Below are 144179 nucleotides of genomic sequence, written 5' to 3' on the forward strand. Positions count from 1 at the left end.
AACATTACAGTAAGAAAGAAACACAATCAAAATTCATGCCCATATGGATCTGACTTAAGTATCCTCCATTTAAAAAAAATTTACCCCCTGATGCTGCCTGAACTGGTGGATTGAAATGTGAAGTGTAGCAAATTATTGAACGAGCCCTAAGAACTGCTCCAGTAAACTGGGTGGCAACATAGAAAAAGCCAAGACTGTGCAGTGCAGAAGATATAGATAGAAGATATATACAATGGAATATTACTCAGCTATTAGAAATGACAAATACCCACCATTTGCTTCAACGTGGATGGAACTGGAGGGTATTATGCTGAGTGAAGTAAGTCAGTCGGAGAAGGACAAACATTATATGTTCTCATTCATTTGGGGAATATAAATAATAGTGAAAGGGAAAATAAGGGAAGGGAGAAGAAATGTGTGGGAAATATCAGAAAGGGAGACAGAACGTAAAGACTCCTAACTCTGGGAAACGAACTAGGGGTGGTGGAAGGGGAGGAGGGCAGGGGTGGGAGTGAATGGGTGACGGGCACTGGGGGTTATTCTGTATGTTAGTAAATTGAACACCAATAAAAAAAAAGAAGATATATAGAAGATATAGTAGAATAAAAGTGTGATGACCATTGAGAATCAAATTGTTTACTAATGACCATTTTAAAAATGTAGAAAAGAGATAATGCATTCTGAGTGGAATCCTGTAAATTAAAGTATAGCTTTACAAAGGTATGAAAATGTTTTTGTTGATTATTTTCCCACTGTCCACCGAGACCACACTCTGTCTTTTAGATAATGCACACTATGTAAGAATCAAGGCAGTCAGGCTTCCAAAAGCAAGCTGATAGGAAAAGTCACCTCTTCATCTGTGAGCAAATATCAAATACAGAGAAGCATGCTGTGTAGGGCAAAGGTTAGAAAAGGACATTTTTCCCTTACATGGATCTAGAGAACTAAAACAGGAAATAAAAATAATAGCACATCAAAACATCATACACAACAGCATTGTAAAAATACGACATAAGAGCTTGCCTCTTATGTACTGGGTGATTTTTTTCTGATAATTTCACTCATATTCAAACAAATTTCACCCAGGCAGGAGACATGTATAACTTCCAATGTTGCAGCTATGAATAAGTTTCCAAAACAGTAATGGAAATGCTTCTAAACTTTAAATAATAACTAAGATCTAAGATCTTATTTTCTATGACCCAAATAAGTGTTAATATTTAGCTCTGTTTCTAATAGCAAAATTAAGGCTTTTTTCACATGGTTAGTAAATGGTTACAATTTGAGAGCTTATGATTCTCACCAATTCACTTCATATTACATATTTATTCAGCTTTTTAATTAATACCTATCTTTCTTTCCAAGGATTCAAGAATCTGCTCAGGCACTTGAAATGTTATTGTGGATATTGTAAAAGATCTTAGAGAGAGGAAAACATAATGCAAATGGTTGCATTTACTCCCCTCAGTTTTCAACCCCATCTAGGAAAAACAGCTGATTCCGCGCAATCTGTTTATTCAATTGCTCTAATTAGTTGTTGATGGACTAAAGGGATTTAACTTAATTAAGGCAATTTATTGCTGTAGAAATACACAAAGCCAACACTGACATAAATCTTGAATCATGCACATAAGCCATTCAAAATAAAGCAATTGTTAATATTGCCATGCAGTGCCTCAAACTGGCAGGGTCACTAGTTGCATGATGGGAAGCAGGAGAGAATCGGACTTGGAATTGGACACATTGGCTACTTCCTTTATGGCCTGACCCACTTAACTGTAGGTCAGGAGCACAAAATAATGTTGGGGAACTTAGACCCCACAGTTCTATCATGCTGCAACCTCCGAGTGCTGAGATTTTGAATGCTTGCACAAGGCTAATGAAATGGCTGATGTCATTACTTTTTTTTGTGATTTCCTCAGTATGAAATTTTTAGTTTTGTAGTTTAGGAAACATTAGAAGTACCATAGGATTTAGGATATGAGTTAGCATCTATGCCTCACTGAAGAGAGCGTCAAAACAGGCTGAACTGTGATCCATGCACCCATACATTTACAGGAATCTCTATCATCTCTTACAAAGTACATGTCCTGTCATCCCTTTACATCATACGTTGGTGTTCCATCATATACATATATCAAAATTTATTCACCAGGTGATGAATAGTTGTTTGGGTTTTGACCATAATGACTAAAACTCTTTTAAACACAAAAACAAGTATTTATGAAGATATACATTTTCATATTTTTTTGGAAATGGAATTTCTGGGTCATATAATAGGTTCTGTTTAACTTTATAAGAGATGGATAAACTGTACTAATGATTAACATTGCTAAATTTTTGTTCATGTGCTTATTGACCAATCATGTATTTTCTTCAGTGAAGTAGCTGCTTGAATATTCCACCCATTTTTTTCCTTGTATATTTTGCTTCTTGTTACAGAATTATAGAAGTCCTTTTTGTACTCTGGACTCAAGTTTATTATTACATATATACTTCTCAGATATGTTCTCTCAGTCTGTGGTTTGTCTTTTTATTCTCTATATCATGCCTTTCAAGAAGTAAAGGGTTTGAACTTTGATGAAGTCCAATGTATCTTTTTTCTTATTTTTACTTTTTAGTTATTTATTTTTTTAAAGATTTTATTTATTTATGTGACAGAGAGAGTGAGTACACAAGCAGGGGGAGCTGCAGGCAGAGGCAGAGAGAGAAGCAGGGAGCCTGACATGGAGCTCAATCCCAGGACCCTGGGATCATGACCTGGGTAAAAGGCAGATGCTTAACCGACTGAGCCACCCAGGTGCCCCACCCCCTGCTTTTTTAAATGTCTGGCACCTTTTTTCTGTCCCAAGTCTCATCTAAGAAATCTTTACCTAAAAAAAGTTGACACAAAATTTTTTTCTTGTGTTTTCTTCTAAAAGTTTTAAAGCTTTAGGTTTTTGCATTTAGATGTGAATTACAAAGAAGAGATGAAAAAATGAAGTGCCTTAGACTAAGGAAAAAAAATCCCACCTCCCACCTCCAAATGAGAAAATACACCCAAGAGGTGAACATTCTGTACATGAGTCATAGTGGATCATAGAATTTACTAAAATGAAGAGACTTAATAAAATGTGTACACTGCTCATTGGGAGGGTATGGAAAAGAGAGAAGCTCTACAGAGACAAGGGAACAAAGTGAAACAGAAAAGAGAAAATTTGTAAATAGATTCTAACTTTCCTTCTAACTAGTTGTTTTTTGTGCAAAATATAACAATTTTTACTTCCTAATTTGCTAAACTGTCACCTTTCTGAATATCTATTATAATGGCTTGATTATCTTAAATCATCCAAGTCATTTGAAATAGTGATCATTTAAGTCCTTTCCAATTTTTTACCTTTTAAATTTTATTTTCTTGCCTAATTGAGATAGATAGTATCTATCTAAAACAATGAAATATAGTAAAGGTGATAATGGATATCCATAATTTCTATATAATTTTAAAAGAGATTAGCATGAGGCAAAATTTTATATGGCAAATATTTATCCATATAGATATCCTTCTATTTTTTAACCCTTTATTTTTTAATTTTTTTAATAATAAATGTATTTTTATTGGTTTCAATTTACCAACATACAGAATAACACCCAGTGCTCATCCCGTCAAGTGCCCCCCTCAGTGCCCGTCACCCATTCACCCCCACCCCCGGCCCTCCTCCCCTTCCATCACCCCTAGTTAGTTTCCCAGAGTTAGGAGTCTTTATGTTCTGTCTCCCTTTCTGATATTTCCCACACATTTCTTCTCCCTTCCCTTATATTCCCTTTCACTATTATTTATATTCCCCAAATGAATGAGAACATATAATGTTTGTCCTTCTCTGACTGACTTATTTCACTCAGCATAAAACCCTCCAGTTCCATCCACGTTGAAGCAAATGGTGGGTATTTGTCATTTCTAATGGCTGAGTAATATTCCATTGTATACATAAACCTTCTATTACTCTATTATTACTCTATTAATAGAGCATTATTACTCTATTACTCTATTATTCTATTACTATCACATAAGGATTATTTAAATTTAAAAATTGAATATTAATTTTATCTCTTTAAGATATTTAGAAATAAACATATGATTTTTCTCATTATTGCTAACAAAAATGTTGAATGATCCTTTCATTCCTGACATAAACACTTCTTAGTCATGAGGAATTTTTAAATGCTGGTATAATCCAAGTATTATAGAAATCATAAGTATCGATGGGAATGACCTAAAAAGACAGCATATTACAGTCAGTAGCCTACTTAACATTGAGATTATTAGAGTGGAATTTTTGTTTGTAAGAAAGTCCAAGACATGATAATAAGGGCAAATAGTTTATGCAGAATGGAGGGCAAGATCATTAGGGGAAGCACAAGTCAAGTAAGTCCATGTTGCTGGTTGTGTTACCTACATAGATTCTGAAATCCCCAATAGTAATATTGAAGTATTGACAATGAGCTGAAAGGTGAAATTTTTGAAGCATGAGAGCCAGTGACTCAGGGGTCAACAGTTGACTACAAAATGGAAGGGTAATTGGTGATACAGTCTGTTACTATGATTCAGGAAGCCAGAAGGAGACAGAACTGTCTGGCAGCAGCAGCAATAATCAAGGAAGACATTTAGCACATGTTCAGCTACTATGGTATGACGAATGTGGGAAGAATAGAGGAAGCATGGTCCTAAGTACTGCATCTCAGATGGAAGTTAATGCAAGATAAAAGCTTCTGGATGCTGCTCATGATGATCCATGAGTTCCAGAAAACAGAGTGGAAAAAGATAATAGAAATTGGGAAGAGACTGGGGAAAGGACAGAATCAGAGACAAGGAATGTCTCACAGAAATTAAGGTGTGGAATGAGGGCAATTGGAAGTGATGGCCAATGTAGAGAGGGGTAAAGAGCAATTAAAATAGCCAGTCCTGGCAACTTCGGATCCAAGAAACCACATGGTAAGGTAGGAACACCTATAATTATTTACCTTATTTTACGGCATAAAAAACAAAGTAGGTAGCTTTAATAATGTATATTGTGTCATAACTTTTGTCCATGTTTAAATGAATCTTACAATTCCAAATTAAGACTATGTCCCCACCTAGTTATTAACATAGATTATTTTTATTGATCGGCAGGTGGTTTGAAAAAGGTAAAAGAATGAGGCATAGAGATGCAAAAAAAAAAGAAAGAAAGAAAAGAAAAAAGAAAAGAAAGAAAAGAAAAGAAAAGAAAAGAAAAGAAAAGAAAAGAAAGAAAAGAAAAGAAAGAAAAGAAAAAAAGAAAAGAAAAGAAAAGAAAGAAAAGAAAAGAAAAGAAAGAAAAGAAAAGAAAAGAAAGAAAAGAAAAGAAAGAAAAGAAAAGAAAAGAAAAGAAAAGAAAAGAAAAGAAAAGAAAAGAAAAGAAAGAAAAAAGTCCTCTCCAACTGAGTATACAAATGACCCTATGATGCTCCACTGGAAATCATAGGTATGATTGATTTGTATACATATCTCGTGTAATATATGACCCTAAACATTTCTGTTTTTCCACTTTACTTAAACCATTTGAATTTGTGGCTTGCCAATTGCCTATCCACTTCTCACTTATGGTTTTACTTGAAAGAATACTAATTTTGTTCAGGAGGATGTGCCCAGGTTAAAAAAATGATTCCTCAAGCAACCCTGACAGTGTCTACAAGAAATGTAGTTCTATAAAATGAGACATAAAATGAGAAATATATTGGCCAGGCTTCCAGGACTACTCTGTTATTTTTCTTGATAGAAACAGAAATGAAAGTTTGTGGTTCTCCCATCCCAAGACCAAAACCTCTTTCTGCCTGATAATAGTTGAGCAGAAAAGTAAAGACTTGATTTCTGGTGGCTTCGAGAAACCACCATATTACTCCTAGGCTGAATTCTTCAATGCTTCCACAAGATCATCAAGATTGATAATTACAGTCACTACAATTTATTCTTCATGGTCTAGAGTGTAGACTAAATGTTTGTGTCCTTCTAAATTTCATAGTTGAACAGAAAGGTGTAGGGTATAGACAATGTTTGTGTTCTCCTAAGTTTCTTTTATTTATTTATTTTTATTTGTTTTTATTATCCTCCTAAGTTTCATAGTTGGTCATAGTATATACTATAGTTCATGGTCTAGGGTATAGACTAAATGTTTGTATCCTCCTAAATCTCTTACATTAAAGCCTACGCTCCCATGTGATGGTATGAAGTGGTGCCTCTGAGAGATAATTAGGAATAGGTGAACTCATAAGGAGTTAGTGCTTTTATATGAATCATGAGAAAGCTTGCTTCTCCTCTCTGCTTTCTGCCAAGTGAGGATACAGTGAGAAGCTAACATCTGCAATCCAGAAGACTCACACCAAAACCTGACCATGCTGACAACCATGCTGAGCCTCCAGAATATTAGGAGCACATTTCTATTGTTTATAAGCCATCCATTCTATGGTATTATGTTATAGCGATCCACACTAAGACAGCTCAAGAACACAACTTAATTTCAGGTTGCCTTCTACTATGCCCACATGGACATAAGAACTTTTAGAAATTCAAATTTTTGCCCACATGGACATAAGAACTTTTAGAAATTCAAATTTTTCTATTTGGTTTTATTATTTCTCCCATATTTCAAGCTTCGTTCACCACTACTACATTGTGGAGCTATTGTCTCCTACCTCAGTGTCCCTAATTTTTATAAGTATGGAGCTGCTTTTCCCCAAAGTGCCTAAAAGATCATTGGCATTAAATTTGGTAACTAGCACAGGAAAAGCTTGTATTAAGAAATGATTTTTGTAGTGATAGACAAATGGCATCATATTGAGGCAAATGCTTTGAAAGACAATTGGCACATAATTCATATTAATGCCTACAAAACAGCATTGCAAGCCTCTAAATCCATGCTGGGTGAAGCTCTGGCATTTCACGAGCTAAATGTGTTTAAAACTTTCTTCTCAATAGTAATACTGTAGGCAATTTAAAAACCAGGGCTGTGAATTACAGCTATAAGAAATGAATAAACAGAAGCAGAAAAAAATATACAGGAAAGTAGATAGTTTCTAAAGTACAGAAGTGAGTAAACAGCATTTGGGACAAGAAATAAAGAATCCTCTGATTTAAAAAACTAAACCACATGATGGCTATGAAGACTTAGAAAGGTCACAGATGATAAACATCAACCCAAACATAACCCTTTGATTCTCACTAGTTTGTTTCCTATTTGAAGTTTACATACTTTTATGAACCCCTTCCTCAGATTTTTACTATAGATTTTCACTTAGCCAGTTCATATACTGATTTTCTAGTCTATCTGCAATTTTAAATCCAGAAAAGGAAAATGCTCCATGGAATCCATCCTCAATATGGTTATGGGTCACCTGAACCCCGGCATTCTGAAGTCGGGTGACATACATAATTCCATCATCTCTTAAGACATCATATTGACAGGTGATGACATAGGTCAAGGGTAAACTTCGCAGTTTGTTGTCATCAGCCAACAAGGGGGCTGCTCTCACATCTAGAAACCCCGGATATTTTTTAGCCAGCTCAGAACTACCATAAGTTGGACTTTTATAAAAGTATCCTTTCTTAAACTTCTCAGGGAGCAAGGAACTCCAATTAATAAATTTGTACAGATGGCTTGATTCCACTGGTACATGTTGATTGGAGAACATAGCTTTTACAAGAGATTTGTCCACGGTAAAGTATTCACTCCAGAACCTGACCATCAATGATTTGGGCAGAATTGGAAAATGTGAATTTTCCCGATATGATGGTAAATCCATATCAAGAGTCTGAAGGGCAGGATAAATTAAACACTGGGTCTTGAGGTTGATCTCCACATCTGGGTCGTCTATGAGCTGAAAATAATTTAAATTAGTTGCTCAAATAGTAGTTTTCATTGAAAAAATATTTTTATTTAAAAACAATAGATTGATATAAATCCAAAATCTCAAAAAGATAATCAGAAACAACAAAAATATATCTCAAAGAACTTTCTAATTTTCAGTATTATATTGAATATTAGATATATGTCTATACTTAAATCCTATGAATATAAACAAACTGATTTGTACGATTTTCCCCATAGATGGAGAAAGAGACCATCTAATGTGTGATTAAAATGCAAAATATTTACTCTGACAACTAGGAATGGCAATCAGAGGAAACATTTTTTGTAAGTAAAAAAAAAAAATGTACATATATTATTATATCAACAGGCATTAACACTTAAAGGAAAAATCACATAATTAGGAACTCCAATTTGGCTCTGATACTAAACAGATAAATCCTGGGCAAAAGTCTAATTCATTTTAATATTTATGTTTTTAAATATTCAAACTACATTAGTGAATTAACATATTTATCTATAAAATGCATATATTTGGGGTATACTAGAAGTTTTTTATTAATAGGATACATGACCAAAAATATCTGGAGACCAATAATCTTGAGGATTACAGTCTAGCAGATGTTTTTATGTACATTATTTGGTCTTACAACATTGGAATGGCCCATTGTGTCTCATACATTAATTAATTCCTCAAGTGTGGCCCCTGGACCACTAGCATCTGCATCACCTGAGGATTTATTAGAAATTCAAATTCTTGGGTCCTCAACCAGATTTACTAAGTCAGATAGGGAGGAACCAGCAATTTGTGTTTTAATAAGTCTTTCATGTTATTCTCATGCATGCAAAAACTTGAGATCTGCTAGCATAGGTCACAAATAGTAATTATCAAAGCTGTAGGTACTCTGATGCTTCTCAGAGTAAAGTATAATGTCTAAATTGAAGTCTATTTCTAAAAACTTAATGTAGAGTTAAAGAGGGAGAGCATTGTGACATTTTTTCCTTTGGTATACATTGTACACACATACACACACACATACACACACACTAGCAAAAGCAAATGGCAGCTCTGCTTATTTATTACATTGCATTTTAAGCACAGCTAGTAATTAGATCTAGTTACTAAAATAAAATATGTATAAATCCATTACCAGATTGTTTTATGTAAAAATAACCATTTTATGTTGAAGAAAAAGTAATGAATTTAAATAATCATTTCAGTGTTTTGTCTCCTGTAAGATTACCACATTCCATTTAGCTCAATACCTAGTATGAAGAACACTGTTTACATTAGTAGAAGTGTGGTAATAAATAAGGGGGGCTGATTTTAGATTGAGTTAAGAAGAAATACAAAAATATTTTATATTTGACCAATAAATTCAACTCAACAGGTAGCTAAAATCTTTGAACATATAGATTTTAAAAAACTATCTTTATAGCTAATACACATAAAATCAAGTAAAGAACTTCATAATAAATATAAATGTAACTATGTTTAAGGCTCAAGATTTTCCCATACACCCTGAACTGACCACTCATCCTTCTTCTTCCCCATCCTTCATTCTGTGGAATTCAATATTGTATACTTCTTTAAAATTATATCATTTAATCAAAGCAGTTTACCTGATTGAGGACATTCCATCGATTCTTAGTGAACCAATAATTATTATTGTGAATTTTACTAAATCTTTTTCTGCAAGATGATCTATGATTCTGCTTCCTTTATCTATTAATGTGATAAAATTCACTTATTATTGTGTCTGCTTGCAAGTTATATTTTTATAACTTGTTACATTTTTCTCAGAATTTTTCCATTGAATTTAAATATTATTAGATATTTTTTAACTTCAAGAAGTTTTTCAAAATGTCTTTCAAAGACTACAATGTTCACTCATCAAAGACAAATTCTTTTTCATATTGAAGGCTCTGTGGTATTGTCCCTTTATCAATCCTGATGTTCATTACTTATGCCTGATTTTGCTTTTCCTTTTTTTGTCTTTCCAGAGACTTAAAAATTTTATTAGTCCTTTTAAAGAATTAACTTTTTGCTTTTTGTTCATATTTCTTATAAGCCTTGGTTTTGAATATCATAATTTCTGTTCTTGCCATTACTATTATCTTCCTTCAATTTTTTTTTTGAGTCAGATGCTTATTCTAGCCTTCCTTTCCAATATATGCTTTTGAGGAAATACAATTTCCTAAGAGTATTGTTCTAAATGTGGGGAGCATATACAAGATATATATTCTATTAAATAGTGACCCATAAGTACTTAATGTATTTTTTAAATTTCCATACAAAGAAGGATATTTTCTTATTTGCCCTTTCTTGTTGATTTCCCAATCATTGCATTGTGGTTAAGAGTCCAAATGTGTGATTTAAATTCTGTGATATTTTTTGAGACTTGCTTTATGGACCAGTATTTGGCCAATTTTTTAATATAATCACATGTACTTGCTTGTTTCCCTATTTTTTATAGACCCATCGAATTAAATGTACTGATCGAGTCCTGTATACCCTTATTATTATTTTTGCCTGCTGTCTTAATTACTGAAAGAGGTAATTTAAAATCTCTCATTGTGATTTTGAACATTTGTGTTTTTCCCTGTAGCTCTAGTATTTTCTTCATACATTTAAGGCCATATTATTAAATCCATACAGATCTAGAGTTGTCATACTTTCTTGGTGGTTTAACCTTTTTCTTTAATGATATGATCTTCTTAATATAGTAGTAATTCTTTTATTTTTTTTTATTTATGATAGTCAGAGAGAGAGAGAGAGAGAGAGAGAGAGGCAAAGACATAGGCAGAGGGAGAAGCAGGCTCCATGCACCGGGAGCCTGATGTGGGATTCGATCCTGGGTCTCCAGGATCACGCCCTGGGCCAAAGTCAGGCGCCAAACCGCTGCACCACCCAGGGATCCCAGTAGTAATTCTTTTAGATATTACTTTAGGTAACATCCATATATCTTCCATACATTTACTTTCAAATTTTCTGCTTACTCATATTTCTAATCTGACAAACTTGATCTTACAACCAGGTTATTTAGACTACTAATATTTACTCTAATTACTAAAACAGTTGATTTTGATCTACCTTATTTTGTGAATTTTCCTTCTTTTCTCTTTTCTCTAGTTTTGACTTAGATGAGTTGACATTTATTCTATTTTTTCCTTTTATAGTTTATAAGTTTTACCGTATTTCTATTCTTTAAATGATTACCCTAAGAATTATAATGTGTATTTGTAACCTCTCAAAAACAAATGAAATTATTAAAGGCCAATCTAAATCTTCACTTCTTCTTAGATAATAAAAAGAGCCGGTAAGACTTAAAATCTGCCCTCCCCTCCACTCTTGAACTGATTATTTGTCTTTCTTATATCTTATTATTTTAAACTCTCCAGGTTTAAGATTTATCCACATTGTAACCACATTCTTGCTCTTTGCTCCTTCCTCTATTGTTAACTTTTATCTGCATTTTCATTTTGTCTGAAATTATTTAAACCACCTTTTAGTGTGTTCCATTTATAGCAGTTCTCTTAGTTTTGGTGTACCTGAATATGCCATTTCTCTTTATTTGTATGTAATATTTTTGTGCATCAAAGGATTTGGTTGCCAGTAATTTTTGTGCTGTTCTTTGGTAACATTCCACTGACTTAAAAATTACATTCTCACTACTGAGAAGTAAGCTGTCAGTATGACTTGCACTTCTGTGAAGGTACTCTTTCTTCTCTAAGATTTTCTCTATTTCATTTTTTTCCCAGATTTAAAACAATTTTTAAAGTAATCTCTACACCCAACATACAACACCAAGATCAAGAGTTGCATGCCTTACCAACTGAGCCAGTCAGGCACCCCTCTATTTCTTTTTGTTTGATTTTGTATTGGTGGTTATCTAAACTTTTACTTTGCAGTGTCTATATATAGATTTCTCTCTAGCTACTTATTTATTTTTAATCTTTTAAAAAATATGTCTAGGGTTCATGAGCTTCTTTTATCTGTATCTTGATATCTTTCATCAGCTCTGCAAAATGTCCTATTATATTTTCAAATATTCCTTTCTCCCATTCTTTCCCCTCTCTTCTAGCATAATATATAAAAGTCTATTGGATTTTCATACTGTGTCTGCTATATTTCTTCTCTTCTCTTCTGTATTGTCTATCTTTTGGGGGTTTCCATGCTTCATTTTGCATAATCACCTATGAGTCATATGACCCATCTTTCAGCTCATAAATGATTTCTTCAGCTATGTAAAATCACTTAAGCAATTCATAAAGTTTTTATTTTGATAATTTTATTTTTTAGTTTTGGCATTTTTATTTGTTTTTCAAAACTGCTTTTCTGCTGAAATTTGCAATTATGGTTGTGAATTAATTGAAGAAACTAGGATAATTATTTATATTCTGTGGCTGATAACTGCAGTATCTGAATTTTCTAAAATGTCTATCTGTTGTCTGTTAATTCTGCATGCTTTCCTTCATGGTTTCTTGTTTACTTGTTTTCCTCGATATGTTTTATTCTGTGCGGGATACTGAATTCCAAAAATATTTGCAGGAATAATTTGAAGTCCATAACAATACCATATTTCTCCAGTGATAAGTTTTATACATTTCTATCAAGTATACTTGAATATTAACTGTTCATACCAACTTAATTTAAGTTCAAGGATCGAGATTTCTCCAAACCATCCAGGTGATGTGAAGCAAGGCTTCAAATGAGTATGGGTCTTGTTTTACAACACATTCACCCCAACAGTGAGACTGTATCTCTTCAGGGCCTCACTTAAAGTCAGGAGTACTTCATAATTGTCCCCATTTTTTGGAGGCCCAGGAACTTGACTTCAATCTCTATCTAATCTTAGTCAAACAGTTTTTGTTTTTCTGATAGATATATCCCATTAGAGCAGAGAGGACATCAAGTAATAGAGTTATCTTTGTGTGTGTGTTTTGTTTGTGTGTGTGTCTTTAAAAAACTTTTTGGCCTAGAAGCTTCTCCTACCTTATTAGCAGTTTAATGCTTCTCAGATTAGCACAAGATATTTTAACTAGATTTTTCATAATTATGGGTCAGAATTCATTGGTTCACCACTATAGAAGCCTGAACTCCACAAGAGGAAGGGATTACTATGCAACGCAATAAAAAGGAACTGATGCTTGAAAAGATTAGGTAGCTTGTCCAAGGTCACAGAGCTAGACATTTCTTTAGCTCCAAAACTACATGTCTCCTGGTGTTTCCCTTGTACTGCATCAAGATGCCTCTCAGGGTGACAATCGTAGGCAATATAGAGGTAGCAGATATCTGTTCTGTAGTATATTTATAACAAAACACAAAATTTATATCTTTTCTTTGGCTATAAATCATGAGAAGGTATTTCTAAAGGTATCAATAGCCAAAATTTATATACTTTAAAATACGTGTACAAAAATGAATAATACAATCAACAAAATAAACAGCAAGGTTTGATTGCAAAATAAATTAATATGCAATATTTATGATTAGAGTTAGTTATTAAATTGCAGACATTCATTTATAAATCAACAAGGAATTCTTTTTTCAGAGAGGAACATTGCTTCTAAGCCATCAGAGCCTGGTTTATTTCTTAGGTCAGATAACCAGCATCAAAAACACTCTCACTCATTACTAAACTAATCATGATCATATATCACTTTAAATTGATAGCTAATTCTCCAGTTTTAGCTAAATGTCTTAATAATAGTGTAATGGTTGATATCTGAAAGTTATAATTCCTTCTGCAAGGAAAGTATCTATAAACCTGCTATCATTTTTTGCTTATAGGCAAATTGAGTATTCTGATAATAATAGTTTTCATGTAAATTTTAGTATATTCCATGAAAGATACTGGAATAATCTGATTCTGTAGCTATGGTGACTGGTATCATTGATTTCAGAAATACCAGCCCTAATAAAACTAAATAGTGTAGCACTTAGCTGACCATATTAATTATGTTTAAACCAATGATCTAGGAAGAGTACTTTATCATTTTATTTTTAAAAATCTGGCAGAAGGTATGGGCACCTGGGTGGCACTGTCATTTAAGCATCCAACTCTTGGTTTGGGCTCAGATTGTGATCTCAGGGTCGGAATCCTTGGGTCATGAGATTGAGTGCCACATCAGGCCCTGCACTCAGTGCAGAGTCAGCTTAACACTCTCTCTCCCTCAAGACGCCTTGGTGGCTCAGTGGTTGAGCATCTGCCATAGGCTCAGGTCCTGATCATAGGGCCCTGGCTGGGGTCGAGTCTCCCATTGGGCTCCCTGCATGGAGCCTGCTTCTCCCTCTGCCTGTGTCTCTGCCTCTCTCTCTGTGTGTCTCTCATGAATAAATAAATAAAATCTAAAAAAAAAAAACAAAGACTCTGTCTCCCTCTCCCTCTGTTCCTACTTCACACACACCCCCAACAAATGCCCTCTCTCAAGTAAATCAATCTTAAAAAAGAAATCTGCAGAAAGTAGAAATAGAAGCACTAAGGATATAAATGTTCTTTAATACTTATCTTTATGTATCTCTGATTTCTAACATATGAACGTAACATAAGTGCTTTGATATTTTAATGTTTGAAATAAATATTTAAGTGTAAAATGTTTTTTAAAAGGAGCAAATCTAAGCAACATACCTGTTGAGCCACTGCTGCCGCCAAATTCCCTCCAGCACTGTCTCCAGAAATACCAATTCTTTCAGGATCCACACCATATTTATCAAGAACATCTTGGCGCATGAACCCCTTTAATGCATTATATACATCTTCAAACTGATTTGGAAAGTGATATTTAGGTGCTAGTCTGTAGCTGTAAGCAGAATAACAATATTCTTTAGCGATATTCTTTAAGTCAATTATTTTTCATTGAAAAATGTGCATCTGTGTGTAGGAGAGGGCATACTCTAACCGTAAAACCGAAAGTAAAAAATTTTCTTTAGCAAACCTGATATTTACGGTCATTTTGAATCCAAACTTCATTTTTATGATAATGTTGATATGAAAGCTTTTACAAATTTTTACATTTTGATACAAGTAACGGCTTGAATGTAAAACTTGGATTAGATTTAAGAAAAAAAAAAGTGATCACTTCTCTTAAGCTTTTACCAAAATGTGATTTTCTTTGTAATCATTATGCTTTATTACTAACCAATAAGTAGCAAACAAAGCTTAGGAATTATTCTATTTCAACTTAATCTAATAATCAAGTTGACATGCAGTCACTTTTATGGGATTTTTTTCATAGTTTCTTCATTTTTCTATTTATTCCATTGGGTTTGTTTTCTATTATTAATTATTGATCTAAAATGTTTCTTGAGGGCAGCCTGGGTGCTCAGCAGTTTAGCAGCACCTTCAGCCCAGGGCCTGATCCTGGAGTCCTGGGATCGAGTCCCACATTGGGCTCCTTGCATGCAGCCTGCCTGTATCTCTGCCTCTCTCTCTCTCTCTTTCTCTCTCTGTGTCTCTCATGAATAAATAAATAATTTTTTAAATAATAATAATAATAAATAAAATGTTTCTTGAGAATAATTTGCTTGTATTCCTGTATGTTATTTGCTGACTAACTTCATTTAATGAAGGATTATATCATGAAATACACTATGTTAATTGTTTTAAATGCATTTTATCACCTAATTTTTAAAATAACTCTGTGATATAGAAAATATTATATGACTCCCAGTTTACATCTGAGAAAACTGAGCTAAAATGATATTCAGTGGCCACAGTCATCCAATTAATTCTAGAACCAGGCTTTGAACCTGATTCTCTGACTCCAAAGCTCCTATCTTACTCACTTTGCTAGTTAAGAGTAGGCTAGGGGTGCCTGGCTGGCTCTGTCAGTGAAGCCTCTGACTCTTGATCTCAGGGTTGTGAGTTCAAGCCCCATGTGGAGCCTCTCAAAAAAAAAAAAAAAGGAGTAGGCTAGAAGTCCAACAGAGGTCATTTGTCCCTTAGATGCAGTAGTTTAATTTTATTGTAACAATTTTTTGACTTCCTGTTTTTGAGCCCCGTTTGACCAAACTGTATAACTCTTTTCTCTCTTACTCGTTTCTGGTCATGTCAAGATCACTTTAGCCTCATCTTCTTAATTTCTTTGTAACACTCCCAGCATAACCAAAGAACAACCAAGACAGCTGAGAGCATCTCACTATATAAGGTATCTGGCTCAAACTCAAACAAATCAACAGTGCTCCTTACTTGGTTGAAATGACAACAGCATCAAGTCTATCAGCTGTCCGTCTTGACAGAGAGTCATAACCAAGAAAAGCTGAAATAAAAGAGAATAAAATCAAAATATGACAAATGAATTGGTGAGTTTTTCTATCAACAGAAAGCTTATCACTATACCTTATTCCTCACTGAAATGTTCTGGGAAAATTTTTTTAAGATTTCATCATAGCTATAGAATATGAATTCTTCTGCTCAGGGATCCTTTTACTATGTCGTCAGCTTTCTTGTCCTTCCCTATACATTAGGTGTTGAAAGAATAAACACATGCATATTAAATCCCTGACTTCCAGTAAGTCACAATCTACTAGGGACAGGGGTAGGGAGGGGCAAGCATATAAACAAAAAGCAACCATGCAAAATTTTAGTGGTTTTTTTTTTTTAATTCGATTTGCCAACATATTGGCAGTGCTCATCCCATCAATTTTAATGGAGAGGTACACAAAGGGTTGTGTGGAAATAGCACTAGACTTTATTAAAACTGCTCCCGAGAGGGGCGCCTGGGTGGCTCAGTCAGTTAACTCCCTGTCTTCAGCTAAGGTCATGATCCCCACCCTGCATCAGGCTCCCTGCTGAGCCTGCTTCCTCTGCTCCCCCTGCTTGTGCTCTCTGGCTCTCTTTTTTTCTCTGTCAAATAAATAAATAAAATATTTTTAAAAAATTAAGAAACTGCCAGAGAAAGATAAAGAAAAGATGAAGTAGGGAAAGCTAAAACCTGATTTATATATTCATATGTTCTAGGCAGACAAGAAGAAAAATGTGTTTTCTGGGGGTTTTTTTGGCCATGTGTATAGAGTCGGGATGAGTCACACATGTTTGCTATTGGGCTTGGGCAAGTGCTCCCTTTCGCAGATAAGAAAATTGTAAGATAAAATGGAATTTGCCAGTAATGACAGGAGGGCCAAATCGTAAAGTGTTATGGGGAAAATCTCAGAATATATAGTTGTCACAAGCATTAAATCATGTGGACCATGAAGAGTAGATACTATCTTGAAATGATTTCTGAAGTAAGGTGCTGAATATTCCTAAAATATCACATACATACTAAGTTGTAAGCTTTTATTTAACATTTGCTGTAAAAAGTCATTCTTATATTTGGGATTAGAATATACATTTTCATGTCTTTTTAATAAAAATACAAAAATCAGGAAAATACCATTTTGTTTCAGAGCTCATTCTTATTTAGTTCCTTTATCCTGATAAGCTTATTCCCATTCTTCAGTAATACTTTGATGAGATTTTAAGGAAGTGCTTTGGGCAGCAGGGACTCATGGAAACCAACTGAGGCATAGCATAGTCAAATTTTGCCTTAGAAACCTCACTTCATTGCCAGCTAATGACTTCACTGCCTGTATTTATAGAAAGTGACAGACAGGATCACACCCCTTACTACTCTGATTTACATTTCCGGTCTACATCAATACCATCGACATCTCTTTTCCTCCTGTCACAGAGAAAGTGTTCCTCCTTCTATGTTTTGTTAGTACTTCTCCTCCAAACTAAGTCCAGTTTCTTCTCATATCCCCAAGATCATGCAAACCTCATTCCGTCCCCCAGCTAACCCCCATTCTTCCAACATACTTCTATTAACTGCCATCTTTACCTTCAGCTTATAGCCTCAGTGTCCATTGAAAGATGAATGGATAAAGAAGCTGTGGTTTATGTATACAATGGAATATTCCTCAGCCATTAGAAACGACAAATACCCACCCTGTGCTTCAATGTGGATGGAACTGGAGGGTATTATGCTGAGTGAAATGAGTCAATCGGAGGAGGACAAACATTATATGTTCTCATTCATTTGGGGAATATAAATAATAGTGAAAGGGAATATAAGGGAAGGGAGAAGAAATGTGTGGGAAATATCAGAAAGGGAGACAGAACATAAAGACTGCTAACTCTGGGAAACGAACTAGGGGTGGTGGAAGGGGAGGAGGGTGGGGGGTGGGGGTGACTGGGTGACGGGCACTGAGGGGGACACTTGACAGGATGAGCACTGGGTGTTATTCTGTATGTTGGTAAATTGAAACCAATAAAAAATAAATTTATTATAAAAAATGTAAAATAAAATATCTGCTCATAGATCTTTCTTATGTAAATATAAAATACGTATAATATAAAAATGTACTTACACATAAAATAAGGTATAAACTTTTATATAAAGGAACATTATATACAATAAAATATATATTTCATGGATTTATGTAAATATTAAAATGCATAAAATAAACTAAAATAACTATTTCTTTATATCAAATAAAGATAAAATACCCTTACTCAACTTTGGCTGCTTTTCCATCTAGCACCTTTTTCATTTCTTTATTGTCTAAGCTGAATGAAAGACTAGAGTCATCATCTCCATTTCCTCATTTCATATCCACTAATCCATGTACTTCATTTTGGTTTTCATCATAACATTCCATTATTTCTGCAATTAACAAGTTAAATAATAAATGCTTATGAGACACTTTTCCTTCTGGCCCGAGATTTGCTATAGCAAATCATTATTCTCTTTCAGAAAGAGATCTGAAATAATTCCTTTAAACTAACATAGATCCAAAGAAAGGGATTTCAGACAGCCTAAGTGTTATATTATCTAGGATGTTTAACAAATATATCTTCCTGATATGCTGAAGTCAACATCTTAATAAAATATATGCTATATGGGGATCCCTGGGTGGCTCAGCAGTTGAGTCCCTGCTTTTGGCCCAGGGCATGATCCTGGAGTCCCAGGATCAAGTCCCACATCGGGCTCCCTGCATGGAGCCTGCTTCTCCCTCTGCCTGTTTCTCTGCTTCTCTCTCTAGATCTCTCATGAATAAATAAACAAAATCTTTAAATACACACACACACACACACACACACACACACACTATACAATAAACTAAGATTTTCAACAAAGGGCACATACCAGCACTCCCCAGACACCAACCACCACCATGAATATAAAATAAACCCCTTCTTAGTCTCTCTGGCTTTCGTTTTGGTACGTATACACGGACAGGAACATTGTTGAAAGTTGTCTCCATCACAGTGACATTTTCATCAGATGTGGGTGGAACTTCTTGAAGGTTCATAAAGAACATAAAAATGTTCATGAAATGGTTGACTCCCAGTAGTTCAGCAAACAGACTCTAAAGAGGTGGGGGGGAGTACACCAGGTTATAAACATCAAAGGTCAATGTTGTTTACAGACATAGAAGTATGTTGCATGCTCCCAATGGTCCTGTGTCAGATTGTCACAGGTGAATCTGCATGACACAATTAGAAATACTGGAGATTCAGACTTTTTACCACAATAGTTGCCTCAGATTAAAAAAAAAGTAAAGAATTATTGAGGTATTACAACTTGGAAGGTTCTATGCTTCCTACTTTGAGTACAAAGACAAACAGGGTATGTTCCCTACTCTAAATAAGCTCAGCCAAGTGGGAGAAATGATATATAAGCAGTCATGAAGTAACATAACTGCATGTATCATAAACATGTACAATGAACTTTGGCAAAGGTCAATAGGAAGATAAACTCTAATTGCCTGGACATGAGACCTGGGGAGAAGTTTTCAAATAGTAGGTGAACTCTGTTATGCAAGAGTTTGGCCAAATAAAGGAGGAAATCTCACTTTGGGCCAAATTTAAAGATTCCTACTGCAATTGGAGAAATGCAGGTAGCTTAGTAAAGCTATTAAATCAGGTCCACCCAAGGATGCATAAAAGACAAGGGACCCCAAGAGGTGAGTGTGAGCCAAACCATGAAGAATCTATCATGTTGGAATTCCAAGAATCAAAAGATTTGTTTTCCAATCCTAAAGTGGAAACATGTGGACTATGGTCCTAGGAGATCGATTAAAGAGTTGGGTCAACCCCTTTCCCATCATATGAAGATAAAATAGGTACAAAAGGAATAAGCAAAATTATCTGTTTTCAACACTGAATCATCTCCACCTTGTCTGTAAAAGGCATGTCAGGGAAATACATTTCCCAGACCTCCATGTCAGGTGAAATTATGCCACAAAGAGGCACTCCTACAAGACTGTGAGAGCAGAAATAAAGAAAAAGCCATTATTTTCTCTGAGCCCCTGTCGGTATTTATATGCATACTGACAAATACGTGGCTTTCCATGCCTCTGGTTGTTCTGAAAATTACCAGTTCGGTGCTGCAAGGTTGTATATCTCACATTCCATAATCTCAATGTATTCCTACTGATTATATATATATATATATATATATATATATATATATATTCTAACACAATGATAATTGGTAGAGAATATAGTCTAGAAGGAGAGTTCTCAGAAAGGAGAACATTTAAGACATGTGTTGTAATTAGATAACGACCTGGTTAGCTTTAAAGATACTAAATGGGGACTCCTGGGTGGCTCAGTGGCTGAGCTTCTGCCTTCGGCTCAGGTTGTGATCCTGGGGTCCCAGATCCAGTTCTGCATCAGGCTCCCTCCAAGACCCTGCTTCTCCCTATGTATCTGCCTCTTTCTCTCTGGATCTCTCATGAATAAGTAAACAAATAAAATCTTTTAAAGATACTAAATGGTCTCATTGCCAATGTAAAATAGAACCAGTTAATGAACAAAATGTAGTAGCAAAATAGTTATTAAATGAATACCTGTAACAGTTCCTATTAAAGGAGAGTTTTGAGAGACCAAGTAGCTGCTGCAATAAAATGTTGTGAAGAAAATAATAAGTCAATCAGAGGACAAACATTATATGGTCTCATTCATTTGGAGAATATAAAAAATAGTGAAAGGGAATAAAGGGGAAAGGAGAGAAAATGAGTGGGAAATATCAGAAAGGGAGACAGAACATGAGAGACTCCTAACTCTGGGAAACGAACTAGGGGTGGTGGAAGGGGAGGTGGGTGGGGGTGGGGGTGACTGGGTTACGGGCACTGAGGAGAGCACTTGATGGGATGAGCACTGGGTGTTATTCTATATGTTGGCAAATTGAGCACCAATAAAAAATAAATTTATAAATAAAAAAAATGAGTTCAAGCACTGACTGAACTTAAAAGGTTACTGAAAGAAGAAATACATTCTCAAGGCTTTAGTTGATCAAATCAGTCAGTAAAGCGGATACTCTGTAAACTTTCCCTAAAAGAAATCTCATCTCTTACCTCTCTGTCGGAAAATAGAACCAAAGTTTGAACTTGCAAAGTATAGAATTGCAATGCAAGGTGAAGTCACTGTCTTGCCAGCTATTTTAGTTGGAAGTTAAAGCTTGGTCTGGCTTTCATTTGTAAATGATATTCTGAGTACTAGACTGGAAACATCTACAGGAGTACTGAACACCCTAAACTCCCAAATCCTATCAGGCCTCCCCTAGCCGAAGCAACAGAAACCAAGCCCATCAGTAGAAGCATTTGAGGAAAATGAGATGCCGAATTTCCCAGGTATTGTAAGGGAGGAAAGCCAAAGGCTTAGGGAAATAGTAATCTTGGATGTAATTTATTATTGCAGCCTACAACCCACCCCCATATTGTGTATTTCAGCCAAGTCCAGAAAATAATCTCTATACTAAGACACTGAGAAATGTATTGGTGAATGGAACTCTAGAATCTCAGTAAAAATACTTGCAATGATTGTCATCTATCGCCCAGAAATGACAGTGGAAGATTGTGATATTGATATGGATCTTCTGATTTCAATAGAAAGGATGAAATCCCAAAGTTATCACCCAAATAGCAGTGATAAACTATCAAATACAAGGCCTATGTAGTTACTGGAATGAGCAGCAGTGATGAAGTGAAACATAATTTCGGAGATCACTGCAGCAATAAAATGATCTTGATGTCTGAAAACAATGGCAGGGCAATCGACTGAAGTCTGACTTACTCTGCATTATTATGGTTTCTTACCCAATTTCCAGAGGTGAGACATTTAAGGACTCAGACTCGTTGAATGGAGGAAAGGCAGGGTCTCCTCAGGAGAGACTCACGCAAAACTATTACAAATGTACTATACATCTTCCTCCTAGCATTCCCCAGGAGAACCAAGACCTTTGGTTTGGATGAGTTAATATTGAGGGAAAGGGGAATGCCCAGACTTTGGAAAGAGAATACTAGGCACTCATTCAGAAGTGCTATTAATTCCTGGGGACTCCAAAGCCACCATGGCCTACAAGCAGAGTGGAAGCTTAAGGATATCAAGTATGAAATAGTGTTCTAGATTGATTCCAAATTGAAATGGGTCCACTAGGTGTATATATCCATGGCGGTGTTTATTTCCCCAGTTTCTCTCAATGGATAGTTGAAATAGACATACTTGGCAACTGGCAGTGTCCTTACTTTGGCTCCTTATTCCACTAATCAAGATTAATCAAGAGGGGATCCCTGGGTGGCGCAGTGGTTTAGCGCCTGCCTTTGGCCCAGGGCGCGATCCTGGAGACTCGGGATCGAATCCCACATCGGGCTCCCGGTGCATGGAGCCTGTTTCTCCCTCTGCCTGTGTCTCTGCCTCTCTCTCTCTCTCTCTCTCTCTCTGTGACTATCATAAATAATAAATTTAAAAAATTAAAAAAAAAAAAAGATTACTCAAGAGGCCCTCCATGGAAGTGAGGGCCAGGTAGAGACACCTTGAACTGCTCCTCCCTACTGAAATAGTAAAACAAAAGCAGTTATACGTCCCAGGGAATCACAAAGATTACTGCCACAATTAAGAGATCTGAAAAATTTAGAAGTCATCATTTCGGTTGCAAGTCTTAAAATGACAAAGATTCTCTCTCCCTAAGTACTAGCCTGACTCTTCTGAGCCCCCTTCTCAACTGGGCCTCAATGTTGTCCTATGAAAACTAGGATTTCATCCACTAAGGACTAAGGACTTCATCCACCCTCTTTCTTCTCATATTAACAAACCTAAAACATTAACTAGGTCAAGCTCAAGGTCCATCCCTAGGATAACTCTAGATTTCCTTAAAGGGCCTGCCTGAGAAAGCTCAACGCTATTGCAAAAATGTACTGCTGTTCTTAGCCAACACCCTAGAGACAAGCCCCTGATCATCCTTTCTGAGAGTATTTACTAAATGGGTTTACAATGGTGAATCCTTTCTCTGCCTCTTTGAAATGTATCTCCTACAATTTAGGAGTGTCTTTCTCAAGGACCTAAAAGCCATTCCTGTGGGATGTAATCAGTAGTAAGAACTGAAGGATAGAATTCTAACTTCCATAATTGCCAGTGCCCGGAAATGCATGTATAATAAGCAACCTCTTGTCACTTCTCATTTCCTGATCCCTGAGCCCTCCCTTGCTCCCTTCACTACTCCCATTCTCCCTTTAAAATACCCAAATCACCTCTGTGCAAACTGAAGTTGAAATTCAAAGCATGCTGACTCACTATCCTGTTCTAATAATATATTACTGATTAAAATCTGACCTTACCCCTTTTAACTGGTGCCTGGTTTTATTTTGTCAAAGAGTGTATCAACTATATGATATATACAGAGGACAGGCGACTATTTGAGAAAGACATAATTATCTTAATCAGGTAGTAAATCCAATTGTAGCTGCTACTCCAGATAGGATCTCTTTAACGGAACAAATCCACAGAGCCCCTGGCTTCTAGGACACAGCTATTCATTTGAGTCTGTCTCTTTCTCTACCAGTTAGCAAGGAAGACAGTGCACCCTCACTGTCTTGTTTCAAGTCTCTAGGAACTCTCCTGCTCCCTGCATTATCTGGTCTACAAGGATTTGACTGTTTCCATATATTCCAGGACATCATACTGGTCCACAACACTGTGTCATCAAGCTGATACATCTGGTGATTGGGAAACAGCAAATACTATGCATGCCTTGGTAAGTCATATATGTGGCAAAGGACATGTAGTAAACTTCATGGAAATTTAGGGACTTGCTACTTTGGTTTCTTTTTTTTTGTTTTTTTTAATTTTTTTTTTTTTTTTTTTTTTTTTATGATAGTCACAGAGAGAGAGAGAGAGAGGCAGAGACACAGGCAGAGGGAGAAGCAGGCTCCATGCACCGGGAGCCTGACGTGGGATTCGATCCCGGGTCTCCAGGATCGCGCCCTGGGCCAAAGGCAGGCGCTAAACCACTGCGCCACCCAGGGATCCCTGGTTTCTAGGTGTTCAGTAGTCTGGGACTTCTTGAGATAGTATCTCCGAAGTGAGGAAAAAGTTGCTATATTTGTATCCTCACCACTAAAAAAGGGGCAAAATGCTCCATGACTCACTTCAGATTAAGGGAGCAAAATACTCTCAATTACTTATCAAGTAAGGCTGATAACTCAGCCCATTGGATTTTAGTGGGAACAAAAGATAAGGAAAGCTCTGCACCAGGTCCAGGCTCTGCTGCAAACTGCTCTGTCCCAGAGCAGATCCAGTGGTGATCAAAAGGTCTGGGGCAACTAGGGGTGTGGTAGGGAGGTGGTGGCAAGTTTTGTTAGGAATTCAGGAACTTCTGATTTTGAGCAAATATATTCCTATTCCCCTTCTACAAGTAACTATACACTCTCTGCGATAATGATCCTGACTTGCTTTTTTTTTTAGGCAATGGCAACACTTTGTACAAATTCCCAATGAGAATGCCTTACTCCTTCGCTAGTCATCTGCACCACTTTTGTCCTATAAACTTCTCATGTTTGCCTCTGCTTAATAAACATGTATTAATGAAATAGAAATATATTTGTATTTAATCATATATGTATATATGGTGTGTGTTTATACATGAGCATATATATATGACTGTGTATATGAGTAAAAATATACGTGTGAGTATGAGTATATATACATCACACACATACACACAAACACATATTTAAGTATATCATACTTTGGTGTACTTTGTCTGCTTCTCCCTCTGCTTCTGCCCCTCACCCTGCTCAGGCTCTCTCTCTCTCTCTCAAATAAATAAAATCTTTTTTTAAAAGTTCCAGGAGCAACAATCCCCCCTGGGGTCCCTTAGAGAAGAAAGCATAAAGGAGTCAGGATGCCAATGAAGTCTGTGCAGGGACCCAGGCCCACATCAGGGGAGTCCCTGGAGTGCAAGTTTCTTCAGTGCAAGTGAACGTGATGTAATTTCACAAAATATCCTGCATTGGTTCAGTGTGTGCAAAGTACAGTGCTAGAAAATGTATTGATGCAAGATGCCTGTGATAGAATTTTCACCTTCATGGACATTGGAAAAAATGGACATTCACATAAAGAACCTATTATAGAAGACAGAGTAAAGAAAGACTTTGAGTAGGGTGGTCAGGTAGGAAGAGGAGGGGGATCAATATGGAGACAGTATCTGATGGGTGCTTTTAATCTGTTAAATCTGTACATTATGAGTGTTTAAAAATTTTAGGTTTAGTAAGAGAGTCAAGACAATTTGATCAAAAGCCTGAAATAAATGAATGACAGAGTATTTACAAAAACCTAGAAGTTATCTCGAAGCTAACTAACCTTCTTAAGCTTTACGGTTGAATTATACTGAGTTATACTGGGAATCTCTATTGAGGCTGCATTGTGGGGAGCTGTTTTCAGAACATGGTCTCCTTTCTTTATAAGAGTTTTAACAAGCAGCTTAATGTGTTCTAACTAGCTAACAACAAAATAAATGGTTTATATCATATATCATTAAATATAATGACCAAAGAAATTATTAAAATTAAAAAATTTTTAAATTGTAGGCATTGTGAAATAGCTGTGAATTGCACTGATAATAATCCATTTCTAATTTTCTAATTCACGTATTGAAGGTCATTTCCAGTAATTATCCTGTTTTATTTAGTCTAATGTTGCAGTAGAATTTGATCCAAAATCAATGTTATGATATTGTGGAATTATTAGATTTTCCTGAAGTTAAAAAGTTAGTTTTAAAAAAGTCAGTTATAATCAAAAGAAAGGATAAAAGACACCATGCAATCAACTAACAGATTGATGATAGATTGATAAATACTAACAGCTTCATAATACATATATTCACATGTATATAATGTATTATATGTATTTATATAGATCTTATTAATATCTATGTCTAATCCAAGTCCAAATCTGTATTCATATGCATATCCCTAGCTCTGTCTGTATCTATCTCTATAAAATTTACAGGTATTTTTACAGAAATTTGACTTGAACATGATTCACCATATTTATTTTATTCAGTATTGCCAACGTTCAGCTGGAAACTTTTTTCATGCAATTGTATCCAGCTGTAAAATCGCAAACATCCAGTGATACCAAAGGCAGTTGAATGGAGATAGATATAAATAACACTATACTTGTTGTTTTTTAATTTTTGCCAGATTTGTGCTTGTACCCATTCGATTCTTAGTAAGACCTGGTATGTAGTACTATATCCCCAGATATTCAGTTGAGTACACTGAGGTAGGGGAGGTTAAAAGATCTGTTCACGTCCACCCAGGCAATAAGTGCTGGATATGGGACTCAAGCCCAAGTCTGACTCTGGAGTCGAGTGTCACTCATGATTAGCTAATATTCTGTCCCTTAGTGAGCATCATTGCAAAAGGCCCATTGAAGACAGAGGGTGACAGCAGATGTAGCCCTCCAAGATCCCTCAGTATTCATGGAACTTTTCATGGTATAAGAAATTGGGCAGAAACTTAACTCTCTGGTCACGTTGGGTCTGGCCCATCACAAAACATATACACTTCCAACAAATGACTGCCCTCATGTTACAATTGCAGCCAGGAGGGCAGTATTTCATGCAGAGTGAACTGCAAATGCCTAGTCCATGCTTATTTTTTTAAATATTTTATTTATTTATTCATGAGAGACACACACACACACACACACAGAGAGAGAGAGAGAGGCAGAGACACAGGGAGAGGAAGAAACAGGGTCCATTCAAGGAGCTCGATGTGGAATCCGGGATCACACCCTGAGCCAGAGGCAGGTGCTCAACTGCTGAGCCACCCGGGCGTCCCACCTAGTCCATGTTTAAAAGGCTATGGGAGACCAATCATTCTTGCTACAAGTATGCTCAAGCCTTGTCCATATTCTGCATATACTTCCCACACAGACAGTGTCACATATGCTGACCATGCGCCCCAACACTTTGCTGTCTCTTACCTGCTCCTCCCTACAACTATGCAAGGGATGGAGACTCCTGCCTCCAGTGTACCATCTTCTGTCTTCTTTATTTCTACATTATTTATACAGAGCATTGAATAATATCCTCCATGTTTCTGCTGGGTATGATTTTTGTACAGCATTCCAACCAATTAACAAAAATGTTTGAAGGAATCCCATAAACATCAGGGCTGCTGACTTTAAATGTCAACATAGAAAAGTAATAGATTATAAGCATATATTTATTTAATTTTTACAAATTAGAACTTAAAACTTTGTACAACCTATGACACAAAGTAGTTGTCACAAAAGTAAATGATGCTAATTTAGTTGGCCCTCTGGCTTTAAATCAAAGTCAAATAGAGAAAATATAAGTCCCTCTTTTAAAACATAAATCACCAGACCCAAGTATTTTATCTGCTAAGAATGAGACTGGTTAGTTCAAATAAATATTTTTAAAATGATAGAAAATTATCTATGTTATACAAGATGAGAATTGTTAAAAAAAAATAGTAATTATACCATGCTGTGTAAGACAGTACTAAGTATAAAATTTTGTAAGATGAGACTTTATAATCTTACAAGCTTTTGGATCCGACTAGGAAGTGTAATAAATATATACAAAAAACTATGGGGCCCCTGGGGGGCTCAGTGATTGAGCATTGGCCTTCAGCTCAGGTCGTGATCCCAGGGTCTTGGGATCGAGTCCCACATCGGGTTCCCCACAGGGAGCCTGCTTCTCCCTCTGCCTGTGTCTCTGCCTCTCTCTATCTCTCATGAATAAATAAATAAAATATTTTTTTAAAAAATGAAAAGGACTAAGAAGTTACCAATGTGTTAAAAATATTGTACAGTGTCCTTGGAGTCTGAGTTGAATCACAAAGGTTTTATGGTTTCTTTAATTGTCTTTCCTTTAGTGAACTGTGATGAATGAGAGCAGTAGCTTAACAGACATATCTTCTCAGATCACTTACTCTCTTTGTATAACTCTATACCCTTAAAAGGAATTTTTTATGTAAATTTGAAATATCAGATAACAAAGAAGGAAAATTCTGACCAACTCTAGAATTTATATCCTTCAATTTATGGACAAAATTATTTCTTGTATCTTAATCTGTCATACAGAGATAGATCTAGCTCCTGAAGGAAAAATAATAAAATTGAATTTCTGATCATTCAAAGTTAAGAAACAGTACCTATGTCATTGGCTGCACCCAAGTTAGGGTTTTGCATAGGAAGGATACGCATTTGGCAACTTGGAAACTGAAATGACCATTGGTCCTCACCCCCTAAAGGCCAACTAGGGTTATCTTTGAGGCCACTGTAGCAAAAAGAAGTCAGCAGGGCTAGAGGAATCAATGCCAAATATAGACAAAGAACAGAGATGATAAACCTGGTATTTTTAAAAATGGCCTCAAACCTAGGAAGCTTCCAGTTGTCTCAGTGCAGCTAAGGAAAACCTTACATTCTGGTATAATGGTGGAAAACACTTTTCACAAATGCTTGTAATCCCTCACCCCGGTGGGTCTGACAGTATTATGTTATTTGACAATAATGTTATTTATTACCAAGACTCAATGCAATCTCCTAGTCCTTTCAAGGTAATGCTGAGAAATCTATTAGAGTTGGCATATTAGTTAACTATATTTGATATTTCTATTCCAGGACATAATGCTGCACCACAAACAAGTTGACAGTTGATTGTATTCAATGGCTTCCATTTATCTTCATCTCCGAATTATCAAAAGTTTGAATTACTACTCTTTATCTGAAGTTCAAATTGATTGGCGAAGCACAAAATATGACCCGATGGCATTAAATTCAACTGAGAAACTGTTGGTTTTTTTTCTTTTTGGTGGAGGAAAAGAGGATTGGCAAAAAACTGGCTACTTCATCAATGTGTGATGGACTTCACAGAGGTTTGGAAAGATGTCACATTCTATGGTAATCTGATGTATTTAATAAATAAACTCATTTTTTTCTTTAAAAAAAAGGAGTGAAGGCTTTAAGGTAAATCTACATTTTTCTTCTGTAGAAAACCACATAGAACAAGAGAGAAAACAACAAATCAATAATGACAAAGATACCGGTTACCTCTAAACCTTCCTGGGTAATTTCTGACTTTCTTTACTTCTCCCACTGTCAAGCCTTATAATGTTTTAATCCTGCTAGTGGGAATCTCTGATTTGGTGAGACTCTTTCATTCTTAAGAGAATAAATATATATGTATAAACTTAGCAATTTTGTGTCATAGCACAAAAACTGAAAGAAAAAAAATATATTGACCCTACCTCTGTTCTCCAGGACATTCCTGTAATAGTTTGTCCAATAAAAGCCATCTCAGTCAAATAGAAATAATACAAAAGTTGTATATATATGATATTCATGAAAGGTACTAGGTACTATAAGAAAAATAACAGTTTCCAACACATGAAGAAAACAAATTAGAAACAAGTTGCTTCAAAGTGGATGAAATACATTACACAATATTGCAGAATGGATTTTTTAAATTATGTAAGAAGAAATATCACAAAGGAGAAAATACACATATTCATGGAAGATATAGAAAGATATTTGGAGGTGATCACTTGTCAAAAGGAAGGGTGACTAAAATCTGGTACTGGTAGAAATTAGAAAAGGAATATAAGAAAGATAAAATAATTTCAGAAGTAAACATCAAATTAAAAGAAGCCCAAGGTATTATATATGATAGAAATGAGAAAAACAAAAAGAGGGGAAAATGTAGAAAAAGATGAAAAAGTACTAGGAGAAAAAAATGACATCGTTTTAGAAATATACAAAGACGACCGTATATGTATTTGTATGTGTAAGTATATATGTACATATAATTAATCTAAATAATAAAAGAAAACAAAACTATGAATGAAAATATTCTATTTTTTGAAATTCTTTTCCAAAATAAATATTTTAAATATAATTCAAGAATAACTTAGAAAAAATAAGACTTGAAACTCTATTCCAGTGAAACTGACCCAAATCTAACAACATATGTGCTAGCAAAATTATTACAAGTGATCAAATCACTAAAAAGAAAATGAAAGTAAGACATGCCTTGCACTTATTCAGAGCTACACTCAATTCCAGAAGAGAGCTTAAAAAAACAAAAACAAAAACAAAAACAACTTAAAAAAAATATGCAAGGAAAGAAATAATGAGCCAGAGGTTGAATACCCAGGCTAACTGTCCTTGACTTACTTTTATTTCATTTTATGTTTTATTTTGTTTTGCTTTTTGCCACAGAAAGCAATTTACTACAGAGATGTCTACAGGAGAGTTTAAAGAATGGTTTCAATTTCACAGAATGAGCCTTATTAGAAAAGAACCACAGATCTTCGAGAGGCAGCTTGGACACCATGGGCAGTCAGCCAACCAGCTACCCTGTTACCTTAGTAGCTCACACTTTTACAACTGGAAATTGTGTGCATCCAGTTTCCCTTGGCTTTTTGCCAGCTGACTTGTTTACAAATATTTCAATACAAATGCATTTTCATGTCAGAATACAAGATTATCGCATAGAATTCTGTAGCTAATCACAACACTGTTCAATCTTTTTATTTCTGAAGTTCATATTTTAAAAAAAAGCACTGCATTGTGGCTCAGAATAAGATTTTTTTGTCTTCCTGTCTTTTAATATTTAAATGATTATGTCTTTTAAAATTTTAAATGAAAGCTACTTGACTACTTCCTCTACTCATTCTGTTAGGGATCTGCATTAAATAGTTAAAATTAAAAAAAAAAAAAAAGGTGTTAGCATCAGCAAGCAAGCAATAAGAACAAAATTTCCAAAACAGTAGAAATTTTTATAAAAACAATAATGCAAATAATTATTTTCTCCTGATTAAAATGTTAAATATTCAGAGCCAATAAAACTCTATACTTACCAAATCTGTTAGAATTTTCCAATACGTGGTCATGCACAGTAGTTTCCATGACTCTTCAATATTATCTGGGAGAGGAATATATATATAATATGCCCAGAAGACCCCCATGATCAGAAGCAAAATAGTCTTTCTTCCCATGATGGTTCCCTTCTGCTCTCTTGACTTGGCAACACACTAGATATACTTGAAATATTCAGCTCCTGAAATTTACACCCACGTTTGGCACCATCGTAAGGTGTTATCTAACTTCCCAAACACATATTTTACTGCTCAGGCTATCACTTCATTGGCTGGCCAGATACGATTATACTTAGTAAAAGTACAAAGAACTGTATTGTCTGCAAATTTTGTCATATCCAACAGCCTTCTTATGCTGCCAGGCAGTCAGTGAACAGACACTTTTTGCACAGTTACTAGGTGAAGAATACTTTAACTATTAAAGAAAAGGCCATAATAAATTACAAGAATTTCAGGATATGCTTCAAATAACAAATCTCAGAGTGGAGGAGAATCAACAAATATTTTGAAGGTACTGAGAGCTTTTACAAAGTAAGATAGATATGGTCATGTGTATTTTATATTGCTTTTATTATCTTGCTACAATTGAACTTATCCATGAATAATGCCAATTATGTTAAAATTATACAATAATCACGGAGAGAGCTAATAGTTTTTGAGCACTTACTCTGATCGAAGCAAGTGGACTAAAAAAAAAAAAAATTAAATCTTATTTAATTCCAAAGTATTATTGTCACACGAGAGAGAAAAACTGAGGCAGAGGAAAGTTCAGAAACTTGTACAAGTTCATTCAATAGGATGGAGTGAAGCCAGTAGTCCTCCTCCATAAGTACATGTTAAATACTCACTTATCCCTGTCTTCAGGTTACAGGTAAATAATTAGGATTAAAAAGATTAAGTAACTTGCTACGGTCATACAAAATCAAAAAGCAGTGTCAAGAGACATTCACTGTTCACTAGGCATGTGCGCTTGCAATTTTTAGATCCCTTCTCTTGAGGTTAAGCGAGGTTATGGACCTAGTGCTGGCAAAAGGACGCTGATAGAAAGTCATGTGTTAGTACCACACAGAAGTAGTTAAGATCCACGAGACCTGGAAACTATCTTTTAAAATGAGAGTATCAGGGATCCCTGGGTGGCGCAGCGGTTTGGCGCCTGCCTTTGGCCCAGGGCACGATCCTGGAGACCCAGGATCGAATCCCACATCGGGCTCCCGGTGCATGGAGCCTGCTTCTCCCTCTGCCTGTGTCTCTGCCTCTCTCTCTCTCTGTGACTATCATGAATAAATAAATAAAATCTTTAAAAAAATAAAAAATAAATAAAAAAATAAAAAATAAAATAAAATGAGAGTATCATAAAATGTGAGTTGTTTGGATTGCTAAGGGACCCAAGGTTTTAATTGGTCAAAGGCCATAAGAGTCTACTTCTGGAGCAAGAAAATTTCATGCTGAATTTAAAATGTGTGACTTCATCATCATATCACTTTAAATACATTGCCTCACTTGGTTCTCATACTGACACTAGAACATAGGAACTAATATTATGAAAGGTTTCTTTCTTTCCCAAGGTCACACGGTTATATATTTCCAAAGCTATCATTTTAGCCTTGATTCTCTGGCTCTGAGGTATATATATATATAAATTTATTTTTTATTGGTGTTCAATTTGCCAACATACAGAATAACACCCAGTGCTCATCCTTCCCGTCAAGTGCCCACCTCAGTGCCCATCACCCAGTCACCCCCACGCCCCGCCCACCTCCCCTTTCACCACCCCTAGTTCATTTTCCAGAGTTAGGAGTCTTTCATGTTCTGTCTCCCTTTCTGATATTTCCCACTCATTTTTTCTCCTTTCCCCTTTAAAGGGGAATGGCTCTGAGGTCATTATTCTTAAGTCGGCAAATCAATGAGAAGTAGGAATCCATAGGAGCTGGTTACATCCATAGAGTGTCACCATTTATTTTATTCAAAAAAATCTCTTGAACTTCCAGGACTTGCATCTCTTTTTACCCACCTGTATCTGTCCTTTTCTAACTATTCTCAGGGAACGTACTGACATCAGCTTGTCTTTCCATACTTAGTTCCATCTGGGACACAGATTTACTTTGGGCATAATAAATCATTCAAGAAAGCTGAGAGGACTTTGATAAATAGTGCATTTGGGTTAAAGTATAATCAACACTTCAATTACTTGATAGCGCATCAAGTCTGTCTATTGTCCATCTCGACAGGAAATCATATCTAAAGAGTTAAAAGAAAAACCACGACAAAATCAAAATATTAATCAGAATTAACAAATCGTGTGATTTTTTTCTTCATGAAATCCCCCCATGATAATTTTATTTTTCTATAATTTACATAGAATTCCCAGGGAGAAAATAAGAGTGGCCTCAAACTTCCACTAATACTGTTCAGTAACTTGCTCCCGATTAACTTTCCTTTCCATTTCCACATTGGTTATTCCAAACAAGTTGCATTCTCTCAAGACCCAACCAAATCCTCTACCAGCATTCAACATCAGGGTAGCTACTTCATTCAATGTGAATGACATGGTGTTAGGTGCTGGGAATGCAAAGATTAAAATGTTTTCTGATTTCAAAGAGCTCATCTCTGTGGGGGCCATATGTTCAAGTCAACACTCCCCATTGAGGAGGGGAGGAGACTAAAGGAATTCTGTAAGTTTTGAAATATTTATGAAGGAAGATAAATATAAGAGTTACATAATATGCAAATCATAAAGGCTTGTGGCAAAGATTACACTGAGTCACTTGTTTGGGAAAGAGTGATGTGTTGGTGTGTCAGAGAAAGTAACACTTTCCAGCCCAAATTCTTTTCAAATAAGGAGCCCTGAAGAAGAGTCAGTAAATACACTTTTAGAGAAATTTCTGTTTAATATGTAACTATTCTTTCATACAGGTTTTGTCTTAGTTAATATACAACTTTAGCTAATGGAATTTTGTCCTATTTGTTGATGATTAATTAAACTGATTCAGAGCCGATGGACTTTGGGTGTTTGTGTTGGATAAGCACGTCCTTCTGCATTACTGAGGGGATTCCTGCATAGATAGAGGGGGAATGTAAAATGAACACTTTGGATTTATAATATCACTAGTATTGCTTGCTGAACGTTGTACTTCACATCAACTGTTCTAACACTAATGCTCTGAAAGAACCATGATCTTAGTAATTGTGCTAAGTCAGATAGTTACTGAATGTAAGTGAAGATTTTTTTTTCTAGGCCAAAGAACAATGAGACTTGTTTAACCAATCATGTACAGACCTATAGATTCATTTGCCCTACACTTTGAGCTCATTTTCAGTCATTATCTAATCATCAGTTGCTATTACCTCCATGAACAATTCTCCTCTTCCTTTCTAGCTCTTAAAATTTTTGACTTTGACTTTTTCCCCTCAGGAAACTACTCAGTGCAAATCTTTTCTAGCATGTGTAATGTTGCGTGGCAATAAAGTGATCTTTTGAAAAATTTTCTGTTTATGTGTGTTCACTTGGGAAGACGAGTCGACAGGATGAAGTGACTATTTGAGACCCAGCTCAAACAGAAGTCATGTTGAGTGCCTATCCATGCTGGCAAATTGAACTCAAAAAAAAAAAAAAAAAAAAAAGAGTGCCTATCCATGCTCTTCCAGGTTCTGAGCTAGGAGTTTCTAAAGACTGTTTTCATTCAGTTTTTACAACTATTTTATGAGCTGTGTACTAGTTTACCAATTCTTACTAATGGGGAAACTGAAGATCAGGGAAGAATAAGGACTTTGTCCATCATCACATAGTGAGAAGTCTGTTAAACAAACATGATGCTTCCTAGGTCTTGACTTTCCTACCAAGAGAGAGCTGAGGTCTAAAATTAGATATGTTTGACTAGAAGACTTCTGCTCTTTCTTTTACTTTGGTGATTTCCTACTCTCTTCCAGCCTCAACAGAGTTAAGGAACATATTCCTTAACTAACTTCATTAGTAATGATGACTCACAGTGGGAGTTATATTCATCTGAGATGTTCAAGTGCCCCTTGAGCAAAGCATCAAATCCTTAAGAGGGCTGGCAGTGTATGTGGGGAGGGGAGGTATGTGGTATAAGGGGTACTATGAAGATTAAAAAAAAAAAAACTCTTAAATTATTCTGACATGGTCTTCCTTAGTATTAAGAATCCATGAAATATTATATTGTCCTGCTGCTATGAAAATGTTTAAAGTAACATATATGTTAATAGGAGGATGATGATGAAATACTCCAGTTGATAAAAGTGATAATCTAGATAAGTGATTGGGAAATAGGAGGTTGTATTTATGTTTACATCTGAGTCATATGTTTATATGGGTCAAATGTTTTTAAATGAGAATATATTATTTCAGACAAAAAAAAAAAAAAAGCTTTAAAAGTCTTCCTTAAACTTGCCAAAGGAGTTTGAACACCAAGAAAATAGAAGCTCCCAAGCTTGGACAGTGGCTTGGACAATCTCTTGTTTCCTAATCACCTAAAGTACCATGAATATATCTTATTTTGTTTCTAGGTGTTTCTACAAATGAAAAAAAAATGTAGGATACAGTTTTGGAAGAAACGAAATAAATATTAAAAATGTGAAAAAAATGTAGGATACAGTTTTGGAAGAAACAATAAATATTACTCATATATAAAAAACATAAAAGTAGAATACAATGCAAACCACCTTTTCTTTTCTATCCTCTTTATGACTGATTTTAAGTATATTGTAAACAAAATTCAAAAGAAACCAAAATAAAATATCCATAATATACTATAATTACCAAACATCCCTTGTTAGCTATGAGTTTAATTCTATCAAGAATACCCTGTTTAGTGAAAATGTATACGTGAAAATTTAGTCCTTCATCTTTAAGGTCTATTTTTTTGTTTGTTTTTGCTACAGCATTACTAACTTAGAAACATAAGGAGAAGAAGGTTTTTCACCCAAATCTGTGAAGATAAATTCAGAAGCAATATGAAGAAAGAACTCTAAGATCAGCAACCTCCTACAGAGCAGCTCCAGAAAGCAAGCTCATCATAAATATCACGTTGTGGCCAGGCCAATGCAAAGTAGCAGTTGAATTATGTTAGAAAGCAGGGATCTTGAGTTTTATCTAAGGAAAACCAAAACTCAAAGAACCAAATAAAACTTCCGTTCTATCTCATTCTGTGTAATACATGTGCTTGGCATTCTAATCCAAAACTCCACAATAGGATACCTACTGTCATATTATGTTGAGCATTTTATGGATGAGGTAACGGACACTTACATAATTGCTACCTATGTGATATAATGAAGATTCCTGATGCAAGACTCTATTCATCTAGAATACAGGCATGCTAATACTTAACCTTCACTGGCTAGGTTCAAATTAGGTAATGAAGTTGGGGAACTTAGCATAGGTTTTGACACACAGTCAACAATAAATGGTAACACCACAGTTAACCGTTATTACTGTTGTTCATTTAATGACTATTATTGTTATTGTTATTACAGTGAGAAAAGGACACAGTCAAGATTCAAGCCCAGATGCGTCTGCATCCGTACCATGTATTTCCTTCCCCCGTGCTGCTGCCCAGACTCAAGGACTGGAGTAAATGGAAATTCAGCATTTTAACATAAGTCATTTATGGATCTCTCAGGGCTCAGAAGTCATTATAAGAAGAGGAAAAGCCATGTCTGCACAGCAAAGAAAGAGAGGAGGGATAGAGGTATATTGACTAAAAGGTGTCAAAACCTTATTTTCTTTGTTTCTTATGAAGCAATCTTTTTTTTTTCAATAATTTTTGCCAATGGATAAAAGAGACCATGCACAAATTAGTTCTTCTAAGCAGAATTTTAAGATTTAAAGAAGTGCAGCTTGCATATAAACATGGAGAATTGTGTGGCTAAGCTTTCCCAGCATCCATCAGGGTCATATTCTTCCTTCTAGAAAACAGACGATATAAAAGACAAAGTAAGCCAGGCCTCCCAAAGGTGCTGAAGGGAAGTACCTTCTTACTCTCTGATGGGAAATACTGAGTAGAGATGGCACAGTGGGGAATGCAAGTACCTGAGGGAAAGAACGGTGCATTCCATGGCAAAGTAGCACACGTCTTTTCTAGGGGTCGGTTTCATGCTTTGTGTCTGTTTGCAAGATGACCCCATCCCCATTCCCCCCACCTTCCTGGAGGTACCTGTCCAGGAGTCTAAGACATCCTTTCCCAGAGTTCCAGAATGGAGACGGAAGGGTACTTAGAGAGACACAAAGAAATAAAGAAGTCCAGAATGATAAAATAGGGTCACCTTCAAATGAGATGAAGGCTGAGGACCTAGAAGTTGTCCTAATATCAGCTTCCCAGGTCCAGGCCCCATGAGAGCCTGCCGGTTTCCACCAGAGAGCCTCGATGAAGACTCTGTACTCCTCACCATAGGGTCGGTCACAAATTGTGCAAGGGGAAGCAGGGAAATTTGCAGACTAGGAGGGAGACAATTTGCCTGCTGGTTTCATGGACTATCCCCTAGATGTGAGCATTGAATAGACTAGAATCTGGCCTATGTATCCAACACGGACAGATAGATTTCTATCAAAGCTATCAAAACACGCATGATGTTTCATCATAATTATTCCTCTGTCTCCACATGTTTATGTCTCTGTGTCTAAACTGTCTCAGATTTAACACTAAAAGTCTTGCATCCCGAGGAACTCCTCAGCCTTCAGAAAACCAGGATGGTTGGCACCCTAATAATGACTTTTCACAAGAGCCTCTTTCATCGTTATTTGCCTAATCCCTAACCTAGACATTTGGTACTTGTTTTCTGAATAAATTTGTATTTAAGGGTGAGAACATTTTGATGCCCTTTTCATTGAGAAAGATTTTAATTCTCTTTGTCTGTGTTACTGCGTGGTTACTTTCTAGCAGCCCTTTCAAAAAGCTTTAACTGAATAGAAGAGATTTCTAATTATGCAAGATAATATTTTAAACATATTCTCCAAAGGCCTCTCCCTTGCCAGGGGTAAATAATTTGCTAGAAATCCCCCATGTACCTGACAACAAAATATATATTCATTATTTATAACCAGTTGAATAATTAAAATAGGCTTAAAGAAACTTTCTAATGAATTACAATAAATAAAAGTTAAGAGACATCTAGTTCATTTTCTAAGGCCACCTCTATCAAAAATTTTCATCTAAAATTTGCTTCAATGTTTGATAAAATGCTATTTTTAAAAAGATTAAGTTAATGAAAGTATGTTGCCAAATAGGGCCTGCAAGATATTGACAAAATCTGGAAATTAAATGGTCTAGTGACTTTATTTCCATATGATCATTATCATAAAGGATATTATTTCAATTAAGAATAAATGCTTTGGGTCTTCAATTAGATAAAGTCTGATTAAGTGGTTAAAATAGTCTATTATTTTGATTGTTGGGACCTGCAAACCCAAAGCATTAAATGAGTTTGGTGCTTAGGGTTTTGCACCAGTCTAACACTTTGCTTCCCTTTGTTCATGTCTCCTCCAAGGTGGTGCATCCTCACTTTCTTTTGCCCTTCCCAATTCCCCCTCTTGTAAATCAGTTGAATTGAGGTAAATTTTATGTAAGATAAAATTCACATATTTTAAGCGTATAGTCTGAGGAGTTTGGCCAAACATATACAGCCTTGTTACCAACACCATGGTTGCTATCATCTCCCCTTTGCTCGAGGTATCAGTAGGCACCGAAATGCTTTTTGTCACTATAGTGTTACCTTTCCAAGAATTTTACATCAGTGAAAATCTACAACTGGTATGTATTCTTTTGCGTCTGGCTTCTTTCATTTAGTAAAATGTTTTTGAGTTTCATCCATGATATTTCATGTATCAGCATTTTGAGTTTTTTATTGTTGAATATTGTTTTACTATATAAATATACACAATTTGCTTATCCATCCTTCAGATGATGGGCATTTGGGTTTTCTCTAGTTTGTAACTTTTATGAATAAGACTTATGTGAACATCTGTCTACAAAGTTGTTTTTGTTTTCAGAGAGAGGATGCAATCTGGCAGCAGAAGGAGGTGTTGTAGAAAGAGGAGGAGAGAGAGAGAGAGAATCTTAAGCAGGCTTCACACTCAGCATGAGCTCAATGCAGGGCTCAATCTCACAACCCTGAAATCATGACCTGAACCAAAATCACGAGTCAGATCCTTGACTGAATAACCCACCCAGGTGCCCATGTCTACAAAGTAGTTTTGAGGACATACTTTCTCATTTCTCTTGAGTAATTTCTAGGATGCCACTCCTGGGCCATACGTTAAACTTTATAAGAAATCTCTAAAGTGTTTCCCAATATGACTGTACTTTTTTCCAAAAAGTTTTAACTGCATAGAAGAGATTTCTAATCATGCAAGATAATATTTTAAACATATTCTCCAAATGTACAATTTGCATTCCCAGTAACAACATATGAGAGTTTGAGTTGCTTGCTCCACTATCCTTTTTGACACTTGATATTGTCAGTATTCTTTTAATTTTAGCCAATCTAATGCACATGTAGATAGACCTCATTGTGGTTTGAGCATGCGTTTCCTTAATGACAAATGACAATAATTTTCCTGTATTGTTTTGTCATTCGTATGTTTATTTAGTGAACAGTCTCTTCAAAAATTTTGCTCATTACTTTATCTTTTACTGAGTTGAAGAATTTTTCACATGGTCTAATTACAGCTCTTTCTCAAATATGTGCTTATCAAGTATTTTTTCTCTGTAGCTTACCTATTTTTTAACACTGGCTCTTGAAGATAAAAATTTTAATATTTTTTCTTCTTTAGTTCATGCTTTTGTGTCCTAGTTAAGAAGTTTTGTCAGGAAAAAAAAAAAAAAAAGTTTTATCGGGAAGCCTGGTGGCTCAGTGCTTGAGCATCTGCCTTCGGCTCAGGTAATGATCCCCGGGTCCTGGGATCAAGTCCCACATCAGGCTCCCTGAAGGGAGCCTGCTTCTCCCTCTGCCCATGTCTCTGCCTCTGTCTCTCATGAATAAATAAAAATTTTTAAAACCTTTGTCAGAAATCAATTGGCCATATATGTGTGGCATCTATTTCTGGACTCCCTTTTTAGTTTTATTAATGTGGCAAAACTAGCATTTTGTCCTGAAACTTCTAGCTGTTTTGTTCTCGGTTTCTCATATCAGGAAGATGATTAGCATCCACCTGGGTTTCCCTTCCTTATACCAAAGCTGTGTAGCCCTCACAAGGGAATAAGAACACATACAGGGTTCACCTCCTTTGTTTATGGCCACTCAGAGATCACCGTCCTTCATTTTCTGACCTCCAGTTTCTTGAAAACCATGGTTTCATATGTTGGGTCAAGTTGTTGTTTAAGCTATTTCAGGCACTGGTATGAATCCAGTCTCTGTTACTGCCATCTCAATAATCTACACAACTTATTTTATAGCTAAAACATGGTCTACAATGGCAAATTACCAACACATACTTGAAAGGAATGAGTATTCTGGTAATATCAGCTGGAGTCTTTCCTAAATGTAGTTAAGTCAAAATGGTTGACAATATTCAAATCTTCTATATTATTATTTTCTGTTTAATTTTCCAGCCAATTACTTTTTTAAAAGTGTTGAAATTTCCAACTATAATTATTTTTTGAACTATAAATGACAAATAGCATTTAGCTTCAGGTATACAAAATAATGATTCAATATTTGTATTATTCTTAAATGTCTTGTTAACATCGTCACCATATATAACTATACATGTTTTTAAAAAAGTAAGTTCCACACCTATCATGAGCCCAATGTGGGCCTCAAACCCACAACCCTGAGATCAAGACCTGAGCTGAGATCAAAACTCAGATGCGTAACCAACTGAGCCACCCAGGCACCCCACAAATTTTTTTTATCTCATGATAAGAACTTTCAAGATTTATTCTCTTAGCAATTTTCAAATATGTGATACAGTATTGTTAACTATAATTCAACTATAATTTTGGATTTGTCTGTTTCAGTGTTTAGGGTTTTTTTTAATAATAAATTTATTTTTTATTGGTGTTCAATTTGCCAACATACAGAATAACACCCAGTGCTCATCCCGTCAAGTGCCCCCCTCAGTGCCTGTCACCCATTCACCCCCAGCCCCCGCCCTCCTCCCCTTCCACCACCCCTAGTTCGTTTCCCAGTTAGGAGTCTTCATGTTCTGTCTCCCTTTCTGATATTTCCTAGTTGTATTATTTTTCCTTTCTTCCATTTGGAAGCTCTCTTAAGTGAAAAAAATATTTATGATTGTCATGCCCTCTTAAAGGATTAATCCTTTTAGCATCATAAAATGTCTTTCTGTATTTGTGGTAATTTTTTAAATGTGAAATCAACATTGTCTGATACTAATAAAACCAATCTAGTGTTTTAAATTTATGCTTCATTAGGGTTCCCACTAGTTACTGATGTGATTGAGTTCAAATCTGTCATCTTGCTAAATATTTCCATTTGTCATCTCTCTCAGATTACAGAAGTTTTTTTTCAATGACTCCATTTTTACCTCCATTAATAGCTATATCTCTGTTTTATATTTTACTGTATGCTGTAGGCATACTCACCTTTCAAACAATATTACACCACCTCAGAAGCTGTGTAAGAACAACACAATAACCTGCTTCCATTATTCCCCATCATACACTGTGCCAAACTTGCCATATATCTTACTTCTAAATATGTTTTAAATCCAATTTGCTTTTATAGTCAATTGCCTTTTCGTTGGATTATAAATAGGAAGAAATATTTTTAATTTATACACATATTTCCCATTTCCAGGAGTCTTCGGTCCTTCATGTAGATCCTAATTTCCATTTGCTAGGACATTTCTTCTATCTGAAGAACTGCCTTTAACAATTTTTATAGTGCAGATTTGTTGGCTATAAATTCTCTCTCATTTTATTTGGAAAATATCTTTACTTTGATATTTTGTCTTAATTTTAAAATAATTGTTTTCCTCCGTGACGAAGTCTACATCGACAGTTTTTGTTCCCATTCAGTTTTTTAGTAATGCCATTACATCATCTTTTCCTTTCATATTTTCAGATGACCAGTCTGCATTCACTCTTATCTTTGTATCTCCCTCATGAGCCCTTTTCTCTGTGTTTTAAAGATTTACTCTGTTCCGCTGATTTCCTGGAAGTGATCTTGATATAGCTTGCTGCAATGTTCTTTACATTCAAATTTGAGTCTGTGAGCTTTTTGGATCTGTGAAGTCTTATTTTTCACATTTGAGAAGATTTTCAACATTTTTTCTCTAAATATTTTCTTCTGATCCCTCTTTCCACTTCCACTTTTGGGAATTCAATTACATTTACATAAACAGTTTGATATTACTCCTGAAGTCACTAACTCTTTCTTCATTTTTCCTATTAATTTTGTCTGTTTCATTTTGGGTATTTATGTTTCCATATTTTCAAGGTTATGGATCTTCTCTTAATCTGCTGTTAATCTTATCTATATATTTTAAATTATAGATGCTATAATTTTCAACCTGAGACCTTCCACTTGAGTTTTTAAATATGTTTTTGTATGCTTTTTCCACCTCTTTTTTCATCATGCTCGTATTTTTCTCTAACTTCTTGAACATATGGGACATATTTATGATAGCTGTTTTAAAGTCCTTGTCTATTAGTTATACCATCTGTCATGATATCCAATAGGTCAATTATATAATTTTTCTTCTGATTTGAGTCATATTTTTCTGCTTTAAATACCTTCTCATTTTTTATTAAATGACAGGCATTATAAATTTTATACTGTTAGTTGTAAAATATAGTTTATGCCTTAAATAGTGTGGGGATTTTTGACATGTAGTTAAATTAGATTGCCTTCTTATACTCAGCATAATCCCTCTGAGATTTTTATAAGTGTCGTCTGTATCTAACAGGCTTTTTTAGATAACAAAATATCTAAAAAACAAAGTTTTTATTGTGTTTCATCAGTGTGACAACTTCCTCAGAGTAGAATGAAAGGACTGTTTTTACAACAAATACTATATAAAAATAGTTGAACAGTAAAGGTATAGGAGAATGCTTATTTCTTCAGCAACTTCTAGCAAACATGTTGTTTTTACTTTAAATAAAATTGGTTACTAGTATGAACACCATATAGTATTCGTATCTGCAAAATATAATACCAAGAATTTCTTTGTCAAATTTCCATTTAATAAACAGTTTTCACTGCTTTGTCTCATTTGAATTATTGTCCAAGCTTGTGTCAAAGCCATTGCCATTATTCATACATCATGTATTTTTCCCTAACTAAAGACTGATGATCTATCTTCCTAATGAAGGTCAGTAGTATTGTTACCTTACATTGTGCTACAATTATTTTTTGTACAGGAAACTGAAAGATGTTAACATTATACTCTTGTAATTATTAAATCACTTCTATATTCATCATGAGATCTATAAATCACTTGGCAAAGAAACAAAATCTATTATCATGAAAGAATTCCTCATTAATCCACATTGCTGTCAAACTTTAAAAAGTTGAAAAGTTGTTTAGTTGATTCTGCACATCTAAATGTATGATATATGTTTAAAGTGTTCCTTTGGTAGTATCGCTCAAGATGAAAATCAATGATCCAATCACCCACTGCAAGAAATTATAAACAGTAAATAAAACTTAAAGTGTGCAGAGAAAATTATTAATAAAGAGCATTAATTAATAAAAATAAATATGAAATAAAGATCAACAAAAAGTCCTAACATCTTTGCAAATGGCATAAAGTGGTAAATCCTTCAATGGCCCATCAAGAAAACATAACAGAAATAAGAAAGAAGGCATCACTACAAAATCTACTGGCATTTGAAAAGATAAAATATTATAAACAACATTATGTCAATAAATTTAAAATCTCGGATGATATGGATAAATTCTTTGAAAAAAGTTAAGAAAGTCATCCAAGAATAAATTCAAATCTGGATGTCAATAGAACTATAAAAGAAATTTAAGCTCTATTAAAAAAAAAAAAAAACTACCAACAATGAAAACCATAGGCAAGATAGGTTCACTGTTGAAGTCTTCAAAACATTCTAAGAAGAAAGAATATCAGTCTTACACAAACTTTCCAGAGAAGAGAAAAAAATATAGAGTGCATCACAAATCTTTTTTAAAAAATATTTTTATTTATTTATTTGAGAGAGAAAGCATACATATCAGCAGTGGTGAGGCGGGCAGAGGGAGAAAGAGAAGCAGACTTCTCACTGAGTAGGGAGCCAGATGCAGGGCTCAATCCCAGGCCCCTGGGACCATGAATTGAGCTGAAGGCAGATGCTTAACTGATTGATCCACAAAACATTTTTATGAAGCCAGGTAAATTGGCCTCAATGCCAGGTGCAGGTGAAAAAAAAAAAAAAAAAGAAAGAAAGAAAGAAAGAAAAGGGAAGTAAAAGAAAAGAGGAAAAAAAGAAGAGAAAGGAAGTGAAGAAGGAAGGAAGAAATTAACAGATGAAAATTTCTCATGAGTGAATACTGCAATTCCAAACACAAGGTTAGCAAATAGGACAAAAAATAGGACAAACTACTATGTGTATGTGTGTGTGTGTGTGTGTGTGTGTGAGAGAGAGAGAGAGAGAGAGAGATCACAAATGGGATTCATTTTGGTTATACATGTCGGCTTAGCATTTGAAAACCATACTAATGGAGGAAAATATAATAATAATAAATTACAGAAAAAGCAGTTGAAATAATTCAACATGCAGTAATAATGATAATCATAGTAATAATAATGAATCTCACCAAACAAGCAATAGAAAAGAACTTCCTCAAGGGTATCTCTGAAAGGCACTTGGATGGCTCAGTCAGTTAAGCATCTGCCTTCAGGTCAGGTCATGATCTCGGGGTCCTAGGATCAAGCATCCACATTGGGCTCCCTGCTCAGTGGGAAGCCCGCCTCTCTCTCAGCAGCTCACCCTGCTTGTGCTCTCTCAAATAAATACTTTTTAAAAAAATGTCTTTTTAAAGAAGAGTATCTATGCAAAACTCAGACATAATATATTCTCATATTTAATAGTGAAATACGAAATACTTTATTCCTAAAATCAGGGGGAAAAATTAAGATATTCACTCTCACCACCTTAACATTGGAGGTCTTAGCCAAAGCAGTAAGGCAGGAGAAAAATCAAAATCATACATATTGAAAATGAAGGAATAAACTGCCTCTCTTGGAAGATGACATGACCATGTGAGAAGAAATTGCTAAGGAATTTACAAAGTCACAGTTTAATAAGTAAATTTAATGAAGTCTTAATATACGGATATTAAAATATCAAACATCGTCCCGTACACTATGACAAAAATGGGAAATAAAAACATCAAGACCATTCATAATAGCAATGTAAAACATCAAAACCATAATTAAATTAACCAAAGATTTGTAAGATTACAACACTGAAAACATTGTCAAGACAAATTAGAAAAGACTTAAAATCAGTTGAGAGATATACTACATGCATGGATTGAGAAATGTACTAATTTTAATTTACCAGTTCTTCCAAAATTGATCTACAGATTCAACAAAATCTGACTTAAGATCTCAAATTTTTTTGGAGGAAAACTTGACAGGCTTATTATAAAATTTGTAAAACTAGATCAACATCTTTCTGAAGAAAAATTACACTATAATCCTATTCAAAGCGAAACTATTCTCTTAAATTCAAGCAAAAGAAAAATGTATTCAAGAAATAAAAACTGAGAGAAATCATTGCAAGCAAACATGCACTACAGAAAATAATAAAAAACAGGTCTCCAGAAAGAGAAAAGTAAGATAATTTTGACCTATATGAAAGAATGAAGAGTTACAGAAAGATAATCATTTGGGTCAATATAGATGTTTTTTCTCATCTTCAAAATGCTTGAAAAGATAATCAACAATTAAAAATGATTACTATAGTGTTGCATTCATGACATATAGCATTGAAATATATGGTAACAATAACCAAAAAAGATAGGAGAGGAGATGGCGGCATACAGTTGGAAAGTTCTTCCTACGTACATGAAGTAGTACATTATTTGAAGTTAGATGTGATAACAAAGATGCATATTGTAAATTCTAAAGCAACTACTAACAATAAAACCCAGAGGTATATCTCATAACCCAATAGTAAAGAAAACAATTAAATTTAAAAAACCTGAAATAATTTTTAAAAAAAGAAGGCAAAGGGTGGGGAAAAAATCAAATGTAACAAACAGGAAACAACTAGCAAGATGATTTCATCCCATCCCTCTATGTCTCCAGATATTGTCCTATATATGTAATTTCCATGTTATCAAAAAGGATGTCTCTCTGACACCTCACATTATATAAAAGGTGTCTCAGCTCTTAAGATTAGCTACTGGACTTCTGTAACAGAAGATGTTTGCATCGGGGCCCAATAATAGACTAGCAATTGTTCACAGAAGTAATACTTTGCTACCGCATCACGTAGATTTTGAACCCAGAATCCCAAAAGACACCACTTGGTGGCAGTGCTTGACTTTATCTGCAAGTGTTAGGGACTATCTCCAAAGTCCGATATATCATTGGGGCAGGAGAAGAGAGGATAAATTACTTGAATGTAAGAGTCACATTTTTTTTTCCAAATTTAAAGAGAACTGTGAACTCAATAATCAAAGAAACTCAATAAATTCCAAGAGAATAAAAATATAGATGACAGCATCACATTTTAATCAAAATGCTAAAAAGGTTTTTTAAAAGAAAGTCCTCAAAAAAAAAAAAAAGTCCTCAAACTATCCAGAGATAAAAAGAAATATTGACTACAAAAGGACATAAATAAGAATGACCACGTGTCATGTCTGCAGGCTAGTTTTTGTTCTAGACTCTGGCCAAATTTATTAATTTAATGTACAGGAATTAGCAGGGTGCCTATGTTGGTATATACATCTAGCCATATCCAAACAGTCTGCAGGGACTGTGTTTATTTCCTAGTGTTCATCCAGCAGAGACTATTCTGTGCCATGTATCTCGAGATTCTGCATCAAGTTATTCTTAGAAAATTTACTGATTAGGTAAGTTCCTGTATTTTATCTATTTTTAATAACCGTCTTCAGCTAATCATGAGCATCAGTAGAGTCTTTGGCTTTCTCCCCAGTGAGAAATGATCCTGATACACTACTATAATGAAATACCTTTCTTTTAATATTCACTAGGCTAAAATTGCCCCTAACATAGTAGTGACAGTATTTGAGAGAGGTCAGACCTCCGTGAGGGGAGATGATAAACATATAGTGGAGTCCCATCCAAGCGAAGGTAAATTGTGTCTGTATTTCTTCTCCAGTTGGTATACACAAGTACTAGGCCTTCCGCCTGGATGAACCACAGCTACTCCAGACACCACCTGAGCAAAGGTACCTCTTACCTTATCAAAAAAATTCAGAATTTGGGCAGGCCAGGTGGCCCAGCAGTTTAGCGCCGCCTTCAGCCCAGGGCGTGATCCTGGGGACCCGGAATCGAGTCCCATGTCAGGCCCCCTGCATGGAGCCTGCTTCTCCCTCTGCCTGTGTCTCTGCTCCCCCCCTCTCTGTGTCTCTCATGAATAAATAAAATCTTTTTTAAAAGATTCAGAATTCTATATATGCATATGCCTCTGTATAAAGATATATGTGCATTGCACAATTAGAAAAAAATAAGCAATGAAAAAACAAGGAAAACACTTGAATACATACCTCATGAAAGAAAACACTTCAGACCATTAAAGCACAGAAAGATAACCAAACTCATTAGTATTTAGAGAAATGCATTTAAAACCACAAAAAAATACTATGTTACACAAATTTAATTGGCAAAAATGAAGAAGCTTAAATTACTAGAAAAGATGCAAATCAATGGGAATAGTCATACTCTGCTTTTGAGAATGTAAACTGGTACTGCTATTTTGAAAATAATACAGCACTAAATTTTCCATGAGTCAGCAATTCTGTGTGTGTGTGTGTGTGTGTGTGTGTGTGTGTGTGTGTGTGTATCTGAGAAAAACTTATATATGTGCACCTGGAGGCCTAGAAAAGCATATTTATAACAGCGTATTTTGTAATAGCAAAATAACATCCCCAAAAAATCCTCCCAAAACCTGGGGAAAAAAACTAAATACTCCAAAACAAGATAATGCTTAAATAAACTGTGGCATATTATCATTATAGAATATTTTATACATTGGTGAAAATGAATAAGCTTACATTTCATGCAATATCTATGGCTACTATACATACAACTGAGGGAAAATCATGTCTTGAAAGACTACATAATTCCATATTCTGCCCCTATAACAAGCAAATCCAAACATATTGTTTAGGACTGCTTATACACATCTTTAAAATATTTCTAATTTAAAAAAAAAGAGAGAGAATTTCACACCCCCAAATCAGAATTTTACTTGTATTTTAAGAGAAACAGAGACTGGATAGGAGAAACCTACAGGTAGATAAAACACATTGGTAATATTCAGTTGAAGTGAACATAATAGTGACTTCATGGTGTTTTATTATTAAGAGTTTCAAAAGAGAGAAGATAAAGTTAATTCACTCTTGAAGGGCCTGGGTAACCTCTAATACATGTAAGCCAGATAGAGAGTCCATTTAAGGCCGTCCACACTTTCATAGGCTCTACCCCACCCCAAACCCCTGTGCTGCTCAGCAGATGATTGCCCTAGCTCCTCAGGAAAAAGAAAAAGGAATTTTTTTAAATATAACTTCTTAAATGAGATTCATGTTCTCTACACAAACAATCAAAGTGTTACAGTTACCGATAAAAGTCTACAAAGCAAAAATGGAGGCTGGACACAAGTAGTGGCCAGGATGGTCTTCTAAGGAGAGGGGTATATATGAGCACAAGTCCACAGGTGTGATAGCCTGACGTGATCATAGGGTTGTAAGGTATTTTGATGATTAGACTGTGAAAGGCAGAAGGGACTCTGTGAAATACAAGCTGAAGGCTTCATCAGATTGATCATTTAGCTAATTGATAATTGACTTTGCTTTTCTAATGTATGCGCTAGAAATTGTGTGTTATTAATTCCCTTCTGAGACCAGCTTTACCTGCATCCCACAAGCCAGGATATGTATGTGTTTTCATTATCTTTCAGTGCAAAATACGTTCTAATTTCTATGAGTTTTTAACTCTAAGTTATTTAGCAATACATTTATTACTTTCAAACTGATGGGGATTTTCAAATTATCATGTTGTTATTAACTTTTTGCCCAATTCCAGGACACCTGGGTGGCTCAGCGGTTGAGTGTCTGCCTTTGGCTCAGGGCATGATTCTGGGGGCCTGGGATGGAGTCCCTCATTGGCCTCCTTGTAGGGAGCCTGCTTCTCCTTCTACCTGTGTCTCTGCCTCTTGCTCTGTCTCTCATGAATAAATAAATTTTTAAAAAATCTTTAAAAAAATCCTAGCCCAGTTCCATTATAGTCAGAGAATATGCTGTACATGGTTTCCATCATTTTAAATTTGGCAATTGCTTAATGGCTAAGATTTTTTAATGTTCATTGTGTACTGGAATGTGTATTATGACATTATTTCCTACTCAGTTCCATATGTGTAAATTATAAATCATTTTTATTAATTATGTTGTTGAAATCTTGTCTACTTCATAATTTTATGAAGGTAGTGGGGGTTTTTTTATATCATTTATTGAAAAAGGACGAGTTCAAGTCTTCCACTATAGGTCCTTAATTTTTGAAAATCTCCAAATCTCCCTTATGAGACCAAGTCTTATATATATATGATTTTTTAACCCAGTCAAAATTAATTTCAAATACAAAGACTGAATCTTACCTCCCAGAAAAAATATGTTGGGGTCCCAAACCCCACTGCCTGAGATTCTGACGTTTTTTGGAGATAGGGTCTTTATAGAGGCAGTCAAGTTAAAACAAGGTCATTAGGGTGGGTCCTCATCCAATAGGATTGGTGTTCTTATAAAAAGGAGAAAATTCAAAAAAAAATTGAAGAGAGAAACACACATAGAAGGCCATGTGATGACAGGAGTTGTGCTGCCACAAGCCAGGGAATTCTCAGAGGCTAGGAGAGAGGGCTGGAACACATTCTTCCCTAGCAGCTTCAGAGGGAACATGAGCCTTTGGTCACATGATTTCAGAGCTCTGGGTTCCAGAACTGTGAGACAACCCATTCTTGTTGTTTAAACCACTTTGTTAAGTAATCCTAACATAAAACAATGCTGGAATGGGTATTTGAGAACACCTCAAAATTTGTTTACTTGCTTACATGTTGGTTATGTGCTTTGGAAGTCTATGCCTTATATGTTTCCAGGAGCACCGGACAGATTACCAATAAAAGTAACAGAAGACTCACAGAGCTTAGAGATGAAATCAATAATTTCTTTTATATAATTTCCCCAGGTACTACAAAAATAGATTACAGAGATATATCCACAAAACTTGGTCTAAGACACAAACTACAATGTGAACCTTTCTCTCGGTATGTAGAGAATATTTACCCTGATTATCATGTTCCAGATCACTATTTCTCTTTGGGACAAACTGTGGAAATTAATCAATGTCTGGATAACTTAGCTAGAAAGGAGAACAAAAAGCTTGGAGATTTTAGGAGACATGGTATGGGATATGATCAGATCTCCCCTTATATTAACCAATATAGAAATTAGAGTACACGACTTTTGCTTGGATGTTTCCAATCTTCTTTTAAAGATTTGAGAGAAGGAGAGAGCTCATGAGTGAAAACGAGGAGAGGGGCAGAGGAAGAGAATCTTCAAGTGGACTCCTCACTGAGCATGGAGCCTGACTGAGGAGGGCTCGACCCCAGGGCCTGTAAGATCATGACCTGAGCCAAAACCAAGAGTTGGATGGTTCAACCACTGAGCCATCCAGGTACCCCGATGTTTCCAATCTTGATGGTTTTGTCACAGTACTCAAATACCACCACATAAAAGGCAACCAATTTTGGGAATATGGCCCAACTAACCTTGTAGCGTGTCAACAGTCATCAATGCTGGATAAAGGCACTGAGTAGCCAAGAGCCCAGTGTCAGAGATTACAAAGGAAGCCTGTCTAGCAGTGGCTTTTACAAAATGTCTGTCTTTTGGAAATGTTCTGAGGCCAAATCTACAAAATAAATAAATGAGGATTGACTGGGCTGCCTTAGCATACATTTCTGCCACATTCATAAGTATCCAAAAAAATAACAATAAAAATTAGAATTAAAACCATAAAGGAAAAGTGCTTTCCTACTCTGCAGAATGTAAGGCTTTTCTGGAATTAAACTCCTTGAACTTTTCTCAAGCTGTGAGCTAGCCTTCCTGTGCAAGGATATGAAATTGCATGCTAGTGAGACTACACACTCATGCTCACAAAAGCTTAAAAGAGGCTTTCGGCTAGAATCACTATGAAGAATATTCAGACAGTGGACAATCAACAAAATGAGCTTTCTGGAGAGCTGCACCTTCTGTGGTTTGCTTGCATATCAGTTCTTTTGGTTGAATGTGCTGTGACAGTAAAGAGGTTTCCAAGAGGTTCCCCCCCCCCTCATTAGAACTGGTGGCCAGTATAGTAAATGGTGAAAAAGAATTGGAATCAGATTCACTGTTATAAATTTTTTTACAATAACTTAAAAAAATATTTTAAAAGAATTGAAAGGAAATTAAATCAGAACTATGACAATATAATTTGTCATAGGATCAGCTTTCCATATAGATTTTATAAACCTCAAAGAAGAAATATAATGGACTCCAATGAAATTCACTTTGTTCTCATTTTTGATAGCCATAGAAGTTTTTCTATCCTTTGGGTGCTGAAAGTAAACTGAAGACAAACTGCTCTTTGCACATACTTAATTTCTTTCTACATTAAAAAAAAGTATGAAAAATATGTATGAGTTTATGGACTGCTGAAATTGTCATTGTTAATTGCCTGCTGAAAAAAAAAATGTAGGTTTGACATAATGCCTGGTCTCGATTGAATAAGTCAGATATCTCTGTTGCTCTTGGGTCAACTGGCTGGGAAATTTGCACCATACACACAGACATACACACAAATTTCCTTCTATATTTTTAACTTATTTTTTTCATATATATTTTTATTGGAGTTCGATTTGCCAACATATAGTATAACACCCAGTACTCATCCCATCAAGAGTGCTCATCACTCAATCGCCCCAACCCCCCGCGCACCTCCCCTTCTACTACTCCTTGTTCATTTCCCAGAGTTAGGAGTCTCTCTCCTCACTGATATTTCCCACTCATTTTCTCTCCTTTCACTATTTTTTATATTCCCTGACTGAATGAAACCATATAATGTTTGTCTTTCTCCAACTGACTTACTTCACTCAGCATAATACCCCCCAGTTCCATCCACATAAAGCAAATGGTGGGTATTCATTGTTTCTGATGGCTGAGTAATATTCCATTGTATATAGAGATCACATCTTCCTTATCCAGTCACCTGTCAATGGGCACTGAGGCTCCTTCCACAGTTTGGCTATTGTGGACATTGCTGCTAGAAACATCGGGGTGCAGGTGTCCTGCCGTTTCACTGCATCTGTATCTTTGGGGTAAATCCCCAGCAGTGCTATGTCTATGTTTTCCTCTGTGAAATGTCTGTTCATGTCTTTTGCCCATTTCATGATTGGATTGTTTGTTTCTTTGCTGTTGAGTTTAATACGTTCTTTATAGATCTTGGATGCTAGCCCTTTATCTGATATGTCAATTGCAAATATCTTCTCCCATTCTGTAAGTTTTCTTTTAGTTTTGTTGACTGTTTCTTTTGCTGTGCAGAAGCTTTTTATCTTAATGAAGTCCCAATAATTCATTTTTGGTTTTGTTTCCCTTGCCTTCATAGATGTATCTTGCAAGAAGTTGCTGGGGCCAAGTTCAACGAGGGTGTTGCCTGAGTTCTCCTCTAGGATTTTGATAGATTCTTGTCTCACATTTAGATCTTTCATCCATTTTGAGTTTATCTTTGTGTCTGGTGTAAGAGAATGGTCTAGTTTCATTCTTCTGCATGTGGCTGTCCAATTTTCCCAGCACCATTTATTGAAGAGACTGTCCCTTTTCCAGTGGATAGTCTTTCCTGCTTTGTTGATGATTAGTTGACCATAGAGTTGAGGGCCCCTTTCTGGGTTCTCTATTCTGCTCCATTGATCTATGTGTCTGGTTTTGTGCCAATACCACACTGTCTTGATGACCACAGCTTTGTAGTACAATTTGAAATCTGGCATTGTGATGCCCCCAGATCTGGTTCTCTTTTTCAACTTTCCCCTGGCTATTTGGGGTCTTTTCTGATTCCACACAAATCTTAAGATGATTTGTTCCAACTCTCTGAAGAAAGTCCATGGTATTTTACTAGGGATTGCATTGAATGTGTAAGTTGCCCTGGGGAGCACTGACATTTTCACAATATTAATTCTTCCAATCCATGAGCATGGAACCTTTTTCCATCTCTTTGTATCTTCCTCAATTTCTTTCAGAAGTGTTCTGTAGTTTTTAGTGTATAGATCCTTTACCTCTTTGGTTAGCTGTATTCCTAGGTATCTTATGCTTTGGGGGTAATTGTAAATGGGATTTACTCCTTAATTTCTCTTTCTTCAGTCTCATTGTTAGTGTATAGAAATGCCACTGATTTACGGGCATTGATTTTGTATCCTGTCACACTGCCAAATTGCTGTATGAGTTCTAGCAATCTTGGGGTGGAGTCTTTGGGTTTTCTATGTATAGTATCATGTCATCTGCAAAGAGGGAGAATTTGAACTAGTCTTTGCCATTTTGAATGCCTTTTCTTTCTTTTTGTGTCTGATTGCTGAGGCTAGGACTTCTAGCACTATGTTGAATAGCAGTGGTGAGGGTGGACATCCCTGTCATGTTCCTGATCTTAGGGGAAAGGCTCTCAGTGTTTCCTGATTGAGAATGATATTTGATGTTGGCTTTTAGTAGATGGCTTTTAAGATGCTGAGGAATGTTCCCTCTATCCCTACACTCTGAAGAGTTTTGATCAGGAATGGATGCTGTATTTTGTCAAATGCTTTCTCTGCATCTCTTGAGAGGATCATATGGTTCTTGTTTTTTCTCTTGTTGATATGATCTACCACATTGATTGTTTTACAAGTGTTGAACCAGCCTTGCATCCTGGGAATAAATCCCACTTGGTCATGGTGAATAATCTTCTTAGTGTACTGTTGGATCCTATTGGCTAGTACCTTATTGAGAATTTTTGCATCTGTATTCATCTGGGATATTAGTCTATAAGTCTCCTTTTTGGTGGGGTCTTCATCTGGTTTTAGAATTAAGGTAATGCTGGCCTCATAAAACGAGTTTGGAAGTATTCCGTCCCTTTCTATCTTCCGTAGAACAGCTTTAGTAGGATAGGTATTGTTTCTTCTTTAAACGTTTGATAGAATTCCCCTGGGAAGCCATCTGGCCCTGGACTTTTGTGTCTTGGGTGGTTTTGATGGCTGCTTCAATTTCTTCCCTGGTTATTGGCCTGCTCAGGTTTTCTATTTCTTCCTTTTCCAGTTTTGGTAGTTTGTGATTTTCTAGAAATGCGTCCATTTCTTCTAGGTTGCCTAATCTATTGGCATATAGCTGCCATGATATGTTTTTAAACCATTTGTGTTTCTTTGGTATTGGTTATAATCTCTCCTCTTTCATTTGTGATTTTATTGAGTCTTTTCTCTTTTGTTTTTAATAAGGCTGGCTAATGGTTTATCTATCTTATTAATTCTTTCAAAGAACCAACTCCTGGTTGATCTGTTCTACAGTTCTTCGGGTCTCTATTTCATTGAATTCTGCTCAAATCTTTAGTAACTCTCTTCTTCTGCTTGATACAGGTTTTTGCTGCTCTTTCTCCAGTTCCTTTAGGTGCAATGTTAGCTTGTGTATTTGAGCTTTTTCCAATTTTTTGAGGGATGTTTGTATTACAATGTATTTCCCTCTTAGGACTGCTTTTTCTGTATCCCAAAGTCTTTGAACTTTGTATCTTCATTTTCATTAGTTTCCATGAATGTTTTTAATTCTTCTCTAATTTCCTGGTTGATCCTCTCATCTTTTAGCAGGATGCTCTTTAACCTCCATGTGTTTGGGTTTCTTCCAAATTTCTTCTTGTGACTGAGTTCAAGTTTCAAAGCATTATGGTCTGAAATTATGCAGAGGACAATACCAATCTTTTGGTATCAGTTGAGACCTGATTTGTGACCCAGTATGTGGTCTATTCTGGAGAAAGTTCCATACGCACTTGAGAAGAATGTGTATTCAGTTGTGTTTGGATGTAAAGTTCTGTAAGTATCTGTGAAATCCATCTGGTCCAGTGTATCATTTAAAGCTCTTGTTTCTTTGGAGACGTTGTGCTTAGAATATCTGTCATTTGCAGAAAGTGCCATGTTGAAGTCTTCCAGTATAAGTGTATTATTATCTAAGTATGTCTTAACTTTGGTTATTAAGTGATTGATATACTTGGCAGCTCCTACATTAGTGGAATAAATATTCATTATTGTTAGTTCTTCTTGTTGGATAGACCCTTTAAGTATGATATAGTGTCCCTTTTCATCTCTTACTACAGTCTTTGGGTAAACTTTAATTTATCTGATATGAGGATTGCTACTCTTGCCTTCTTTTGAGGACCATTTGAATGATAAACAGTTCTCCAACCTTTCATTTTCAGGCTGTAGGTGTCCTTAGGTCTAAAATGAGTCTCTTATAGACAGCAAATTGATGGGTCTTGCTTTTGGGGGGATCATTAAGCCCATTTACATTTGGAGTTACTATTGAAAGATATGAATTTAGTGTCATCGTAATACCTATTCAGTCCCTGTTTTTGTGGATTATTTCTTGGGGCATCCTCTTTCTTTTACAGGGTCCTCCTTAATATTTCTTGCAGAGCTGGTTCGGTGGTCACATGTTATTTCAGTTTCTGCCTATCTTGGAAGCTCTTTATCTCTCCTTCTATTCTGAATGACAGCCTTGCTAGATAAAGTATTCTTGGCTGCAGGTTCTTCTCATTTAGGACCCTGAATATATCCTGCCAGCCCTTTCTGGCCTGCCAGGTCTCTGTGGAGAGGTCTGCTGTTAATCTAATAGTTCTCCCCATATAGTTTAGGGATCTCTTGTCTCTTGCTGCTTTAAGGATTTTCTCTTTATCTTTGGAACTTGCAAGTTTCACGATTAAATGTCAAGCTGTTGAATGGTTTTTATTGATTTGGGGGGGGGGGGAACCTCTCTATCTCCTGGATCTGAATGCCTGTTTCCCTCCCCAAATTAGGGAAGTTTAATTCTGTGGCACAGAGTACTGTTTCTGATTCTTTATTTTGTGGTGAGTTCTTCTTTCTAGTCATTTTTCTCAGTGCAGAGTGGCTGTATGAACAGGCTATATCAGGAATATCAACCATGACCTAGGTAAATTTCACCCTACATGATTCTGCTGAGGTCAGAAACCAGAAATTGAAAACAAAGATCAGAATGCAATAAAACAAAAGGACAACTAAAATGAAAAACAAATTTTAAAACAAAGTAGTAAAAAATAAAAAGCCAGGAATCCTAAAGAAGAGAGAAAAAAAAAAGAAGAAAAAAATTGGGGGTACTGGGAGATGGTGGTGGTGATGAAGTTGTAGTGGAGGGAGAATGTAGTCTACCTGAGGGGTCCTAAAGGGTTATCCTCTTGTTTCTGAGTATATTAAGTTCTGTATGTTAAAAGATGCTCAGTCCCAAATTTACATAAACCAGTACTTGTAGAAGGCCCCAACATTGACCACCAAAACATAAATGAGATAAATGAGGGGGGGCAGAATGGGAATGGGGAATCTCACAGAATGAACCAGCATGGTATACTACTTGGTTATGGGTGCATGCTGGTCATGTTTTAACTTCTGCCATTGTAGAACAAAATGAGGCAGAGAAAACAAAACACACACACACACACACACACACACACACACAAACATATCTTGTATAACTCCCAAAATTAAGTTGAGTATGTTGAAGGGAATCTAGAAGTGGAAAATAAATCTAGGACCTGTAATTGTAGAAATAGGAAAGTCAAAAAGGAAGCATCTTAAAAATGAAGAGATGGTAAAATATTGTAGTGAAGGTGGGAAAAGAGAAAAAAATAGAAATTTACAGTCTGATATCAAAATGAGTTGTACTGGAAAAAGGAAGAGAAAAAAAAGGAGGGGTACCCTCTGGTTCCATATACTGTAAATTCCTTGACTTCCCCTGGAGCTTTCCAGTGCTGCTCAGTCCAGAACTTGCTCTTCCCCCGTCCTTCCAGCTGGTCTTCTGGGGGAGGGGTTGCTGGGCTCTCCCCAGGGTGCCCCTCCTCTCCTAGTGACCCTGGGGGACTGGAGGCCCCACTGCCCCTCCTGGGATCCTGCCCAAGTTCCCTGATGAGTTCCTTTCCCTCTGGGAAGAATCCGGGGCGGGTTTTTTAAAGTTCCTGTTTCTCCAGGGCTGGGCTCTCCTGTCAGGGGCTCCTCATGCCTCCCCCCACTGGATTATTATTTTTTTCCGCCTTCCTACCTTGTTAGAAGTGAGAACTCTTCTCCCTGTAGGGTTCCTGCTGTTCTCTCTTTAAATCTCAGGTTGAATTCATAGGTTTTCAGGAAGGTTTGAAAGTCATCCAGGTAAGTTGGTGGGGCCAGGTGACTTGGGGACCCTACTTCTTCGCCCTCTTCTCCAACACCTATTTTTAACTTCTTAACCTGATTCAATTGGTTATATTTAATATCCAAGATTCATACTACTGTACTACAGATTGTTTTCACAGCAATGAATCTTTAGTTTTAATTTATGGTTTCACTCAACAAATGGCTTGTAGAAGTGATTTCTTATTTTGGTATTTTGAAATGACATATTTGACAGTTTAAAAAAAAACTGTTCACTCTATACTGAGCTGGGCTACACTGTTGAGTACATATTTAGATTAGAATGAATTATAATGTTGATCTGTTGCCTTTTTAAAATGTAACATTTGACAGAAAATGTGAAAAAAAAGGTCTTCCAAAATATATCTTTTTTTTTTTTTTTATTGGTGTTCAATTTACTAACATACAGAATACCCAGTGCCCGTCACCCATTCACTTCCACCCCCCGCCCTCCTCCCCTTCTACCACCCCTAGTTCGTTTCCCAGAGTTAGCAGTCTTTACGTTCTGTCTCCCTTTCTGATATTTCCCACACATTTCTTCTCCCTTCCCTTATTTTCCCTTTCACTATTATTTATATTCCCCAAATGAATGAGAACATATAATGTAAATTCTAGTTCCTATAAATGTTACTTTACATGGGGAAAAAGACAGGTATTTGCAAATGTAATTAAATAAGGATATTGAGATGGGGATGTTACGTTGGATTACTTTGGTGGACCCTAAATGCAAACACATGTATCTTTCTAAAAGGGAGGCAGAGGAGGCCACGTAAAGATGGAGCAGAGAAAGATTTGAAGATGCTAACTTTCAAGATAAAATAATCTGGCTACACCAAGGAATACTGGCAGATGAAAGAGGCAAACAGCCTCATCTAAAGTCTCCAGAGGGAGTGTGGCTCTTGGTGGCAGCTTGATTTTGTGACAACCCCCCCGCCCCCCCACCCCAGGACACTTAAGAGAAAATACTTCTGTTGTGTTAAGCCATTAGATTTGTAGTAATATGTTACAACACAGAAAAGTAATCAAATTACCTCATACTTTTTTTTTTAATTTTTCCTCTTCCCACTCACTATTGTATTTTCTGCGTCTGCCTGGAAACAATCTTGTCTAACTTGCCAGTAACCATTCTTATTTCTCAACTTTAATAGGTGCCGGTCCCTACTGGGATCAACATAATCAATTATAAATGAAGGGATTAAATGCATTTTACACATGCAGATTCTGTGAATCTGAAAAATCAACCAGTTCAAGGACATACAGTAACTTATAACTAACTTAAATATAGATTCAGATAACACAAATTACATTATTCTTGACACTACAACTACAAAAAAATCACAAATTACAATCTGTTACCTGATGGCCAAGTATATAAATATTTATAAATATGTATATGTCATGCATATTTATAAATTCTTATCTAGCCAACTAATATACATATCTCTTATCCTGAGACCTACATGTAAATACAGTGGTGGTGTCATAAATGATAAAGCTGCATGGATTCCATTCTCAATATGGTCATGAGTAACTTGAACTCCAACATTTTGAAGTCTTGAAACATACATAAGTCCATCATCCCTCACAATATCATATTGACAGGTAAGAATATAGGTTGGTGGTAAATTCTGTAACAGGGAATCATTGGCTAGTAAGGGTGATATTCTAATATCCATAAGTCCTGGAAATGAAAAATTATGTTTTCCAAGAATTGGTTCAGTATAAACATAACCCTTCCTATACTTCTCGGGTAAAAGAGTGCTCCAATTAACAAACTGAAACAGATGTCTTGATTCCTGAGGCATATGTTCATTTCTTCTCATCGCCTCGACAAATGTTTCATCCTTGGTGAGATATAAACTCACAAGTTTTATGGCCAAGTCCCTTGGTAGAATTATACCATGCTCATTTTCTTGGTGAGATGGCAGATAAGAATCAATTATCTGTAAGGAAGGGTAAAGTAAAGCTTGTATCTTGATTTTATGTTTAAATCCAGTGTCTGTCTGGACCTGAAAAAACATAATGATGTCCTATAAGCAAAGACCTCTGAAACACCACGAGGAAGGAATTTAATAATTTAAGCAATCTCGTGATAAATCTATACAAATTGATGTGATATTATAGCTATTTTCACAATATTTATAATGTCTTTCAGTGGTATGGAAAAATGTCAAACTCATTTCAACAGTAAAGTCTTAAAAATGTTGGTTACGTGTGCGAGAAAGGGAGAAGATACAAACTCTCAGTTACAAAATGAGTAAGTCCTGGGGATGTAATGTATAACATGGTTGACTAGTCAATTATCCAAAGTTTGTATATTTGAATGCTGTGAAGATAGTAAACCTTAAAAGTTCTTATCACAAGAAATACAATTTGTAGTCATACATGATAATAGATGTTAACTAGATTTACTGTGCTGCCAGTTTGCAATATGTACAAATATCTAATTATCATGCTGTACATCTGAAACTAATATGTTATATATAAATTATATATCTACAAATTTTTTTAAAAAAATAGACATATGGGCTGTACCCAAGAGCAATTTGAGAGACTGGGAACAATGGACATAGTGAGCTCCTCAATCTGAGGTAGTGACAGAGGTAGTAGTTGTGACAGTAGTGGCTTCATAACCACTAACAGCATAAACCCTCCTAGATTTGCTTTAGCAAATTGATGATTTATTGTCAATTGGGTTGGTACATAAAAGGGGTTCAGTACAGTGAGCAAAGGAGAATAAAATAGAGGGATGGGGGAGAGGGAAATATATACATATAATGTTGTTTTTGTCAAAAATCACCAATGCAAATAACCCAAGTAGTGTCTTCCTGGGGAAATTGACAGTATATAGAAGTTTGTGAAAATTCCTGACTCAAAAAAACCACAGTGAATAGAAGAAATAGATGTAATTACTAAATAATATTTTATCTTTATCTTAAAGTTTAAAAATTAAAATTAAAAATTAATATTACAATGAAAATATTTTAAAACTTTTTAAAGTTTAAAATAATATTATTTGGCTATTAAGTATGTTCCCAACTGTACATTTTAAGAAATATATTTAAGTGCAAAAGTACACAGACAAAAAGAAAAAGAAAAAAAAAAGCCAGTTAATAGGTAACTTACCTTCTGAAAAAATGGTAATACTTGGAAAACAAAGGGATAAAATTGATTTTTTTTTAAAAAACTTGTTGATATTTACAGTTTGACATGCAAGGAGAAAATGTGTAATATTTGACAAGGAGCCCTTTTTTCTTTTTCTTTCTTCCTAAGATTTTATTTACTCATGAGAGACACAGAGAGAGGCAGAGACATAGGCAGAGGGAGAAGCAGGCTCCCTGTGCGGAGCCTGATGCAGGACTTCACATTCTGGGACCCTGGGATCACAACCTAAGCTGAAGGTAGATTCTCAATCACTGAGCCACCCAGGTGTCCCAGGAGCCTTTTCTAGAGGTGAAGGGTGTCCTGAGGTTCACCTATGACCCTGTGGACCATAGGCAAAACTTTGAAATAACCTCCAGGGAGCAAGTGTCTCAGCTAGAGCATGGCATCTGAGACAATGGCATCTGGACAAATGAAAAAACCTGCTGCTGCCCTAAGTGCAACACACCTCAGGATCCAGTCCTATGTACCTACAAGTCAATCTTTCACCACAGCAGCCAGCTAAACCCAAAAGAGTGAAAAAACTGAACTGCGAGAGGTACCTCAGAAAGGGGCATTGTATCCTATCACCTCCAGGATGCTTTTCCAAAGTGCTAGAGGTTTCACAAGTTTAGAATGAAAATGAGCCAAAACAGTGTTTTCTGAATGAAACTTCTAAGTCTCTCCCAAGTGCCCTCAGGTCGATGATTTACTGAGCAAAAGTCCACCATTAACATCCCACTGCCAAAATCCCAAACCTAGACAAAGAAACAAACAGCACCACATACACAGGGAGAGGGCAAAAAGGAACCTACCAACACCCTTATCTGGCTCTCACCGCCCTCTCTGGAATGTTAGATGAAATAAGTTTTCCCACAAAAGTGACACCACTTACCACCTCTATGTCCCCATTACATCATTTGTTGCTTGGCCATTCACTGCCGCTTCCCATCCCCTGTCATCCTTTGAAGCTCATTTCAAAGTTAACCCCCTTCATTATATTGAAAGAGCACCTGCTGGTCTGATTCTCCAACTTTGGCAATTTTTCCCTGTTATCAGTCTGGTATGAATCTTCTCAGATGTTTTCTACACGTTTTATGTACATTAATAGTCACATATGTATGATTATGCCTGTGAGTACCTGACCAAAGTTCACTTCTCTTTCTCTAAACTCCTCTCAACTTCCAAAAAGCTCTCTACCTCTTTAAGGTCAATGATCATTTTCCCCTTATATTACAAAAATATACATAATGGATCTTTCTGCTGGATTTTGAGTTCCACAAGTGCTGATAATATCTAACTTATCATTGTATCTCTTACTGAGTCTAAAATACTGAAATGTTCAATATAGTATAGAAAAGGCAGAGAAATGAATAAATCAATATCGCTGCTCAGTTTATAATGCTCTGAAGAGGACACTATCCTTAGAATCAGAAATCAGAGGCTGTAAGAAGCAGTAAGAGACATATAACAAATAGGTCCCAACAATAACACTGAATTATTGAATTATCTATAGCTCTGTTCTTTCCTTCTTAGACCCATATGGACTCAAAGACAACTAGCTGATCAGAGTGCAAAAGTGCAAATGAGCATTGATACTGATCCATAAACATTACTACCAAAAGCCCTGAGTGGACCGTCCTTTAACAGAAAAGTGATTCTTACATGAATGGATATGAATTTCTCATTTCATATGGACCTAACTGCAACTCATATGTACCTGAATGCAGAAAATGTATAAGACATTTATCTCAGGACACTATTATTATTTTGAAAAGAACAAGAATGAAAATACAAAGTCAAAAAAAAATTGAGAGAACATGTCTTGCTTGTTGCAGTATCCTTTGAGGTTTAAACACTGGTAATGTTTCTTGAATTGTCCGTTTAAATTTTTATTTTTCAGTATAAGAAAGACCTTTGGTAACTCAGTAAAAGGCTATGGAATGTGCTCAACAAAGCCCATCCTTATTCTTAATCCTTTTCAATAATTAACAGTATTTCAAGGAGAACACAATGGATAGGATGCATTTGAACTTCCCTTTTATACTTAAGTACCATTAATCCTAAATTCATGAAAACTACAATAGAATTCTCCCACATATAAACTATTCCCTCTGCCCTTCTTTTACTAAACCATGCAATTTGAGTCTCTAACTGGTTTTTCAAGTTACAGTTCATGCCACTGATAGGACTATCATGAGAGTAGTTTATTACCACCATGGTAAAGACTGATCTCCTAAGTCTGCATATTTGGGAACAAAATTTGGAACCAGTTCATAAAAGACTTCTCATCATGCTAAAAAGCTTGGAGTGACATGTGGGTCAGAGCTATTTTCACTCCTACATGAAACCTACTTGTTATATGTCTCTTACTGCTTCTTACATCCTGTGATTTCTGGTTCTAAGGATAGTGTCCTCTTAAGAGCATTATTGATTTATTCATTTCTCTGCTTTTTTAATACTACACGTTGAACATTTCACTACAACCAACCCCTATGAGTTGGGACCGGTGGCTGAGTGGTAGCCGATAGCAAAGTCAGAGAAAAGATGCTTCATGACTTTATGCCCTGTGCACAGAGGCCAATATCAGTCTACGGACTCAATGGCTTTGAAGCCCATTCAGAGCAGTTGTCTGTCAGATACTTATATCTGACATAAGGCCTGCTCCAGATAGTGTGAAGCATTACTGAATTCTCTCCCTTTCCCCAGATGCCCAAAGACCATCTATTAAGGCATGGCGCTTTCCTAGAAAATAGTAGGTTCTTCCTGCCAAGGGCACATACAAGAGTTCCTGACTGAGTCCCTCATTATCCACTATCCTTTTCAAACCAGTCACTGGTTTTGCAAGGGTCCTTACTATCTCCTCCCTGGTCTGGATGTGTGTTATTCAAAGTCCTGCATGTTCACAGCAACTTATCCATTGCCTGTCATCCACAGAAGGAGAGATGTGTGCAAAATATTAACTTATACATAGAATTCCTACACCGCTAGTACTAAGTCTTATTCACCAAACTTAGCAGATCTACTATTTTCAACCAGGTAAACCCAGTTCCACAGCAACTATGATGTTCCTCCCACTAATTTTCCTTTTCATTGACCACCCCCCACCCTACCTCACACTCAATTTCACCAATACACAGACAGCCAGTGAGTATTTGTGGGAACAATGAACCATTATGAAGGAATTCTGATATGAGAGGCCTTTTGGTCTCATTCTAGGGCGCATGTTCCAACGATACTGGGAGCTGGAGAACTCCCACGTGGAGCCTGCTATAGTCTGAATGTTTATGTTCCTCTAAGTTCATATTTTGAAAAATCTAATGACCAAGGTGATGGTATTAGTCAGTGGGGTGTCTGGAAGGTATTTAGGTCACTGGAGTGTAACTTTCCTGAATGGGATGAACATACTTACAAAAGAAGGCTCAGAGAGTTAGCTTGCCCTTTCCACCACATGAGGATATAATGAGAAGCTTGCAACCTGGAAGAGGGCCCTCATCAGACCATCCTGGTGCCCTGATATCAGACTTCTAGCCTCCAGAACTGTGAGAGATAAATTTCTATGGTTTATAAGTAACGCAGTATCTGCTATTATTTTTGAGCAGCCCAAATGGATTAATACAGAATCCTTCAAAAAGCCCAAAATAATCAACTTGCTTTCCTCCTTAAGGATTTATCCATATTATTATCTCAAATTAAGAAGATGTTTATGACTCGAATAAATAAAAATAAGGCATAAGTTACTTTAAAATTAAGTTGGATGAGATGGTGATGAAATTGCATTTAAATGCTATGATTAAAATTTTAATATTTGTTCCTTTAAATTAAAAATTAAGGGACTATGTCCAGAAAAGTTTCCTTGATTGTAGTGATTATTCAGATCCTTGTGACTGGCCACCAACTTTAGTGATTTTAGGACACATTATGTGATATTGCCAGAAAGTCTTCAGGAGAAATGTCTTCATTTCCTTTTCAATAATTAAAACATAATTGAAAAATAGACAAAGTCCACAAAACAAAATTATAGAAGAATCTATTTGACTTCTTAATCCATGAGACCAGCTTTTTATATTGTGAATTCTATATGTTTTTTTTTTCTTTTTTGGTATACATACTGGAAAAACAAGTTGAATATATCCTCTTGAAGTCTTCTCAGAGTACAGAACAATATTGATCTCTCAGTGATAGATTCTTATTGAAACTGAGTTTTTCAGGCCATCAATCTTTAACATATTATTAAGCACAAGGTCATGAGACTTTGGGGGGAAAAAGGTTTATAATATTTACAAAGTAAAAGTTGATTTTGATGACCCAGATAAAGAACCAATCTAGTATGGGGAATAAAACTTTTGGATTAAAATATAACTCACATAGGAAGTTTAGCAGACTGTGAATAAGTAGCTTAAAGTATGATCATAAAAATAAACAAGAAAGCGTAAAGGAAGTCACCTTTTTTATGTAATTTAAGCTTATTGAGTTCTGACACAGCATTTCCAGTTGTAATAATCTCTTTGATCAGATATATCAGCAAGTTAAACAGATACTATATTCTTGTATAATTATCTAATTCAAAGAAAGGAAAATGTCAAATTTTAATTCACTGTAAGACAACTTGTACTGTCCACAAATTTTACTGAGAATTGCATCTGGTTTTGGTGGCTATGTTAATATTTAGGATTGCCCTGCTGGAAAGCAATGAGAGGTCTTCACATCTTGATGAATCTCTAGGACTATACCTGTCTTCATTTCAAAAGCTTCCCTCATTTACTAAGCCTGGGAAATATTACAATATGTAAACAGAAATTAGAGGTGTAGCAAGGTGCTTCTTGATTTGGTAATTACTGGATAGTTTTCAGAATTTCAAAGTCCATAAAACCAGTTTTAGGTGAAATTCAAGATTAGATTGCTAGGGGCACCTGGGGAGCTCAGCTGGTTAAGCACCTACCTTCAGCTCAGGCCATGATCCCAGAGTCCTAGGATCGAGCCCTGCATCGGGCTCCCTGTTCAGCAAGAAACCTGCTTCTCCCTCTGCCTGATGCTCCCCTGCTTGTGCTCTCTCTCTCTCTGTCAAATAAATAAATAAAATCTTAAAAAAAGATTAAATTTCTATATGATGTGTCATAGCAATTAATAATGTAAAAAAGGGGATAGTCTGCAATTTTCATTCCCCACCACACGTCCCACCCTATCCCAGCAAGATCTTTCAAATAAGTGATATATTATTTCAAATACACAGAAAATTAGTTCAGGTCAGAAGAGGCCTCAGGAATCAACAAGTCTAATGGTATGCAACTTTTCTTTTTGGTAATGAAATTCTCTTTTATTTTTTTTCCCCTAAGAAAATGTATATAGAACTCTAAACATGAAGGGGATTAAAGTGAAACATCTTGGGCTGAAGGGAAGCCCAGGGTGCAGATTAAAGGTGAAGCCTTGCTAACAATTGCCATTCTGGCTCTACAGTAGGGCTTTGTAAATGTATGTGGTAATACAGAGAAATATATATGCATAGGTATATGTACATGCTCATACGTATATACATATATATTTGTATATGTGTATATATAAAATATTAATATGTGTGTGAATATAATTTTCCTGTAAGTAGTCTAACTTGATTATTTTATTTTCATTCTTAAAAGGAAATAATTTTTTTTTAAAAGAGGGATATTGCAGGTTTCATGGAAATTTGGGAAGATAATCTATTCCCTGCTTGTGTTAAATCTAACTTTTATCAACCTACCTAGAGTAACTAAAGTGCTCACAGGAGATCAGTCACCAGATAGTGAGTATCCAATCAGAGAAATAATTAGGCAGTTCATCATTCAGGAGAGCTGACTTTGGCTGTTGCCCTAGCCAATATTAACCTTACAAACTCAAATCACTGAAGCTAGCTAAAGATGCTGATCCTCAAGGTCTGAGAACCCCTGGAATCATCACCAAACTAGACCTTACAGATGAAGAAAGAGATGCCAGGGGTGTCCTAGAAAATAAGATACTGCCTCTTCACAGGGGTTACGTGAGAGGGTAAACAGAAGCTAAAAGAACATCATATGGTTTCACTCATACAGGGAATATAAGAAATAGTGAGAGGCAAAGGAGGGGAACTGAAGGGGAAAAATTAGAGAAGGTGACAGATCATGAGAGACTCCTAACTCTGGGAAACAAAGGGTTGCGGAAGGGAATGTGAGTGGGGGAGATGGGGTGACTGGGTGACGGGCACTGAGGGGGGCACCTGGTGGGATGAGCACTGGGTGTTATACTACTGTATGCTGGCAAATCAAATTTCAATAAAAAAAAAAGAACACAGGTAGAAAGAAGGACATAAAGGCTGCCATATTGATAGACAAGAATCTGCTTCTCTCACACCCACCTCACAAACATATTGCTGATCAGATGGAGACCCCATACCTGCAGAAGCCCCTTAATCAGCAAAATACCAACCACATTTGAGATACTCTGCCAAACTTCAGAAAGAAATGATAAGGGCAGTTGCTTTCCACACAACACAAAGTAGAAACCTAAAAAAAACCTTCGAGCCAGAAAATCCTATCAGGAAGACCAAAGCATTGCTACAGATAGATCAACATTTTGCTGCAGACTCTGAGAAGAGAATCAAAGGGTTAGGGGATCAAGTAGATACTCTGGAACTCTCAAGAAGTGCTAAAATAAATTGTATTTTTATGAAGGCTTTTCTTCAAAGATTGTAAAGATGGAGTTCAATGAGAAAGAATTGTGAAGAGGAATATCCTATGCAATCAAAAACATACACTGTATCAGGACAGGGTTGTTTTCTACAGACATGGCAGTCCAAGAAATAGTCAAAAGACGAATTGCAAAGCTGAGAGGGCCTTCCTTGAAGAGTGTAGATCTGGTAACACAAAAATTAATCAACACTGTCAAGATACCCCTCAAAATGGCAAACTTTCCCAGACCCTGAGAGGAAATGGAAAGGCTTGTTGCTAACCACATTTGACAGCAAGAAGTCAAAACAAAGCATTAGGTACTACTATTGATTGACACCCAAGTCTCCTACATCAACGCCAAACAGGAAGAGATTTCATTAACTTTGCAAATGCTCAGCAGAGGAGCAGTCAAGTTAGCAAGAAAAATACAAATGGAAATTAGGGTAATTTGCAGGGAGTAGCTAGCCACCAGCATCACTGGCATCATACAGGGAGGCTCTAAAGGATATTGGTTTGTCCTTACCACTGAGTTTTTCCTCATACAAAGATGACAAGGAAAAAGAAAAGAAGTATACACTTCCCCTGGCAAACCTGGAAGTTTGGGATGTGGACTTTTTGTCTAGCAAATACATGTTTCAATTCTTTAATAAAGAACAAAAGAATGTATACAAAGATTGTTGCTCTCTTGAGCTGGCCTGTGATTCACTGGAGGATGTAGGCAGCTGGAAGACCTCCCTACTAAGAACTGAAGTTTGTGCTTATGAATCTTTAACTGCAAATAATGAGGCTAGCCAAGCAGAAATCTTTTCCATGGATGCACAAGTGGAGAGACAAGTGAGGACCTTTCATAACCTAGTAGACTTCTACATATCTGCCATCCCAACATGTGATGACATCAAATTCCAAAAGTGAAAATATACCTTATAGTCAATAGTGTTAAAGCATTTATAACTTCAGAGCTCTTAGCGCAGTTATATTCTTCCGAGGACCAAAATACTCTGATGGAGGAACCTGCTGAGCATGCTCAGCACTGAGATGAGATGTTTCAAATGCACCAAACCCTTAAAGAAGCCTTTGTGAGCATTGATGACATCAACATAGCACTCCCTTCCCCCCAACTCTGCTTCCTGTGGATGACTTCTGGAAACAGCAGTCCTGCAGTTCACCACCTCCAAGCCTCACAGCCCAAAGGAGGCAGACATCAAGTGCTCCCCTCACGTGGCCTACATGGCCCAACCCAACCAAAGGTCTGCTCCTGTCATTCTGTTCCTAGACCCTGGTCCCACTGGGGAGCTCTCCCAGTTCCATTCCAGTGGGCCCCTCACCTCTTTTTCCCAATAGCAGCAACTCATTGGAACATCTCTGCAAATTCCCTCTCAGCTCACAGGGGCCCCTCCCAGTGTCCTGAATTAGTCCCCCAAATTTTGAGTGAGGACAAACCCACACACAATTCTTATGAGTGTCTCTTTGTGTACCTAACATCAAGCTTTCGTGTCATGAATGAAGAAGCTGCCAATCCTTGGAGACTTGGGCTCAAGAAACATAGATGATAATTGACTTGTGCAACTAGCCTGTGTCTGAATTCTCTACAATCACATCCTGGAAATGACCTAACTTATTCCCTCCTTCAGAGCCCTCTAAAAGTTTGACTTTAACCAACTGTCATTTGAACAAATGATGAATTTATGTTGTGATTTCTGACTTCAGCTGTGAGCTTTCTGCTTTCCTCACCATTCTTCTCCATTAAAGAACAAATAAATTTATGATTAGGTATTCTGAAAAAAAAAAACAGAGAAGTTGGAATGCTTCCCAAATGATTGAATGAGGCTGTGACAAGAACTTTTTTAAAAAAATAGGTATCAATCCCTCAAATCTTTAATTTTAGCAAATGGAAACCAGTAATATATAAAAATTTGTCATCATGACCAAGTGAGGCTCATGTCTGGAATGTAAGCATAATTTTACATCTGAAAATCAATTCACATAATTTACCATGTTAAAAGAATAAGGGAAAGAAATAACAAGTCATGTGTGTTTCACAGTCATGCATCAATAGATGCATTAAAAACATTTAGGAAATTGGGGGTACCTGGGTGGCTTAGTTAGTTAAGCATCCAACTCCTGGTTTCAGCTCAGGTCCTGAACTCAGGGTGCTTAATGCTCAGCATGGAGTCTGCTTGTCCTGTCCCTTTCCCTCCCATTCTGCTCCTCCCTAGCCTGTTTACTCACTGGAGATCTCTCTCTCTCTCTCTCTCTCTCTCTCTCTCTCTCAAATAAATAAATAAATAGATAGATAGATAGATAGATAGATAGATAAATATCTTTAAAAAATTAGCAAATTTAATACCTATTTGTGCAAACACCATCTGCAAACTAGGAATAGAAAGGACTTCTTCAATCAACAAAAGCCAATTATGAAAAGCCTTCAGTTAACATCATATTTATTAGTGAAATATTGAACGATTTCCTCTTCAGATTTCCTCCTAAGCTATCAGAGCAAGACAACTGTATTCAATATCATCCTGAAAGCCCTAGGCAGTGCACCAATTAAGAAAAGTATAAAGGGTGGAAAGAAGGAATTAAAACTATTTCTAGTAGTGGAAGATAAGATTATGTAGAAAATTCTGGAAAATGTTTTTTAAAATATTGTAATTTATAAGTGGAACTTATAAAGATATGACTGTAAAAGGCCAATGTAAAAATCAAATTTCTATATACTGTCAAAGAAATGTTTGAAAAATACTATTTTACGTGAAAAATTTCCAAATAACTCAGGAATAAATTGAAAAAAGATTTGTAAGATATCTACACTGAAAAAGTAAAATAGTATTGAGGAAATTGAAGAGAATCTAAATAAAATATGAGCTATACCATGTGCTTTAATTGGAAGTATTAATATTATATTATTATTATATCAGTATCAATATTATCCTCAAATCTATAGATTCAATGCGTTACCAATCAAAATACAATCAGCCTTTCTATTTTAGAAATTGACAAGATATCCCAACATTTTGGTGGAAAAGATTTAGAGTAGTCGAAATAATTTTGAAGAAAGAACAAAGCTGAAGTCAAAGTAATACCAATGGAACAGAAGAGAGGGTTCAGAAATAGTCATATTATGGTAAATTGATTTTAGACTCAAGCATCACTGTAATCCAATGAGAAAGGATGGTCTTTTCAACAAATGTTGCTGGAAGAACTGGTTATCTGTATAAGAAAAAAAAAATGCGTTTTAAACTTAACCTCTCAGAATAAAGACAAATAAAACATACCTGTTGAGTCACTCCTGCTGCCAAACCGGCCCCAGAACTGTCTCCTGAAATACAGATTCGTGTAGGATCTACTCCGTATTTTGCAAGAATTTCATCTTGGAGAAAAAACTTGACTGCAGCGAGGCAATCTTCAAACTGAACTGGAAAGTGGTGTTGAGGAGCTAATCTATAACTTAAAAAAAAATTCATTTTAAAGGTACCATTTATGGTTAGATCTTTCCAAGTAGCTTTTAAATACCAAATAAATGCAATTTAACACCAGTCTCTGTTGTTTAATCTTCCAAATATCAAACCTGAATTTTTCCACTGGCTCCTTATTCTTTGAAAAAAAATGAGACTTGGTATAAAGGTTTTCAACCTTGTGTCTAAGTTCCCTGGATAGCATTGTATGTGAGGAGTAGGGGATATTATGAACTCTCTAAACTGTAAGCATAATTTTTAGTCCGAGCACATTTTGGATCAGAGATACTCTACAACTTATATCATCTTCTCAATGTAACTGATGATCCAAACATTAAAAAAGCACCATGGACTTTTGAAGGCAGCAGATCTAAGAGAATATTCTAGGCAAAATGTTATATTTTTTCAAGGTCACTTAGGTAAAAATTCTACATGCTTACAATGTACAGACCTCACTATGGATAATGCCCAGGGTTGATTTTAGATGAAAATTTTGAAGTATAAATAATATTTTAAATATGCCAGGGAGGTTGCTTGTTTCTGATAAATACATTCACAAAGCAAACTACCACACCATTCTTTTGATGGATATAAGTGGCTTTTTCCCCCTCTATATGTGGAGCAGTAAAAATAGAATAATTCTATTAGCTATTATCTATCAGGACTTTTTCTTTTTGCTCTTCAGAATAAAAAATTTGTATTTAATATTAAATGTTGATGAGATAATACTTAAAATTTTATGATAAATATATTTAGAAAGTCCTAAACAAAGTATAGGTTAAACACATCCCAAAGATGTTGGTATCTATTACTTTCAATGCAGTAGGTTTAGACTTCTTTAGGGCAAAGAACAACACAAATTATAAGGATTTAATAGGATATATATGTCAGACACAAACATATCACTATATTAAAATAGATTTAAAGTGAGAAGGTTTAGATTACTTCAAAAGCTATGAAGGTAAGGGGTGTCTGGGTGGCTCAGTTGGTTAAGAGTCTGGCCTTGGATCAGGTCATGATCTCAGGGTTCCAGAATCAAGCCCCATATCAGGCTCCCTGTTCAGTGCAGAGTCTGTCTCTGCCTCCCCCACCCAGCTCATTCTCCCTCTCTAATAAATAAAATCTTAAAAAAAAAAAAAAAAAGAGCTATAGAGGTAAAAAAAGAAAAAAAAATGTAATGTCCTCGTATTATAAATTAGAAGTACCCTTGAAAATAGGAAGTGTAGGAATGCCTGGGTGGCTCAGCGGTTGAGTGTTTGCCTTTGGCCGAGGGCCTGATCCTAGAGACCCAGGAATGAGTCCTATATCAGGCTCCCTGCATGGAGCCTGCTTCTCCCTCTGCCTGTGTCTGCCTCTCTCTTTCTCTCTCATGAATGAATAAATAAATAAAATCTTAAAAAAAAAAAAGAAAAGAAAAGAAAATAGGAACTGTAGGTACTGAAAGTGGCCAAAATGACAACATTGATGATCACTCTTTTGGTGATCAAATTGTCACTTTAGTTGTTTTTCTGAACATTCATAGCTTCCTAGCTACAAAAACAAAACAAAGCAAAAAACCTGTCACTATAGCCTTTAAGAACTATTAGATTGGAATTCTCTAAGTATGTTTTTGTTACTATGGACTAGGGGAGAGGGGTAAGAAAAAAATTACTCTTGGAGATGTCAGCTTCAGAAATTTATACTGTACCATTCTAAGAAAGTAATGAACTGTCCTGAGACATTCTGATATTTTCTAGCAAAATCCAGAACGTAAGATCATTTTTCCTGAGAGTGGCTCAAGATTCTTAGCTGATCCCAATCTTTATCCCCCACATTACTCCAAATAAGAATTATAACAAAATAATTTTTGTTTGCCAACCCAAACACAACCTACCATCCCAAATGTGTAAAAATTCATTTATTTCTATCTGTTACCGGAGATACAAATTGGGACTTGAATTCTACACATCTAAAGCAACAGTGTTTCCACAAATGCTCACTCAAGAATATCACTCAGAGATTCACATAATCCAAGAAGAATATGAGATACTGGATTCTTTTGGGTCCAAAAATAGGGGTAATTTAAGTTAAGCTTAAATTAACTTAAATAAATTTAAGTTAATAATTTCATGGTCTATGTTGCAATGGTGACAAATAAAATAGATTAATTTTTTAAAAGTTATATCTGAGTATAGTTGACTTGATTTGGAAATCAAACCTCTACTTGATAAAGGCAAAAAAATCATAGTAACCAAAGAAAATCAATCTCTTACTCCACTCCTACAACAACAGAATCGAGTTTGTTTGCAGTCCATCTGTTCAAGGAGTCAAAACCCGCATTTTCTGAAATGAAAAAATAAATGTCAAAGTACTCTCTGTAATTAAACAGCAACAGAAATGCTTATAGCTGTGAACTTGGAAAGAAATGCGATTTGGGTGTGTTATATAGGAACTTATATTTCCCACCCCATTTCTATGCAGAGGGACCAGAATCAGCATGAAACACTCTGCAGGAGTTTCTTCTCAGGCACTGTCTCCAGAGATGGAAGGATGTCTAGGCAGAGTGGTGGTTTTGAGGAAGAGAAACTAGGCTAAGCCCATTCTAATTTTTCTCTTTTCATCTGCTACCTATACACAAGGAGCCTGACCCCTGAGAACCTTCTGTGGCTTGTTGCATTTTATTCTGCTTGTTCCTTCAGGCAGCAAGTTTCATAAGGAGGAGGTGCGTGATTGATCAACAGGGCCAGCCACTATAGATGAGTTAATCTAACTCAAGAGTGTCATAATACCTAAATACACATTCTCCAAAACCTTCTTTGGAAATAATGGTTATGCTTTGACTGTCACTCACTCGAATCTTGTGTATGATCTTCAAGCTCAGAATTCAGGGGAGAAATAATAGATGTACTGATTCTCTAAAACCACAGCACTCAGTAATATGGTTCTTTGAATCTCCAAATTCTTTTAGTATGCCACATTATAAAATGTTGCAATAACCTTAGTATCTGAGACAGAGTCTTAAGGAAAAACAACTAAATTTTGGGAGAGCCTCTGGCAAGTCAGTATGTGGACTTAAATGTACATATCCATTTTGGCACACATGGCACACAAACCATAATTCATCTCCCGAGTACACACGCATATCTCATCCCAGGTACTTCCAAATCCAATTTCCCAATGCCCTGGCCACAAAACATTGTCAACTCTATGACATCTGCTACATCTGCTATTACTTTAGTTACTACAAGACCCTAGAAATTCAGAAAATTCTAGAGCTGTGATCAAATTCCAGACTTTTCCAAGATGCTTCCTGCACATTAACAAAACTTCAAATTAAAAACTAATTAAATACTGGGAGTGAATACCATGAAAACAGAAAAGTAAGTCAGCGAGTCTTGTAGGTAGAAAAATAATGTTTTCATTAAAGATTTAGTTGATGATTTGCAAGACGAAGCCATGGGTAGATGAACACCAAAATGTACAAGAACCCTCTGAAAGTCCCTCAATGATTTATTTCAAACCTGTCTTTATTTTTTATTTCCCAATACTTTCCACTTATCTTGCAACAAAGTCAGTTTAAGTGTTTTGTTTCCCATTCTTTATCTCCAGCTGTCTTAACTCACTATATTTCCTGATAAAATTTGTTGGTTCATGTTTTTCTTTCTTCTATGTCCAATTATTGAATTTATATCACTTGAAGAACCCAGGTAGAAACAAAAAGATATTAGGATAGATGTCAAAAACAACAACCACAGTTCTATGTAAAAAAAAAAAAATCTACTAAAGAAATATCTTCTTATACTTCTTAGCTTTCAGCAAGTCTAATGGAGAAAAAAAAATAGGAAGCTTGGGAAACAAAGAAAGGAAACTGAAATTTATAAATATCAGACAATAGTTAAAATGTCTAGTCCTGACCTGTCACAAAATAGAAAGTTTCTCAATCTACAAACAAATAATGTGCAAATATAAAGCCAAGACCAGAAAAAATACACAACTGAAATTCAGCTGAGCAAGAAATTGGAATGTGTGTCCTAAATAATAATTCACATATTTTTAGGAATTGCAGATCACAATCATTGCATATGTCAATGAAGGGGTAATCAATCTGATATTCAGAAGCACTTCTAAGTATGTTTCCAACAAAGTATTTTTCCCATCTGTGAGCATTTCTCTTGTGCTCATTGAAGTTCCAGGTAAAATATATATATATATGGATACTTGGATATTTCATAGACTTTATAAAAGCTCTAATGGCACTAATACGTCTCTTTAGAGAAAAATGAGGTCAAATTGATATTTAATTTATCTTCTTATATATCTTATAATATCTTATAATGTATTTTATAAAGGAAGCAAAGTATTCCAACCACCCTAATGTCTGATATAAATTAAATTACAAGTGAAATCTAATTTGTTGAAAAGATTAAGGAGGTGAAAACGATATAAAAGGACTGGGAAAACATTTTGACTAATAATCCCTCTAGTGAACAACCACAGAATTTCCTTTTAGTAATCTAGTATATTTTTTTTTCTCAAGACATTTATTTTTTGAACATTCATTGTATGGAAAATGCTTTGGTAGATGCAAAGAGGTGATTCTACTTCCTGGAGAGATGCTAACTGAGCACGCAACACAATTATAAAACAAAACAAAACAAAAAAATGATTGTTGCCATCAGGTAAACACATGATGCAATGGGCCCCATAGCAACATTACTAAAACCTTTTAAAGCCAGGGAAGATTAGGGGCACCTGGATGACTCAGTCAGTTTAGCATCAGCCATGGGCTCGGGTCATGATCTCAGGGTCCGTGATCAAAGCCCTGTCAGGCTCCATGCTCAGCGGGAAGTCTGCTGCTTCTCCTGCTCCTTCGCCTACTCGTACTCTCTCTCTCTCAAGTAAATAGATAAAATCCTTAATGAAAAACAAAAAAAAACCAGAGAGACTACATACACACATACACACACCCTTACCTACAAAATGATACTTTATCTGAACATAAAAGGGTAAGCAGAAGTTTTATTAAAATAAGCTAGAAAAGCATACCAGAGATCAAAATAAGAATTCACAGAGAGTTTGGGAACTAAATATAGCTTAGTATGGTTGAAACAAAATTATGAAGGGTAGCGTTAGTAAGAAAAGTTAAAAATGTAAGAACCTGGAAACCTGAACAATATGCTAATGGTCTAGATATATGATGAAAGTCACTGAAGAGTTTAGTCAAATAAATCATATAACCATATTTGCACGTTAGAAAGATCCAGCACGCTAAGTGTAGAAAATGAACTAAGATTGAGCAGGAAAGAGACAGAGACATCAAAAGGAATGTATGTAAAAGATCATGAGGTACTAAGTTGTGTTAAGGAAGTCAAAATGGAAGTTCAGAAGTGGAATAAATAGGATATGGTAATTTGATGTGAGTATCAAAGAACTGTAAATAATTAACCATAACTGCTATTTACTGAGAGCTTTCAGGTATTGGTTTAGATGGATGGTGTTTTTTTTTTTTTTTTCTGAAGCCATTTGGACATAAGACAATAAATTGTGTATGGTCCTATTGAACTGAAATGTCTGTGATTTGTCCAGTATGTAAATGTCTAAGTGATATTTGTATATATGGGTCCAGGACTCAGGAATACTATCAGACAAGCATATTCAGGACTGGATGTCAGCAGAAGAAGAGAAGGGATTAGAAAAGAGGGTGTGTAGAATCGAAACCCAAAGGTAGGGAGAGAATTCTGGGAGACAAGAATATTTATGAAGAGTAAATATGGAAAATCTCTTATTTTCTTTGGTTTGTTTTTAAAGATTGTATGTATGCATGTATTTGTGAGAGAGAGAGAAAAAGCATAAGCAGGGGGAGGAAGAGGGACAAGCACACTCCAAGATGAGCACAGAGCCCAAAGTGGGTCTTGATCTCATGACTCTGAGATCATGACCTGAGCTGAAACCAAGAGTTGGAAGCCTAACCAACTGAGCCACCTGGGCACCCCTGCCTTGTTTTGAGATGAGAGACGAGAGAGAAAGATGAGAAAACAAGGAATGGCAGAGGAAATCGAGGAGATACTTTGTCAGAGAAAAAGGGAGGACCACTGCATGTCAAAGAGAAAAGACTAGTCTTCAGCCAATGTAGTGGATTGTAGAGATCAAAAAATTAATTAAAGGTGGGAAAATAAGAGGATAGGGAAGGGCTCTAGTCCTAGAGCCTATAGGGCATAGAAATGGGAAGTGAAAATGAGACTGATTAATTACACTGAAGAGCATGTTCTGGGGCATCTGGGTTGTTAAGCGCCTGCCTTCGGCTCAGGTCATGATCCTGGGGTCCTGGGATCAAGCCCCTTGTCGGGCTCCCTGCTCAGAGGAGAGTCTGCTTCTCCCTCTCTCTCTGCCTCTGCCCCTGCTCATGTACCCATACTCTCTCTCTCTCTCTCTCTCTCATCTCTGCCTCAAATGAATAAATAAAATATTTAAAAAAAGAGAACCAAATGAGGCTTAGAGAAAGGCAAAAGATTAAAAAAATTATTTATTACCTGTTTATCTTTTCTTCAATTCTATTCAGTTTTTAATTAAATAGAATAGTGACTCCTTATGTATGAGCACCATTGTATCACAGAGTTTTCCAAAGTTCCATAAAAGAAAATACATTTCTGTTTTCTGTTTTGGACCTGCTATATATGCCTCTTAGAATGATCACCAAAGGTAAATAGGGAAACTAGACTTCATCAGGAGAATTTATACCATAGGTCTATTTTGTGTTTTCCTTTAAGAATCAAGACTAGCTACCATTCTAAGTTTCATCACTGTTGGCATTACTGTTATCAGCAACTGCAAATTCGACCTTGTAGCAACCAACAATGTATGACTCTGATTTATCATTTAAAACATCTGCATCCTTTCAATGCTTCTGCTCCCAAATATATTCTTATCCCAAAGAAAACAAGTTGTATTAGTTGACTCATTCATATCCTACTTTCATCTGATATGAGCTATGCAATATAAAAGCTGATAAGAAAATGCTTAGCAAAACCAAACCAAACCAAAACTGAAATAACCATCTCCATGTCTTTTTTTTTTTTTTTTTTTTTTTTTTTTTGCCAAACATATGTCTGTGTCTATCTCTCTACGGGATATCATACTTACAGCTACACTTATAACTATTGTATATAAGTATTCATATATGAAACAGTTCTTATATCAAAAATACACAGCCAGTTGTAGTTTTTCCTCATATGATTAACTTACTGAAGCTTCCAAAACAAAATGCACCACCGTGAATATAGATTACAGCTCGTCTTGGGGCGTCTGACTTTCTCTTTGGCAAGTACACACGCACTGGAACGCCAGAAAATTCTGTATCCATCACTGTGACATTTTCATCTGAAACTGGTTGGGTTTCATCCAGTCTGAATAACATGGAAACAAGCTCTTCATATTTTATAATACCCATCCGTTCAATACACATACCCTGTAAAGCAAAACAACATTGAACATTTTCATCCTTAAGTAACATCAAAAGCACCTGAAGAGAAAAGAAAAAAGAAACAAACAAAATAAGCAAATAGAATGTTTGTAACATTTCCAAATAATACTGCATGGATCTTATTCCATAATCCTGTCGAAAATCCCACATATTCTATATTTTAGATTAGTAACTGGTCATTCAAAAGCTTTCAGTTTACTGGCATTTTTTTTAATGCCAGTTGTAATGATATCCTAATTGTAAAAATTCTTGTCTGAAAAATGTCCAGGTCTTGTACCACCTTTTCTTTTTTTTTTTTGTTTTTTGTTTTGTAGGCATGTTGCATTTTTCTTCTTTATGGTTCACTTTATTTAATCTGAAATTTTAAAGGTTGTCTTATGACCGCACTACTAATTATTTAAATGCCCTGGTTTTCAACTCCAGATAGATTTGTGTCCTTTACCCCCACTCCCTGTCCCTCAAATCTCATATTTGAGATCACTGAAGAAAGCTCTTCCGGTATTTCTGACAACTTTTCTAGGATCTTTGTGATGTGTCAATGGACAGTTTATTCAAAAGAAGAACCTTAACAATTATATGGTCAATAAATAGTACATTAAAGAGCCTTTATTCCTACAATTATTTCCCAGAGTTTAAGGTATGACAGGGTCTCAGAGAACGCCTAATGCCTATACTTTGGTGATAAGAAAGTATACAGAAGCTCTTAAATTGCAGCCAAGAAATGTCAAAACCAAATCTGCACCCATTTTTCTAGACCAGCCTCTTAGACTATCACTTACTGACTATACAACGGGGAGCAAATTGCTCTCTACTTCAATTTTTCTAATGTCTACAATAATAAAAATAACAACAACAAATTCCTCAGTGGGTTGTAGGATTTAAGTGAATTAATGTACACAGAGGAGGGCCTAGCACATGCGTGCATTCAATAAGTGTGTCTTACTTAAGTATTCTTCACTAATAAAAATTCTTTTTTTTAAAGATTTTATTTATTTATTCATGAAAGACACAGAGAGGCAGAGACACAGGCAGAGGGAGAAGCAGGCTCCATGCAGGGAGCCCGATGTGGGACTCGATCCCGGGTCTCCAGGATCACACCCCAGGCTGCAGGCAGCGCCAAACTCCTCGCCACCAGGGTTGCCCAGTATCCCCATTTTATATGTGTATTTAAAAAAGGAAGTTAAAAAAATAAAAATAAAAAATAATAAAAAAGGAAGTTTTTCAAGGTTGGACATGCTTTCTTCAACCAAACTCAGCCTTCCAATTTAGCATATGAGAGACATAGCAATGCATTTTATTTATCAAGGTTACTTTCTCAAAAACTTTAATTTTCACTTCCCTTTTACACATTAAAGAATTCATTTTTCTTCCTGGTATCCCAACTTTGATTTATGAAATTCGATACTGAGAAGAACAGAACTCTTTTCTCTAGAACAGCCAATGACTGTTAATTTTACTAGAATGGTCTTTAAATACACAGATGATTTTCTTGTTATCTTTTGAAAAAATAAAGAACCACCCATATACAATATAAAATCTTTAAAGTGTTTAATTTTATTGTAGATGGGAAATGGTGAGAATAATCTGTAGCTGAAAAAGGAAAAGCCTTCATGGAGCTGTTACTTGCTTATCCACACCTACTTTCATGTTACATTAAGTCCAGGGGGAAGAGCATTGGAGGAAGAGACGGTTATGGCAAAGTTCTGTGCTGCTACAAGTGATCAGAGAGGTACATATCAGGGCTTAGCAGACACAGGCAGGAGTTGGCCATGATTTCATAGAACTGCTGTCTGCTATAGGAAGTACCAGGGGATGGCTTCTCCCTCTGTTATCATCGATGGCTCTCTCTTCTCTAATCATTCACTGCTGCTAGGTTCTCCTTTCAGCTTCTTATTGTTTCTGTCATCAAAGAACCTTTTTGGGAGCCTTTTCGTTCTGCAGAAAGAGTATGAGCTTTGAAATGAGGCTTTTGTGGGTTCAAATTCTGAATGTGTCCCTTTCTAGCTGCAGGAGCTCCTCTGAACTTTTTCTTCCTCTGTGAATGGGTATAAATAATCAGAAGATGGGATGGGGGATGCACAGAGGTATATATTATAGAAACCCTATATATTCCAAAAGCTCAAAAATGCTAGCTTCTAACTATATCTCGCCTTTACCAAGGAGCTATTTTAGCTCAAATTCATAATCAACCTCCTATATTTCAAGTCAGACAATCTCTGAAACCTAGCAATTTAGAATTAAAAATAGCCAATGGAAACATTGAAATAGAGCCCTAAATTAACATCAAGTAGCTACAAACACCTATACTATTTATCTGTATAATATATCTAAGTAAAACAACCAGAATCTCAAATGTATCAAATATAACTCAAACACAAGTTATCAAGTAAACTTCAAAGCTTTTCCCTTTAACAATACTACTTACGCGTAACACAATATACACAATCTTTACAGTTAGATATAAACTCCTCAGAAGCAAGAATTCTGTCTCTGTTTGCTCAGATGTAGATGCAGCAAGTCTTATTTAGTTAAATTTGTGTAATTGATGTCTTCTAACAAAGAAGCGATGGTTATTTATAAAACAGCAATTACTAAAAAGTTCACAAGCACAGATTTTTAGTCAACAAGGCATTACAATATCCAGAAAGAAAAAAAAATGTTAATCTTACCATAAATGTGAAGGTTTTAGCAATTGTAGCTAAGGCCACTACTTTCCAGTACTCTTCAATGTCATCTGGTAGGGAGATATACAAATGAGAGGCGAAGAGAGCACAAAACAGCCCCAAACAGAGAGCTTTGAATCCCATGCTAGTCCTTTCTCCAACCTCCTGACAATGCTGAGGTTAAAGTACTTCCATTAAATACTAATAAGTAGCAGAACAACTATAGATTGGAAACCCCTTTGGGTATATGTGATCACCTTAACAGCGTGTATTTTTAACTCAAAAGTTATTGCATCAGTGGTGACTTGTTTTTGAAATAAACAGATTCTGAGACAGATTTTGTAATATCGTAGTCGGTGCTTATTTTGTAACAATTAACAACTTTTTGTAACAATTTTACAACTTTGTAAAAATTTGTAAAATTTTAACAGTTTTTGTAACAATTAACAACTCCCACAGTGTTTCTTCATCCTGCCATAATGTCATCATTATCAAGTAACTTAGTTGTGAAATCAGAGCCTATATGAGAGCTCTTAATACACCATAAAGTGAAATTTTGTGAATGGTTGTTTGCATCATTTTGTAGGAAGAGGCTTTAAAAAAAAATTAGTGGACACTTAGTCAAAGTCCAGGTTTGTTCAACTAGCATGGATTACCACATTAATAGACCCTGTGTGCTATGGTAGATCAAACTTTGAGCCGAAAGATAAGGCATGTGAAGGCATGTCCATATGCCATTGTTCATCAGGTTGGAACTGTATAGTCTTAGGTAACACAAGGCTCAGTATAAACATCTAGGAAACACTTCTTTTTTTTTTTTTTTTTTTTTTAATGATTGTTCAGTGACTTTGTTCTTATGGTGGTAAATTTTTAAAATCAATCTAGACCAAGTAGCCTAGTGTAGCAGGCAATATTGAGTGCAGATATTGGACTTCTGCTTGCTGCAACCAGAGAGAGACCCTATCCACAAAGCTGATCACTTTGACATTCTTTAGAGATGCAAGTAATTGGATATTTTTTGTCCGTTATGTCAGGACTTAGGAAATAAAAGAATAGTCACAAATCGATAAACCTGCAATTCTCAAACTCATTACCAAAGATTGGTACTTAAAGAAAGTGATTTTTAGTAGAAGAATAATCAGGGGCCTAATATTAGTATATATTGGGCCTCTTGAAAGCATTAACTCCAAAGTCTATCCTAAATTTCTCTATTAAAATTTTTATTTAAAAAAAAATAAAAAAATAAATTTTTCATTTTTATTCACTTACATTGAAGTCTTCCCTGAATCCCTTGGGCATAGCTTAGTAATATTATTTACTATTCAATCTGCAACACTATTACAAGTGAAAGAGAAACTATTAATAACATACCTAAACTCAAACTGTCCTGGATAAACTAATATTAATAGATTTACCCTAATTATATAACTCTTGTATCAAGTTGAATTTAATTTGTGTGCCTGCATTTCCGAGTAGACTGTAAGACATCATACTTTTTTTTTTTTTGTCTTTGCAACCTGTAAGTGCTCAGTGCTTTGCAGGTAGAGGTGCTAAATACATATTTTGATTAAATTAATGGATAACCAAGTTGATTGATTAATTAATGCCTAAGGATATTAGGAAGGGGGAAATCTCAAATCCACCAGCAACAATGAAGTTTGAATACTAAAATCTAGAGTGGTCATTGATGACAAAGACTGAGAGAAAAATAGAGTTAAGGTTAACAAAGTTTCTGCCCTCACACTACACCTCTCCCTCTCTCTCTCTTTCTCTCTCTCTCTCTCACACACACACACACACACACACACACACACACACACAGAAAGGGGAAAGGGATGGGGAAGAAAGAGAAATAACGTTATCAGGCTGCAGCTGTGTAAAGATGAAGGCCCTAATCAGAAGTTTTTAGGAGAAATAGTCAAGGTAACATATACCAAGAAGCTTAGAAAAGGTATCTGGAATCTTTCAAAAGCCAGATACCATGTGTCTGACATGGGTTTTTTGTTTTTTTTTTCATATTTGGAAAGATAAGCAGAAGTATCTGATATAATGACTGAATTTCTTTAATCAGATCATAGCAATTTGCCTAACACGTGGTAAGCAAACATGGAACATTCCCTGTTGCAGTTGTCATTCTTAGTATTATTGTCAACATTATTGCTGGGATCAAAGAAAAGAGGCAACTTTAGAGTATGGAATATTTCAAAAAAGATCCAGGTCTATGTAGTGAGGCTACAGGGGGACTTTAGATCTCTGACTGGAGTCAAAGGTTAAAACATCTGAAGAGCTAGAGAGAGAGAAAATATCCTCAAAATTTGTCCCATGTTGTATTTCTAGAGGTACGGGCCTTGGTTTCTGAAGATCTCCAACTTTCACAATTTTCCATGTCCCTTGGGTCATCATTGTTAAGCATGGAAGGAAAACAGATCAGATGCATAAAACTGGTAGGAAGAAGGATAAAACTGGTAGCATCTTCTCCCAGACTCAATGGCTGTGGGTCTTTTCCTACTTTATAGAGCTGTCAACAGCACCGCTTTATGTCTGTCTTTAACCTTTATCTTGTTTGACTCACTACATGAAAGAAAGGTAAGACTTTTATTCACGTCATAGTTTGGTTTGGCAGTTTTGGGCCTTTGGCTTGTGAAGTTAGAAAACACCATGCAGGGATGCCTGGATGGTTCACTGGTTGAGCATCTGCCTTTGGCTCAGGTCGTGATCCCTGGGATAGAGTTTCACATCAGGCTCCTGCACTGGGAGAAGGAGGAGCCTCTGCCTATGTCTCTGCCTCTTTTTGTGTGTCTCAAGAATAAATTAATAAAATCTTTAAAAAAAAAATAAGGAAAGAAAGAAAAAAAAACACTGTGCACTCAGTTCAGAACAAAATGCACTCAGTTTCCCCGTAAGTTTCCATCACATGATACCATTTTCAGTCAACTGATACCTGTGGAGCCTTGGATGCCCTTCCCATGCCTCAGTTCTGTCCAAATCAGACCATCTCAAGCATCTTTATTTTTTTCCCATTCCCTCCAAGATAAAATTCACATTTCTCAGTAGTGTATTGTATGTTTCTAGTCATCTTCACAGAGTCTCTCCTTTGACCTTACAATCCAGGCCAGCTTCAATGGCTGGAAGTTATCCTATAGCAAAAAGCCATATAAGCCCTCTAGAGCTTTCATCATATTTCTTTTCCTAGAATGAGCTCCTCAAGTTCTCTGATCCTACCTGCTTATCAAATACTTTTCCTGCTTTTAATTTCTAGCTCAGTCACTTCCAGGTTGTTTGTTGTGATCTCTCACAAATAAGTTGATCAATTTCCCTTTCTTTACACCCTCCTAAAAAGAAGTATAGACTTGGGGATCCCTGGGTGGCTCAGCAGTTTAGCACCACCTTCAGCTCAGGGTGTGATCCTGGAGACTCAGGATCGAGTCCCACATCAGGCTCCCTGCATGAAGCCTGCTTCTCTCTCTGCCTGTGTCTCTGCCTGCCTCTCTCTCTCTCTCTCTCTCTCTCTCTGTGTGTGTGTGTGTGTGTGTGTGTCTCATGAATAAATAAATAAAATCTTTTAAAAAAAGTATAGACTTATTCCATACTCCTAGAAACACCAGACTGAATTTACATAGTGGGCATGAATCTCGATCTTTTTTTTTTTTTAAGATTTTTTATTTATTCATGAGAGACACACAGAGAGAGGCAGAGACACAGGCAGAGGGAGAAGCAGGCTCCATGCAGGGAGACCGATGTGGGACTTCATCCCGGGACTCCAGGATCAGGCCCTGGGCCAAAGGCAGACACTCAACTGCTGAGCCATCCAGGCATCCCTGAATCTCGATCTCTTAATGGTATGTGCACACAAATATTTCTTTAAATCCTATTATGGACTGAATGTTTGTGTTCCCCCAAAATGCAGATGTTGAAAACTTAATGATCAAGTGTGTTGTGAAGTGTGTTAGGAAGTGGCTGTGTTAGAAAGTGAGCTCTGGGAAGTTGATCGGGTCATGAGAATGAAGCCCTCTCATGAGTGGGATGGTGCCCTTGTAAACAAGACCTCAAACAGTTCCTTTGCCCCTACTGCCATGTGAGGACACAGTAAGGAGATGGCTCTCTATGAGCCAGGAAGCAGGCCCTTGCCAAACAGCAAATCTCCTGAACCATGATCTTGGATTTTCTTGACTCCAAAACTATGAGAAATATGCTTGTTGCTTCAGCTATTCAGTCTATCATTTGTTTTTGTTTTTGTTTTTTAACAGCAGACTAAGACACACCACAAACAATATTAGCATTAATGCATTATACCAGTGAGGTGTTGCAAATAAAACATAAATAAATCAGGGACAAGACAAAGATCCTACTTTTAATGCTAGTGGGTTAACATTGTACTGGAAGTTCTAGATAGAGCTACCAGATAAGAAAAGAAACTAAAAGTCATCCAAATTGGAAAGGAAGAGGCAAAACTATACTGATTTGCAAATGACATGATCTGATTTATAGAAAACTCAATAAACCTACAAGAAAGATACCAGAACTAGTAAAATAATTCAGCAAAGTTGCAGAGTAAAAGATCAACAAATAAAATAAGCTGTTCACTACCAGTTACAATCTGAAAACCAAGAAAGTAATTCTATTTACAATAGCAACTAAAAGACTTAGATACTTAGAAATACATCTAACCAAGGAAGTTGAAAGGCTTGCATGCTGAAAACTACAAAAAAACTCCAGAAATAAACTAAAGAAGACATTAAAAAATAGAAAGACATCACCTGCTCATGGATAGGAAGACTTAATGTTATCAAGATGTCAATACTACTCAAAGTAATCTATAGATTGAATGCAATTCCTATCAAAATTCCAACAGTCTTTTACACAAAAATTGAAAAGCCAATCTTTCAACTTATATGGAATTGCAAGGGGCTCCAAATAGCCAAAACAATCTTGAAAAATAATAAAGTAGCTCCAAATTCCCTATTTGGGGCCAGTGGAAGTTACTACCCAATCAGAAAATATGTGAAAACAAGCCATTCTATTTTTCAACACTTTATAAAAACTAAAGAAGGAACCCTGTGATATTAGAAGCAAATATCTGAACTGTCTCTACAAGTTAAAAAAAAAACAAAAAAATGGTAAAGAAAGGTATCAAGGTCCCAAGCCTATACAAAATAACTATACAACGTAGACAAGGAAACTAAATAGAAGAAACAAACAAAAGCCATTTATATGAAAAAATGCAATGTGGAAATAAAAAAGGAATAAAAATTTAAATATCAAAAAGAAATAAATAGTATTCAAAAGAATATGACAAATATTAAAGATAGGCAAAGAAAAGACAAATGTGGACAATAAGCAGTCATTTAAGAAAATTAAAACAAGGTAACAAAAATATTAAAAACTGTAATCAAAGAAATTTTCCTGAAATTAAAAAAAACCTTGCAAACACATAATGAAAGATTGTTCTGTGAATCTGAAAATGTTGAACCAGAATAGCCAACAAGTTATATTCTTGTAAATTACTGTACTGTAAAGAACAAAGGAAAAGAAATTATTTACATGTTCAGGCAAAAAGACCATTTGGCTTATGAGGAAAATAAATTAAATTATTATCAGATTTAATGATCATCTTTATGTCAGAAGAAAATATAATACATATGTAGCATACTTAATGAAAATATGTGAGTAAATAATTTATTATCCAGAATTTTTCAACATATAATGACTCCGTGTATTGCACCAAGAGTGCTTACCCTAAGGAATCTCGAAGAGAATGAGCTTCATAAAACTAAAATTTAATAGACATTATATATACTGATTAACATTATTGAATATATTGTTACTGTAAAATTAATGTTCAGGAATGGTTACAAAGGGGGAGGATATAGTAGGTAAGGGCATTTCTAATACTGTAGATCTATAAAGAACTTATTAAACTCAACAGCAAAGAAACAAATAATCCAATCATGAAATGGGCAAAAGACATGAACAGAAATCTCACAGAGGAAGACATAGACATGGCCAACACGCACATGAGAAAATGCTCTGCATCACTTGCCACCAGGGAAATACAAATCAAAACCACAATGAGATACCACCTCACGCCAGTGAGAATGGGGAAAATTAACAAGGCAGGAAACCACAAATGTTGGAGAGGATGTGGAGAAAAGGGAACCCTCTTACACTGTTGGTGGGAAATGTGAACTGGTGCAGCCACTCTGGAAAACTGTGTGGAGGTTCCTCAAAGAGTTAAAAATAGACCTGCCCTATGACCCAGAAATTGCACTGCTGGGGATTTACCCCAAAGATACAGATGCAGTGAAATGGCAGGACACCTGCACCCCGATGTTTCTAGCAGCAATGTCCACAATAGCCACACTGTGGAAGGAGCCTCGGTGTCCATCGAAAGATGAATGGATAAAGAAGCTGTGGTTTATGTATACAATGGAATATTACTCAGCTATTAGAAACGACAAATACCCACCATTTGCTTCGACGTGGATGGAACTGGAGGGTATTATGCTGAGTGAAGTAAGTCAATCAGAGAAGGACAAACATTACATGGTCTCATTCATTTGGAGAATGTAAAAAATAGTGAAAGGGAATAAAGGGGAAAGGAGAAAAAAATGAGTGGGAAATATCAGAACATGAGAGAATCCTAAGTCTGGGAAACGAACTAGGGGTAGTGGAAGGGGAGTTGGGCGGGGGAGTGGGGGTGACTGGGTGACAGGCACTGAAGGGGGCACTTGATGGGATGAGCACTGGGTGTTATTCTGTATGTTGGCAAAATGAACTCCAATAAAAAAAAAAAAAGAACCCATTCGCCACAAAACAAACAAACCAAAAATAAATAAATAAATAACATTGTAGATAAAGTCCAACCAGATAAATGAAGGAAGAAAAAAAAGAGTAAAAAGACTGTCGTTAGTAATCAAAATTAGTGGTGATGGTGTTCATATTGTTATTCTAAAAAAAATTGTATACAGTATGGTTATCTTTATATATTATTTAGTTAAATAATGGCATGCTTCATTTAAGGCAAGATAAAATATTTATTTTCTTTTATTTAATACCACTTTTCAAGATAATGAATTGATTCCTTGTTATCTTCAGAATGTAACCAATTAATTAAAAAATATCAATATAAAAAAATATCAATACAGACTTGAGAATTCAAGCTTATTTTATTCATTAATTTTTTTAAAGAGAGAAAGAGCGCTTGAGCTAGTGTGGGGGAGGGGTAGAGGGAGAAGGAAAGAGGGAATCTTAAGTAGGTTTCATGCTCAACGCAGAGCCTGATGCAGGACTTGATCTCACATCAAGACCTGAGCAAATTCAAAACTGGATACTTAACCACCCAGGAACCCCTGATTAATTTCTTATTAAAGTAGTTCACTATTCCCTCTTTGGGCCAGTGGAAGCTCCTTTCAGTCTTCTTGATATGACTCTGAAAGTCATTGAGATCTTCCTTACAATCTGGTATGTCAATATATTCCAAGCTCATCTTACACATTCCCTGAAAGAGATCTGGAATTACCTATTCACCCCAAAATCCCTGGTTTTTCTTCAATATCTTATTTATTTTAATGATGGTGATTTTTCAATACCACAATCTGAGGACTAGATTTCTTCAGTGGACAAAACTTGGAATTTTATACAAAACAACCCAAATGTCCAACAATAGATAAATGGATGATGAAATCATATATTTTTTTTTCAAATATTATGCACCCCTTAAAAATAAGGAAATTCTGTTACATGCTACAATATGGATGAAACTTGATGACATTATGCTAAGCAAAATAAGTCACAAAAGAACAAATTGTGTTAGATTTTACTCATATGAAGTATCTAAGGTAGTCAAAATCATAAAAATAGAAAGTAGAAAACTATTGGCAAGGGCTAAAGGAAGAGAGGAAATTAGTATTTAGTTGGTATAGAATTTCAGGACTGCAAGAGAAAACAGTTCTAGTGACCTGTTGCACAACAGTGTAAAGATATTTAACACTACTACCGAACTGTACACTTAAAAATGGTTAAGATGGTAAATTTAATGTTATGCATTTTTTACCTCATTTTAAAAAACAGGAAGTAGTTCTCATAAATAGAACCAAAATAAAAAGTTGTTTTAATGTAGCTTCAAAAGAGTGGCACCTGGGTCACTCAGTCACCCAGTTTGGGCATCTGACTCTTGATTTTGGCTCAGGTCATAATTTCAGGGTTGTGAGATCGAGCCCTGTGTCAGGCTCTTTTCTGAGCGTGGATCCTCAAGATTCTCTCTCTCTCTCTGTCTCTCTCTCTCTGCCCCTTCTACCTCCCCCATCCCGTGCCACTTCCAAGTTCTCTCTCTCTCTCTCTCAAAAAAAAAATATATATAGATATATATATAAATAATATATATTATATATTGTAAATATTTAAATATATTTATAAATATATAAATATATAATAAAATATATATATTTAGAGAAAGATAGAGATAGTATCAAAATAAAATAAATATAGTCTAATAGGATTCTTAAATATCTATCCATATATTAGTCACAAAAATAAAATCTAAAATATAGTACACAAAAATTATGGCATTCAATATGTGACAAAGATACTTCAGGAAATTACTAAGCTGACATAGCTATATCGCTATTAATCAAAATAGACTCAAGGCAAAAATCATTTCTGTAAAGTCACTACATAAAGATACAAAATTTATGCACCTAGATGATAGATCAGTTCCATACTCTAATAAACCACCTCAAAATAGGAAAGAAAAAAACTGAAACAGAACTCCAAGAAACTGACAAAGGTATAACATTAATATAAGAGAATTCTAATACGCCTTTACTATAATGAAGAAATCAGGTTGAGAAAAGTTTCAGGAAACATGTGGAAGATTTTTACAGCACATTAATAAGCTCAGTTAATGGTATAAGTAGGCTGTTTCATCCAACAATTAAAGAATATGTACTCTTTTGAAGTGCATGTGGACATACACAATGAATTGATTACATGCTATGCAATAACTCTAATTTCAAGACATTTTATAGGATTATAACATCATGACCATATTCTCAGACCCCATCACAATTAGGTTAAAAACTTAAAAAGTCTCTAAACAACCCAGATATCAAATAAGACTCAAATAAAACAGAAAATATTTAGAAATAAGGAGACATTAACAAATACAGAAAGCCTTTCAAACGGGGAAATCTATGTTAAATTCTTATCTAAATGAAAACAATCTTAAAATGTAGGAGTTATGCATATGGTGAACTCTCCCTTTTTTCCTAGCCACTCACCATTAAGGCAATAAATGAATAAATGGCTATAGAGAGGCAATCTATGCATAGGAAGTTACATGCATGTGCATTCATATTTACCTTTTTCTCTTTATCTCAGTGGTGAATTCACAGAGCAGTTGAGTAATTCTTAGGAAGTAAATCAAAAGCTAAATGTGTGCTTCTCTGGTGTGTGTTTGGGGAAGGTAAGAGGTAACACCATCCCGGCAGAAGGAAATCAGGCATGTGAAAGATCTTGGTTTGGTTGCCTAATTATGCACAGCAGCTAAGGACACAGAGAGAAGCCTGGAAACAAAGACAGACAGGCTTCATAAACCAAATGTAGGAGTGGGAACTTTATCCTAAAGGAGTTGGGGGGAACACTGCGTGCTATATAAGGTGATCTTATGTTCCTCTTGCCTGAGGTCATCACAGCCTATTTCCCTTCACCTTCACAGTTACCTTGGTTTGTACAATAAATTATTTGGTCCACCACTACCAAGGGGTTTTGGGTAAATAGGTCTGGCCCAGTAAAGTTAGGCTGATAGGGGAGAGGGGAGAGGGGAAAGGTACTGAAACAAATACTCAAACACCCACAGAAGATCTGATGATACTGAATGGTGTGTGATGCAAACCCCAGCAAGAGAGCAACTGCTCTCCTGTTGCATCATAAACGTGAAACCAAAATGCAGAAATTTCAAACTAAATCCCCACTGTTACTTGGAACTGTAGAACCATACCTGGAAATTTATTATTTATGCGAGGAGGAGAAACAATAAAAGCTAAAGCCAGTGGAGGGAAAAATTCTCTAAAGGCCTGATATTTGAAGGAAGCCATTTTGGATTTCTTTGCAAGTCAGCAGGACTTTACATAAACTTTGTTCAAACTGAAAGCCTGATCTATGCCTCACCAAGAGAGTGTAGGTTGTATATCTGCTTTGCAAAAGAGTAGCCTGAAGGAAAACCATCCTGTCCTTAAGGTATCACTCAATGCCCCAATTCCCGGCATTCCTTGATGTTAAAACATGTGATTCCCGTCTATTTGTTAATCTAAATTCTTTTGAACATTTTAAAAATGTACCAATTGCGCATTCTCTGTAAAAACTTCATTTTCTGTGAAGATCGTGTTTCCTAGGCAGCTGTCCTAATAGGCTCAAAGAAAACTAACTTTCTCTTAGAAATTCTAAAAAGTTCCTTCATAGTGGGTCAATGGGCCCATCATAAAGCTAAGTGGCCGAGAGCTTGAGCCAATAGGAAAGATGCTCCTATCCACTGAGAATGGAGTGAGGAGGGGTCTGCTCTGTGTCTTTCTCTAAAATTGGCATAGGCTGCCTGATGGAGCAGAACAGCATCTGGGGCTCAGCCACAGAAAGCTACAAAGTTGATCGAACACTACAGTTGTCTTCCATCCCACTTTCTGCAGCCTCTCCCCCAGGCACCTTCAAAAGTCTGAAGCCTCCCCTCTTCCCCCTTCCCATGACCACCCCTTCTCAGACCTTCCCTTCCCTATAGGACTTACACACTACCTAACTCATCTCTAATTCTCTCCTTCTAATCACAACCTCCTTTCCTTTAGAGCAGCTGATATGATGTGTTATGAAAACATGAACACCAGGCAAAAGAAAAAAAAAAAAAGAAAACATGAACAGCAGCAGCAACAACAAACTAAAATTGGATGAACGTGTACATGTGTCAAACAAACTGGTGCATTTTGATTGTAGCAAACACAATCATCACTTTGCATATCTCCCATCCTTCTAAATATCTGATTGTTAAGCCTCAAAAACATGATACCCTATTTTTGAGATACTTCGCTTCTGACTGCTAATTTTTATTATTGTTGTTGCTCTAACTGTATCTACTAAAGCTTTCCAATTAGCTCATCCATCCACCTCTATATACCTACAGATATAATTCACCTTATGGTTTGAAGAGTAAAGAACTTTATCTTCACCCTGTCTTTCCTTTCACTCTAGAAAAAAAATATTCACTTCACTTAAAAACAAAAACAAAAACAAAACAAAAACCTGTTATATAGCCTAAAAGACACTCTTCAGGTCATCTGCTTACACTTCTAGTTTATCTGAGCCTAGTCTTTAATTGTCTTTGAAATATTTTACAATTATGCATTGCCTACATTCAGCACATTCTCTACTGCTCGTCTTTGAGCTGTTTTTATTATATTGGTCCTTTGGATTCTCTACTAAAGAAGTTGTGATGTGTGCCTGGTGTCTTCATTGAATTAATTAAAATATCGTTTTTAATAGGTACTCATTTTGTATCTGCATGAGTCATAATTTTAAGATATCTAAAAGTTATCATCAATGGCATAGATCTTTCCAAGCCCTGGTTAATCACCATAATATTTACGCATCAATATGGTGGTTTATAATACTCATAGCTACAATGCTTTTATTTTATATTAAGCTTTGTAATGAATTCTGATATTTTAAAGAGCTTTATTAAATTCTTATAATATCAACTTCACTTTGACCCTACCCAGAGTTTCATAGGCTGATTACCTGTTATGTAGATATTGTTACATTATTACTCATGATGGTATACGCTTGAAAATGATGGAACAATGAATATATTTTCTAGGTTTTGAAGCTTAGTCAATAAGGATAGAACATGGCCGGTAGCTCTAATATCTGAAAAGATTCTGAGAAGCGACTATGGGAGAAGTCTCTCTCTTTCCCTGTCTTTTGGTCTGGCTCCAAAAAGAATAAGTCTTGAAATAAGATACAAGGTCATCTGCTATTTTATATCAACATCAAGTGGTGCATTAGTTTTAAAGTTTTATCTCTAACCCAGATGAACCAAATTCAGCACGTGATGCATCCTAAAGCCATATAAGTTTCTGTAACCTTTGTTCTTTAGCCCTCAGGACTCCGTAGAGCACTGCATCAGTGATTTGTAATTGGCTCCGACAATTTGGCAATATTTTAAAATCCTTGAAAAAGCAACAGAATGCCTTTAGCTAACATTCATTTTGTTGCTATGATTTTCCTCAGTTCAGTCAATCTTCTCTGCTCCCTCACTCCTAAAAATAAGAGACTGAGAGTTTAAGTACTGATGAGTTGACGGCTTTCAGGGACATTACGTAAGGTATCCCTTCCTTCTGGCCCAAGCTTTTAACCAGATTCCCTTATATTGCATTCCCACCAACAGTGCAAGAGGGTTCCCCTTTCTCCACATCCTTGCCAACATTTGTTGTTTCCTGTCTTGTGAATTTTAGCCATTCTCACTGGTGTAAAGTGATATCTTATTGTGGTTTTGATTTGTATTTCCCTGGTGACAAGGGATGTGGAGCATTTTTTTCATGTGCCTGTTGCCCATCTGTAGGTCTTCTTTAGAGAAATGTCTGTTCATGTCTTCTCCCCATTTCTTGACTGGATTGTTTGTGTTTGGGGTGTTGAGTTTGATAAGTTCTTCATAGATCTTGGATACTAGCCCTTTATCTGGTATGTCTTTTACAGATATATTTTCCCATTCTATAGGTTGCCTTTGAGTTTTGCCTGTACCATTGAGAAAATGAGATTTGTGCCTGCTGCATAAGTATAGTACTGTGCTATTGGTACTCTACTGGAAATCTCTACTGCTTTAGGAGGGAATACAAAATGAAAAAGAGATCAATCCTTCCTGTGAGGGTCAAAAAGGCAACATGAAGGTAGGTAAGGTTTGAGCTGAGAAATTAAAATTCCACAGAGGGAGAAACAGATGTGACAAAAGTTCCAGTGGCCTCGTGTTGTTGATGCCTTACGGTGCCTTCAGTAGGTGAGGCTGGCCTGGATTATAGAGTTGAGAGAGGAACTCCATCGGGCCGGACAGATGTAATGTGTCTGATATTTGTATTTATCATGGAGAAAATTGGGAGAATATAACTTATTACAAACTTGTTTGAAAACCCCTGTGTGTCTCGGGAAAACTCCCAAATCTCCATGGATATTTGCTTAACACAGTTTCCATGCGATGGAAACATCTCAGAGAAGATGTAATAAACACATTCTGCCCGTACTGGTTTTCATGTTGCCTCATTAACTCGCACACACCAAAAAAAAAAAAAACTGTCTACATGTTCCAGAACACTCTTGCCCTTCTCGTTTTCAGGGAGAAGAACAAGTTAATTGTTAATACAGCCAAAGAACAATGATGCTGGAAGCTCCCAAGTGAGATGGGGGGCCTGGGAGAAGATAAAATGAGGCTTAAGCCTTCTGTATGTCATGCATGTGATCCTTTTGCCCTCATTTCCTCACCATGTTATTTACAGGGACGTGTGTCATTGTCAGAATAAAAGATCACTGACATCAGACCTGAATCTCAAGAATGGCAAAATAAAGTTTGTGCATCTTGACCATTCTCTACTTTTCCAGCTCCCTAGATCCTGGTGCCCTGACACTGCTCTCTGGCAGGCACCAGAAAGCTCTCAACTGAGGGACATGCTTCAAAATAACTGCCTTGCACTCCTCAAAACCACCAAGGTCATCAAAGATGAAGTCTGAGAAACTGTTATAGCCAAAACAAGCCTAAGAAAATCTAATTAAGAAACACAAGGCATTAGCCTGTGTATGATCCTAGAACAGAAAAGAGGCATTAGGTTAAGAAGTAAGAAAACATGAATAAAGTATAAACTCCAGTTAGTCATGTTTCAATACTGGCCTGCAAATTTTTAACAAACATACAGGAGATATTAGTAAAAGGGATTACTGGGTGTGGGGTATATGACAACTCTCAGTACCATTTTTGCAGTTTTTCTGTAAATCTGAAGCTCTACAATTTAAAGGAAGTTTTAAAATTAAAAAAAAAAAAAAGTGCTGGAGTCAGGACCTTGGCAAATACCACTGCCCCCCATGATAAAACCGCAAAAATTGTCAAAAAGAACCATAAACCAAAAGTCAAAAAAGTGGCATATTGAGTGTCGGGCTTTGGAAAGTCGCATTCTTCTCTCACCTCCCTGAGTAACACAAGGTGAAGTTTAAAGCCATCTGTTGAGCAGCGCTGCTCCTGGAAAATGGCTTGGCAGAGGATGGGGTCAACTTTATTGCTCCTTCAATTCATACAACTGATTTGTTCTCCCCTTACACTCAATACTGATGACCTGAGGGACACATGTCATTGCCAGAAGAAGAGAAAATCTTTCCAGACACACAGCAGGGTCTAAATGGTGCAAAGAAGAACAAGAGTTTTGTGTATCCTCTCTTGAGCTGCACCCCCAGAAGTCCCCCACGGGTCATTTACTAAGACCTGTGCCTCATGGAGGACCCCACACTCCTTGGTTTATTACTTGGTGTCAACTGCAAGACCTGATAACATTTCTAATTATGAGAATAAATAACAATCCCAGGGTGCTTACTATGTGCCAGGCAAACACATGAATATGATTAGCATGATTCAGTCATCACGTCACACATATTTTCTCCTCTTTCTAAATGAAATGTATTTGGTTATTCTCTACCTTTCTTAGGGCAAGAGATGAGAGTGTGTTGTAACAATAATGCTGGTGAGTGTGTCACTTATCACACTAACTGCTGTTATAACTGCCAGTGGGCATGTGTGTAGCTGGTATAACAAGTTACCACCAATTTAGTGCCTTAAAACAATGCAAATCCATTACATTACAGTCCAGTAGATCAGAAGCCTGAAATGCCTGTCCCTGGGCTGAAATCGGGTTGGGACAGCTGCCATTCTTCACCGGGGTTTCTAGGGGAGAGTCTGTTTTCCTGCCTTTTTCCTCTACTTTCTAAAAGTTCTATGTACTTGGGCTTCACAGTGCATCACTCTGACAGTGATTCCCCTGCCTCTGTCTTCCATTGTTTAGAGACCCTTGTGATTGTATTGAAACTACCCAGATATCCCAGGATAATCTCCCTATTTTAGGTGGGATGATTAGCAACCTTAATTCCTTCTTTTTGTGTAACACAACGTGTTCATAGCTTCTCAGGCTTAAGAACATGAACATCTTTGGGGGGCCATTATTCTGCCAACCACAGTAGTTCATTCCAAATTCCAAATCTATTTAAAATTTGAGTGAATGAGCTTCAGTCATTTCATGTCCCAGTTTGGAAAGTTCTCAGACACCTACCCATAATTTCTTTTTATAGACTGGCCCTTTCATCTCTACATACCTGCGACTGCCATTTGACCTCACAAAATCACTCTCTTTTCCTTGCCCTCTAATTGGTAAGGTGGCTTCAAGACAGGAAATGTGTTTACTATAACCTCTATTTCACTTCTTGGCCTCTCCTAGTGTTAATTCCAAATGCTAATGCACTGGGTCGATTTAATATGGTCCGTGTCTTTGTCCCTTTAGTGAATTAATTAGCCATTTTAAAATTCATCTTAAAATAAAAAGCACATACTACATGCAAAGTACTAAATGTTTAGGTGTTAGAAGAAAAAAACCTTATAATGCCTTCCGTCAATGAGTTTATCGTCCATTTGGAAAGACACAAATAAAACATGGTAAAGTGTCATGATTCCATAAATGGCATGAGTACTGGTTAGTTAGATCTGTAAAATATTATGAATACTATTACTAATAGTGCTTGTTTCACTTGCAAAAGTGCTCTGGTTTAAATGATAAATTATGCTGCCTACGTCAATCTAAATTCCAAACAATAATATATGACCATGCCCCATGTCCTTTCTTGCAATGAATTGTTATCAAAAGTTTTATTCTTTACCACCATTAACAGGTGATATATAGTTTTTATTATAAATTTAATTACATTAACTATATTTCTTTTTTTTAATGTTTTTATTTATTTATGACAGTCACACAGAGAGAGAGAGAGAGGCAGAGACACAGGCAGAGGGAGAAGCAGGCTCCATGCACCGGGAGCCCGACATGGGATTCGATCCCAGGTCTCCAGGATCACGCCCTGAGCCAAAGGCAGGCGCCAAACCGCTGCGCCACCCAGGGATCCCCATTTCCCTTTTTTTGAGTCTGATGATTTTTCATATATTTTAAAATCAGTTTTATTTTTTTATTTTCCCATTCCTTTTGTCAATTTTTAAAAAGGGGATTTTTGGTCTTTTTTCTCACTGATTTTTGATAGTTCCCATATGTAATACGTAAGTCAGAATTTTATTTATGATGTAAGTAGCTCTGTTTTGCTTCAGCAGCTTTTTTAAAGTAGTATTTAAAAATTGTGTTTACGTGCATGTATTTATGTTAGGTTCAGCTGAGTTTGACAGAAAATTTATAGTTTGTCTTCATGAGACCAATTCTTTTTTAAAAACTTTAATTCCAGTCAGTTAACATACAGTAGTATATTAGTTTCAGGTGTACAATGTAGTGATTCAACATGTCCATATATCACCTGGTGCTCATCATGACAAATGCACTCCTTGATCTCCATCACCTATTTCACCATCCCTCCACCTACCTCCCCTCTGATAACCATCGGTTTGTTTTTTTATAGCTAGAAGTCTGTTTCTTGATTCGTCTTTCTCCCTTTGCTTGTTTCTTAAATTCCACATATAAGTGAAATAATACCGTAGTAGTTTTTCTCTAACTTACTTCACTTAGTGTCATACTCTCCATCCATATCATTGCAAATGGCAGGATTTCATGCTTTTTTCATGACTGGATAATATTCCATTGTGTATTCTATTTCTTCCTGTTTCAATTTTGGTTATATATATGTAATTTATATGTTGCTAGGAATTTATTCATTCCTTTCAGATTGCCCAATTTGTTGGCATATAAATGCTCATAACTGTGATCTCTCCTTTTTCATTCATGATTTTATTTGTTTGGGTCCTTTTTTCTTTTTGATAAGTCTAGCTAGAGGCTTATCAATCTTACTAATTCTTTCAAAGAACCAGTTCCTAGTTTCATTGATCTGTTTTTTTTTTTTTTTCTATAACATTGAGTTCTGCTCTAGTCTTTATTATTTCTCTTCTTCTGCTGGATTTAGGCTTTATTTGCTGTTCTTTTTCCAACTCATTTTGGAATAAGGTTAAAACATGTATTCGAGACTTTTCCAGCATCTTGAGAAAGGCCTGTATTACTATATATACTTCCCCCTTAGGACCACCTTTGCTATATCACAAAGATTTTGAACTGTCTGTCGTGTTTTCCTTTTGATTTGCTTCCATATATATTTTTTTCATTCCTCTTTAATTTCTTGGTTGACCTATTCATTCCTTAGAATTTTTTTTAACCTCCATGTATTTGTGGTCCTTCCAAATTTCTTATTGCAATTGACTTCAAGTTTCATATCATTATGAAAATAAGCATGAAAATAAGCATGGTATGATCACAATCTTTTTGTATATCCGTATTGATTGAATACCTGGCAGTGAGTACTACCTCCTGTTCTTTCTTTTGGGGGCTGAATTTCTCTGTCTCATCATCTTGTCCAGAAAATAAAGGAAGAAAGTAAAACAACAATAACAACTTCAGGAAGTGTTTCTGGTGTATGCTGTGTGTACACTCTACTGTTGCATTTTGGCTGTTGTTTTCCACTGGTCCATCTTCTACAGAGTTCCTTCTTGCTTGTAGTGGGAAGTGTTGGGACCTTTAAATAGGTATGTTTTGATTCATTTGTTGAAAAGAAAAAGAAGAAGAAAACGAAAGAGAAATTCATCCAATTTTAGTTTGTCATTGCCGTTGTCGTTCATGTTTTCATAACACATCATATCAGCTGCTCTAAAGGAAAGGAGGTTGTGATTAGAAGGAGAGAATTAGAGATGAGTTAGGTAGTGTGTAAGCCCTACAGGGAAGGGAAGGTCTGAGAAGGGGTGGTCATGGGGAGGGGGAACGGGGGAGGCTTCGGACCTTTGAAGGTGCCTGGGGGAGAGGCTGCAGAAAGTGGAATAGAAGACACCTGAAGTGTTCAACCAACTTTGTAGCTTTCTGTGGCTGAGCCCCAGATGCTGCTCTGCTCCGTCAGGCAGCCTATGCCAATTTTAGAGAAAAACACAGAGCAGACCCCTCCTCACTCCATTCTCAGTGGGTAGGAGCATCTTCCCTTTGGTGGAAACTGTCAGCCACTTTGCTTTGTGATGGACTTTAGCTTTTATTGTGTTACCTTCTTGATGAAATATCAGGGTGTGACTCTACAGTTCTAAATACAAAGTCAGGCTTTTATGATCCTGGGAGCCTAGTTTGTGAATCTCTTACCTTCTGGTTTTAAGCTTATAAAGCAACAGGAGGACAATTGTTGCACTCTCTCCCAGGGTTTGTACAATTCAGTGTCATCTGATCTTCTGTGGGTGTTTGGGTGTTTTCTTTTTTTTTGTTTTGTTTTTTTCCCCAGTACCTTTCCCCTATCAGTCTAGTTACAGGTCAGAGATATTGTTATCCTAAAGACCTTCATAGATGAATAACCAAAAAATTTACTGTACAAGCCAATGTAATTATGAAGAGGAGAGGTTGTTGTGAACATGGATGCAAGCACAGAAGGAAGAAATTGTGACAACCTCAGGCAGAGAGAAACATATAATCACCCTGGATAGCATACACCATTACCCCAATTCCCACAAGATAAAGCATAAACTTCTACTTATGGCCTACACAGTTTCTGTGCCTCATATCAATTTATCTATCTCTACATCCAGAATTACACTTTGCAATTATCTAGAGTTAGGCAATCAAAATAAACTTTCACATGTTGACAACTACTACTTCTTACTCTCTCTCCATAAACACATGGGAAACACTCAGCTTTTTTCACATCCAAGATGTACTTGCCTACTCTGTGATGCATTTTTGTGATATTCTCTTAGAATTAACCACTTCCTGCATTTGGTCTACCACTGGAATAAAGGGAGAAAGTACATAAATGCACAAACTTATATATTCATTGACATAAATTGTTTATATCTGGGGTTTCATTATTTCAATAGTAGTGGTAGAGAGGGAGGTTGAGTGTGCCATAAACCCCTTTTTATCTTTCAAGTTGCATTGCATATGAGTTAACGTCGTCCTCAACTGAGTGTTTTGAAAACATTTGAATCATGCTCAAGGTATTTCCAAGAGCCCTTAAGATTTTCATAGATTTAACCAACTAGTAAAACATCACAACCAAGAGCCAACTATTTTGTGTATTTTATATACATCTTGATTTGAATTGCCAACTATTTAATATTTTTGCATCTATGTTCATGAGTGATGATTTTCTATAATATTCCTTGGAATGTCTTTGTCAGGATTAGATATTAAGGTTATACTGAACTCTTAAAATTAAGAGAAAATCTTCTTCTCATTATATCATGTGGAAGAGTTGGTGTAGTATTGTTCTTTTTATTTAAATGTTGGTCATTGGCATGTGTGCCATAAGCAGTGTTGTCCAGAAGCAAATCCATAGACAAAGTTACATGTCCCAATAATATCTTCAAGGAAATGTTCTCAGAGAAATCTGTAGGATAATGCCAGAACCAGTGAAAGAAAGGTGATCAAGCCATGTAAGTATATGGTGTTGGGCTATGGCCCTTACAATGTAGCTTCAGCCTGACTCTACACAAAAATTCTGGAGTGTATGTTGCACTGCAGAGCTGTCTGGACTCCAGGAGGTAGAGCTTCCATAGGACTTTTCTTGACAAAATGCAGCTAAAGCGTAAGTGGTAGTTGTTGTGGTATGGAATTCAAGGCAATATGATTGTTTAAATTTGATGTTTGTCTATGTGTACTGGTTCAGGATTCCACAGAATGTCTTCAAAATGAGTCACAGGTGGATGTCTGAAACAGAGCATACTCAGCCCAGGATACACAAAAAGGAATCTAAGTTCTGAACAGCTCACCTGCACAATCCATTACTGTACACACATTGCACTGCAAAGATCACCTGAATCCCAAATTTATCGTCTTCAGCTATAGAGATTATTCAAGAAAGTACCATGTTTTGAATGATTCCTATTCTTTTAAATTTGTTAAGGTGTTTCACGGCCCACATTGAGGTCATCTTTTACATGTGAGCTTGAAGAGAATGTATTTTGCTGCTGTTGAATGAAATATTCTATAAATATCAATGAGGTTCATTTGTCCGATGGTGCTGCCCAGTTCAACTATATCTGTACTGATTTTCTGTTTGCTAGATCTGTCAATTACTAACAGATATGTTAAAGGCTTCAGTTATAATAGTTGATTTGTATATTTTACCTTACATTTCTACCATTTTTAGATCATATATTTTGACTCTTTATTGTTAGGTCCATACATGTTCAAGATTCTGATATCTTTTTAGAAACTGACCACTTTCTTATTACATAATACTTATTATCCTTGATAAGTTTCCTTATTCTGAAATCTGCTTTGTCTAAAATTATAATAAATGATAAATGATATAAGTGATAAATATATCATGATAAATGATCAAGGATATGATAAATAAATAACAAATCCATGTTTCTTTTGATTCCACATTAGCATGATGTATCTCTCTCTCTTTACTTTGAATCTGTGGCTTTATAACCAATGTGAGTTTCTTGTAGGTGACAAAAACCAAGTCTTATTTATTATCCACTCTGACAGCTTTTTTGTTATTTAGTCTATTGATATTTAAAGTAATCCCAGGTGTAGTTTTATTAATATCTATCATGTTTGTAATCATTTACTGTTCATTACTCTTATTCTTTGTTTCTTCATGTCTTTTCCCTCTTTCCTCCCTTCTCAAGATTTAATCAAACGTGTTATATGATTCCCTTTTCTCTCTTCTCTTAGCATATAAATCACATTTCTTTTACAAAAATTTTTAGTGGTTGCTCAGAATACATATTCATAACTATATGTTTTCAAACAACACTATAGCATTTCACTTTTTATATAGGCACTTTATAACAATGTTCTCAATTATTCCCTCCCATCCCTCATAACGATATCACTCATTTCACTTATCCAAAGTTATAATGATAAAATATATTGTTTCTCATTAATTTGGACAGTTATCTATTGATTGATTAAGAATAAGAAGAAAAAAGTTTGGTATTTACTTTATCCTTTCTCCGACACTCTTCCTCATATAATTTTCCTTATCTTTGGAGAACTTTGAACATTTCTTTCAAGGAAGGTCTACAGATGATAAATACCTTCAGTTTTTGTTTGATGAATTCTTTAATTCTTCTTTACTTTTGAAGAATACGTTTGTTAAATGCAGTATTCTAGTTCTTTTTTTTTTTTCCTTCAATGCTTTAAATATTTCATATGACTTTCTTCTTATTTACATAGTCTGCAAAGAGAAGTCTGGTAGAATTCTTACCCTTGTTCTTCTTTGTTTTTTCCTCTGACTTCCTTCAAAATTTATTTTTTAAATAAACTTTTAAAAATATTTATCCCACTTCATGTTTGCTGAGCCTTCTGGATATGTGGTTTTATGTCTACTATTAATTTTAGAAAATTATTAGCCATTATTATTTTTTTTTTGCTTTCTTTTCTTCTCTTTGTATACCCATTAAGTATATGTTCCATCTTTTATAATTGTCCCACAGGGCTTAGGTATTCTCTTCCATTTTTTTTTAATTCCTTAGTTGTCTTTACTTTTTAGTTTAGGAACTTTCTATCACCATATCTTCAAGCCTCCTGATTCTTCTTTTGGCTTTGTGCAGTCTACTAGTAAGCTTTCAATGCATTCTTCATTTCTTTTATATTGTTTATTTCTTGAATTTCTTTTTAATTCTGAGTGCTTTCATTTCTTTGTATATATTATCCATCTGTTTTTGCATGTTGCCTACTTTTCCTTTAGATTCCTAAATATATTGATCATAGTTATTTCAAGCTCCCTGATAATTCCAAAATCAGTGTTCTATCTGAATCAGGCTCTGATGCTTTGTCTCTTTAGACTGTAGTATTGGATTTGTTTTTGTTTTAGTGACTCTGAATCTCTGAGCTGTTACCTTTTGGTTTTTTAAAAATTTTTATTTAAAAAATATTTTATTTATTCATGAGAGACAGAGAGACAGAGACATAGGCAGAGGGAGAAGTAGGCTCTGCACAGGGAGTCCAAAGTGGGACTTGATCCCACAACTCTGGGATCAAGCATGCCCTGAGCATGAAAGCAGATGCTCAACTGTGGAGCTACCCAGGTGTCCCTGAGCTGTGACCTTTTAAGATATTTTTTAGCCTTTTCTCTTTTCTCCCTTTCTACTTCACATGAGAAGATTAAAGGGAGCTGAAGTTGGCTAATTACTCTTCCTCAGGTGAGAGAGGTCTTTTTCATTGGAAAGGAGGTTTTTCCAGATATAAAGAATAATCTGAGAAAATTTCAAAAAAATTTTCTTCTCCCCCTACTCATGATTGGAATAATTTTTTTTTCTACTCTTTATCACAACAACGTACTGAGTGGCGCAGGGTAAGGGGGGTGGAGTCCTGAATGTGACACCCATGAAAGTACCGCGAACCTCTCATCTCTGGATCCCCAGATGGTTTCAATTCCCCAGTTTGTCCACAGATCAAGCCATTTGTCAAAATCAACATTTAAGTCTTTCTACCAGTTCCTGGCTCCAGGGTCTTCTGCCTCCGATAATCTGATCTTGGCTGTGATTCTTTATACTTGCATGTGTGTCCAGATTTGGGAAGCTGTTTTGCTCTGTGATCTCAATTCTCTGGTGCATCTAAGAAAAAAATTATTGGCTTTAGGATTGCTTGGATTTTGTCTTTTTGTAAAGATTGTATGATGACTTGCAAGCTCTTTACATGTTGGAGCTTACTCTACAATTTTTTTTTTTTAAGATTCCATCTTGATAAACTGAAAAATGTTTTGAGTGTATCTTCCACGATGTTCTGGAAGAGTTTGCGAATATCATTTTTAATCATCGGTTCCACTGGACAGGGGAAAGGTGGGCCATGAATGAATGGAATCTGCGGAGGCACAGACCAACATGCTCCCTCGCCTTGTTGGGTGAACTTGGACTTTCCACTCCTGGGACTTGGTTTGAGGATCAACTTCACACACAGGGAAGTCCACACAACTCCCAGAGTACAGCTGGGAAGACTGAGGCCCCATCCCAGAAAACTCAATTTACCCAATGTTTATAAAAATGCATTTTAGATGCTTTTCAGAGTCATAGAAGTATTCCTTGAAGGAAGGAAGGAAGTCTATAGGGTATATTGTCTGAGCTGGGGCTGGAATGAACTTACCTGCATCATCTTGTTACCATGCTGCTATGTTTTTTCTCTAGTCTTGGGGTCCCTAATCTGCTCACTCTCTTCTTTCCAACTTTTAGAGTTTTCCTTTGTTTACTTCTTGCATTGTTTCCAGAGTTTATAGCTGTACTTAGAAGAAGCAGGAATAAATGAGTCTATGCCATTTTGTTCAGACTGGAAGGTCAATTTGGCTCATTTTTATATCTTCCATGTTTCTATGTAACCTATAGAACATTTCGGTATACAGGTATGAATACTCTCCTAATATCTTTGGCTGCTAATTCTGACATTTGTGCCAGTCTGTTCAGTTTTGACTCATTGATTTATTCATTATGGGTTTCTTTCCTCAGTATATCTGCATGCTAGGTTATTTTTTTATTGGGTGCCAGGAATTCTAAATTTTACTTTTCTGCATGCTGGATATTTTTGTTTTAATAATTTGACTCTTTCAGTTCTTGCTTTTAAGATTTGTTGAGCAGAACCCACACGATGTTCAGGGTAAAGCTAATGATTCACTGCTCCTGAGGTAAGGCTCCTCTCTGTTTTCTACCCAGTGCCCCACACATCTTCAGATTTTCCATAGGACTCTTAGAACAGCTATGATTATTGGCACTCTGTGAATACTAATCACTGTTAACCCTAATTTTTTCAAGTGGTTCTTTCCTCTGCCCCTGTTATTCTCCCTATAGGCATGTGTCAGTCAGTACCCAAGGAGGACCTGCTGTGGATCTCAGAAACTATTTTGCTGTGCAGCTCTCAGCTATGGTCTTCTGTCCAGTGAACCACAGCCACAGTGGTGTCTAGGGACACCTAGCTCTGTATCCTCATCTTTGGGTATCATCAGGTTTCTCCTGGTTTCCCTTCTGTATGCCACCAGAAACTCTCCCAAGGCAGTAAGCTACAGTAATAATTGGACTCGCTTGGCTGATTTTTCACCTTTCAGGATTTAACACGCTTTCTTTTTCTGATGTTCAGAGTCTTGAAAACTATTGCTTCAAATATTTTCAATTATTTTGTGTTAGGTTTTCTTCTACCTGTGTTACGAAGTTTATATCTGCCTATTATTCCATTTGGGGCAAAAAACTAATAGATTTTTAAGTGTTTGCTTTTAAAATTTATACTCAAATTCTTTGTTACTAGCATGTGAACATATATGGGACCTGTAATATTTATATTTTATTCAATGATGTTGCTAAATTTACATTTCAGTTCTAATGGCTTGTTTACAGTCTTCAGGATTTTCTGTATGTATTAGTGTATCACCTGAGAGCAAAGAAAGATTTGTTTTCAGTCTTGATGCTTTGTATTACTTTGTCTTGACTTATTTTACTGGATTCAGCTAATAAATAACCAATAAACAGTAGAATAAAAGTAGTGGGAATGAATATACTTAATATGTTTCCAATCCAATTTGATTTCTTCTTGCCAGATGGCATTATTCTCTGGTATAATTTTTTTTCTGGTATTATTTTGGTTTTTCTTTCAGGATTTCTTGCAGTATGAATGTGCTGGTGACAAATTAGCTTTGTTTATTTTTCCTCCATTGGAGGATACTTTTTAGATGTATAGAATTTTATTTTTAAATATTTTATTTATTCATAAAAGACAGAGGCAGAGACACAAGCAGAGGGAGAAGCAGGCTCTCTGCAGGGACCCCTATGTGGGACTCGATCCCAGGACCTCAGGATCACAACCTGAGCCAAAGGCAGACATTCAACCACTGAGACACCCAGGCATCCCAGATGCATAGAATTTCATATTAGCAGTTTTTCTGATTCAGTATTTTAAAGATATCATTTATTGCCTTCTGGTGTCTATTGCTTGGTATGTAATATCATCCATCTTTATTATTGTTTTCTTTAGTAATATGATGTACCTTCCCCCTTAGTTTCCTTTAACACTTGTAGGAAGGCATGCAAAATTAAATTGATATTTTAAAATGTTGTCTTTTCCATTATGCACATGTTGGATTGTTCATATTTAGCTTATTTTCAGTCTTTTCTTCCTCTTCCACTCATGTGACTCTTATTCTTTAACTATTTTAGAATGATCATTTTTCCTGTCAGTCTGATGCTTAGAAATACAACAAAGCTGGGTTGCAGTAAAAAATTATGGCATGGGAAATAATATAGCAATTACAGTAACAATAACAACTTCTTTTTTTTTTTAATTGGTGTTCAATTTACTAACATACAGAATAACCCCCAGTGCCCGTCACACATTCACTCCCACCCCCCGCCCTCCTCCCCTTCCAACACCCCTAGTTCGTTTCCCAGAGTTAGCAGTCTTTACATTCTGTCTCCCTTTCTGATATTTCTCACACATTTCTTCCCCCTTCCCTTATATTCCCTTTCACTATTATTTATATTCCCCAAATGAATGAGAACATATAATGTTTGTCCTTCTCCGACTGGCTTACTTCACTCAGCATAATACCCTCCAGTTCCATCCACGTTGAAGCAAATGGTGGGTATTTGTCATTTCTAATAGCTGAGTAATATTCCATTGTATAACAACTTCTGTTGCAAAATGAGCAGAGAAACAGGAAGGGTCCTAAATAAACTATTCTGTGATAAAATTCCAAAAGTGGTCTTAGGAAATGGAAGTCAGAAAGATAGAGAAAGCTCCACAAAGGACTGGACAAATGTCAGGTTTTGCTCGATTTTGTATCCATTTTGTCTAATATTGAATTTAGTATTTATAAGGCATACAATAAATATTTGCTTAATGAATGCCTCTCCCATGATCATACAACAATATGGATCTAAATTTTTCATGTGTAACTTTAGGTAAACATTCAAATAGTTCTGTACTGGATGATTTAATTCTGGAACTTGGACTAGAATATCAGGTTCTTCTCTTCTCGTGCAAAGCTTAGTGGCTCACCCTGGATTTTAATTTTGTTAATGATCGATGCTACAGGCATTAGCTTTGAGGTTGACTAAACATTACCTGACAACTATTTTTTCTTAAGCTTCTTCTCACCGATCTTTGCAAAAAACTAATGGGAGAAACAGACTTCATGGCCTGTCTTGTGTTCTGCAAAGACTCTCAGGAAAATTTGTTGTGCTGGGATGATTACAGGGTCACAGAGTTAAAAACCACCACCAAAAAAAAAAAAAAAAAAAAAACACTTATGCAAGCATTTTAAATTATTTACTATTCTTACTATTCTATCAAGATACTTAATTGGATCTACGGTGAATTGTGTTTCAAATATACTGCAAAATTGTTAAAAAACAATTGCCACTATCACTGTCAATGCTGAAACCAAAAGTTGGAGTGCCTTGTTATAAGTACATACAAATTGCTTTCGATTAGTATTTTGAAAGAGACTTTGGTTTTCTTTTAGGACAAATTAGCCACATAATACTAATTTAATTTAATTATTATTTTAAAAAATATTGTATTTATTCTTGAGAGACAGAGAGAGAGGCGCAGAGACACAGGCAGAGGGAGAAGCAGGCTCCATGCAGGGAGCCGGACGTAGGACTCGATCCGCGGTCTCCAGGATCACGCCCTGGGACGAAGGTGGCGTTAAACCCCTGAGCCACCTGGGCTGCCCTGATTTAATTAATTATTAACAAACCAATTTAATCTCTAGTACAAAGCAGAGGGCAATAAAATTCTTGCTGATAAGAAACGATATCTAAAGATATATAAAGATAAATATACCATATGTTGTGCTAAGAATAAAAGAAATAAGATTATCTAAATGGAAAATTTGGAGATTGTTAAATAACTTGATTATTTTTGACATTTCTGAGAGAACCTGGTTTCATATATTCTCTTAAAACTTACATGTATATATATTGATCATGCTTATATTTTGATATATTGAGTACCTTTACTGTTTTAATGTCTTTCTTAGTAGTTATCAAACTTTTTGATCACAGGAACTATATAAATTATTAAAAACCCTAAAGAGCTTTTAAATAATATTTATCAATATTTACTGAATTAGATACTGACTTCATAAAAAATTCGACTTACTAATGATGATGGCGATAATTTCATTAAATGTTAATAAAGATAATAATTTTATTAAAATTCAATGTTTTTAAGACAAGAAAAATTAGTTATGATAATGACACTGTTTTCCATTTTTGCAAATCTTTTTAATGTCTCGCTTTATAGAATATAGCTGGATTCTCATATCTGCTTTTGCATTTACTCTGTTACAACATTCCATTTCTTATTATAGCCTCTGGAAAACTCCACCACTTATTCATGAGGGAATCTGATTGAAAAGAAAAGGCAGGAAGTGTCAGTATTATGCACACTCTCTGATCAGGTTTTAGAGAACCACAGGGATTCCAAGACCACACCTTGAAAACCACTTGTTTATCTTGAATCCTAAATTGCTGGATTTGGGATTTTTTGTGATAATGATAGAATTTCAACTCAGATCTACCTCATAAAAAATATTTGCTCCCCTGTCAAAACATGCTGCTATCCGGAGGTTTGTGGGTGACAGTGACAATAGGAAATTTTAGAGAGAATGCATCAACAGGCAATAAATGATCAGAGAGCAATGCATGGTATATGTGTGAGGCTACCTAGTGTGCTACACAGGGAAGAGGAGAGATCTGTCAAACTAGACAGCTGGGATATCTCCTGCTCAAAATCCAAAGTATGCTAAGTCATTCCTGGCCCCATTTTCCCCCATTTTATTGCTAATGCTTTATCTTTTCATTCACTGTATGAGGAATAGGTACATGAGCAAGTGCTAGCCTTATAGAGAAACTAAGTTAGCTTCTCAAATAGCTCATATTTTCTTTCAACTTGAGTAAACTAAAGCTTATTTCCTCATCAATGTTAGCACATTCTGAAAGCAGACAGCTGTAGAATTCAACTTTTACTCTATCATAAGCAAAACAGAAATAAGACATTGCACATCTAAAATAGAACTGTCTACAATGTACACACAGACATATGAATTATGCTAGCAATTGATCAGCTTCTACCTGTTAAAGCCATAACCATTTTGTCACTGTCCTATCTGAGTTATAGTGGCTCAAGTGATTTCCAGAGAGAAGTTTAATTTTTTAATAGATGCCAGGAAAGCAGACAGTTCTTGCTTGATTAATTGGTGTGCAATAAATATAAGACTGTGCAGTTACACATTCAAATTATAGAAGAAGAAAGTAGAAGAAAGAGCATGAGCTTCAAAGCCAATCAGATCTTGACGGGATGAGCACTGGGTGTTATTCTGTATGTTGGTATATTGAACACCAATATAAAATAAATTTATTAAAAAAATAATAAAATTATATTGTCCAAAAGAAAAGAGCCTACTTAATCCTTTCATGGCTCGCTTCTTCCATTCCAAAATAAGAAATGTAATCCACGTGCTGCAGCTTGACTATAACAATAAAATTTGTGTGTTTTAAGCATCGCTTAGTAATGTCTAAATGGTAGTTGGTTATCACTCATTAGAGAGCTAGTCAGCATCTACTCCTTGGAGCTGTGAGAGATGAAGAGCCAAACTTTATAAAAGTTACTTTTAAAATGACATATTTACTAAATTGAAAGGATCTTCACTATAATCGTTTTCAGCTAGCAATGAAAAGATTTAAGAATACTTTTAATATACATTAATAATGAAAAAAGCTAAAATGTGTTGAACATTTAATGTACCCTGACCAACTTTGCTTTCCTTAAAAGTATTTAACATTTACAACTGCACTTTGAAGAAGTTGCTTCCAGTATCCTCTTTTAAAGATGAGCAAAATGAGGCACAGGGAATAAGTAAAACAATGACTTACAGTTAATCATTTGTGGAATTGGGACTCAGACCCAGACTGTCTCACTTAAGATGCTATTTTTTTTTTTATCATTGTGCCAAATTTTACATTTAATTTTAACTTTGCGTATAGTAAAATCTCATCTGTTCATTGACAGTTTTATGAGATCTAACATATGTGTAGACTCAAGCAATTACAACAATGAAGTTAAGAAACACAATCCTGCAAAATCACCTCTATGCTTCCTCATCTTATTCTCCTGGTAACCACTTGTCCTTGTATGTCCTTATACTTTTTTATTTCCATTGCATCATATAAATGGATTCAAACTGCATGTGGCCTGTTGAGTCTGACTTAATACACTTCACTTAGTATAATGTGTTAGAGATTAAGCCATACTGTTGAGAGTAAAAAAAATCAAATCCTTTTTAAAGCTGTGTAGTATTCCCTCATACAAATGTATCAGTTTGTCCACAATAAATAGTTGAAAGATATTTGGGTCATTTTCACTTTGGAGTGGATATGAATAAAGCTGATAAATCATTCAGATACAGGCTTTTGTGTGGACAAAAATTCCAGTTTCTGTTGGGTAAATACCTAAAACTGGATGTATTGGGGGATATGACATAGTGTGTATTTAACTTTACATAAAACTACCAAATTGTTTTCCAAAGAGCCCATCCTGTCTTGTATTCGCATCAGTAGTGTATGAAACCACTAACAGTTCTGCACCCTGATCACTTAGTATTTTCTATTTTTCTTTTAAAAATGCTAATTTTTTTAAAGATTTATTTATTTGAGAGACAGAGGAGAGTGAGCTTGGAGAGGGGAAGAGGGAGAGTCCCAAGCAGTCTCCCCACTGAGCATACAGCCCAATGTGGGGCTCCGTCTCACAATCCTGAGATGATGACCTGAGCTTAAACCAAGAGTCTGATGCTCAACCAACTGAGCCACCTGGGTGCCCCTCTGAAAATCACTCTAATATAATGGTACAGAAATATCTCATTAACATACATTTGCATTCCCTTAATTACTAAAGATGATGAGTATCTTTTCATGTACTTATTTGCTGTTTCATATTTTTGGTGGTGATGTGTATGTTCCAATCTTTTCCTTATTTCAAGAAAATTGGCTGTTTTTTGTCGAATATTGAGAATTGTCCTATTCTGGACACAAGTCATTTGGCAGATGATTTGCACACATTTTCTCTTAGTCTGTTCCTTCTCTTTTTATTGTCTTAAGTTACATAACAAAAGCCATTAATTTTGTTGAAATCCAATTATTTTGATAAAAACTTTCATGTAGCTGAGTGAAGTAAGTCAGTCGGAGAAGGACAAACATTATATGTTCTCATTCATTTGGGGAATATAAATAATAGTGAAAGGGAATATAAGAGAAGGGAGAAGAAATGTGTGGGAAATATCAGAAAGGGAGACAGAACGTAAAGACTGCTAACTCTGGGAAACGAACTAGGGGTGGTAGAAGGGGAGGAGGACGGGGGGTGGGAGTGAATGGGTGACGGGCACTGGGGGTTATTCTGTATGTTAGTAAATTGAACACCAATAAAAAATAAATTAAAAAAAAAAACTTTCATGTATTATTTTTTAGTATTGTACCTAAGAACTTTTACCTAACCTAAGATCACAAGGATGTTCTTGTCTTCTAAGAGTTTTGTAATTTTACATTTTACCTTTAAATATTGGGCTTTGTTCTTCATTTTCAAAATCATTTTGTCTATTATAATTACTCTTCCTTTTCATAAAAATACTTAAATTTAGCTTATTGGTGATCAAAAAATCTGATGAGATTTTGACTGGGATTAGACTGATTCTATAAACCAGGTTAGAAGGAATTGACGTTTAAACAATATTAAGTTATCTGATCAGTGAACATGTAATTTTCAATTTAATTAGGTCTTTGGTTTCTTCCTTCCGTGTTCTACACTTTTCAGCAAATGAATACTGCATGTATGTTGTTATATTTGTAACTAAGTATTTTAATTTTTGGTGCTGTTGCAATTGGTATTTTTAAATTCTGATTTCCATTTACTCATTGATAAATTTGAAATAAAATTGATTTTTTATATTGACTGTGTCCTTTGGTTTAGCTAAACCTACTTATTCATTTTAAGAGTTTTTAAAATGTATATATCTCATAATATTTTCTACCAAGATAATCATGTTGACTGAAAACAGAAAGAGACTGTTATTTCTTTCTGATCCATATAAACTATTTTTTCTCTGCTTTAATGCACTGTTTAGGACATCTACCCAAAGCAATATACAGATTCAATGGAATCTCTATCAAAATTCCAATGAAATTGTTCATAGAGATAAAAGAAACAATTCTAAAATTCAGTGAACCACAAAAGATCCTGAATAGTCAAAGCTATCTTGGGAAACAGAGTTGGAGGCATCATCCTTCCTGATTTCAAACTATATTACAAAGTACAGTAAGCAAAACAATATAGTATTGGCATAAAAAGACACAGACTAATGGAGCAGAACAGAAAATCCATAAATAAATGAAAGCATATACAATCTACTAATTTTTGATAAAGGCACTAAGAATAAACCATGGAAAAAGGGTAATCTTTTCAATAAGGGTGTTGGGATAACTCGATACCCATATGAAAAATAATCAAACTGGATTCCTATTTTATACCAAATACAAAAATCAACTCAAAATGGATAAAAGACTTACATGTAAGATCTGAAACCATGAAAAATCCAGGAAGAAATCATAAGGAAAAAGCTCCTTGACATTGGCATTGGCAATCATATTTTGAGGTGACACCAAAAGCGTGAGTAACAAAAAAAGCAAAAATAGACAAGTGGCATTACACATCAAACTAAAAAGTATTTGCACAGTAAAAGAAACAAAATGAAAATGTAATCTACAGAATAGGAGAAATATTTGCAAACTATGTATTTGATAAAAGTCAATATCTAAAATACATAAAGAACTCATAAGCTCAATGGCAAAAAAAAAAGTGTTTTTTTTTAATTTGGAAATAGGAAAGGGCTTAAATACACCCAAAGAACATGAGATATACGCCCTTTCAAGTTGATTGCAGTATTTTTCACAATAGCCAAAATATGGAAACGACTTAAATGTCATCAATGGATGAATGGATAATAAAATATGCATTATATACAGTGAAAAATCTTTCAACCTTAAAAGAGAAGGAGATCCTGCCATTTGCAATAACATAGATGAACCCAGAGGGTGTTATGCTAAGTAAAATAAGCCAGATGAGAGAAAAAATAAGAACTACAGGAATTCACATTTATATGGAATGTAACAAAGTTTAGTACATAGAAGCAGAGAGAATGGTGATTACCAGAGGTGGGGTGGTGGAAGCGAAGATATGCTGGTTATGTAGGATGAATAATCTAGAGATCTAATGTTCCATATGATGACTACAGTTAATAATATCATATTGGATACTGGAAATTTGCTAAGAGTAGATTTCAAGTACTCTCACTATGTACACAAGAAAAGATAACTGTAAGGAGATAGATATGTTAATTAGCTTACTAATCATTTTGCTATGTATATGCATATCAAGTCAGTATGTAGTACACCTTAAACATATACAATTTTTATTAAAAATATTTTTTTAGTTTTGTAATATCTGGCAATTTTCTTATCTTTTGTTCTTGATTCCTAGTTTAATTATATTATAGTCAGACAACATACTTTCTGTGATTTCAATTTCTTAGGTTTGTTTAAAGACTCATAATGGGGTATATTTTAAAGTATGTATGTATGTATGTATTTATTTACTTACTTACTTACTTATTATTTGACAGAGAAAGAAAGAGAGAAGCAGGCTCCTCGCTGAGCAGAGAGTCCGACAAGGCTCTTGATCCCAGAATCCTTGGGACTAAGACCCCGGTGGAAAGCAGACACTTAACCAACTGAGCCCCCAGGCGCTCTTCCTTCTGAACTTCTAAGGAAATAAAGTACTCGGGGTAACGAAGTTGAGTGTTTTTTCAATATATTAGGTTTTTCTCCCATTGCTTGGGAAATACGTCTTCCTTAGTCCATTTTATTGCCAAGTAACTCATCAAATGGAATATACTAATTTTCTAGGTGAAGTGGCATCTAAGTCCAACTTCTTTGTGAGCCAGGATAAATTAAAGCTTGTTTCTTTTTTTTTTTTTTTTAATTTCAGGATTACAGTACCTGTGCAGAGGCTGCCAAAAACAGGATTGAAAAAGGTCATTCCAAACATAGATTAGCTACAGCATAAAACTACAAAAAGTATTATAATACTTATTAATATTTTTATAATTTTGATGAAGTCTCTCAAGTACATGGAAACTATCATAACTCTAATACTATTTTTATAGATTTTCTAACTAAAATTATGAACATATATACACATATGTATATATGGGATCAGGGCCCCCATTTCAAAGTATATGTATATTTTTAACATAAATAAATATAATAATAGAATATCATTATCATGGAGGCTAAGGAGAAATTCCCAATTTCTGATATATTCCAAATGCAAACTGGATTTCCCACATCCAGAAATATTATATAATAACTTCCCTTCTTGAGAGAGGCTATAGTGTGATAGGAAATAAGTGGCATAAATCATAGGGGAAAAAACTGGGACATAATTCCCATACTTTTGCCACTGATACAAAGTCCCTCTTACTATTGAATATCCATTAATTTTGAAGGTAGTGCATTATATTTAGAGCCTTTTCTCCACTTTTCAGAGAAGGAAAGGCTTATCCTTAGCTATTGGGTAAGTAGAGCTTCCATACATTCCCCTTCCTTTCCCCCTGTAAGATTGGAAGAGGGAACTGAACCAGGTCTGTAGTCTCCAGTCCAGAATAGCATCTGCAACAATGGATTCTAGACACATTGATCTACTTGCTGCAGCTCTGAGCAAAAAGCTCAACATTTGGAGGATGTGTCTTTTAGTTAAACTCTCACCACAGGTACTGGCTACTTCCAAAAGAGGGAAATAAAGTGAAATCCAAGAGGCACCTCAAGAAGAAATGGAAACCAACCACCTCCACTACACTCTCCCAACATGACAGAGATTCCACAAGTTTACATGAAAATGCACAAAGTTTTCTGACAGCATTATCTCCTGGGTTCCTTATCTCTCCCCTAGCATTCTCAAGCAGGTGATTATCTGAACTAAGAATATTAGCCATCAACTTCCATTTCAGAAGCTATTGGGAAGAAACTCAGTGAATATACCAAAGCTAAAGAGATTTTATTTACACCCTTCTCGGGCAGATTCTGTGGCTTCAGAGGTATAAAGAGCATTCATTCGATTTCTTCCTTTGCCAAATCATTTTGAAGTAAGGATGGAAGTTGTGCATTTGATCTAATCCTTAGCAGGGTTGAGGGGGGAAAAAGTAACTAAACTTTTATTACAGTAGAGGTTGAAGAAAACCTTAAACTTTAAACCAAAGAAACCTAGAAGCAATATCAGTCTATCCAATTATTAAAAAAAAAAAATGGTAGAAAAGAAAAAGGAGCAGCCTAAAGGACCTCTGTTACCATGATGCATTGGACAACTGTGTTCCTTTCTGTGCCAAACTGCTGAGACTAGTTTGCTGAGATGGTGAGAATCTCTCCCCTCTGGAAACACATGGTAAGTACACTAGTCTCCAAACAATGCTGCTTAGCATTCAGACTTTTCCAAGGGTGGACACCAAACTCTTCAGAGATACGTGGGAAACCATGAGTGGTCATTGTTCACTTGTCCCATGAGGGCTACCCAAGGAGGCTTCCAATTGTCTGACCTAACCTGAGCCACTGGCAACCTAAGGAAAAGCAATGGAAGTTCCTAGCTGGCTCCCACCATAAGGCAAGTCAGAAGATTGCTGAACCAGGACCCACCTAGAATCCTGTGATAGTGTCCAGCACATTCAACACGGCCAGCTGCCAGTGAAGTCTGTGGCATGTTCTAGGACATCTCACATCTGACGGTCTTTCGGCAAGGAAGTAGTTGTGTTCTTCATCACCGGCGCCTCAATTCAACTCTTCTAGTAGTTCAGGGAATGTTTTGTCCCAGGCCAGAACCGGTGGCAGAGCCATGAAAGAACTCCAGTTTGCATATGGACTACTGAACTGTTATTTCCTCAAAAGCAATTTTTCCAGAGCATAGAGAGAAAGAACAGTATGAAGGTGAGCCTACAAAGTCCATTTCATCAATTAGAATTAGCTTAAAATGTTGTAGGCAGTATAGGAAGGACATCAAAGTTCTTTTTTTCTCACCAACAGCCACCAGGATGAAGGACCAGCGGCGGCCCAAGGAGGCAGCAGCAACCCTTTACCCTGGCTGCACATTACCAACCCTGGTGTAGCTCACAAAGCAGCAGCCACAGCCCAGGAATCCTCTCGTGGGGGGGGGGAATGTTGACAGGGAGAAGGTCACCTAACAGATGGGGATAGTCCTAACTGCAAGGCCCCTTAATGGTTCCAGAAAATTGCCTTCAACGCACTTAACTATCTGATTAATATCTGGCTCTAACCTTCCTTTAGGAAACTAAATGCAATAGCTTTCTTTTCCCAAAATTACTTCATTTTTCCTGACTCCATTATATTGCCTGTTATCCCAGTGCTCAATTATAAGACTTATGCTTTCAAAAGAAAAAAAAAAAGTCGGAGAAAAACACAAAGAAACCAAAGATTAAGACTGTAAATGCATATGAAAAAGAAATAAATGAAATAAAAATATATTTTATGAATATTAATTCCAAATAAAACTATAGAGACATCATTGCATAAATAGTGCCTTATCAGAATCTTAAAAAATTAGCTAAGAGTAATTTCATTAAAAAAGTCATCACTATGCTGGCAGTTTCTTTGATACCTGGCCTAATTATTTTTTAATTGTAGGCTACCTGAAAAATAACAGATTTTATAATTCTGTTTTATTTCTTAATAGGCTTACTTTAAAAAATTTCATTATTTCATTTAAATTTTTGAAAATTATTATGTTAATTAAGAGGCCAAATTCTCTATTTTTCACTAAAAAGTGTTCATTTCCTTCCTTAAAAAAAAAAAAACCTAGAAAAAGGATATAATTCCCATACTTTTGCCACTGATACAAAGTCCCTCTTACTATTTTTGCCCAGGCTTTTTAGGATTGTATGATATGTCATTGCTGAGTACCCACATAAAGGAAACTTAAAAAACTTTGTGGGAATTTATAAGTTATACCATGCTTGTTTTATATTTTTGTATATTACCTTGTTAGTATTTTTTTTTACTTTGTTAGTATTTTATAGAGTATTAAAAAACTATGTAACCCCTCTGCTTTAGAGATAAGAAAACTGAAGCCCAGGAAGTTTGATTGAACAAATTTGCAAAGCTAGGAAATTGCAAAGCTGGATCTAACACCATTTTTTAGGTCAGCATTCTATCTGCTTTAAAAAAACACAATTAACTTCTAAATTTTGTGAAAGAGCCTACAGGAATTGAAAAAAAAAAACCTATAGGAATTGAAAAAAAAAAAGATTAATGAAGACAAGATAAATCAGAAAAGGCATTTCAGAGGAAAAAGAACTTGACTTTTACTGTGAAGAATTCTAGGATTACAGAAAAGTGAATGAGGTATAATGAATGTGAATGACAGGCTATGTAACCTCAAAGGAGCCATGTGTCACATTGGCACTTGGAGCCCAAGATTTTCTCATGGCAACATTTTTTTGGTAATGGTGCCCTGGATTGATTCAGGGAACTACCACTCCTCCCCTTGGATGGAGCCTTTGAAAGGGCTGTTGATAAAGAAGCTGCCCTCCTTCAGTCAATAGATGGGAAGGTAGCCCAAATGTTCAATCAGGTGCTCATTCACTGGGATTTGGATCTTAGACAGAAATACAAAGTACAAGAAAGTTTGAAACTGGTTTATCCCCACATAGCTGTGGGGGAGTGATCCTGGAAGTCACTCTAGTTACTGCTACTGAGTGCTTATTGCCTTAGCATTCTAGAAGGCTACCAGCTCCCACACATTTTAAAACGTGGCACTTTGGCTCTCCTTTCAGTTCTGTGCTATTCCCCAAATCCTACCAAGATGTACTATTACTTTTTCCTTTCAACTAGCCATAGTCACATGCTAGCACTTGCAACCAATATAATCTACTAGATACAATGTATCGGGTGGGAACATGTTCCCATTTTCTTCTCAGGTAAAGAAACTGGGCCACACAGGGATTAGTTTACACTGATTAGATCCAAAGTCCTATTGTATATTCTGACAAAGTCAGTCTACTGTAGTCACGCTCATCTACAGCTTTTCTTTCCATGGTTTCAGTTACCTGTGGTCCACTGCAGTCCAGCAGCAGAAGATCCTCCTTCTGATGTTCATCAAAAGATCATAGTAGCCTAGTGCTACGCCATACTGCCTACCCCATTCACTCACTTCATTTCATCATGAGTGCCTTCTATCATCCCCCATCACAATAGGCAGCATGAATACAGCACAATAGTTTGAGAGGGAAAAACCCCATTCACATAACTTTTGTTATATCATTATGATTGTTCTATTTCTATTATTAATTATTGTTGATGATCTCTTACTGGGCCTAATTTATAAATTAAACTTTCATAGGTATGTATGCATAGATTAAAAAACATAGTATATGTAGGGTTTGGTACTATCTACAGTTTCAGGCATCGACTGGGGATCTTGGAATGTATACTCAGTGGATAAGGGGGAGTACTGTATAAATTAAATATGTCACTGAATCTTTTTGTTTTATTAAAGTTTTTATTTATTCAGGGGCACCTGGGTGGCTCAGTGGTTGAGCATCTGCCTTCTGTTCAGGTTGTGATCCTGAGTCCTGGGATCGAGTCCCACATGAGGCTCCCCATGGGGAGCCTGCTTCTCTGCCTCTCTCTGTGTGTCTCTCATGAATAAATAAATAAAATATTTTCCTTAAAAGATTCATTCTTTCGTTTGAGAGAGAAAAAATCCATGAGTGAGTGGGAGGAGTAACGGGAGAGGGAGAAGCAGACTCCCCACTGAGCAGGGAGCCCATCGCAGGGCTCGATCCCAGCACCCGAAGATTATGACCTAAGTTGAAGGCAGATACTTAACCAGCTGAGCCACCCAGGTGCCCCTGACATTGCATCCTTATAAATATTTTTCAGGAACTGTGATTATTTTCTTTATTTTCTGACATAGTAAAAGATATAATTTCTCTCCTGGAATCACAAGGGTGCTGCTATAAATCCATCCTGTCAGAAAAAATATATATATTATTTTGTCCTCAGTAAGCAAAAGCCATTCATTTATTAGACCAATCCTCCAATTAATTTTCTTCTTGTCTCTGCTTTTAGAAAGTCCTGTGCACATACAAAAGCATGAAAATGAAATGATTTTAGAAGGATAGTTAAGTAGGTTTTTTAATTAAGAAAATAAAAGTAAAATCTTAGATTTGTATATTCTGAGACTTATATTGATAATGAATTAAACATCAGAAAATATTCAAAACTATGAGAATTTTCCCCAAATTAATGTCAGACACCAAACCACAGATCTAAGAAACCCAAAGAATTCCAAACAGGAAAAATGCCCCCAAAATTACTCCTGGCGTATCATTTTCAAACTACAGAAACCGAACATTACAAAAAAAAAAAAATTTCCTCAAATAATGCAGAAGAAAAAAGGCTTTACCTATGGTGGAAAAAAAATGAGAATTACTTCTGACTTCTCTTCAGATGTAGGTAAAAAGAAACCAAGCAAATACGAAGAGAATGACATGAAATACTTAAAGTTTGAGGGGAAAAAAAAAACCCACCACCCTAAAATTCTGCATGCTGTGTAATTTATTCTTCAAAAGTGAGATTAAAAAAAAGTGGTGAGATAAAAATTTCTGCAGAGAAATAAAAATCGAAAGAATTTGTTGCCAATAGACCTGGCTTGTAAGTAATGCTGGAAGAAGTTCTTTGAAGAACAAGAAAATATAGGTCATAAACTCAGATCCACATAGAGAAAGGAAGAGCATCAAAGAAATAAGTGAACGGAACATCAAAACTTCTTCTTATTCTTGACTGATTTAACAGTTTACAACCTGTTCAAAATAATAATAGCAATGTATTCAATCATGTATGCTTATAAATATATCTTATGTATATGTATGTTTGCAAATGGTTATGAGAAATGAATGACAGCAATTATACAAAGGACAAGAGAAAACAATTAGGATTATTTTGTTAATAAGTCTATAGTGACTATAAGTTAGTCACACAACCTGTGAAGAAGTACAGTATGATCTGAAAGTGGATTTTAAGTAATTGTAAATGGATATTGCAAACTCTAGGGTGACCACTAAAAACAGTTTAAAAAGTAGAAGCAGCACTAATATGCTAAGAAAATACAGAAAATAAAATCATATAAAATCCTCAAAACCAGAGGATTCTCAAAACCAGGTAGAGAAGGGGCATGAAGCAAAAACAAGAATAAAATAAGGGCAACAAATAGAAAATAGTACCAAATACAGTAGACATGAATCTAATTCTATCAATATTCACTTTGAAAACCAATGATCTAAGTGTGTGAATTAAAAGACCAAGAATGTCAGAATGGATCAAAAAAACAAGACTCAGTTATATATTGCCTATAAGAAAACCACTTTAAATATGAAGACATGCAGAATGACAGTAAATGGATGGGGGAAAATATACCACCATTCAAACAAACAAACAAAAAAAGGGGTAGCTATATTAATTCCAGACAGACAGACAGAGCAGACATCAAAGCAAGAAAAGTTAGCAGGGATAAAGAAAGGCATTACATAAGTAAAGGGGCCAATTCTCCAAGAAAACACAAAATCCTTAACATGTATGCATCTCACAACAGCATCCAATTACATGAGGCAAAAACTTAAAGAACTACAAAGAGAAGTAGATCAATCTATTACCCTAGTTGGAGACTTGAATACCTCTTTATCAGAAAGAAACAGATGCAAAACTAAGTATGTCCGTATCACACAATCCAGTAATTACATTCCTTGGTAATTTACCCAAAGAAGTTAAAAACTCATGTACATACAAGCACCTGCACACAGATCTTTACAGCAGCCTCATTCGTAATTATCAAATCTTGAAAGCAAACAAGATGTCCTTTAGTGGATGAATCGCTCAGCCAACTGGTACATCCACACAAATGGAATATTATTCAGCACTAAAGAGAGATGAGCTATCAAACCATGAAAATACACAGAGGAAACTTGAATTCATATCACTAAGTGAAAGAAGCCAATCTGAAGAAGCTACGTCCTATATGTTTCCAACCATACGGCGTTCTGGAAAAAAGATGGAGACAGTAAAAATGTCAGAGATTTCCAGGTCTGATGAAATCATTAGCATCCTAGAGACCGACTGGAAAGCAAGGCCTTTTGGTGAATGCACCAACCTCTGCCTCTAGACTTCTTCCCAACCTACTCTTACCTATGGGATCTGGGCCTGAGCTGTGGCCTCCAGCTCAGCCATCCCTGCAGCAGACTGGCTGCCCCTACAGCCCACATCCTTCCATCCCTGCCATTTCTCCTTCCTCATGGAGTTTTGTGCAATTCAGAGTTTTTCCAAAAACTGACCCTTATGTTTGTATAGCCTTTAGGAGATTGTTGTAGTTGAGAAACCAAGGACCTCCCTCCCTTCAGCCCTGAACATGTTCTCCCTCTGATTCCAACCCAAAGTTTTATAAACCTTTCTAGTTTATTACTCAATAAATGTGTGGATGACTTCACCCCCTTTACTATTATACATTCCTTTTTTTTATTTTTAAGATTTTATTTATTCATGAGAGACACAGAGAGAGAGGCAGAGACACAGGCAGAGGGAGAAGCAGGCTCCATGCAGGGACCCCAATGAGGAACTCAATCCCAGGACCCTGGGATCACCACCTGAGTCAAAGGCAGATGCTCAACCACTGAGCCATCCAGGTGTCCCACTATTGTGCATTCTTAGAGTCCTATTTCAGCTTTACAACACAGAAATGGTGGGGGCAAAAGTATCAGTGATTGCCATGAGGGGGTAGAGGTGGGGGGAATGAATAGGCACAGCACAGAGGAGTTTAAGGGCAGTGAAAATACTCTGTATGGTGGTATAATGATGGGTATGGGTCCAATCCATTCGTCCGAACCCATGGAATGTGCAACACCAAGAGTGAACCTAACATGAATCACAGACTTTTGGCAGCAATGATGTGTCAGCATAGGCTCACCAACTATACCACTCTGGAAGGGGATGCTATTCATGGGGAGGCTGTGCATTTGTGGGGGCAGGGGGTGTATAGGATATCTCCTATCTTCCTCTTATTTTTGCTATGAACCTAAAACTGCTCTAAAAAAAAAACATAAAAACCACAATCTTTTTTTAAAAATTTAAAAGTAACCATCAGTCCCTCTAAGTTGAAGGGCCTATGAGATAACCCTTGAAAGCTAGCCTACCAGTTCCTCTGTGAGAAAGCCACTTATCCACTTCTTCCTTCACTCCCCCTTAAATCAAGGTGTAGTGGCCTCAATGAAATCTCTGGATAGGGAGAAGGTAAGGCATTCAAAGTGATTAGAAAAAAAAGCGGGGGGGGGACTCAACAAACATGGGGCTTTCAGCAGAAGGTGCCTAATGAATCTGATTGATAGTGTCAACTCTTATGGGAAGCAGACAGGATGTAAAGGAAGCAGCTCATAATGGCTGTCAAGAAATGACTGTTCAATGTTCAGCTCTTTTGTAAGCCAGTTGTTGAATCCAGCCATTACAAAAAATACTGACGTACAACTAAATTATATTAAAGATAATACTCAAAACTGATTACCTCCTGATTAGCTTTATTACATTTACTATTATCTATGCCCATGGGGTATTTATGGCTCTAGTATCTACATGGCAGAAAAAATATATGATGGTGTGTTACTGCACATCTCATCCCAACTTTGTGTTCAGTTACTTCACTTTGTGTTCAGTTATCTCACATCTATCATTTGTACTCAGCCAGGATTGTGGTATTTACAGCACTGAGTCAGCCAATACCACTAATCAGGACTTTTCTTGCAGAGCCAGCTGTTCCGTGTTTACCGGCACACCACTCCCCCTGCTTTACCTGCAGGTGCTGATCCCCACTCTTAACTGGCATCAACCATCCACCGCTGACTCCACCTAGTTTCTTGTTATCACTATCATAAAATACAAACCCCCTTAGGAATTCACTTTCTAGGTTGTGACTGCTTCTGAATCTCAGCTTCTTCCTCTATAAACTTTCGAATGTATTGAGAGCGTAGTGGAAAATGAAGTGAGATACATCAAAAACTTCAAAGGAGCTCAAAGGAGCTCAAAAACATTACTTCTTGCCCTATCTCCCCCTTTATGGGTATCTACTTTGAACTCAAGGAACAAGAGGACGACCCTGAATAGTAAGGACACTAAACAAATATCAAACAGAATAAACGTAAATAAGCTACAGACGTATGTTGTAGGGGAATATTAACGAAACTTTGAGCATGATGAAGATATTTAACAACTCACAAACTGCCCCTCAGGCAGTTCCTTTATGCATGTCACAATATCTGTTATCTTTCTACATGTGTTTATACACCATAGGGGGCAAGGATTCTGCTGAACTCTTCCACGCAACACCAAGTAAACATATGTAATTTGCCAGATTTATCCTAAAAGAGACTCTTTCAAAATGCAAATCATTATAAAGACTGCACATGTTCACTTGTGGTCAACAGGGACTTCCATGCCTAAGGCGGCAAGGGAGGAACCTTACCATAAGTGCGCTAGTATTTAAATGAGATCTATGGCCGTCACTTCCAGCATTCTGGAATGTTACCTAGCCTGAATGCATAAACATCATAATCAAAGAGAACACAAGTCAGTGCAAAGCACTCAGCTTGGCACTGTGATGGTCCAATCTCTCTGGCACAGTGATTCGTTTGACATCATGCCATGTACCATGAACATTGACTAGCAGGTCAAAAGTAAAATCCTCTCAGGTAATATCATCATCTTATTAACCTAGACCTACTGTTCAGTTCCAAGGCTGACAGTGACAGTAGTAACTGCTTCTGCAATTTTACAGACTCTCCGAAATGAAGTGCAAACCAAGTATGTGCCATTAGCATGTAATCAGTACTCCTCGCAGCAGGCTTTCATCCTGGGACATGTGCCCAGGAAAACTTCTTTATTTCTGGGAAGAGAAGTAGAGCACTGAATAAACCAAGAAGTCTAACTGGATGATTGGTTTGTGGCAATTTTTAGTGAGAAGAGGTTAAAAAAAAAAAAATCTGTCTCTTAAGATCTAGTCGACTTCAGGCTAATGTCATTGAAAAGAAACATTAACAGTCAAAAAACATTGCTTAAGTGCAGTGAACTGAGCTATGGATAAGAAAATAGCCGTCACTTCCAGCATTCTGGAATGTTACCTAGCCTGAATGCATAAACATCATAATCAAAGAGAACACAAGTCAGTGCAAAGCACTCAGCTTGGCACTGTGATGGTCCAATCTCTCTGGCACAGTGATTCGTTTGACATCATGCCATGTACCATGAACATTGACTAGCAGGTCAAAAGTAAAATCCTCTCAGGTAATATCATCATCTTAGTAACCTAGACCTACTGTTCAGTTCCAAGGCTGACAGTGACAGTAGTAACTGCTTCTGCAATTTTACAGACTCTCCGAAATGAAGTGCAAACCAAGTATGTGCCATTAGCATGTAATCAGTACTCCTCGCAGCAGGCTTTCATCCTGGGACATGTGCCCAGGAAAACTTCTTTATTTCTGGGAAGAGAAGTAGAGCACTGAATAAACCAAGAAGTCTAACTGGATGATTGGTTTGTGGCAATTTTTAGTGAGAAGAGGTTAAAAAAAAAAAAAAATCTGTCTCTTAAGATCTAGTCGACTTCAGGCTAATGTCATTGAAAAGAAACATTAACAGTCAAAAAACATTGCTTAAGTGCAGTGAACTGAGCTATGGATAAGAAAATAGAAGGTTCATTCTTATCCAAGCTCCACCATTCATTCGTTTAAATCTGAAATATTTCTTCAGCACCTACCGTATGCTGGGCAGTCTGTGCCTCTTAGAAAGTTTCTCTATAGGAAAATCAATTATTCTATAAGCAAATAATTACTGTCTATTTTGCACTAAGCTCTACATTAAGCAAAGGATTACAATGGCAAACGACAACTGGTACAGTCCACACCTGCCTAGAATTTGGTGTGCTTGTCTTTCTGAGTTTTACTTCCCTAAGGTGAGTTTTTTGGGGTTCTGACCCTATAATTTTTCATTTAATTGGCGCCACTCCCAGGTTTTCCTACTAATTTTGCAGCCAAATCTGCTGCTATTGTCACTCCTCTTTCTGTTTTTACCCCCCACCACATAATTCCTCATTGAAAGCCTGCTTTCTTTCCCTCCTTTGTATTAGTTATAAAGAAGTAGTATCACTGTTCTGAGACATTTAAGGAATATAATCAACACATGCAAAATAGTCAACACAAATGAACAGATATTTTTTAACTAACCAGAATATTACTGGTTTTGTGTGCTTTCCATTTTCCCTGCTTTACCCAGCACCCCCTCTTCTTCAGTGGCCCTGATCCTTTTCCCATTTAGTCAGCTAAGCTCTTATTTTCCCACTGTCTCAAAGATGAGAAATTCCTATAATAATTACTTTTCGTTCTATAGGTCAGAAAACCAACGTGAGAATTCTATCTGCTAGGAGAGTTCGTCTATATTATGCATTCAAGAAAGAAGGTAAAAGCAATGGGAGTAAATGAATCCATTAAATTCACTGCGAAGACAGCCTTGGACCAAAACATCAATTATCTTATATTTCTGTGTTTTCTCGCTTTAATGGGGGAATAAGCAGAGGAAGGGAATGTCATGATGGTGCTTTGGGTCCTCAGGGATGTGTGTGGATTCAGAATCTGTCCCAGACATCCCATGAAAGAAGTGAGTATCTTCCTTCACTCCGTGCAGCTATTCAGGTAAATGGCCATATGTCCCTTTGGACAAGGGCTAGAAGACTCATTATTCAACACATACAACAACTGTGGCACTGCAGGAACCTTCCTAAAATTGACTCCGTCTCTCCTTCGGTATGTAGCTCTGAGTCTAAAAAGTGGTTAGGCTAACAATATTGGGTCAGGGATTGGAGCAGCTGACAGTATCTGTTCATCTTTATCTTTTCTGAAACTAGATAAATAAATACATAATCAAGAAAACCCCTATGAGCTAAGATAAACATATAATCAAGAAAACTCTTAAGAGCTGCCCACAAATCTTGTCCTTCATAGTTCTTTTTTTTTTTTAAGATTTTATTTATTTATTCATGAGAGACAGAGAGAGAGCGAGAGGCAGAGACACAGGCAGAGGGAGAAGCAGGCTCCCTGCGGGGAGCCCGATGTGGGACTCGATCCCGGGTCTCCAGGATCATGCTCTGAGCTGAAGCCAGGAGCTCAACTGTTGAGCCACCCAGGCATTCCTGATCTCTTGTTTTTGAGAGCATCACAGGATAGTTTTGTTCATCTGGGGAAGATAAATCCTTTTCACAAACCTATAGCCATAGTTTTGGTAGAAAATGGCAAACATAACTCTTTTTCCTGCTAATCAGGGATAGACTTTCTCCCCATATCTGCTTACCTGGAGACGCTTCAGAGCTAGGGTGAATTGATTATTTCCTGTGTTGATCAATATATGCATGAAGCTCATGACACCAAAAAACACAGGAGACTTCCAACTATGAATGGAATCTTAAACATCACAAATCATGATGCTGCTGCGCCAGTTTGAAATAAAACTTTTATGATTTAGGTGAGTTGTAAAATACTTGAAGGACTTCTAGGTTGGAAATTAAGAGAGGTAGCTCTGATTTACAGAGGCCTCTAGGCGATTTTAGGTTTTACAGCTGCTATGCCCTTGGATTTGGCTATGGTTTCACCACCTGTGGGGCAAAGGTGCTTTCACCATATGGTCTGCCCTCAAGTTTAGCCTTCTGGGAGAGTCTCTCCTTCATCTTCCAGACAGGATTTAAACAACTTACACATGCTCTGGTTACCCTTATAAATCAGGAGACCACATAATCTTTCTCAAAATAGGGACATTATTAAGAGTAAAAATGGTTAATCATAGTAGGAAAAATGGGCATGAGGCAGGACTGATCTGGACAAATCAGGACTTTTGGTCATTCTAATTGTAAATTGCTTACTTGTTTCTGGACCTGCCCTTCCAAAGAAACAATATTTTGTTTGTACTAGGCACTTGTAAATATTGTAATGACTTAATATTAATTAAATTAGTCTGATTAATTAGTCTAAGGAGACTAAGCAGGGCAAAGGCTCAAATCCACCAACAATAACAGTAGGTGGAAACTAGGACAAGCAGAGATCAGTGACAAAGACCAGGACAATTGGCAAGAATAGAGAAGTCAAGAAAATTCTAAACAATATATGCACCTGACACACACACAGACTGTAACAAGTTAAACCATGGTTGCTTTCTATAGAGATAAGTGGGAGAATAATAAAGCATCAGGAGATGTGGTCCAAACAATTTAAGAAATTAAGAGAAAAATTTCACAGAAAATTTATCATGTAGTTAGTGTTTGCTTCACCTTGTATTTCAAAGAGTGGGAAACAATATGTAGAGAATGAGTATGAATTAATCAGATAACAAAAACTGACTCATATCACAAAGCATTGATTATTAATATCATCGAAATTAGTGCTAAGGCTAGCTACTCTGAAAACAGGAGATTTTGATTATATCAAGAAGAGGGGAGATAACTGGGAGCACTATTGGAAGAAGGGGTAGGTGTCAGTTGGGTGGTCGTGAGGAAATTCTAGAGGCATCCAAATGGACCAGCACCTGGGAAGCAAAGAGAACCAGGTACCAAGCCAATGAATGTCAATACAGGAAGGTAACCAAAGTGCCATATAATACACATCTTTGCCTTAATGCTGGGAAAACCAGACCTTCCTATCTGGAGTGTCAGCAAAGCTGATGTCATTGAGAAGCTACCCGGACTCCAGGGTAACTCATGTGCCTTTCTCACCAGCTAGATTACTATTCATTGTAAAGACCTCGTTTCCCTGTGTGCCAGCAGTGTGCAGAATATAAATGTTTGGTACCTATCACACAACAGGGTAAGTTTCTTTAAATAGAGGATTTTTAATTTTGATGGGAACCTAAATACCTCATAGAAAATTGATAGTGCTTTGCCAGAGGCTTTATGATTGCCTAGTCAGGTTATGAGTGATTTACCGGGGAGCTCACACAGGGCAGAAGGATAAAAATTTCTAAAGGCAATAATTGTGCTCACAGGGTTTCAAAGGCTGCTCTGAACCCATAGCAGACCCCAAACTTAGAAGCCCCACTTTTGCTACTACCAGGACTTTTTGTTTATTTTCAAAAATAGGTTTCACAAAGGAAAATAGACAAATAGACTATAAAAGGAGCTAAAAGAAATTTGACCGGGTTATGGGAATTACATAACAAAACAGTTCCCATCCCTATTTGTCTAGTTAGTATTGTGTCATCAACAAAATCTTCTAAATTAAAGATTTTAAAGACATTAGACTTTTACTATGCCTAATAAACAGATGAAATTATTTAAAATATTACAGAGATGTGCTGTTAGCAAAATTCTTTACAAGTCACTTCCAAAGTCAACGCAGGAAGATTTCCCTAAATCCACCCTCCAGGAACCAGTTGGATTTTGGAGAATTAAGGGCCATGAAAAGTAAAAGATTTTGTCTAGTTACAGTGTCTATGATATCTGAATGGCTCAGGCAGTGGTAAAGCCTTAATATATACAGATATAGGGGTAAAGCCTCTTGACATACATAATTCTCACGTTGGCACACTGGAGGATTTAGTTCTAGAAAGTTATTTCTACTGTTGTCCAGGAATTATACAAATGTTTGCAGATTCCTAGGTCTCCATCCTCTAGACAAGTAGAACAAATGAATCAAACCATAAAACTAATCATTGGCAAAGACTCTGCAACTTCCTATGATAGGAAAACGTAGAGCTCTACCAAAAGCCTTATTAAAATTAGAGCAACCCATACCTACAAGCAAGCACAGATTCCTTCCCAGTGAACTCCTATATGGCAAGCCTATGGATTTTGGTCTGAGACTATGTCCTGTGCCTACTTTAACTAAATCCTCTTACAATCATTCCGGTACTTAAAAAGGCATCTCTCTTTTCTAGAAAGCCTGAAACAAAGTCATAAACACTTGGAATGACCCACTGGAAAAAGACTGCTGCTCCTGTTGACCAAAAGATTTCCTCTACATGATGATGTTTCAGAGAAAAGATGTCACTGTCCCGATAAGGACCCGTTCGAGTGCTTCTGATCACTGACAGCTATCAAAGTAAAAGAAAAACTCAGCTAATTGGTGTTTCCCATGGGAACAGGATCCTTAGGAGGACTGGACTGCACATCCCACCAAGGACTTGAAATTTTTTAAACTGTTGATACTGCACTCAACTGAAAGAAGGTATTCTGGCTAATTTACTATTATTCTAGAACTTTCATGAAAGTGAAATTGTAAAAATTTGACTAGGATAATCCTTTCAACAGTATTGCAAGCATTCAGTTTACTTAAGTTTGTTTGGAAACTCCTAACCATTGACAATCTTGAGTGAACCAGGCCTGCAAGACCATAAACCAGCTAAGCCTCTATGATCATAAATCAGTTTGAACACAGAGGCATTTCTTAGAAAACCTAAATCAGATAGCACACTGTGGGTCCTTACCCAATAGAAAATAGCCCATAGCATTTTGAAACCTGTTTTTCTCCACATTTTTATCACTATTCTCAGCATAATCCCTTCCAGAGAACTATAAATTACACCATAAAAAGAATAGTTGACAGCTTTGAGTATTCAGTCTATCAACAAATGGTCGGTAGTGTCAAAAGGAAAAACAGGAAGTATTTTCCTTGTTATAATAAAGGATCAATTTGTCGATCACAAAAACCACATTGTATTAGTCTCTGTCTTTCTGGAAGTTCCTGGCATAGTCCCCTCTTCATAGGCACACACACAAATTCTCAAATTTGAATTTAGCTAACTTATCAGGGAGGGGTTATAAAGTAAACTTTTAACCATCCAACTTTTAGGATTTAGTGTTAAGGCACCAAAATATATATTAAAAACAAAGAAACAAAACTTAGTAATGCCTGGACACAGAACAATGAAAGTTCAAAGATGAGATTTTTCAATCTAATCATGTCCTTGTCTTCAGCCTGGCTCGACTTTCTATCATATTATGTCAATCCCTCTTTTACATATAGACTCTCATTTATTGCTGCTTTACGGAAAACAAGACCATGAAATTCTTTTCGTAACACATCATGTCTTCTGCATGTTCAACCAGTGACGATATGCACATATAACACAAGATAATTTACATTATAGTTATTTTAGGAACTCAGTGAACTCAAAGTATTGAAAAATCTGTTCGCAAACTTTAGATTTCTTGTTTTATGAAACATTTTGTAATTGAACTAAATATTAAATGAACCACTGAGAGGCAGTGTAGTACCAAAAATTATCCTTTCTTCCCAGGAAAAGATAGGTTTCAATTTTTGTTTTGAATCCGGAGCACACTAATATTACTCTCAAAGATTTTAGTGCACATAAGGGATGAGAAAAATCATCTGTGATATCTCATTCTTCCTACTGGCTCTCTGTACGACCAAAAAAACAAGTTATTTTGGAAACATATCTTGGAAAATTGAAAACTGTGCCATTAAGAAAAATGGTTTCACAGCAAGATCACAAATGAGTGAATACTCATTACCAATGAGGACAGGAAAGGGAGGGATCTAACATTTGTTAAGGAACTTAATTTGAACCAAGCATCTATTTTTATCAAGTACTTTTACTGAACCAATTCAGTTGAAAAACCCTGAAGTGAGTAAATGATCCACAGTGAAGGTAAATGGGAAGATCTGTGAAACTAAACAAAACACAAAGTAAAACGTTTTAGTGTTAGAAGATCATTCGTTTAGTTTCTGCTCTGTCTGCAGGCGATACTGTGCCACTCACTACATGGCCTCTGAAAAGAAAACTTAGAGGGGCACAAGCATCAACAATAATTTTTTTCCTCTTGCAATGTTTTGCAAAAATTACTTCAGAATAACTTAACCAAAAAACAAACATAGAAGGTACTTAAAAAACAAAAAAATGACCAAAGCTATCGTCTGTTCAAGATGGGAAAATAGTAGTTTGCTCACTTGATTTTCATACCTGCAAGTGTCAATGATCATATATTTATAGTCATCGGTATTTCAAAAGTCAAGGAATTACCACTTACAGTAATGACTCAAGTTTTCACTTAGAGGCTAGTGCTCTACACACTGTTTTGCCTTATCTATTTACTTATTTAGAGAGAGAGAGAGAGAGAGAGAGAGAGAACCCAAGTAGGGAGGACAGAGGAAGAGATCATTTTAGTCACAGAGCCCATAATGGGGCTCAATCTCACAACCCTGAGATCATGACCTGAGCAGAAATTGACAGATGTTCAACCAATTGAGCCATCCAGGTGTACCATGTGTTTGTTTTTTAAAGTTTATCCAAGGACACAAATTGCTTTTTTTCTACTGTTATATAAGATGCTGGGTCAAAATGCTGCAGGGCAAGGCAGCCATTTCACTTCTCAGTCTCCGCTTCTGTTCAAATCTCACTCCCACAAAGTGAAGTTTTGGCCATATACGTTTGTTTAGCTATTTTCTAATTCAGTATACAAAATTGGATGTTTTGTTTATTTGGCTGGGGTATTCTTTAATTGTAATAAAAATATCCTTACATATTCTTGTCAATATGGTAAACATAACTAGATCTATATGAAATTAGAGCTTCCTATTTGATTTCTCTGAGACTTTGTAAAGCTCTGAGGCCCATAGTTGATCACTTTTATTTGTCAGAAGTACTTTTCTTGCTTTCGTAACAATGTATTTCAAGGCTAGTGTTCAGAAAAATCTAATGCAATGCACCCCAAGTTTTGCCCGCAGACCTCACAAATGTAGAATTATTTCTGCTTCTCTACTATCTCCAAGACTTCTGTCTTTCCAGAAAGTTACTCTTTTTCTACCTGTAAGTCTGGAAATCCATAAGTGATACAGCAGTTACCAAAAACTACATTTTGGCATCATTTCCATATGAGAAAATCCTCTTTGTTCCTCAATAGTGAACTTATCATGCGTCACTAAATAAGACTCTTATTGAAACTATGCAAATAATTACAACATAATAAAGACCAACAGAACGTAGTAGAGATACTTTGCCTTATATTTAACCACTATTCTGAGCTTGTTCTGTCAATAGGGCCAATCACGGGCCTTCGATTTTTATAAAATCTTTAAGTTTTTCCAATTATGTGTTATTTTGTTTATTAAGTTTTTATTCTCTAGGACTTTTACTGAATTCTAAAGAGTCAATTTCTTCCAGGTTGTAATAGTAATTGGTTGTAAACAGCCTACTAAAATTGATAGATCACAAAGAAAGGTAAATGTTCTCATATTTTTATTTAAAAAAATTAAGCACAATTAAATTTCTCATTCAGTCTGAGGTAATTAATTCTTATTCATTTGATCTTGAGCTTTTTTGTAGTATACTATCACAAAATCAACTGCATCTACACTAGGAGTGTGGGAAATCTTATTTGACAGGCATCTTGCTCCCAGAACAAGGACACCCAAATGCCTAAGGCTGTGCCATATAGAATCAATAGTTAAGAGTGTGTGGTAAAGTCCTTTACTGAAGTCATTATTCTTTTGATGTTTCTTCCAGGATACTTTAAACCTTGTGGTGGGAAACTTGAGGCAAGTGGGAGGAAGAAGCAGAGAGCATTTTTGGATTATAAGACTGAAAGGCTCTAGTTATTTTATTATAGTAATGAACAAAATAAGAATGGAGAAGAGTTAAGTCTCCCACTGAAGTTTCATACAAATTAATTTTTTAACAATTTAGTAAATGATTACTTTGAGGATAAGAACATATTATTGACAGTGAGGTCACTGACTCGAGTCCTTTAATTTATAAGATGTGTGCCAGGATTGTCATCAACTGGCAAGCTCTTTTAAAACTAGAAACTAGCTCTCTTGACAATCAACTTATTGATAGTTACTGTGGCAGTCTTTGCACATAAACTTGACTGTTTCCATTCTTCCTAAAAATTGCAAATACGCTGAAACATTCAGTTTGCTTATAATTACTGGAGAGAAAATAAGCTTCTCTTTTTGATTTGTCAGTTCTTCATATATCTTAGGCTTGGCAAACAGGACATTTTTGACAGTGGTGCAGGGCTAATTAAAATTATGTCATGATCCTAATATACAGGCACAATTATTTCTAGCATTTTCCGTTTTATAAAGTGAAAGAGAAAATTATTGATGTTGTTTAGTAGTCTTGTGGGTATAAAAGACACCTTGATGGTTTTATTATTCTGGCTTTGATGGCTAAATTTGTCACTCTTAAAAGGAGACAAAGTATGTCATGAAATTTTTAAGATAATAAAGGGTTATAGGAAAGAGCCGTAATCTTGATTTAGTCTGAAAATAGTGAGTAGCAAGAAATATTGGAAAATATTCTTTTCACAAGTGAAATCTTGTTAAAAATTTATTCAAAAGCATGAAAAAAGCACATAAAAAAGATAAGTAGGCTCTTGAGATTGTTTTGATGATTATAAGAAATCTTTGCTATTCAAGAATAGAAAAATGTAGAGCTCTCATCAAGAGCTACTTGTAGATTCAAAGATCAATTTTCCTTTGAATGACATTTTTTTCTCTTTATTATCTGCAAGCTTCCTTTAACAATGTTAATATCTTCATATTTAAACATATACCAATGTGTATATATATATAGTCAAAGGCTATTTTTCTAGATTACCCAAAGATGCAAATTGCTTTTTTCCTTTCTCTGTGACAAACAATAGACTTGCACAAAATAGCTAAGAACAAGAAGTCAATTTTTCTTCTCACTTGAGACACAGGGAAGAAAGGGTTTGAGAGGAGTCCAGCATACTTTCTTATCCAAGGAGGATCATACATGTGAGCTCCTGACTGAAGTAGAACTTTCCTAACCAAAATGAACACAGCAGGCTTACCTTCCTCTTGATATGGCAGATGAAGAGACCATAAACTAAAAGTGCCATCTAGGCCGGATTTCTGAACTATACATTCTATTTTTAAATGGTGAGAATCAGAGGCACCACATAAGTTTCTAGTAACATCTATTGTTTAAAAAGCAAACAGTTAAGAAAAATGACCTATGTTAAATATCCCCAAGGAAAGATCAAGAATACTTATTTGGTACAATCTTTATGCACCAGTACGTAAGGGCGCGTCCTTTGAAATCATAACAGGGAAAATATGCTGAAATAAGCCAACTGGCTTAAGAAGGGTTATAGAACTTTGGAAATGGAAATTTCAAACATGCTACTTGCAGACTCTATACTTTGCTAATTAGCCATGCTTTATCTTTAAAACATCCCATAGGATTTACCCCAAAGATACAGATGCAATGAAACGCCAGGACACCTGCACCCCGATGTTTCTAGCAGCAATGTCCACGATAGCCACACTGTGGAAGGAGCCTCGGGGTCCATCGAAAGATGAATGGATAGAGAAGATGTATACAATGGAATATTCCTCAGCCATTAGAAACGACAAATATCCACCATTTGCTTCAACGTGGATGGAACTGGAGGGTATTATGCTGAGTGAACTAAGTCAATCGGAGGACAAACATTACATGGTCTCATTCATTTGGGGAATATAAAAAATAGTGAAAGGGAATAAAGAGGAAAGGAGAAAAAATAAGTGGGAAATATCAGAAAGGGAGACAGAACATGAAAGACTCCTAACTCTGGGAAACGAACTAGGGGTGGTGGAAGGGGAGGTGGGCGGGGGGTGGGGGTGACTGGGTGGCGGGCACTGAAGGGGGAACTTGATGGGATGAGCACTGGGTGTTATTCTGTATGTTGACAAATTGAACACCAATAAAAAATAAATTTATTAAAAGAATAAAGAAAAGAAAAAAAATAAAATATCCCATAATGCTATTGCTAGGGTTTTAAAAAAGGGAGGAAAGGAAAAGGGATGTAACCGCTTTGCGTGATGCAGTTGGGTATGCACAATAAATTTCGATTCTTGTCCACTCCACACCATCACAAGTACATAACTGATCATGAAAATAAGCTGGTAGTTTCAACAAATCATTCGAAGTGGCCCACGTTGTGAGAGAAATTGAAGCACACACATCACCAGTTTATGGTAATTTTTAAGGTCTTCACGTTCCTTGGGGGAAAAAATGAGGGAGAGAGAACTTAACCATAGATTCATAAACATAATCACCAAGATGATTGTCTGAAAGAACATTGAATGTGACTTGTTTTAATAGGGAATCTTTAACGAGATCAAATTACTTAAAGGGCTATCTGAAAATTTTTAATGCAAAGGAGAACGGCTTTCTTTCACCTATTCTTAATTACCAGGTTAGAGACTTGCACAAATGGAAGAAATATAGCTTCATTTCATAAAATGACCTTTGGAGTAAACACACAACTCCAAAAAATAAAAACTCATAAATAAAAATAAATATTTCATGTATCTGAGGCAGGCCCAGGCCAAAGTGTCTGTCATCAAAAGAGAAAATGTTGAGAAGTAGTATCAATAAGACAATAGAATAGGGGGTTCTCACTCTGATATGCCCACATAAACATTCATTTAACAATTCTGCACAGTAGAAAATACCTTCATGAGAACTCTGGAATCCAGGTAAGAGGTAACAGCATACAGGTGGAACACAGAAACAAACAAAGGTGCACTGAAAAGAGCAAGAGCAGGTTCCCTGTACCTGCATTGCCCCTCAGAATGCAGTATCAAGAGAGATCCTGTTGGTCTACAAGCTCTCCCAAGGGGGAGAGGAGAGCAAAGGGAGCAACAGACTTTGCTGTGATTCCTGGCACCTGACCTGCTCACCAGCGGCCCCCATCAGCCAGCCCACCCAGAATCTCTGGCTGAGCTGACTGGTGAAAGGCTTTCCCTGCCAAAGCCAGTTTGCAAAGGCTGGAAGAGGGATTTCTTCTTCCAATAAGCAGACACCAACACAAAGCCACAAGGTCACAAAGAATCAGGGAAGCATGACACCACCAAAGGAACAAAATAAAGCCCCAGTAACTGGCCTTAAAGAAATAGGGAGTGAGGGTGGGGGCTGCTTGTCACAGATGAGCTGGTCCCACCTTGTTCAAAGAGGCCTGAGTGATTTGGAGCTGACTCTGTCTAGTGTTTCCCCACGGCTGTGAGAAGCCCAGGTATTACACACACACCCCAGATCTGAAGAAGTGAACCTACAGGTACCTTCCAAGTGGTGAACTTTAAAGATGGCAAAGGAAACCAGAACACCAAAAAAAGAGCAGGAGTCAGAGCATCCAAGGTGATGTAGTGAAGGCTCTTGCGCAGCCACATGGGCTTCACAAAAAGGCTGGGACCCTATTCTCAGGGCCAGTTGAGAGGGTAAAGAGGCAGGAGACTGTGGTTGGTAGAGCACCCAACAAAAGCCTGAGCTGGACACTCACTCCCACAGCTAAGAATCCCACTCCCGAAGAGAACAAAAAAAGGGTTAAAGTTAACGCCTTCTGCTAGGGTGAGAGGTGAAAGTGAAAGATCTAATTTAGAGTATTGGGGGGGAAAATCACCCCATCACGGTGATTTTGCACAATTTTTACTCTCCATGTTTTGTCTCCTATTTAAGTTCCTAATTGTCAAAGTCAGTCCCCAATTTCCAGTCACAGATATGATACGAGAGATCGTGTACAACATACAGAGTGGGAGGGGATGGGTGGTGTGGAAAGAGCAAAATTATCAATGGCTAAGACTCTGGGCTATGAGATTATGAGTGATTTTTATTTTCCCTTACATATTCTGTATTTTTAAGTGTTCCCATGTGACATGTAAATATGCTTCTATGGATGTATGTGCGTATGTGTAATAAATAGGTATTGCTTTAAAAAAAATAGAAATCTGGGGCACCTAGGTGGCTCAGTGGTTGAGCATCTGCCTTTGGCTCAGGGCGTGAACCCAGGGTCCTAGGATCGAGTCCCCCATCGGGCTCCCTGCATGGAGCCTGCTTCTCCCTCTGCCTATGTCTCTGCCTCCCTCATGAATAAATAAAATCTTTAAAGAGAGAGAGAGAGAGAAAGAGAGATATCTTACTCCCTGACAAAGAATTCAAAATAACTGCCTTAAAGAAAGCTCAGTGGCTAGAATAGAACACAGATAGACAACGAAATCAGAAAAACAGTATATTAAAAAACTTTACACACAAAAGAAGAAATCATGTGCCATGTAGATGGAAATCATCCATGCTGCTCACAAAACTGTCTTATTTCTTTGTATATTATATTATTGTACATTTTAACATGTTTTCAAAGACTATATGACTGTTTTTGAGATACTCCCAAATCAGAGTACTATATAAATGGAAACAAATTTAGAATTCTTTGAATAAATGTTCAATAATAACATAAGTTTATATCAAAGTATCTAGATTCTAAAAACTTACAGTATTAATTTATAGTGTCTTAAATTCTAATTTAAAAACAGCTTTGCTGTTATACAAATGGGAACTTCCTAAAAACATCTATCCTCATGTGTTCATACTTTCAGTTTGATCTAGTTGAGAGCTTGAGAGAAACAACATGAGAACTTATGGGGCATAAATAAAAACAGCAGGACAAAGGAGGCTCAGATGATCAGAGCAAAGATCACCATGGGAGATAAAATGTGTTTAACTGTTCTACTCTTGGTAGGACTGGGGTGTGTGTGTGTGTGTGTATGTGTGTGCAGGAAGGAAGCACTTACAAAATCATAGTAAGAGGAAATGTTGTTATAAAACCACAATGTATTTAATCTTTAAATGTAAATAATTCATTGTGCATGTACACATGTAACATTTTAGAGTTGTCTACTAAAAGAGCCTAGGAATGATCTATAATTACCAACTCATGAGCAATAAGCATCTGAGTGTCCAGACTATGATCCTGAAATGACATTTCCAAGTAGAAGAAACATCTTGGAAAATGACTGATTTCAGTGCAAGAAATGGACTAGTTGAGCCAAGAGTACCTTGTCTTACCAGATAATAAGGAAGCTATCAAATGCAAGGGTCCCATCAAAGGACAGGAGAGCCAATGTGAAGAGGCTCCCACTGACTAAATATGGAACAATTTAAGCTTTAGTATGGAGAATTGCAATGGGTTGAAGCATATTAATAACATTTAAATTCATGGGTTTATAAAAATATTTTAAAAGTAAGTCAATAAACTAGTCACCTACTGAGAATGACAATGAACTAATCCATTATCCTAAAAACTTACATAAAGGGAAAGAATCAAGAAGCTATTCTTTATAAAAATCATACAGCTAACAAATTAAAAAGAAGTAATACAACTAGAATATCACATGTAAGCCCAACTGAGGTTAGCAGGTCTAGGAACTAAGCATCAATGTTGCTAACAAGAATAAAGAGCAAAAACCAAACAGTATGTGTCTTCTGATGGAAGAACACAACCTGGCCAAGGAGATGGAACCCAAGTATGATTAAGACTTTTAGTCAGAAAAAAAAAAAAAAAAGATGTTTAATTTAGCTGCCCATTTGTAGGAATTACGGAAGACGGAGGACCATGTTGAACTACACTGTGAGTCTGCAAGATGAATATATAAAAATCAATTGTATTTCTGTATACTAGCGATGAACAATTTGAAAATTAAGAAAACAGTTCCGTGAACAACAGCATTAAAAAAAAAAAAAAACAAAAAAAAAACTCCACAAGCAGGGGGAGGGGGAGAGGGAGAAGGAGAAGGAGAATCCTCAAGCAGACTTTCTGCTGAGTATAAAGTCCCATTTGGAGCTTGAGTCCAAGACCCTGAGATCATGATCTGAGCCAAAATCAAGAGTCAGCCACTTAACTCACTGGGCCACTGAGGCACCCTAAAACTTCTTTTAATATAAAAGAGTTGAAGATGGCGGAAGAGCAGGGTCTCCAAATCACCTGTCTCCACCAAATTACCTAGAAAACCTTCAAATTATCCTGAAAATCTATGAATTCGGCCTGAGAATTAAAGAGAGAACACCTGGAATGCTACAGTGAGAAGAGTTCGCGCTTCTATCAAGGTAGGAAGACGGGGAAAAAGAAATAAAGACACAAAAGGCCTCCAAGGGGGAGGGGCCGCGAGGAGCCGGGCTGAGGCCGGGGCGAGTGTCCCCAGGACAGGAGAGCCCCGTCCCGGAGACGCAGGAGCTGCACCGACCTTCCCGGGGGAAAGGGGCTCGCAGGGAGGTGGAGCAGGACCCAGGAGGGCGGGGATGCCCTCGGGCTCCCGGGGACACTAACAGACACCTGCGCCCCGGGAGAGTGCGCCGAGCTCCCTAAGGGCTGCAGCGCGCACGGCGGGACCGGCGGGACCCAAAGCAGCTGGAGGGGCTCGGGGGAGGCTCCGCGGAGGGGGTTGCGCGGCCCGGGAGCGCGAATCCACCAGCGCAGGCCCCGGAGCACAGGGCGCCGGGACACAGCCCAGGATCCGGCCTCCCCCCGGGACAGGCAGAGGCCGGGAGGGCCCAGGACAGCAAGGACGCTCCTGCCCCAGCTGAGCAGATCAGCGGCCCCGCCCCGGAGCCTCCAGGCCCTGCAGACCGAGAGCTCTGGAGCTACTGCGGGGGCTGACTCCAGGGCTCCAGAGCTGGCCCTGCCACTAGGGCTGTTGCTCCTGGCCTCACGGGGTAAACAACCCCCACTGAGCCCTGCACCAGGCAGGGGCACAGCAGCTCCCCCAACTGCTAACACCTGAAAATCAGCACAGCAGGCCCCTCCCCAGAAGACCAGCTAGACTGACAACTTACAGGGGAAGCCAAGGGACTTAAAGTACACAGAATCAGAAGATACTCCCCCGTGGTTCTTTTTTTCTTTTTCTTTCTTTTTTTTTTTTTTTTGTTTTGTTTTGTTTTGTTTTGCTTTTTGATTTGTTTCCTTCCCCCACCCCCTTTTTTCTCCTTTCTTTCTTTTTCTTTCTCTTTTTCTTTTTTTTTTTTTTTTCGTTTTTTTCTTCCTTTTTTTCCTCTTTCTCTTTTCTTTCCTTCTTTCTCTCCTCTCTTTTTCTCCTTTTCCCAATACAACTTGCTTTTGGCCACTCTGCACTGAGCAAAATGACTAGAAGGAAAACCTCACCTCAAAAGAAAGAATCAGAAACAGTCCTCTCTCCCACGGAGTTACAGAATCTGGATTACAATTCAATGTCAGAAAGCCAATTCAGAAGCACTATTATACAGCTACTGGTGGCTCTAGAAAAAAGCATAAAGGACTCAAGAGACTTCATGACTGCAGAATTTAGAGCTAATCAGGCAGAAATTAAAAATCAATTGAATGAGATGCAATCCAAACTAGAAGTGCTAAGGACGAGGGTTAACGAGGTGGAAGAACGAGTGAGTGACATAGAAGACAAGTTGATAGCAAAGAGGGAAACTGAGGAAACAAGAGGCAAACAATTAAAAGACCATGAAGATAGATTAAGGGAAATAAACGACAGCCTGAGAAAGAAAAACCTACGTTTAATTGGGGTTCCCGAGGGCGCCGAAAGGGCCAGAGGGCCAGAATATGTATTTGAACAAATTCTAGCTGAAAACTTTCCTAATCTGGGAAGGGAAACAGGCATTCAGATCCAGGAAATAGAGAGATCCCCCCCTAAAATCAATAAAAACCGTTCAACACCTCGACATTTAATCGTGAAGCTTGCAAATTCCAAAGATAAAAGAGAAGATCCTTAAAGCAGCAAGAGACAAGAAATCCCTGACTTTTATGGGGAGGAGTATTAGGGTAACAGCAGACCTCTCCACAGAGACCTGGCAGGCCAGAAAGGGCTGGCAGGATATATTCAGGGTCCTAAATGAGAAGAACATGCAACCAAGAATACTTTATCCAGCAAGGCTCTCATTCAAAATGGAAGGAGAGATAAAGAGCTTCCAAGACAGGCAGCAACTAAAAGAATATGTGACCTCCAAACCAGCTCTGCAAGAAATTTTAAGGGGGACTCTTAAAATTCCCCTTTAAGAAGAAGTTCAGTGGAACAGTCCACAAAAACAAGGACTGAATAGATATCATGATGACACTAAACTCATATCTCTCAATAGTAACTCTGAATGTGAACGGGCTTAATGACCCCATCAAAAGGTGCAGGGTTTCAGACTGGATAAAAAAGCAGGACCCATCTATTTGCTGTCTACAAGAGACTCATTTTAGACAGAAGGACACCTACAGCCTGAAAATAAAAGGTTGGAGAACCATTTACCATTCGAATGGTCCTCAAAAGAAAGCAGGGGTAGCCATCCTTATATCAGATAAACTAAAATTTACCCCAAAGACTGTAGTGAGAGATGAAGAGGGACACTATATCATACTTAAAGGATCTATTCAACAAGAGGACTTAACAATCCTCAATATATATGCCCTGAATGTGGGAGCTGCCAAATATATAAATCAATTATTAACCAAAGTGAAGAAATACTTAGATAATAATACACTTATACTTGGTGACTTCAATCTAGCTCTTTCTATACTCGATAGGTCTTCTAAGCACAACATCTCCAAAGAAACGAGAGCTTTAAATGATACACTGGACCAGATGGATTTCACAGATATCTACAGAACTTTACATCCAAACTCAACTGAATACACATTCTTCTCAAGTGCACATGGAACTTTCTCCAGAATAGACCACATATTGGGTCACAAATCGGGTCTGAACCTATACCAAAAGATTGGGATCGTCCCCTGCATATTCTCAGACCATAATGCCTTGAAATTAGAACTAAATCACAACAAGAAGTTTGGAAGGACCTCAAAAACGTGGAGGTTAAGGACCATCCTGCTAAAAGATAAAAGGGTCAACCAGGAAATTAAGGAAGAATTAAAAAGATTCATGGAAACTAATGAGAATGAAGATACAACCATCCAAAATCTTTGGGATGCAGCAAAAGCAGTCCTAAGGGGGGAAATACATCGCAATACAAGCATCCATCCAAAAACTGGAAAGAACTCAAATACAAAAGCTAACCTTACACATAAAGGAGCTAGAGAAAAAACAGCAAATAGATCCTACACCCAAGAGAAGAAGGGAGTTAATAAAGATTCGAGCAGAACTCAACGAAATTGAGACCAGAAGAACTGTGGAACAGATCAACAAAACCAGGAGTTGGTTCTTTGAAAGAATTAATAAGATAGATAAACCATTAGCCAGCCTTATTAAAAAGAAGAGAGAGAAGACTCAAATTAATAAAATCATGAATGAGAAAGGAGAGATCACTACCAACACCAAGGAAATACAAACGTTTTTAAAAACATATTATGAACAGCTATACGCCAATAAATTAGGCAATCTAAGAGAAATGGACGCATTCCTGGAAAGCCACAAACTACCACAACTGGAACAGGAAGAAATAGAAAACCTGAACAGGCCAATAACCAGGGAGGAAATTGAAGCAGTCATCAAAAACCTCCCAAGACACAAGAGTCCAGGGCCAGATGGCTTCCCAGGGGAATTCTATCAAACGTTTAAAGAAGAAACCATACCTATCCTACTAAAGCTGTTTGGAAAGATAGAAAGAGATGGAGTACTTCCAAATTCGTTCTATGAGGCCAGCATCACCTTAATTCCAAAACCAGACAAAGACCCCACCAAAAAGGAGAATTACAGACCAATATCCCTGATGAACATGGATGCAAAAATCTCAACAAGATACTGGCCAATAGGATCCAACAGTACATTAAGAAAATTATTCACCATGACCAAGTAGGATTTATCCCTGGGACACAAGGCTGGTTCAACACCCGTAAAACAATCAATGTGATTCATCATATCAGCAAGAGAAAAACCAAGAACCATATGATCCTCTCATTAGATGCAGAGAAAGCATTTGACAAAATACAGCATCCATTTCTGATCAAAACTCTTCAGAGTGTAGGGATAGAGGGAACATTCCTCGACATCTTAAAAGCCATCTATGAAAAGCCCACAGCAAATATCATTCTCAATGGGGAAGCACTGGGAGCCTTTCCCCTAAGATCAGGATCAAGACAGGGATGTCCACTCTCACCACTGCTGTTCAACATAGTACTGGAAGTCCTAGCCTCAGCAATCAGACAACAAAAAGACATTAAAGGCATTCAAATTGGCAAAGAAAAAGTCAAACTCTCCCTCTTCGCTGATGACATGATACTCTACATAGAAAACCCAAAACTCTCCACCCCAAGATTGCTAGAACTCATACAGCAATTCGGTAGTGTGGCAGGATACAAAATCAATGCCCAGAAATCAGTGGCATTACTATACACTAACAATGAGACTGAAGAAAGAGAAATTAAGGAGTCAATCCCATTTACAATTGCACCCAAAAGCATAAGATACCTAGGAATAAACCTCACCAAAGAGGTAAAGGATCTATACGCTAAAAACTATAGAACACTTCTGAAAGAAATTGAGGAAGACAAAAAGAGATGGAAAAATATTCCATGCTCATGGATTGGCAGAATTAATATTGTGAAAATGTCAATGTTACCCAGGGCAATATACACATTTAACGCAATCCCTATCAAAATACCATGGACTTTCTTCAGAGAGTTAGAACAAATTATTTTAAGATTTGTGTGGAATCAGAAAAGACCCCGAATAGCTAGGGGAATTTTAAAAAAGAAAACCATATCTGGGGGCATCACAATGCCAGATTTCAGGTTGTACTACAAAGCTGTGGTCATCAAGACAGTGTGGTACTGGCACAAAAACGGACACATAGATCAGTGGAACAGAATAGAGAATCCAGAAGTGGACCCTGAACTTTATGGGCAACTAATATTCGATAAAGGAGGAAAGACTATCCATTGGAAGAAAGACAGTCTCTTCAATAAATGGTCCTGGGAAAATTGGACATCCACATGCAGAAGAATGAAACTAGACCACTCTCTTTCACCATACACGAAGATAAACTCAAAATGGATGAAAGATCTAAATGT

General features: G+C 36.4%; 2 protein-coding genes, 2 long non-coding RNA genes and 1 pseudogene across 9 annotated transcripts; 3 read left to right on the forward strand and 2 right to left on the reverse strand.

The window, feature by feature from the left end:
• Nucleotides 1-620: 620 nt before the first annotated feature.
• AADAC (arylacetamide deacetylase) lies at nucleotides 621-31302 on the reverse strand. The gene is made up of 5 exons (XM_072792263.1): nucleotides 31021-31302; nucleotides 18993-19215; nucleotides 16052-16121; nucleotides 14492-14663; nucleotides 621-7869 (listed from the first exon to the last, which is right to left on the reverse strand). The coding sequence occupies exons 1-5, from the start codon at nucleotides 31156-31158 to the stop codon at nucleotides 7273-7275; spliced, it is 1200 nt and encodes a 399-aa protein (XP_072648364.1). The 5' UTR covers nucleotides 31159-31302; the 3' UTR covers nucleotides 621-7272.
• Nucleotides 23493-29355, forward strand: LOC140613820 (uncharacterized). Its single transcript, XR_012014717.1, has 2 exons — nucleotides 23493-23882; nucleotides 28784-29355. It is a non-coding gene; the product is annotated as an uncharacterized lncRNA (long non-coding RNA).
• A 27357-nt stretch (nucleotides 31303-58659) lies between the features above and the next one.
• On the reverse strand, nucleotides 58660-81352 carry AADACL2 (arylacetamide deacetylase like 2). 2 transcript variants are annotated; one of them, XM_072792267.1, is made up of 6 exons: nucleotides 81288-81352; nucleotides 81037-81101; nucleotides 78130-78352; nucleotides 73161-73230; nucleotides 70729-70900; nucleotides 58660-59641 (listed from the first exon to the last, which is right to left on the reverse strand). In XM_072792267.1, the coding sequence occupies exons 2-6, from the start codon at nucleotides 81037-81039 to the stop codon at nucleotides 59039-59041; spliced, it is 1071 nt and encodes a 356-aa protein (XP_072648368.1). In that variant the 5' UTR covers nucleotides 81040-81101; nucleotides 81288-81352; the 3' UTR covers nucleotides 58660-59038. The 2 variants fall into 2 exon arrangements, with proteins under 2 accessions (XP_072648368.1, XP_072648367.1); XM_072792266.1 differs by having other exon boundaries at nucleotides 81037-81347.
• LOC140613719 (dynamin-3 pseudogene) lies at nucleotides 61259-68866 on the forward strand (annotated as a pseudogene).
• A 42548-nt stretch (nucleotides 81353-123900) lies between the features above and the next one.
• Nucleotides 123901-134866, forward strand: LOC140613822 (uncharacterized). 5 transcript variants are annotated; one of them, XR_012014721.1, is made up of 5 exons: nucleotides 123901-125360; nucleotides 125795-125863; nucleotides 128166-128253; nucleotides 129323-129612; nucleotides 134617-134866. It is a non-coding gene; the product is annotated as an uncharacterized lncRNA (long non-coding RNA). The 5 variants fall into 5 exon arrangements; XR_012014722.1 differs by having other exon boundaries at nucleotides 128170-128253; XR_012014720.1 differs by lacking the exon at nucleotides 128166-128253 and having other exon boundaries at nucleotides 123901-124104; nucleotides 124191-125360.
• Nucleotides 134867-144179: the final 9313 nt, after the last annotated feature.

This window comes from Canis lupus, chromosome 22 (assembly GCF_048164855.1).
Source record: "Canis lupus baileyi chromosome 22, mCanLup2.hap1, whole genome shotgun sequence".
Classification (NCBI taxonomy): Eukaryota; Metazoa; Chordata; class Mammalia; order Carnivora; family Canidae; genus Canis; species Canis lupus.

What these genes read in the sequence shown, in the direction of transcription:
- AADAC (XM_072792263.1), bottom strand. Translation starts at nt 31,158, where the DNA reads ATGGGAAGAAAGACTATTTTGCTTCTGATCATGGGGGTCTTCTGGGCA. An exon ending in GGAAAATTCTAACAGATTTG is followed by an intron (nt 19,216 to 31,020) that starts GTAAGTATAGAG and finishes CCACCTCTTTAG; the next exon opens with AGTCTGTTTGCTGAACTACT. An exon ending in CGGCAGCAGTGGCTCAACAG is followed by an intron (nt 7,870 to 14,491) that starts GTATGTTGCTTA and finishes AATTATTTTCAG; the next exon opens with CTCATAGACGACCCAGATGT.
- AADACL2 (XM_072792266.1), bottom strand. Translation starts at nt 81,174, where the DNA reads ATGGGATTCAAAGCTCTCTGTTTGGGGCTGTTTTGTGCTCTCTTCGCC. An exon ending in CTAAAACCTTCACATTTATG is followed by an intron (nt 78,353 to 81,036) that starts GTAAGATTAACA and finishes TTTGCTTTACAG; the next exon opens with GGTATGTGTATTGAACGGAT. An exon ending in CAGCAGGAGTGACTCAACAG is followed by an intron (nt 59,642 to 70,728) that starts GTATGTTTTATT and finishes ATGTTTTTTCAG; the next exon opens with GTCCAGACAGACACTGGATT.